Raw genomic sequence first — 144,179 nt, 5'->3', positions numbered from 1 at the left:
TGACAGAAGGAAGAGGCCAGGGTTTGAAGTCTCTTTTTTGATAGGAACACCTTAAGAACATAACCAGAATTATTTAATAGAAATACAATTCAAGAGTTTGAGTCTAAATAAAAGAATGAAATGAAAACAAAAATACAGTGGAATATGGACCATCAGAGGAGTTCAGGAAGCTGTTAAAGTATCTGTATTTCTGAGCACTGTAGACGTTGATTATCTTCTGGTTATATCAGGGTTAGCTTATCTCTACTGCCCCTATACCTAGCCTAAAGTTGGAAATGAAGAACCCTGGAGCAAAAATCCTATGGTAACAATCCTTTCCTGCAGAGGGTAGGGCAACTCAGTGGAAGATAAGCAGATACAAGTGATATCGAACCTGAAGTGAGTTCGCTCACCCATTGCACAGCAAGCCAATCTCTGACACCGGGTGTAGTGGAAGAAAGCAGGAATTTTATTACTGCACAGTGCTGAGCAAGGAGAGAGGGCAGCTAATGCTGAAATCCCAAACTCCCCAAAAAGCTAAAAGCAAGGGTTTTTACTTGGGGTTTTAGGTAGGAGGGGGGAGCATATGGCCTTGCTGGTCAGAGCTTTCCCACCAGCCTGTGTTTGGCCTTGAGACTACTTGCAGAGAGGAGGGAGCCTGTGACCCTGCTGGTCAGCAGCTTTTCCACCAGCCTGTAGCTCCTTGGCAGGGAGGAGGAGGAGATAACACATCCAGGTGCTTGACCTTGGCTGTGTCTGTCTCCACGGGGGATAGTGGATTCTGGAGCCAGGAAGCCAGGGAGTAAGCAGGGAATGAATGCTTTGGTTTCAACCCCATATATGCTGGGTTCAGTGTAGGGAAACTGATATCAGGGCAGGTATCACAATGTTGCAAACTAGGATAGTTTTCAACCTACAACCTGAGCAGCCTTATGTAGACAACAAGGTCAGCACAGCTCCATTTCGGTATTATATATTGTGGTGGAACTTGGCAATGATTCTGTGTGTGAGTCTGGGCTGGGTATATGCAAAACCCCTGGATTTGGAGCAGATCCAAGCTCGAGGGGTGAGGACTGGAGGTGAAGCAAAAACTTCTTTCTCTGCCAACAAGGCAGTTGTTCTGTCAGGATTTTCTCTTGATGTTGTTTGTTTAGTAATGACGTATGTACAGACAATACTGTTACAAATACATTTCCTACTGCCCAGAGTCAACAGACTTAGTTTTTTCTGCCATATTTGCTTCAATGCTACAAAATAAAAATAAATAAATCTTTGCATGTAGAGTTGAAGACTCAGCCCTGAGCCTCCATCCTACTTTCCTCCCTTCTTAACTCAGAGACAATCGTTCTTTTGAGCTTCATTTGTTTCCTTCCCGTCCATATAAAATTTTTACCACATGATTATGTGCTCATACACATGATAGGGTAGTGGGGTTTTTTGTTTTTTTGTTTTGTTTTGTTTTGCTTTTTAAACATTGGCACCTGAGGTAACATCTGTTGCTTACATTCTTTTTCTTTTTTCTTCTTCTCCCCAAAGCCCCCCAGTACATAGTTGTATATTCTAGCTATAGGTCCTTCTGGCTGTGCTATATGGGACACTGCCTCAGCATGGCCTGATGAGCAGTGCAATGTCTGCGTCCAGGATCCAAATAGGCAAAACCCTTGGGCGTCGAAGTGGAGTGCATGAACTTAACCACTCGGCCCCAGTAGTGCTTCCTTTTTAAATGAAATAGTTGTGAAAAATAAGATTATTTTCTTAACCAGAAGCTCAATATGCCATTTTCTTAAATTCTGAAATGCATAGATAGAAAGGTTTTTCACAGAGGCAAGTGTGTGATATGTAGTCAAAAGTAATTCAGGAAATTTCTAGAGCCACAGGTGTCACCATTAATTCTGTCTGTTCTTTGCATAAAAATTCATAATTTACCCATAAAGGTATTGCTTGTTTTTGTTTTAAGATTTCAGCAATAAATTCAAACCTTTTTTTTCATTCCTTAAGATGAATTCATTTAATAAGTAAAGGTTGTTCTCTCATTATAAGCCAAGTGATGTTCTAGATGCTAAAGAGATAGAGATCAAGAAAGTCTTTTATTACTAAGATGTCGCAGGCAGAAAAAGAAAAATGTTGCTACCACTTTTTATATTTAATTTGAGATATTTTTAAATATCTGATTTAATCTTCACAAGAGAAGGTTTTCAGTGAGGGTGTCATAATCTGATAATCCAAGCATTTCTAGTGACAATGTAAAAAGATAAAACCTTTTTGGCATACAATTTGGAATGAGTAATACATTACAATAATATCCTTATGCTTTGATCCAGTATTCCCACACATGGAAATTTATAAATACATATAATACATTTATAAATGTTAAATGGATATTAATTTACAATAACAAAGATGCCACTTAAATATATGACATCTTGAGAATGGTTAATAAATTAGACTTTTATCCTTTATAACAAATATTCTCCAGACATAAAAACGATAATTAAGAAGCAACACAGAGGAGTCAGCCCCACGGCATAATGTTTACGTTCAGTGTGCTCCACTTCAGCAGCCCAGATTTGTAGGTTCAGATCCTAGGCGTGGACCTACACCACTCATCGGCCGTGCTGGGGTGGTGATCCACATATAAAGTAGAAGAAGATGGGCACAGATGTTGCTTCATCTTCCTCAAGCAAAAAAGAAAATTAAAAAAAGAGGAAGATTGGCAACAGATGTTAGCTCAGGGCTAATCTTCCTCAGCAAAAAAGAGAGAGAGAGAGAAATAGAAAGACTTCAAACATATAATGCTAAGTGTAAAAAATCTAGAAATATGCACATAAGCCATAACTAAACTCTCAAAGATCATTTATGTATATGAAAATATTGGAATGTAATAGTGACAAATGCTACCAATTATGTTTTTTTAATGCAACTATAGGTGAATTTTTCTCTAATTTTCTAAATTCCTGTAACCTTATCATGCATTTAGCATATTAAATATCTAAAAAATAGCATAGCTTTCAAAAGAAAAAAAAACAGGCTTAGAAAGGCCAATAAATGAGTTCCATTCTGTTCTTTTCTAAAAATTGATGATATTGAAATTTTAGACAGTGATGCAGAAAATTAATAAGAAAACTCAAATTGCTCTTGCTCTGAGGAAAAAGGAAATTAACTAGAAATACTCATGATGTTTCCGACAGATTATCAAATAACTTTGATGAATTATCTCAATTATATTATATCAGAAAATCCTTATGAGGTGAGATAAGCATTGCTATTGCCAAATCACAGCTGAAGAAATGGGAAATCAGAAAATATAAGTGAATTGTCTGAAGTCACAGAACAAGTAAGTGAGCGAGTTGGGATTTACACCTGGGTTTGCCTGACTTTAAGGTATCCCTTGTTTCAACTAAATCCACTGTCTTTTTCAGATATGTGAGAAACTAAATAGCTATGTCCATTTACAATGGTGAGCATCCTTAATTTCTGGATGTAGTAATGAGGCTGGTTCAAACCCCAGCATACTCCACCTAATTGTTCCTTACTGTCTCCCAGTACTGCACTCCAGAGTTCCATATTCCATGGATCCCATCTTGCAGGACCTTAGAACCAGCCCTTCCAGACCTTGAGTAAGGATTGCTTATCATCTCCTTCCTATGGATTTGTTGAGAGATGGGTTAACAAGTTTTACACATGACACATGTTGCCAGTGCAAATACAACGCTGTTGAATACAATCCTTTCAGTACTAAGAAGCATGGTGGCTGCATTTTTGGAAATGCCTCTCAGAAATGTTCACAGTATTTTGCACGTTGAAGGTGGCAGGTCTTAACTACAAATTTTGACTGCATGTGGTCTTTTTCAGAATGAGCAATGTTCTGAGTACCAGCAGGATTGTTGAGGGCATTCCAACAAACAAGATTCAAAGCATTCAGATGGGACAAGGAGACATGTCTGAATCCGCTCAATATCTACACAGCAAGCTGCATAATTTCCTTAAAAAGAATCTACAATCCCTGGGCATAAGTTATCTTTAGTCCTGTATACATTTGGGGGTGAGTATGGAAAATTAAATTGTCTGTAATTTTATTTGCGATGAATTATGCTATGCCAGTTTATAAAATTAGATAAAAATAGGCCAAGAAAATATGTCTGAGAATAATTTAAGTCAAATGTTTTGGTTTGACGGTGTTCTGGGCTCCTAGATACAAAATGTGAGTTTTCCCCAATATTATATCCCCTTGAGGCAATATCCATCCACAGATCTTGGTAAACTAATACAAATTTCTTGGATTTCACTCTTCTAAAGATTATTTTTAAGAGACACTGAAGGTTGAAAAGATAAAATGGGATTCCTATGTGATCTTGAGAGTGAGGGAAAGATGTCTCTAATGTAGAGAGTTTCTACGTCATCCCTATGTTCTATTTCCCTTCCTCCAGTAGCTCAGATAATGATTGGCCTGAAACCTTTCCTATTGGGAATAATTGAGATTTTTGTTTTTACTAGTCCTTCAACATCAGGAATATTTTATTCTGTTTTTATGTTGGCTACTCATTCTGCTCTGCAATGTCTCTAAGTATTCCTGTTTGAAGCACCTTGGAAATCAAAGAAGCTATATAGAAACTATAAATAAGTTAAAGAAAAAAATACGTTTAATTAGTCTAGCTACTCTTTTCACAGACAACAGCTGAGACTTTTTAGCAGAGGCACTGAGCCGAGTACTTAGGGAATTTGTAGGAGAGAAGACAAAAGTAGCCTGGGGACCAATAAGTGTTTGGCAAAAAAATGCTCTTGAATCACATGCTTCCTCCTTTGAGTGGAGACATCATCCATAAGGAGATAATCCAGGTACATTTTAGAGAGCAAGTGAATTTTCAAGTTGACATATATTTGGATAGGTTAGCATAGGGGTGTGTAAGGACGAATCATTCTTCCCATTTAACTTCATCACAATCAATAGCATCTACCTTGAGTTCTTGCCTCACCTTCTCTCCACATCAACATTCTTCTGTCCATATGCTTGTCTTTCTTATGGCTTTGCTTTGATTTTTAGCTGCAATGGAAGATATTTCTTTTGTTTTAGTTAACCCTTCCATCTATCTTTCTATGTTCACTCTCACTTCAAGAAGTCTCTGTTCCAACAATGCTTCCATGTCTTCCCGGTAACCTGAGAAGAGCCAAAATAGATGCATATTCAGTTCAGTTCAATTCAATGATTTGTTCTTTAGGAATATTTCATCATAATATACATACTGACTGGGAGAGATATGGGGTTTAGGTTGGGTCATCTAGGGTGGAGGTGGGTGAGGTAGATGGGAAAGAGCTCTCCCTCACTGATGTCTTTTCTGTCTTATAACAGTTCATCATTTCTGGATTTTTGTCTTAGGTACAAAAAACCACAAAATTTCTGGTGAGTATCATTTTCCTTTTTGCTCAGTTAATGGTTAAATAAGAACAGTTGACTCTGACTCTACACAAAGTCAAACCGACGCAAAATCTGGATATTCCACTCTATTTCATTGAGAAACAGTGGGCTAGATAGAGCACTGCAGAGATAAATTGACAAGACAGGACAAAAATCTCTGAAGATTTAGGTGAAATAATTGTGGATGTTATGATGTCATATTTCCAGGTTTCTGTACTAAGTTACTTGATCAGATAGATTCTGAAGATTCTTATCAAGACTTTGACTCAACCTGAAAATTACGAAGACTTAGTGCTGCAAGGTATAGATACTGTTAACTATGATCCATGAGGCACCATTATGACATTTTTTTACCATCTTGATGCATCTTGGATCCTTGATGGCAACCAAAAGATGGATTTTTTTGATAGGAATCTTCTGTAAATACCCTCCTCCCCATGTCTTTCATTATGCAGTTTCACACACATGCACAATTAGCCCATATCTGTGCTTTATTTTATGGTTGACCAGCAAATACTAGTATTTACACTCCATAGCTTAATAGATCTCTTTTAATTTGGATAACCTGTTACCATTTCTAGGAAAATTTTAGTTCTTAGCTCTCACAGAGGAATTTGTCTTGTCCCCTTACTGTTTCCTAGAAACTGTTCTTCCTTCTTGGTTGACAGTTCACTGAAGTCTTTACAAAAATAGTTTGGAATAAGCAGTGCTATACCATCTGACATTGGGTCCAATCCAAGTTCCTCCAACTGTTTAATGTACCAGCCCTTCTCTGCTTGTGTCAAGGTGATCTTGAAAAAATATAATGGGATACAAAATGTATGTTACCACATTCTAATGTATTACATGTAGTAAAAATCTAATGCAGCATCATTACTTTTTAATTTTTTTCTCCCCAAAGCCCCAGTACACAGTTGTAAGTCCTATTTGTGAGTCATTCTTGTTCTTCTATATGAGATGCCAACACAGCATGGCTTGATGAGCGATATGCAGGTCCACTTCCAGGATCCAAACCAGTAAACTCCAGGTCACCGACGCTGAGTGTGTGACTTGGCCACAGGGCCAGCCCCACAACATCATTATTGTCTAAATGTCAGCTTAATCATCCTGCCACCCAATTATGTTCTTATAAAAATAATATTGCTTTATTCTTGGTGATTATGTATCACAGTGTTTTTTATAAGGCACTATCTAAGGTTTGGTTCCCTAGAGACAAGTTTTGAGACCAAGATTTGAATATATATTTTTTGAGAAGTGAATAAATACATGAGTAGGGGAGAAGAAAAGATAGAGAGTCAGATGAGGTGTATTAGTTTGCTAGGGCTGTCTTAACAAAATACCTCCAACCGGGTGGCTTAAACAACAGAAATTTATTTACTCATGGTTCTGGAGGCTGAAAGTCCAAAATCAAGATGTCAGCAGGGTTGGTTTATTCTGAAGTCTCTCTTCCTGGCTTGCAGATTGTAGCCTGCCCATGAGTGCTCACACAGTCTCTCCTCTGTGTGTGTCTGTGTTCTAATCTTTTTTTATAGGGGCACCAGTTATATTGGGTTGGGTGAAATACGACTTCATTTACATTAATTGCCTATTTAAAGACCCTTTCTCTAAATACAGTCACCTTCTGAAGTGCTGAGGATCAGGTTTTCAATATATGAATTGGAGGAATATAATTCAGCCCATAACAGAAGGAAATGCAACCAACAAAATATATATTATTGAGCTAGTTTAAACTGTATGCAAAGTGGATCTTTGTCTGGAAGGAAAATTCTGGAAACCGTATTTATATATCAACTCATAGTAATCACTATTTGAAGGCAGTTCCAAGGGGCTGTTAATTCCCTGGCAATGTCTTCCTGCCATGTACATGGGTAAAGCATCATTCTGTGGGTTTGGAGAAAGGCCTCAGACACAGAATCCAGAGGGCACTGTAGAAATAAGGCCTGTGAGACATGGATGGGGCACTGACTGTGTTGGCCAAACCATGTACTGCTCAACTCCACTCACTTCCCACACTAGATTCTTTTTTCTCATCAGAACTTCTTTTAAAAAAAATATTTACAGTAGTGGAACAAGCTATAGTACCCACAGCTACAGTTATTCTGCAGCTTCGATAATATCCATCAATTCCTTCTTTAAAGCTCCATGTTAGACTCTACTAACCCTCACCCAGTACTTCTGCTTGTCTCAGTTTCTTTTCCATTGGGGTAACCCAGATGTTTCTCCTTGAGAGGTCTGAGCCTCTAGTTTCATGCCTTTGCCAGGCTATGGTTGTTTCATTTACCCATTTATAGTTATTATCAGACATGGATGCACCAAGAGGCAACCCAGTGAAGTTTATGAGTTCCAGACATAATCCTTATGACTCTGTTATTTAAGAATATACCATTTCCTCAGGAAAAAGTGAATTCTGTAGAGTAGAGTACTGTCTTATATTTTCTTCTGATTCACTGGTTTGAAGATTCCAAAATGACTTACTGTTACTAGTTTTGGTGGAACCCTTACCATGTCTCTGGATGAATGCCCCCACCCCTTCCCTGCAGGAACCAGAGCCCCAAGTTCAGCAGAGATTAAACTTCCGGGGACAAAAACATAAACTCTGTAAGTGGGTCGCTGGGATATTTCATGAGAGAAGTCATCGTATTCTACCCATTAGGATTATAGCAACACATAATAGGCACTGGCTCAAAGATACATTTAGTAGTCTAAAGGACAAAGCCCCAACTCCACAGAATATGCAGGTAATTTAGATACATATTTAAGAAGTCATTCCAGAATTCTATCAAGAAGAGACATGGGCTTCATCAAAATTAAGAACTTTTAACAGGACAAGAAATAACAAATGTTGGAGAGGATTAGAGAAAAGGGAACCTTCATACACTGCTCATGGGAACACAAACTGGGGCAGCCAATATGGAAAACAGTATGGAAATTTCTCAAAAAATTAAAAATAGAAATACCGTATGATCCACCTATTCCACTATTGGATGTTTATCCAAAGAACATGAAATCAATAAGTCAAAAAGATTTATGTACCCCTATGTTCATCACAGCATTATTCACAATAGCCAAGATGTGGAAGCAACCCAAGTACCCATCGATGGATGAATAGATAAAGAAGAGGTGGTATATCTATACAGTGGAATACTACTCGGCCATAAAAAAGGACAAAATTGTGCCATTTGTAACAATGAGAATGGACCTCAAGGGTATTATGCTAAGTGAAATGTCAGATAGAGAAAGACAAATACCATATGATTTCACTCATATGTGGAAGATAAACTCATAGATAAGAACAGATTTGTGGTTACGAGAGGAGAATTGGGGGGGCACAAGAGGTAAAGGGGCGCATATTATGGTGACGAATAAAAACTGGACTATTGGTGGTGAATATGATGCAGTCTATACAGAAACTGAAATATAGTGATATACACCTCAAATTTACACAATGTTGTAAGCCAATACGACGTCAATAAAATAATTTTTTAAAAAAAGAACTTCTGCCCTTGGGACAATGAAAACAAAGGCCAGTGACTGGGAGAAAATATTTGTAAGGCATGTATTTGATAATAGTCATGTATCTAGATTATATAAAAAAACTCCCAAGACTCAATAATGAGAAAGCAAACAACGCAAGTAAAAAATGTGGAAAATAATTGAACAGACACTTTACCAGAGAAGATACAGAGATTGCAAATAAGTACATGACAAGATGCTCAACATCGTTAGTTGTTAGGAAATGCAAATTAAGAGCATAATGAGAAGCCTCTATGCTTTTATTAAACTGAATAAAATAAGACTGATCATAACGCATATTGGCAAGGATGTGGAGAACAAAAACTCCCAGACACAGCTGGTGGGAATATGAAATGACCCAATCACACTGGAAAATATTTTGGCAGTTTCTTAAAAATTTACATATATACTTATCACCCAGCCATTCCACTCTTGGGTATTTACCCAAGAGAAATAAATGTATGTGTTAATAAAAAGATTTGTACACAAATGTTCATAGCAGTTTTATTTGTAATAGCCCTCACCTGGAAACACTTCCAATGTCTGTTAACAAATAAATTAATAAACAAATTTTGACATATGCATACAATGGAATACTATCACTGAGCAATGAAAAGGAATGGACTATAGACAAAGATCCTAATCTTCTTAGATATCTTCTATCTTTGAATGAGGGCCTGAATAACTAACCAGGACCTGTTTGCAGCCTTGGTCATCGAGAAATCTGATCTTTTGTAGAATTTAAAAGATCGAACAGCAACTCCATTAAAAGTAAAACACACCATTAATCAAAGATTCTGGTCAGTTACAGCCCATTTTTATTAATTTCATATCTAAATTAGCAAATGTACATTTTATCTAAAATATATGTTATACATCTATGAAGGCTGGCATATGCTAAAAGCTCAACAAATATTAACCAATATTCTATCAGGCCTGATACTAGCTTCCTATTTTGCCCTGTTCTCTGCTTTATTTAAATTCCTTTTAAAGTACAGCATGGGCTGAAAACATGCTAAGTAAAAAAAAAAAAAAAAACAGACACAAAAGGTCACATGTTGTACAGTTCCATGCATTTGAAATTTACAGAATAGGTAAATCCATGGAGACAGCATGCAGATTGGTGGTTGTCAGGGCCTGGGGGAGGGAGTAATGGGGAGAAACTGCTTATTGGGTACAGGGTTTTATTTTGGAGTGATGTAACCAGATAGAGGTGATGGTTGCCCAACATTGTGAATGTACTAAATGCCAGTGAATTTTCCAATTTAAAATAGGTAATTTTATTTTATGTGAGTTTCACCTCAAAACACTGAAAAACAAAATACAGTATGAGCTTGGTTTGAAATTTCTCTTGGATTTGTTATGGGAGGAGGATGTGAAAAGAGACATTGACCGGCGACTAGCCTCTTCCTGGAAGATGGCCATTTCCTCCTACTATGGGAGTCTAAGCATTTGAAGTCATACTTAAAGATTAACACATAGTAATAGGGTTCTTACATCACTGCTCCAAGTCAGCATAAAAAAGACAAGGCATTGCTCAAATCTCTTCCTCTAGTTTCTCCCAATGTGAATTTCTTGATTTTGTCATTTCATTCTCTCTCTTTCTGTCTTGAATTCTCTATCTTACCTCAGCTATCATCCTTTGTGCTTTCCATTCTTGTTTATGCATCCTTCTCCCTGACCAAGGCTTAGCTTCTGATATGGTCCCATTCATGCCATCCTACTACCGAAGTTGTTAGCTCAGGCTATACGAAATTTTTTTTTTTTTTTTTGAGCAGAGAATCTGGATGAAAACAAAAGCCTTGGGTCAAAGACAATTCGGATTAATATAATAGCTTCCCATTCTTTCACTGCATGTGTTCTAGGCTTATTAGCATAAACTTCTAGCTTCTGTTTCCCCCATGCTACGTGGTCTGTGGGTTCTGCACAGTGGCAGGAACTCTCCTACCTCTTCTGAACTGCAATTTTTAATTCTATGCCACAATAAATGCTTTCATTTGTCTAACTAGGAACTATTTAGGTCCACGAAACCTACCCACATGGACGATAGCTCCCTGATTGCATCATTTGTTTCGGCTGGAGAATCACACTGAACAGATTCCTAAATTGAAACACTTGTTTAACATTTAAGTTAAGAGCCTAATAAGTCCCTGAGGCTTCTGCCATGACTTCTTCAAGACATTGCCTTTCTTAACTCGTGAATGTCCCAGGCTTTGAGAAGCATTTTCTTCCTATATTTCTTTCCAAAGTGGCATATGCTATAGTGATTTGTACCTATCTAAATTCTTCTCCTTTTTAGAAAGGCACAACCAAATTTGTAGTAGTTTGACAGGTTCCAGAGTTGGGCCTTCTCTTCTCTAACACGTAGGCTAGGAGGATGTGTTCGTCAGAATGCCTTACCTTAGAGGTTAACGCCAACATTTCTCTGGCATATTTATTCAGGAAACATTAAATGCCTTCCAGCCTATCTACAACATGTATACTCTTTGGAAATGCACAGTCATAATCTTTGAGCATGACTTTTGAGCCTCTGTATAAGCCTCAGGGTTTCAAGGTCAATAGGTCTGCCTTTTACTGTTTGCTTCTCACTTTGCAGATTACTCTCAGGGGTGCCTGCCTCAGACTGCCTTCCCAGACCTGAACCTGCCAGTTTGAATTACAAGCTCATTAGTGCTTTAAAGACACAGAAGAATCTCCTGAGCTGCAGGATAAAATACTTTCCTACTGGGGCCAGCCCGGTAGCATAGTGGTTAAGTTTGCATGCTCAACTTTGGTGGCCTGGGGTTTGTGGGGTCGGATCCCGGGAACAGACCTACATACCACTCATCAAGCCACGCTGTGGCGGCACAATGTTAGCATAGCAACAATCTTCCTCAAGCAAAAAGAGGAAGATAGCTCAGGGCCAAGCCTCCTCACCCACAAAAAATAAAAATAAAATAATAATAATTTTATGCTTCTTAATATGTAAAAATCTACTATGGGAATACTTTTTCCTGCAGCAGCTGATACCCTACTGCCTTTGTTAACATCTTTACCAGTACCTTTGCTGAGAAACTGTTCCCACATGTTTACTGTGAGGATTAATTTATGTGTCAACTTGGCTGGGCCACAGTACCTAAACAGTTGATCAAACTATTATTCTAGGAGTTTCTCTGAAAGTGTTTTTTAGGTGAGATTAACATTTAAATTAGTGGATTTTGAGTAAAGCAGATTATTCTCTGTAATGGGGGTGGGCCTTATCCAAAGAGTTGAAGACCTTAATAGAAAAAAGACATTTCCCGTAAGAAAGGGAATTCTGCCAGCAGACTGTGTTTGGACTTGAACTGCAACATCATCTCTTCCCTGGGGTGGGTCTCTAATCTGCTAGCCCACCCTGCAGATTTTGGATTTGCGAGCCTCCATAATTGTCTGAGGCAATTCTTTAAAATAAACCTCTAGATAGATAGAGAGATAGATATAGATATCTCCTATTGGTCCTGTTTCTCTGGAGAACTCTTCTGTTTAAATTAACGTCCACAGCCCTGTCTTTATAGAAATAATTATTCACCTAGGGACCATGCTATTTGAAGTTAAATGACCATCAAAGTAGAAACCCCACAAGGCCCATCTACAGGACAGCTAAAGGTTAAATGCATCCCCCATAGATCGGTAAGTCTGATACTGGCAGATGCGGCTTATACCTGGTGGCTTCTAGATTTCCCAACGGTGGGCCTCAGAATGACACAGCTGTGCAAAGTCATGGCAGGGCTGGACCCACACAGGATTAGCACGCTGTCACATGCTCCATTTCAAGCTTTGCAGCCAGCCCATTCTCACAGAGGGAACAGTGACTCTCTACATTACGCCTAATTCTTCCTCCCAAATGTATCAGATCACTTCCTCCTTTCTGCGGAAGTAGTAAGCGATGGCTAAGAAAGAGGCCGGGAGAGTTGCTCTGGTGGAGCTTCCTCCCCATGAAAGGAAACACCACTGGGGGGAAAAGCAGCCCTCTCGCCACCCCACAACACTGTTATCACTGTTTTGTAGATAGGGAAATTCAAGTTTAACAAAGATAAGATCTGCTGCTGTAGGTGACCCCACTAACAAATAGTTTGACTATAGTTCAAATCCAAGTCCATCTATTTGGGGAAATCTATCCATGTACTATTCTTTACAAAATAACACTCCTTTTTCAGAGGAAATAGAGAACCCCTTTTTACACACTTTATGCAAATGAAATGTGGGCTGAAGGATTCAAGGAGGCAGCATTGCAAGTACCCACTTTCGTTCTAATAAAGACAATGGTCTGGTAGTTTAGAGAAAGATTGTTATAACTGGATTAACTGAAGGAAACAAAACAAAAAAAACAAAGAAAAAGAATGAGGAAGTCTTAAATGTTAATTACACATAGTTTAGGCCTAATTATCACTTTCAGAAATAATCAAAATCCCCTTTCTGCTTGGTCTGAGCATCTCCCCTCACTAATAGACCACACGCACCATTGCTCTTCCTCCTTTGACTGGCATGTCTTTCCTTGGCCCACTTAGGGCCCCCATTCCTCAACTCAATAAACTCTCAGCATTGGGCGACCTCAGGAAACTATGACGTGTGTTAATCCCCTACTCCCACCCACCATACTAATTTTCTTCTATTGCTGTAGGAGAACACTTTCACTCCTACAGCCTAGCCAAAAGTAGAGGCAGAAGCAGAGAGGTAAAGGTATTCCTAGGAAATACATGGTGGAGAAGGGCCCAGACAGGAGCAAGCCTATTTTCTACCTGAGATCATGTATCTCAGCCCTTTGAAATTGCCCCCAGGTTCTGGCCTTTATTCAAAAGTCCTCCTAAGGGGCTGGCCCTGTGGCCTAGTGGTTATGTTCTATGTGCTCTGCTTCAGCAGCCTGGGTTTAATTCCTGGGCATGGACCTATACCACTTGTCAGTGGCCATGCTGTAGTAGCGACCCACATACAAAATAAAGGAAAACTGGCATAGATGTTAGCTTAGGGTGAATCTTCCTCAGCAAAAAAAAAGGAGAGAAAATAATAAATAAATAAATAAATAAAAAGAAAAATTAAAAAATCCTCCTGAGGTCACAGGGATATTACTAGATGGAACATCTGCATCCGGCAGGTTTGTGCATGCTGATTTCTGATGCCATTCCTTTTTTTTTTTCCCCAGGGAAGATTCACTCTGAGCTAACATCCATTGCCAATCTTCCCTGGTTTTCTTTTTCGCTTGAGGAAGATTTTGCCCTGAGCTGGCATCTGTGCCAATCTTCCTCTATTTTGTATATAGGTCACCATCACAACATGGCCAACCATGAGTGGTGGAGGTCCACTCCCGGGAACCGAACCAGGGCCACTCAGGTGGAGAGTGCTGAACTAGGCCACCGGGCTGGCCCCTCTGATGCTTTTCTAACATAAGATTCCAAGAATTCTATGATGACTAGTAGCAACTGGTGACACTAATAATTTAAGACCCTTTTACAAAGACGTGCGGAAGGAATTCTGTGGTGATTTGGTAAATGTGGCAGCACTTTTATGTTTACTTTAAGGTCCTATAAGGGCTTAGGGGAGAGACATTAATCCCATCTCTGTTTCTCAGTGTGATTCTTCCTTTTCTTCTAGCACTGACTTCTGTCTGAAGAGAAGAAGACTGTGTCTCATGAGATTTCAGGGCAGAATCAGGACTTGTTTCAAATTTAATTACTGACGTCCTTTAGACTGCTTACATGCTCAAGGATGTAGCCAAAGTGGAAGAAGTGGGGGACAGGTAGAGGTTTCCAAGGATGCTCCCTTTAGGAACACTGAGGAATTGGCGTCTAGATTCCTTTCTCCTGGAGAAGAAAATCAACCAGAAACTCTGGTGAAATCCATCTTTCTCTTTCCCCCAGAGTCAGTCTGTCTTGACCCACTGTTTACCCTGTAAATACAGGGACTGCAGCAGAGGTCAACAGACAACATGCTTATAAGAGGGCACAGGGTCCTCTTTCTGGAGTTATCTAAGATGCCAACTTTGCTCACATAGGAAATGACACATTCTTAGTGCCATTTTCCTGAATAAGGAACAGTCATTCTGATCCAACTATGCACACATCCCAATGTAAAGTGTTTATCTAACTCTGGGGTTGGTTTCCTGTAGTAAAACCTAATTTGTTTTTATCCCCAGGCCTGCTTTGTGAGAATAGGACACATACTTTCCTTGGGTTTAGACTAGGTTTATATCCTTCTCACACCCCACATAGAACAGAATATTTAATAGGTAAATTGGGCATCTGCCTCCAAAACTTCTTCCCTAGGAACAAACATGCTGAGTTTCTAAGGTCAGAGCTTCCCCATCAGGCCTGTTCCACAGTCTGAGCGCCAACCTTCCACACCATCAGCAGGCTAAGCATACCTGCTCCACAGTTATAGGAACAGAGAACACTGCCCCTGAGCAGGGGGTGGAAAGTCCACCTTCCCTCCAAAGAACTTTCCTAGCCATACTCTGTTTCCAGCACATGGCCTTCCTGAGGACCCTCTAAATATCAAGAACAATAGTTGTGCTGAACTTATGCATAAGTTTTCTAGTCAGTGTATAGATTGGCCAAAAGTCCTAGTACATGTCTGAAGTTCCTAAGGGGTTTTCTACTAAATGATAAGGGACTGGCTGAAGCTGTCCTTACAGGCTTGAAGTCTCGGGGTTCCACAGGCTTCTCTTGGTGGTCAGGGGCTGATTTTATTACAGGAAGTCACTATGGTTATCCTTCCAGAAGTCACAAAAGTTGGTTGTGAATTTGAATTCCTTCGTCAGGCCCTGTAGTTTTGATTACACCCCTCCTGAGACAATCCAAACACGTTGAGATACGCTTTGTTTAAACCCTCAGGCGTATGCTCTCTCAGAACTTTAAAAAGATCTGAAGGGCATCGTATGGGCCATTTGCTCTATAGAGTTAGTTAATCTCCTACTCAAGGAAAATTTGAGAATTCTTTATGTGGCAAACACTGGTCTAGGCAAATGGGGAAAAATCAGTGAATAAAACATAAAAATCGCTCCTGAAGCACATGTCCTAGTGGATATTAATAAATAACAAGCAAAGTAAGCACATTTTTTCGTTATGTTAGAGTGCAATAAATGCTATGGATCAAATTTTGAAGTTTAAAGGGATTGGAAGTGCTATGGTTGGGTTGCAATTTTAAGTAGAATAGTCAGAGCAAGTTTCCCTAAAAAGGCCTCATTTCTGAAATAGTTGAGGAATGAGAAAGAGTCTTCTAGGAAGAGGTAACAGTGCAGTGAGCATAACTTGTTCACCGTGAGAAGGCTGTGGCTAGAAGTGGTGACTCTGTGAGAGGTGACAGAGGCAAGGTTAGAGAGGTAACTTGATTGTCAGATAACTGCCGTTCTTAATTGTTTATTGGTTTTGTATAAAATATTAGTGGGTGTATATACACATGTATATTCCCAACATAAACTTTCAGGAGGGGGATGGAATTATAATGAAGACAGTCTCATGCTTTTCCACTAGTGGCATTCTGCAGATTCATTGAGGTTGTCACATGCAGCTGTGGTTCATTCATTTTTCACTGCTTTATAATGTTCCTAAGAGTGCGTGCATGCATGTGTGTGTTTTATCCAACATACTATATAGATGGATGTTTGGATTGCTTCAGTTGTTTGCTATCACCATCCTTGCTTTAAAATACCTTTTTGTCATGAGTCCTAGTCTACATATGTTCAAGTTTACTCTTGTGTATATATCTAGGAGTGGAATAATTGGTTCATAAGAAATTTAGTATGTAAATTTATGAGAAAAGTTAAAATGTTTTACAAAGTGACTTTTTAAATCAAATTTCTCCCCCAAAATAAGAGTAAATGTTTACATTGCTCTACGTCTTAGCCAACACTTGGCATTATCAGATTCCCTGGTTGGTGTCCATTCCTATCACACTATGGACCTAATTTATATTTCCCTGAATACTAGTAAGGCTGATTATCTTTCTTGTGTCTCTTTGTTATTTGCATGTTCTCTTCTGTGAAATCTCTGTTAATATTTTTGGCCCTTTTCTATATCTTTTTTAGAAAATTGATTTGTTGCAGTCTGTAAAGATTCTGCATATTAATCTTGTTGACATTTTGTGTATCGCAATTATGCTCTAGAAAGTTATTTCTTGATTTTTCACTCTATGTTTCTTCTTGATTAAAAAATTAATTTTACACAGACCATGTAAAATATGCTTTTCAGTCAAATTTTATGCACCTTGTTTAAGAAATTTTTCTGTTCCTCAACTTGGTAATATATGATTCAATATTGCCTTATAGACTTTGTAATGGTTTTCTTTTCAAAATTAATCCATCATTCATGTGGAATTGCCTTCTCTATGAGGTAAGTTATGAGTCTAATTTCACCTTTTTTCCTTCTTAAAGTTACTTAAGATTATTGGTCCAGCATCATTTATTTAAGTGATTATATTTTCTCCTCAGTTTACATCAGTGTCATCTGTCATTTATTAACCTGAAAGAAAACCAGTGGCACACTCAAACAGGATACGTGAGGATTGCTTCTTAAGGGATTGTTTACACATAACCTTAAAATAGGGAGATGATCCTGGCGTGTCTCTGGAGCTCAGTATAACCACATTTCTTGGCTCCAGGTCCTTCAAAGCCAGCAGTGGCGGTTTGGGTCCTTCTCACATTTCATCTCTCTGACTCTCCTTCCATTGTCGCATAATTCTCTATGACCACAACTGGGAAAAATTCTTTACTTTTAAGAACCTATGAGTATATTGGGCCAAAGAGACAACCCAGGATTAGCAATCTTAATTCTTTCTACAACTTTTGACTCTGATTTGCCAATTAATACATTCAACAGTTCTGGGACTCAGATGTGGAGATCTTTGTAGGACTATTATTCTGAATACCACACTGCCCTTTGTCTGAGAGTGTTATCAAGGAACATATAAAGAAGAATATATTTTATACATAAAGCCAGAGAGACATTTAACCGTGCCCAGTTAATTGTGGTTCTTGCAAGCCAGACTTACATGTAGTACTCGGGAGGAACACAGCATTGGGGAGGAGCTAGTGTTGAGAAGACATTCTTGCTGTGACACAGTCTTTAGTATTTGAGAAGTGGAGTGAGATTATCATCTTAGAGACATATCACAAAGCATGAAAACATTATAGATACTCATCTGGCAAGTTGAGTGAGATAAATCACAGGAAACAAATGGCCAACAGGACTCCTGGCAATGTTTTCATCACACATCATGCATCAGAGCAGGTCGTTCTTTCTCTCCTCCTCCTCCTCCTCCTCCTTCTTCTTCTTCTTGCTCTTCTCCCCAAAGTGTCCCCCCTCCTGCCCAGTACATAGTTGTATATTCTAGTTGTAGGTCCTTCTGGTTGTGGGACACCACCTCAACATGGCCTGAGGAGCGGTGGCATGTCCATACCCAGGATCCAAAGTGGTGAAACCCTGGGACGCCAAAGTGGAGCCATGAACTTAACCACTTGGCCATGCAGCTGGTCTGAGGTCATTCTTTTTGAGGGCTGTGAATTAGAGATGACACACCAGAAAGGACAGTAATTCTCATTTGTCTGCTCTGAGGAGTTATAAAGGTAGGAAGAAACAATTTTTCATCTTATCCCTGTGCTTGGTCTCTAAGAAGGGATCTGGTGGAGGGGTATGAGTGCCTGGGCTATGGGGGCCCTTGTAAGCTGAATTGGAGGCAATATCAATTTATTTACAAATGGCAAAAGATATAGCTAGAGGCATAGTGTCTAGCCTAGGACAATTGTCTCATGAAAAGAAAAAAAACCATTGAAAGCTACTATACCATGGAAAAAACCATTCCTAACTTTCTCGCATAGAGTAATTGCCAATCTTCCTTCTGTTCAGGCTAAATTTATCCCAATACCAAAACCTTACAGAACCACAAGCCAGAATCCAACCCAGAAATGTTATCCGGGGCCCCAAAGAACAAGAACAGGAGATGAGTTGTTCTGTCTGGGCTCCTTTTTGACACAGCTTTTATTAGAGCCAAGAATTACCCTTGATTCTCTCTCTGTTCCTTGCGTTTGTTGTAAGTTGAGGATCTTGCACTGTGGTTCTCTAGCAGCTCATTCCCAATAGGTTGATATTATGAGTTTAGCTATTTCTTATTGCTGAAGAGAAGATATATGTTTTTAGAGGTTTCCCAAAGCTCATCTGATAGCCTTTTCCCTATAGCCTCTTTCCATCTACTTCTTTGCTTGTATAGGACTAAGACAATATATCCTTGTGATGTCTATTTCTTGCACTTCAATTTACCTGGAAATATTCTATGCAGAGGCTACTAATAATTACCTTCCCTTGTGTTTTCTAGGTTCCCATACCCACTTTCTCCAACTAGAAATAACAAAGTATTGGTGAATTTTGTCAAAGGCTCCTGAGAAGTTGGGGCAGTCTCTTTTTCTAATTTCAGGTTCAGGATTAAACTTAAGCATTTATAAATGCAAAAATATGTTCCAGACACCATTCTAAGCACTTGGCTACATGATCTTTGAACATACATATGTATTTGAAGTAATTATGTTTAATATATTCATTTAAGAGAGAAGAAGAAGAAACTAAGATAAAATAAAAAACGTTACCCAAGACCATAGGGCTAGTATCTAATGTAGCTATTGCAATTTGCTTCTGAGTATTTTATATTCCAAAGTCCACATTCTAAACAATCACTTCTTGTCAATGTTACTCAACAAAACCCTATGCAAGAAATTGCAGATAGAAGCTGTTTGGAAGACATAAATTGAGCCTACTTGACTGTTTGTGGAGTGAGCAGAGGGTTTCCAGTGGAGGGAAATAGTCGTGAAACACACATGGTGACTGCCGATGGATTCTCACCCTCTTGCATGTTTAAATTTACCTTAATACTCTAAATCAAGCTGAAATTATGAAGATGGTACCCTATTGTATCAGTGTTTTTTGTAGGTAGACTCATGCTTCATAGAATGGGAATTATTTGGGAAAGTTTATTTCTAAGACAATTTTCAGAAAGAAACCTTTGATTGGCTTTTGTCAGAGGAATTTAGAACAAATATCATTGTCCCAGATGCCTTGCTGGACAATAGATCAAGTAACATCAACTAGCTCTGATTGCTCTTGCCATCTCAACCATACACTTAATGACCGTGATTACCAAAAGTGCAGAATACAGAAACAGAAAGATCAGTTGGAAATCTTTAGTTGCAAACTGCTAGTTTTCAGATGGAAAATCTGAGGTCCACAAAGGGAAAAGCCTGTCCCAAGTTCATGTAGCACAGCAAATAAATTAGAGTCAGGACTATCTAGTAAAATGTGACTCATGATAACAGTTTCCTTTCAACTTTACCCCACAATTTATTGACAAGTGATAGTTGACGATCATTCTTATAACAGTTTTCTGTCTATGGGGTTATTTATAGATTGTCCCATTTGATATAGCATGGATAAAAAGGAGGACTCCAGGAACTGTTCCTGGTCCTTGGCATCATTGAATTGATGCTTTGATTCTCCATTATCCTTGATCAGTCCCTCACTCTCATATACAAACACAAACACAGACAAGAAATCAAGTTAAAGGATGCCAATTTATTGCGCAAATGCTAGTAATTGAGAATACATCAACAATATCACAAGTACATGAATAATAAATGATAATATACTACAGTATGGGGTAAAGTGGTTATGAATCAAGAAATTAAGGCTGGATGAATAGGTGTGCCTTAGGCAGTCTTCATGGAGAAGATGACCTTTAAGTTGAAATTTTTAGACAACTAATTTGGAGTGACAAATGTGTGAAGAACACGCCAGTTGTGTGCTCAGTGTATGCCTGAAATGGGTATGTGATAAAAGGCAGGCAGGGACAGGACAACCATTAGAATGGTCTTGAGACAAAAGTTGTGTTATGGACCTTGGAAATATACAGTCAACTGTGTGGTTAAAATAAGAATTCAGTGGGAGGAAGAGTGGTGTAAAGTATTCCACAATTGTAGAGATAGACTGGATCCACTTCTAGAGGTCCTGGTAGGACAGATTGAGGAGTTTGGCTGTGAATATATATGCCATGGAAGTGATGGGATTAATACCTATGGATGATCAAGAATGGAGATACAGTTTAACAAGCTACACAGTGAAAGGCTGCATCTTTATGCTGCTGTCAAATTTTGAGAAACACAATTTTATTTCAGAAAAGAGAAAATAGAAAACCTGAGGGCCTGAGGTTAGATAAGCATACTGTCACTTAATTGTCTCTTGTGTGGTTGTGTGATCACCTTTATAGTCTGGAGAAATTAGTATCTACCTGCCAATTTTTCATTTTGGTATTCTAAATACATAAAACATAATTATTTTATTAACAAATTGTGGCTAATCCCCCCAAAGTGATATTTCAGTCCCTTCACAGGTCTCTTCTATTTAGGCTAAAGACATGAAATACTTTTTCCTTTAATAAAACTAAAAACATCAATAGCAACAAAATCAGTTTGCTTGTTGTAATTTTTCTTTGCTATTTTCAATTCACAATCTACTCTCGTATTTCTCACATCACATATACCCTCATCCTCTTCCTCTAAACACCTCTGCAAATGTTTGATTCGTTTGCTCATCTCCATAACCCTGTTTTCAATTTCTCTGCACCTTTTGCATCTGTTCACCAATGCTATATTCTCTGCCCCATCTCCACGCCCTACCTGGAGTTGATTGATCATTGTAGACTTTTCTCTTGCCTAAGCTAGCAGATACTGTCTCAGACGGTTAATCATTCTGTCTTTTTCTAACCTCTCTCTGCTTTGGGCTGTGTTCTGTCTACTGTTTCATCATGCACTTTTTTGACTAATTCTTGTGTCTTCTACCCTCAGGGTTTTTTTCCTTCCTTTTTCCTTCTGATTATAGGCATGTGAAGGTTAATTTTGCTTTACTTTTATCTCAAAATAATTCTCTTAGAGTGTTAATCTGCTTCATTTAATAGTGACCTCGCTTATAATGACACCAAATCTCTACCATCAATTTCATCTTTACCAGAACTCCATGTTGGATGCTATGAGGCCCTCTCCAGCTGCATTTCTTTTCATTCTCCTAAAACTGACCATCTGAAATTAAGCTTAATTTAGGTCTGTCTGTACTCCTCATCTATCAAGCCATATTTCTGACTTCCTATCGTTTCTTTCAACATCACCCACATGGATCGATGATCCTTCCAAACAGTTCTCCTTAGACCTTAAACTCAAACACTTAATGTATTAATCAACCAATTACATTTTTAACTTTGTCCTTTAATTCAACTAACAAGAAGACTAATTGCTCTTTCTCTCCCTGTTTTAGATATAACCATTTCTCTCTATTCCCACTGACTTCATTTTAGCTCAGATCTTCACAAACTGATTCTTCTTTCATTTCAAATTCCTCATTAAATGATCTTTGCATTTATAGTTTCCATCTCGCCAGATACTGAGTAATTTAATAAAACTTCGTACTGTCCATTCATCAATCTGCAAACATAATTGAACAATATTGTGTTGATGAAGGCACTGGTGATTCGGGCAACATGCAGATTTTTATGAGACTTTGTGTCTTCGAAAAAAGGTATTATCATTGAGGGGACATAAAATATTTGCAAATGGAAAGTTATATATAGTGTAAGTTGTGTCTGTGAGTATTTAGTTTGAAAAGCTCATCATCTAGAGAAGAGCAATCGCGACTGGAAAATCTTAAAGAGTGAGCTCGGATTTAAGATAGGCATTAAAGAAAGAAGAAATTCAAGCAGGCACAGAAGAGAGGGCAGAACAGTTCAAGCCAGGGAACTGATGGAAGGTGGTCAAGCACAAAGCATATTAAAGAGAAAGTTGAAGTGGGATTAGAGAGTGAGACCTTTAAAGTTAGAATAAAATAGACTAAAATGTATATCATTAGAGATCAGTAAAATTTGCAGATTACTTTTATATACATCTGAATTAAATAATTTATGTAATAATCCCTTTCTTTTTTAGAGCACTTTTAATTTATACTGTGCATGTGTGTGTGTGTGTGTGTGTGTGTATTTTCACAGACATTTAGTGCTGGCAGATAAATCATTCCTAATATCTTAATTTTACAGATGAGGAAACCCAGATTGAGGAAAAGGTTAAAGGATTTGCCACAACTCACTCACTAAGTAAGCAATAGGCCTGGGATTCCATTGCAGACTCTCTGCATTTGATAAGATCAGTGATCCTTCTAAAATACCATGTTGTTTTCTCCATATAATACAATCAAACATAAGCAGGAAGAATCCACTGCTAACCTGATATGGATCCAGCAACATGTTTAATACAAGCCTGCAAAATCTCTATTCAAGTCTCCATCTAACTCTCCTCCTTACTCTATTCTTAATACACACCAATATGGTCTCCTTATCACCTCCAAACTCACTTCAGAATCATTTCTTTTTCCTTTTCTCCTCTCCCTCTGGCCTGACCTGGTGGTATATCCTCCCTGACTCCTCACCCATCCTCACCCTCACCCATCTACTCCATAAATACACACTGAGCATCCACTATTGTGAAATACTTGGATACATACTGTGAAACAGACAAGTGTGGAAAACTTCAAACACTTAACTGTTCTCAGCATATGTTTTCTGAATTGGACTTTGCCCTCAAGGTGCTCACAGTCTAGTAGGGAGACATATGTCATGCACATCTGTAGCTCTTATGAACTCTAGAAAGGGCTAAGAATCAACTATTATCGAAGTGTTAAAGTTTAACTCAACTCTCAACCAGGCTTCCTCTTATTTTCCCTATTTGCACAGTTATAGGTACACTATAAATTTTACTTATTACATGTTGACTTCTCAGAAGGGATGGGTGTGAGATAGTGAGAGAAAATAAGGAAAATAAGAGTCTATCATATCTACAAATGGTGGGGAGGGATGTTTAGGTGAATAGAAACAACAAAAACAAAATATTGCCATCTGGAAAATAAATCATAATGTAAAATCAGCAGATTATAGAGAGAATATAAATTTTGCCTGTAGCCCCTTAAACAAAGAGCTTGCTTTCTGAACCCTTTGCTGTGAATCAGAATGTTCTGGGCACAGCATTCTTATGAGTCACTGGGAGAAGATATCTCCCCTCTCTTCCAACTCACTGTATATTGGTGAATATATGTTTAATTCTTCATAAAGACGATCTTCTGGAATCTGATGGGGAAAAAATATCATTCAAAATCAACCACCAAGAATTTTCCACCACTAGAAGTCTTGTTCAAGAGGCATATCTCATCTCCTTTTGTCTTTCTGAATCTCTCATACTCTTCCCATGATGCTGTAATTATTCCCTCCATTTCCAACAAACTAAGCCAGATTGACTGGCCAAGTGGGCCCAAGAGAAATGATGTCAGTCAATGGCACGTTGGTGAGACTACTACGTGTCTGAACTTTGGTATATCTGCTGTCAGATATAGCTTTGGAGGAAAGTGATCAAAAAAGGCAGCCAGACTTGAACGCTTCTGGCAAGTGGACAGGTGGAGAGAGCATATTTCATCTGGAATATTTGAGTAAGTATATGTATATCAAGTATTGGTGATTCTTTTTCATACATCAAGGGTGTAATGGATGGGTAAGGTAAGTCAAGTGGATATGCAGCTGGTAGTCACGAGTTAGGCAGGAAAGAAAATTGAGGCTTCAGAGCAAGTGGGAAGGCAAAAGCCAAGAAAAGAGAGAGAGCAGAAACAAGTACAAGGGAGCTATTCTGGAACAGAAAATAAGCCCAGATATCTGAGTGGTCCCATTACGTGCTACCTGCACACTCATCTCTCATGGTCAACACACTTTGTAGCATTTGTATTTTCTGAAATGATGAAGATGTTACCTTCCTAACCCTCTGTGGTGGGGATATACAGAGACTTGTGCCACTTATGAGCTGAAAATGTGATTTAAAGTATGAGATTTGGAAACCAAAACACTGAAACTTGGAGAAATAATTTTCTGGAAGAAGTGTTCCAGGAAAGCCAGGTGGTATTTTAAGTGACAAAGTTCACATTCTTCAGCTTGTCATTTAGGATCTAGGATCAGGCTTCTACCTACCTTACTTCTTTCGAATATTTCTCCCACTCCGTAGATTGTGAGTGACACAGCACTGCAAAACCCCAGAACGGTGATAAACAGGGTCACTGCCACGATTTCCTGTTGAACAACAACCAAAAAGAGAAGTAGAGTCACAAGGTAGGTATCCAAAAGTGTGTTGCCTTCCAGAAGGCTCTGTTTTCATCACCCGCGACATGATCAGTCCCTATAAAGTCACACACACACACACATACACATACACACACACACAAAGAAAAACCAGGAAATAGTAACTCAAGGCAGATCACTCCAACCTTACAGAATTCAGTTGGGGGGTGGTGGGGAGAGAAGGGGCAGCCAACATCTCTGGCCATGAACCTACAGAACGTTGCATTATGTGATAGAGATTGCAAAAAGGACTGTGTTCATGAAAAAGGACCCAGATTAGGACCCAGAATCTTAGCCTTCCCACAGGAAATACATACAGTGGAAAAAGAAACGATAAGGCAGAAGTCTTCCTCATAAGTGTCCTGGCAGTTGTAGATGAAAGCCATGCTCGTCTTCAGGTTGATGAGCAGGATGATGATTCCTGTTCCTGCAGCCATGCTGCTGACAGTGTTTGCCCCCAGGCTTCCTTGTAGCTGATGGTACAGAACAACACTCAGACCTGGACCTGCACCTACAAGCTCACTCAACAAAGCTCTCTGCATTTCAGGGCTGGATGCATCCAGTAAACCCTGGATTGGTTCAAAATATAGATTAAAAAGGAAAATCTTGAAAATATACTCATTGCTCAGTAAGCATCTACAATTTTCTTGCCAGGACTGCATTCAGGAAGACCCACATGGATACACACAGTCTCTTCTCAAGCAGTCCCCTTAATTAGAAATGAAGCATTTTATTTGATCATACAACTATACTTAAAAGGACAAGGCCAGTGGGAGGGGTATTTTTTAAACAATTGTCAAGGTAATTACACTTTATTTTTTTTAATGATACAATTGATATTTTAATGGTTATATCTTTAAGGATGATATCCAACACAAAATAGACTGGAAAAAACTATATATCCACCTTCACTCATCATATAGGAGATAATGACATGTCTTCTTCAAGACTCCTAAAATTCAATGTTTATTAACTTCTCAAGGATGGACAAATACAGAATTGCAACTCACCAGATATATTTCACGTTTCTCTTCAGACATAATTGACAAAAATCCGGAAATAAAAAACTGTCCAAAAGGGAGGGGGAGAAAAAGCACAGTGAGTCTCTATCCTTCTCTATGACCCTCTTACCCCCATCCTGCAAATAAGGTAAAGTTTGGGGTTCTCTATAAAGCTACCCATTAATGTTCCCTGTGGGCTTGCTATTTTCTTATTCTTATTTCCTATAGAGTGCTTCTCAAAATTAAATGTGCATACAAATTATGCGAGGGTCTATAACGCAGATTCTTATTCAGTAGGTCCTGGATGGGGCTTAAGATTCTTCATTTACACCAGACCCCCAGGTGATGCTGATGCTGACAGTCCATGGGTCTCTTTTGGAGTCACAATGTCTAGCAGCACCTGGTGCATGACTCTATTATAATACTCCTCTCATTTTACTGTAATTATTTGTTTATATGAGTATCCTGTGTGTTAGTGTCTGTTCCTTTGGGCAAAAAAAAACGTGTTTGTGACATGTGTATATCCAGAGGGTAATAAACATCATATAGACATGCAGTAATTGTGAAAATGTACATCGTGAAAGATTTAGTGAAAACACAAATAGCACAAATTCAAAACGGTTTCAAAGATTCAGATTTATGATGGGTTGAGAGACACTTGGTAAGCTAAGTGTTCGGAACGAAAAGGCTATAGGGAGAAATTTCAGATAAACTATGGCAGAGATTCAAAGAAAGTCCTGAATAAGTGATCTGAGTCCTAAGTATTTAACAGAGTGATATTTTTTAGAGTTAAAATGTATCTTTGTGAATGAAGTGTGGATACAAAAAGCAATATGGATTAATAAAAAATAATTATGCTAAGTCGAGAAAGTTGGACAGTAATGAGAACACGCTGTACCATTCCATTTATATAAAACTAGAGAATGCAAACTAATCTGTAGGACAGAAAGCAGATCAGTGATTGCTTGAGGATGGGAAGACAGGCAGTGGAAGGAGGGAGGGATTACCAAAGGACACAAGGAAACCTTTGGAGGTGATGGGTATGTTCATTATATTGATGTCATAATGTTTTCATGTGTGTATATGTGTCAAAACATATCAAATCGTACACTTTAAATAAGTGCAATGTATTCTATGTTAATTATACCACAATAAAGCTATATATCTTTGGGATCTCATCCAGTCATCTAATTTCTAAACTGTACAATGATTAAAAGAGACAATGAGGATGCACCTAACAGAGTTTCTAGGGCCAGTAGAAGTTCATCAAATGCCTTTGACCTTGTTCTCCTCACTTCAGTCATCTCTTTCCCCTCCTTTCACTAAGATAACTTCATTGAACAGTGCTAGTGACAGTGTTGTGGAATTGAATTCTGAAAGTTTAGGTTCTATTTTTGTTAACTAAATATCCCTTTGACAATTCATTTAACTTCTGTTAATCCCAAATTTCTCATCTGATAAAAGCATCCTAACATGTTTAATCTGAAGTACTTTGTGTATATGCACAAACACACACGTATATATAATCTAAATACTGGAGATAAACAGTTAGATCTGATCTGGGTAAGAGAAAATGTATGTGCAATTTTATTTCAGAGACAATTGTAGATGAATACTCACAAATATTGCTCCCCAGAATGGGTAGCCTGCTTCAAATGATGAAAATATGTTTTCCTCAAAGTCTGACTTTGTGAGCATGGAGAAGACAAATGTTCCAAACCAAAGGCATGTCAAACCAATCAGAATTTGTGTTACCTGTCAAAAAATGTATACGTTTTGTGGAATAAGAAGATATTTTCACAAGATGGCATCCATTTCCTTATAATTGAGGCCAAGCATGAGAAATTGCTTTGATGTCTTAGGCAGTCCTGAGAAAGGATCCAAATGTGATATTTTCCAGTATCCTCTGACTCTTCTAAGAATTGATACAGGCATGATCTAATGCGGGATTGGCAAATATATTTCTCATGTGCCTTTATTTACATAGTTCATGATGGACATCAATAATTGTTCTCTCCATCTACGTGAAGATAAAGATTATAAATCCTTCACTACAAGATATTACATTAATCCAGCACCAACTGACCAGTGTTGGCAACTCCCATGTGTCATTCTTATCCTAGCCTTCATGAGGAAATGCTTCGCTCTACCCAATAGGGCCCAGTGAATGTCAACTCTTCCTCTACCAGGTTTTTCTACTCTTCATGAATCCAAGTGGGGAAACTGTTGATGCCACCAAATACTCTTTCCTAGAGCCAGTCCTTACTCTAGTTGAGGTTGCAGGAGGCTCACTCACCCCCAGGAATTCCAGCTCCTTCCTCAAAAATGTCAGCCATGTAGGGTGTGGTTGGATTTGGGCACCCTTCCGCAGTAAAGTGGTATCATGGAGAGAGACTTCTGCAAGTTCAATTTCAGACACTCTGAAATTTAAACAGAAATTCAGTCATGAAAAAATTCTTTAATTCCCTGTGCAAAGTTCTCAACTGACAGAAAGGAGACTTTGGATTGTTTATTTTTTCAAAACAATCCTGGAATTAAAATCTTCATTATAACATATAAGAAACTCTGAGACTCAGAGGGTCCAAGTTAGTGGTCGAGATTACTATCTAAACAATGATTAGATGGAACAAAATGAAACAAAAACCATGCCAAGTCTTTTTTATTCTTAATCCAGGGTTACTACCAAGTTGTTTCCCATTAATCTATGTGGATAAGTAAAACTGAAAGCAATCAAATAAACGCATTTATCTATGCATCTCTAAATCTTTTTAACATAGAGATGTATCTGAATATATTTTATCAATGACACACCCAATTTCATGTGCACAAAAGAATGGCTTTGAAAGGTTAGTTGAATCTCTATTCCTATTTTCATGCTCAGAGGAGGCTAACTAGAAATACTGTCCCTTCCCAGGCTTTGGAATATACTTAATATTTTGCAATGATATTCAATCTGATATTGATCTTCAAAGCTCTGTCTCTGGCCTATCCTAAAATCATTAAAAGGAAAGTTTTAACATGTGTTCATCTTTGCTATTCAAAGGAAAACTAAATTATGTACCTCTACCAGCCTTGAGTCCAAGGACACTTCCCCTCTAAACAACAGAGCAGAATCCCACAGCTTGGGATTCACAAAGACTAACCAAGAAGGAGCCCAAGGTTATTTTGAAAAGCTTCTGTCCCTTAACACACATCAGACACAGAGGCAAGAGATCTATATTGACCGTACAAACTCCCTTACCTCATACCAGAAGATGAGCCTCTACTGTGAGAAAACTTAAGTCATTCCCAGTTCACAAGCTGAGTGAAAACCTACCTCCCCATCAACTAGAGAGAACTACTGGAAAAGTATAACAAATTGGTTCTTTATACTCAATGTGTTATTTAAACTACATGGGTCCATGCCCAAGTCCATGAATTGGAATTTCACCAGCACTTCAACTATCTCTGTCCCACTAAGTGACTGGGAATAGAAAAGAATAATAATGATCTGTACCTACCTGGAGGGCCCTTGTGGGTTTGGGAGAATGAGTTCTGCTCTGGCCCTATTTTCTGGATCCATTTTTTCATTAACTGATCTATCCACTGGTGAAGAATCTTGTTACAATGAGCCTTGGTGGGCTTCCTCTCACAGTGTGCTCCAGATGGGCAGTTACAATAGGTTGACTCATGACATTGATGGCTATCTTCATACTTAAGACATTGGTTCAGATAGATAAGTTTCCTGACTGGTTAAGATCAGCAGGGTTTTTCTTGTTATAGTGAAGAGTAAAATTCAGTAAGCTACTAAATAGGGACTAGTAAGAAATGAGGAAATTTGAGACTCCTGGAGAACAATTCTGCCTGAGACCAGCAGAATTTAGAGAAACTAAAAATGAGATAGTTTAGTAGAGACTGAGAAGATGAGAAAGAACTGCAAAACAGAAAAAGATGTTCTTCTCTTCTGGGGATTTCTCTACTTGTGTCCCACTTAAGCCACTTATATGCCAGAAATTCTCCAACTGTACATTTGAAAAGCCTGTCTTCCCTGTTTAAGGCATATTTGGCCTCACACATAATCTAAGGCTGAAGTACTGTTTGCAAGTATGAGTGTGTCTAAGTCTCTAAATCTCTGGATTTGTCTCTGACTTCAATATTTATTGTCTCTCTCTGTCTTCTGGTCTTTTGGACTGTATTTATATGGCTCTCTGTAGCAGATGGTCTCAGAAACTGGACAGCCAGAATTCTAACTGCTATGAACCATTCCTGATAGAGTGTGAAAGCTAAGAAGTTTTCACACTAAACACTCCATTGTCTGCTAAACCATTAGATTGACTCTCTGCTGCTTTGATTTTTGTAATGGCAAGGATGGGACAATGGAAACATGGAGGAGCATGAACTTGACGACAAATCCTATGAGTAGATCTAAGCAGCATTGGACTAAGCAGTATGCCTAAATTAGCTTTGGAGCTAAGCTGATATGATCAAAAAGCATAACTAGCTAGACCATAGCAAAATGAATATACAGGTGAGATTCATGGGTTTGGATCTCTTTTATTTCAGTTTAATTATAGACATACCCTTGAACGACTCTTCAGTCAACTGTAAGATACCACAAACCGTACCTCTAATCACCTGTATTGTCTCTCTGGGATGTGATAAAACTTCTTGTTCTCTGGGAAGCTAAGACATTTGTGTGAACAGAGGACATTGAAAGATATATTAGCATACCTTCTGTAACAAAAATTTATTAACCTACATGCCATCTTCCCACTGTGTCTCCAGGAATTGGTGGACCTCACCAACATGTTATTGGAATTAAGAAATAAACTTCATTCATCCAAAAAGGACTTAATGCTCCATGTCAAGCACTGCTCTTGTCACTGAGCACACAGAGATGAACACCATGGTCCCAGCCCTTGTCCAGCTCACAGTCTAGCAGACTAGAACAAAGATAAATGATAGAATATTACCAATACGTCAGAAGCTGTAGGAACACACAGGAGCATATAACAATTCTACCTGATAAGGGGCATGTTAGAATTGAAGAAAGAGATTTTCAGAGAAAACAACATTTGAGCCAGCACTTAAAATCATAGCCTCATTTGCTTGCCTCTCCCTTAGTGAAATTACATCACATCTGCTAGGAATGGGCCTGAAGAAATGACTGTTTATTGTGTTGTCTGGGAGTATATATTAGTTTATTGCGTGTGTAGCAAATAATTACAAGCTAGACTTGCAATTTAGACAGGAAAGATGGTCTTTGCTATTTGGACCTTATGCTATTTTGTGAGAATTTTCAACAGAACCTTGCAAAATGCAAATCAGAAACTGAGACATATCTTTTGACCTCCAAATTGTTTCATATTCCAATCTTCACCAGCTTCTCCATACCCCCTTCTGATTTGCTTGTCATCTTCAGTGCCCCCACTTTGGGTCCTTACAGCCACGTTCTCTCATCTTTCACGTTAGTGAACACTGAAACATACGACCAAATGACTTTTTTTCCTGGTGGGGGCAAAATTATCAAGATGAGTTTTAATCATGCCTCTGCCTGAAAGGAAGAGATAATAGAGCTAACATTTCTTCCCCAGCACATGTGTTTCCTCCTTCTTGCAACGTATTTGCACACAGTTTTCATCCACTCACCATCTGGCTTCCTCTTTGACAAGCAGTTTTCTTTCAGTTACAGCCTAGATTTATGTCCCTAGACTCAAAAGAAATTTGCTTTCAAATGCCAGCTGAACAATTATTTTCTCAAACTGCATGCTCAATTTACTTAAAATAAATGTAACCATCGGCCCGTTTAGAGCCAACTCGAACAGACCTCCATCTCTTATCAACACAGTGATTAAGGATTGTCTTTCAGAAAAACTGCAAAGTCACACAGCCAATGCATGCGCAAAAGAAGAAATTGTGACCTCAAACGATCTCGGAATCTAAGATCTTCCTTCCCACAGAACGCAAGGACTAAGACACGACCAGATCTTAAAGCTGGATTCTTATCAGAAGCGAGGGGTAGCCTCGTTCAGGAAGATCCAGTGTTAAAATTCTTTCCTCATCTCATGCAAAAAATGTTTAGAACCCTACTATAAATGTTTAGAACCTCATCATAAATGTTTGAAACTTGACCATGAATGTCTGAAACCCACCAGTTAAAACCTGTCCCACCAGTGTTTCCATGTGCCAACCTGTTCTCCCTAACCTCTTAAATTTTGTCCCAAATCCTGAATTGGAGAGACAGATCTGAGAGCACACTACCCCATGCCCCCACCTCCCTGCAGATCAATCTCACAGAATAAAAGCTGATTCCCCCTCAAAGGCCGATGCCATAATTAATTGACTTGTTTAAGCGCATCAGGCAGAGAGCCCCAATTTTGAGTAGCGATATAAAGATGCACAAATTTCCATGTTACACATTGAAGGTTGCCATTGATGCTGGCCCTGGTATCAGTTCCCCTACATTAAACCCAGCATATATGGGGTTAAAACCAAAGCACTCTTTCCCTGCTTACTCTTGGCTCCCTGGCTCCGGAATCCACTATCGCCATGGAGACAAACACAGCCAAGGACAGCCACCTGGGTTCCTTATCATCTCCTCCTCCTTCCTGCAGACAGCCTCCCCAGGCTGAACGCAGGCTGGTGGGAAAGCTCCAACCAGCCAGGCCACTGACTCCTCCCACCATCTACAAGTAGCCACATTCTTCACAAACCTTTAAAACCCCTTGCCTCCCCTCTTTTGGGGAGACAGAGGAAACAAGACAAATTTGAGGGCTCACTCTCGTCTCCCAGATGGTGTCACCCAAAATAAAAACCCTTTTCTTGCCATAAGGCTGGTGTTCCAGTTTTTATTTGGCCCCTCTTGTGTGGTGGGTAAGAAACTATGTTTGTAGGTGTTAAAACCATCTCTTAGAGGATATTTTCTGAGATTCCCAAAAGAATCATAGTCTCTCACTCTCTCATTTCTACAGCCCAGAGCCATCATGAGTTCAATAACTATGGTTAAGAGGCCAAGAGAGGCTGAGACTGGCACGAAGTTCCAGTGTCCCATGGGAAATTTGGTTGCAAAAACAAGAAAATATTGTTTACAGAACAAGATGGGCAGTTCTAAAAGGGCTAGAACCGAGTGCAAACTTAAGAAAACCTTTGTCTTTTCATTTACATGACTTCAGAAATGCAAAGAGAAAGAATTATACAGATTACCTTAGTGCTTAAAATCTCTGAATCCTTTCTGAAATTGGGGTTTATTTACTATTGCAGCCTCTGGGCCACTTAAACTGCCAAAGTCCAGCACGTGTTAATTCTTTATCTGCTCATACTCCTTCTATCTTCCAAAATGACATTTTTCACAGAGAAAATTATGTGTGTGTAATAGACTTGTTCTCTTGTGGCCAAGAACATCTGCTCAGTGGGGAAAATTATGAGACACCTAGAATCATAGGCAAGATGCAGACATTAGTTGTTCTGTTCATATTATGGATGAGGAGCATGATAGCTTTGTTAAACCCATTCTTCCTTTTCCCCATCCTTCTGATATAATTATGTCTGAGTGTTTGGTCAAATTCATTCTTACCATCTTCAGTAGTATTCCAAAACTTTTAATAATTTCTTATTCTTTATTAGCTTATTTTTGAAAACACAATTTTGTCTTCCAATATCTTACAGGTATTGTAGAAATTGCCTATCAATCCTCTTTTCCACATTGCTAACCCTGGAGAATGATGTATCACATATTTTTTTTCCTGGAGTCACTTGTGTCACCTCTCGTGTCTGCCACAAAGCTATTGTCCTAGGACTTCCCATTGCCTCGTCTTATATTAGATTCCCAATTTCCCTGATCCCACTTTTTCCTGTGTCTTAGGGTACTATTGCATGTGTCTGGGAGGGAGGAAATCCTCCCTTCTACCCTTCCTGTGTTTTTATGGCTGGACTAATAATAAAATTGACACAAGACCAGATTAACATGAGAAAAACCCAATATAATTACGTGCACATGGGAGAATCATAAAAATGATGCCCAAAGAGTGAACAACGCAGGTGGTATATTTCTGTTACAAGAAGAAACAGTAAATTTGTGAGGAATGACAAGACAAAGAAACTTAGGTTTGAGGTACATAACTAGTGAGGCATTTAAGCAGAGTTTAGGCTTAAGGTAGTAAATTAGCAAGGTTTGTTGATGCAGGCTTCTCAGCCCTGAATCCCCTCGCTCTGGTGATAAGGATGCAAGAAGAGCACCTTTCATGTGGGAGATTTATTACCTGCTTTCAGGAAGAACAGAGACAGGAAGGTCAGAATGCCCTTTTTGCTTCTCAAGTAAATTTAACTCAAAATAATCAGTATGCCATTGTGGGGTATTTTGAGTGACCTGCCCTCGGCCCCAACAATGTTGGTAGAACATATTCTCCAGTCACATGCTGAGACAGGGACCCGGGAGATATAGTTTTTGAGAATTTGCTGGTCTGAACGTTTCCTTTTTACACCTCCATACTTAATTGAATTCTAGAGAGGTATGGAGTTTGAACTGGAGAATATTTTTCACTCAGAATCATTCACTCCATTTCCTTCTAGCATCCAAAGTTCATTTTGGGAATTCCAATGTAATTTTTAATTCTAAATATTTGTATGCGTCATGTATTTTCCCTCTGGAAAACTTTTATGATTCCTTTTAATCCTTAGAGATAAGAAATGCATGGTGTTAAAACAATGTAAATCTTTTTTTTTTTTAAGATTGGTACCTGAGCTAATATCTATTGCCAGTCATCCTTTTTTCTTCTTCTTCTCCCCAAAGTCCCCTAGTACATAGTTGTGTATTCTGGTTGTAGGTCCATCTGGTTGTGAAACAATGTAAATCTTACGCATTACTTTTACTGGACAGTCAGTAGCCACTTTCAAACTAGAGACTCATACTTAGTTCTAAAAGATTTTCCATGTATTCTTTTCTTGATAATTTCCTCACAAAAATTTTGCTTCTTCTATCTTTGTGGAACTCTTATTAGGGAGATGGCAGATGTGCAAAATTTGTCCTTATTTTTTATGTCCTTCTCATGTGCAGAATACACTTATTCCATCCCAGTAGCCTAACTCGTTCCAGCATCAACTCAAAAATCTCAACTAAATATCATCTAAATCAGATATGGGTGAGAAGATTCATCCTGGGGCAAATGTTTTTATAGATGACTCAAATTCTTCTTTAATCAGTATCAAGCTTTTACAATTAATATAACCCCTTTTTTGGTTGGGCTTTATTTTAAGCATTTGACTTAATGAATTATCATTCAATGAAAATAGGGACAAAATAATTCTACAGCTTATAATTTTGAAATTTTTAACATGATGACAAGCACATGGTAGGAACTCAGTATTTACTGAATGAATGAATGAATAGATCAATCAGTCAATCAATAGCTTCTCCAGCATCCCCAACTTGCTGGTAAGCTTGGAGAAAAGAACACTGGACACACTCCACAAACATCAGTGGCTTACAGGTTGTAGCTGCAAGGTCTTCTCTTATTGTTAATTCATCAGAGATAATAAATACTCATAGAGACTTTTCAATAGGATTTTTTTTGGAAAGTTTCACCAGGAACTTTCAAAAGGCAATAAAAATATTCATATTTTTAAAATACCAAGACATCATTCTCTGTCTCTCCCACTGCCCTTAAGCATTCCAATTGTTCCCTTCAACATTCCCTAATTTTCTTTTCACCTCTATTGTGGTTTTGTTTTTGTTTTTTTGGTGAGGAAGATTTGCCCTGAGCCAACACCCATTGCCAATCTTCCTCCTTTTTTGCTTGAGGAAGATTAGCCCTGAGCTAACTTCTGTGGCAATATTCCTCTATTTTTTTGTATGTGGGATGCCTCCACAGCATGGCTGATGAGCTGAGTATGTCCACACCTAGGATCTGACCAGTGAACCCAGGCCACCAAAGTGGAACGCTGGAACTTTAACCACTCAGCCACAGGGCTGGCCCCATCACCTCTGTTGTTTTTTATGGCTCACATTTCTGTCACAATCAGATCACAAGTAATGTATTTTTTTCTTTTTTCTTTCTGAGATATTCTAAAATATCCCCTCCCTGAGGAATGTCAAGACATCTATCTTAGGATTCCAATTATTCTAAGCCATGCTATCCACTCTTCCCCCGGCCCAGCCTGCCCAAAATAAACCTGAAGGTCTTTGTGAGACCCAGGGGAGAAAAGATGAGTAGAGACACTTTGCAACCTATAAAATGATCATTTTAAAAATTTGAGTTTTATTGTATCCAGACCTGAATTGAATATGAGCCAATATATTACTAGCTGGGTGGTTATGGGTAAATTTCTTTCTTTCTCTAATTTTCACTTTAAAATAGGCGTAATAACACCTACTTGTAAGGGTTGTTATGATTAAATGAGAGAATAAATGTAAAGTAGCACAGAGTAAAACCTAATAGCTTCGAAGTCAATCTTAATTTCTCCCTCCAACCACTCTCTCTTTTATTAAATCATAACGATGTTCTGAGGGTCAAATTAAAGTGGATAATAAATACAATGTGCCTAACAAAGAACTGAGACATAGTATATATTCAACAAATGTTATTATCCTTTCCTTGTGAACTTAGGTTTTATTATTATTAGGTTTTATCTATCATTTATGTAAAGCTTGCCACTTTCACTATGCCACACTGCTTCTATAAAGAGTGACAAAAAGGAATGCCATGTCACAGGGATTCTAAACAAAAGATCGTGTGATTTATATCACAAAAATAGTGGAGAGAATGTAGCTTCCTGTAAGAAAACAATTCCCCTGTGTCTTTTTTTCCCTCAAAAAAGAATAAATCAAACAGGATATCTGTGGAACCCAGGATGAAATGCAGACTGTGAAAAAAGATTAAACTGTATTACAAATGCATGAAAACTCACAGCAATAGGTGGGGGTTAAAAGGAGCTGACCTAAGTAACTGAACAGCAACTTTTGCATACCTTAAGGCTAAAGATATAAAGAACTATACATAAATGCTGTACTGTAGTTGGTAAATTTATTTCTTACAAGAATACTGGTTAGCAATTCTGAAACAACTTCATAAATACACTAAGGTTCAACAAACCAGTAAATATATTTGGGATAATTGTTGCCAGATTTCTTACATTCAAGAAACAGTTTACAAATTAGCAAGGTGGTGGGTGGAAGCGGGGTGGGGAGGGAGGCTGGAATGAACTCTGTGGGGCAGGATTTGAGTAGAATATATCAGAATAAACTCATGTATCTTTTAATATATGTACAGATAATAGATACAGCAATAAATACAACCGTGTGTACACTTAGGTTAATGTATATGCATGTGTTTCTTAGCCTCGTCCATTGAGATCGACAAAAAGCAGTGACACCCAGTCAGAATAAGTGCACCTAGTTCCCAGGTCAGACTTTTAAAATATAATTCTCCAAAAAAGGAATCAGGGCTCCCTGTAGAATGGAAATTCTAGGTCTGCAACAGGTTAATGAGCCTGGAGTATCTTGTAGTTCTAGAAAACGAGAAAGTGCTAAAAAGGGGAGGGAGAGTTGGGAGCATGTCAAAATTACAGGAGCCAACCCAGCTTCCAGTGGCCAAAGCTAGAACAATTTGAGGGACAAAATAAATATTGATTATTTATTATTAACAAAATAACACAGGTAATATAAACATCCATGAGTCCATACTGATAGAAATAAATTATTTAATAAATTAATAAATGAGAGAGAAGGGACAAATCTTCTTTACAGAAGAATTCAAATAATAAAGAAAGAAGAAATGAGGGAAATAGAAAATCACGTTTTGAACATCCCAGTAGTAATTGCTGCAGGCAGAATCCACACGTGAATGCTAAAATTCGTGGGTGGAACTTAAAGGAGAAATTGGGTATCTGTATAGCCACAAAATATCTTCTCTAAAATATTTATTACTGTGGTGGTTTTAACGATGTCCACATTTGTTTTGATATTCTTCTGTCCAGGAGGTGGCGCTCCTTTCTCCTCCCATGGAATATAGACTGGATTTATTAACTCACTTCTAATGAATAGTGGATGGAAAAGAAAAAATAGTAACTTTACAGTGGAGACACCATCCTAATCAAGTAATCGTGATTAATATCACCAATGATGTCATCTTGATATCAGGAGCGGACTGGGTGTTCCAGTACCATGTGATGAGAAGAGCACTTTACCTACGTGGAATTCTTCCAAAAACTCTATAAATCTAGTCTAGCTGTGGGGTAATAAGAAACAGACCAAAACTAAGGGGACAGTCTATAAAACATCTGACAATGCTTGTCAAAAATGTCAAAGTCACGGAAAACAAGGAGAGTCTGAGAACCTGTCACAGATCAGAAGAGACTGAGGAAATATGGCAACTGCAGTTTGGTACCCTGGATTGGATGTTGGCACAGGAAAGGGACATTATTGGAAAAATTGGTGAGCCTTTGATGAAGTCAATGGTTTAGTTAATAGTGTCACACGAATGACAATTCCATAGTTTTGATAATGTACCAAGTTAAGATGTTAGTATTAGGGGAAGCTGGAGAAAGAGTATATGGGAACATTGTACTGTCTTTACAACTCTTCTGCAAATCTAAAAAATTGCAAAATAAACAAAAATTAATGGGAAGTAAAAAATTATGTTCAACATTAGTCTTTGTTCTTTAACTTTTTCGTTGACATCTATAATAACTCCATACACTCTCTTTCTGTCTCTCTCACACACACACACACAGACACACACACACACACACTCAAGCACAAACAACATATAAAGGAGAAACAGTAAATGTTTTTCCTCTTTCAAAGTTATATAAGTTTTCCACGGCACTTCAATGAGACCAAAAATATATAAGGATACATATCAATCTTTTAAAAAGAAAGAAAATTGTCTTCATCTCTACATGTAAATATAACAAAAAATGAGCAAGATCTTGAAAGGAAAAAATTATATAATTAAAGAGACTAAATAAGACCTACAATGAGAACATATTAATGACACCATTTAATATTATAAATTATAAAAATAAGATGTCAATTGGTACCGAATTGATCTATGATTTTAAGTGAAAATTGCAAAGTATTTTTAGAACTTTAATAAATGATTTTAAAAATTCATGTAGAATTATGAATATCCAAGTATAGCCAAGAAAATGACAAAAAATAATCACATGCAGAAATTTGTCCTCAGTGATAATAAGAACAATTATATTATGCACATGAAATAATGTGGTCTTTTCACAACAACAAAAAAAGTGTCCCTGGAATAGGAAGGACCTAAATAGATGAAAGCATTTATGTGAACTTGAATACTGTAAATGATGGAATATTCAATGAAAAGTTCTGGAATTATTAGCTTTCTAGGATGATGATGATGATGATGATGGTGATGATGATAATGATAATGTCACTCTATAGGAAAAGTAAATTAGAGATATAGATATATTAAAGCTCATAATATATAAAGAAAAACTTTAATAAGAAAAGCTATAATAATGTCTCCATGGCCTTGAGGCAAGGAAAGTTTTCTTGCACAAAATACAAAATGCATAAGTCATGATGAAAAGTGAATAAATAGGACTACAACAACAGTATGGGGTGGAGGCATAACAAGAGTTAACCAAAAAAATAAAAATAAAAATAAAATCGGAATGGAAGAAGACATTTGCAACAAATGTTGTTTAAATAATAAAAATAAAATATTTGTGTTCATGAGACTTCCAATTCCAGATATAGGTTAAATTTCAGGTGTGGTTAGATTAGAGTTTGATTTCTGTTTTCTGAAATTCTCTTGGCTTGCCTTCAGCTTAATACTGAGGCTGGTTTTTGTCACAGTTGATCATAGCTACTAGTTCTAGTTGGATCTCAATTCACATATATGATGAAAGGGAAAGTCGTATTCCACATTTGTCAAAAAAGCCTCCAACTTCATGATGGTGGATCCACAACTGAGTCAAACCCTGGTCCAGGGAAATTTCATGGGCCAACACAATAAGGAATGAAATTGTTCTGATGGATTTAGATCTGTCGTGGTGTAACTCTGGAGCACGGGATGAGGTTAACTCCACCAAGATCTCAAGGTTGCCATCAATCTGGGATAGCCCAAATAGATGCTGGAAAGGCAATCACACTGGTCGCTGTTCACTATAGGCTGTCAATATGTTTTGATCATAATTTGTTAGCAAATATCTTTGGGAAAATACAAAGAAACAATTTATTTATAACATAATAGGAGAGAAGTTGAATTAATGAAAAATGATACAAATGTTACTATAAATACCTTTCCTTCCATTGAAGTCTACATATATCCATTGTTTGCTTGGTTTACTGTATTAGACTCCTGACAAAACTTCTCTTTACTGACTCCTTCCAATACACTCTACATTGCAACCACAATGATATTTCTAAATTTCAGGTAAGTACATGGCCTGTCCACACTTATCTAATGGTGTGTTGGTAAATATTTAAACTGGCTTTCCAGGACTGGATGGTAGGGTTGGGGTGAGAATATGATTGGTGGTTTTGCCATTCTCTGCAGTATAAATACTCCCACCACAGCCAATTTCAAGCTACCAAAATTATGCTGATTTGTCCTTCCTGAAAACCTAAAATCAGCTCTCAGAAGTCAAGATAAGCCAGTTCAACAGCACTGCATAAATTTTCAGTTGCTTCTTAAGACTTGCAGAGTTGCCCTGTCTCATAATCTCCTGTGATGTCTCCACTTCTTCTCTCTCCAAACTTGTATCTTGCCACCTGCCCCTCACACACCAAAGTTAGACACACTAAACACTTGTTGGTTCCCAGAATATCCCAAATTCCGCCTATCTTAGAAGCTTTTGCACCCATCCCTCTTCTTTCTACTGCCCTTCATCATTCTAACTTTAAGTTCTCAGTTTAGAAGAAGAGTCTTTTGAAAAATTGTCACTGACATTAGTTACAAACTCTTCCCATGTGCTTCCCAAGATGGCTATACTCTTCCTATCACAGCTCTATGGCTTCATGTCGGAATTGTGTTTCTGTGAGTCTATATCTCCCACTATGGGCACCTGGAGAGCAGAGGCTATACGTCGTCCTCTATTGTATGCCAAACTCCTAGAACAGCACATGGCACATGGTAGGCACTCCCTGAATGATTGTTGAATGGATTACAAAAACAAATAAATTACATATATATATAACAAAGAAATAGACTTTATACATTCTGAAGAACAGAAGTAAGAATTAGTAGAGAAGAGTGTGGAAAAATCTTTACACCTATGGTAAACAAGGAGCTAAGAGTACCTTATGAGTATGAACTTAGACATTGTGGATGACCCAGTTCAGTATTAAGGGAGAGAAATTAATTTATAGATCAGAAATATAAGTACTTCAGCAGTATATTTATAAATCAGGAACCAGATACAGCAGAAGGAGATTTAACATCAAATTGCCACTGTGAAAAGATGGCCACAGATGTCACTGGAGGCTATAGGAGGAGGCACAGTGAAGTGTGAGGGTTTCTGCCATCTCTCCTGCACATCTGGCCACAATCCCACCTCAGCCTTAACAGCACAAGGCCGACAATAACAGCAACATCATTATCAAGTAGTTGTGGTGCTATTCCACATTGGCTTTATTTTATTTAACCCTCATAATAACTGATGAGGTTGTTGATATTATTATGCCTATTTTAAAGATGAGGAAAAATATGTCGGAGAGATTAAGTAACTTGCTCTAGTTCACACAGCTAATAAGTGACAGTATCAGAATTTGAACCCAGATCTGTAAGATTCTGAAGCCCTTATTCTTTACTTCTCTATATTACAGTTTCTCATTCTCCTTTGAAGAACAAATATTGATCTATCTCAGGGCAAGTCTTCCTCAGCAAAAAAAAAAAAAAAAGGTGGAGTAGGTGGGTAAGAAGAAAGAGAACTAATTTCTGGGAACAACTTTGGAGTGGTGATCATAGAAGTTACAAAACAAGGAATGCCTAAAGAAGCATATTTATTCTTCCATCCCCAGGATACACTAATATGATTTATAGTTAGGACAGAAAAGACTGAGTCAAATGTCTGAGTTTCTCTTGATTGGTGCCATGATAGCAGGCATGTTTTACAGGCTTATATTTTCTTTAGTTCTTGGATGGAGCTCTGACTCATTGGGAGATTTAAGGATCAACTTCCTTGCTCTCAGATTTACTTCCATCAGGAGGCATTCCTTATTCCACAGAATTGGGAGGTGAGGAAATTGCCTGGAAAATAAAACAATATCAATCCCCAAGAATAGGATCGTCACCTGCATCCCTTCCTATTATCATCATGATCATCACGAATAATATTCATTCACTGATTATTACTGTACTGAAGTATTATATACATAGTCTTTACAGCAAATATCAGAAATAAATGAAAACATTTTCATTGTACAGATAAGGTACCTAAAATCTAGAAAGAATTCGTGATTTTTCCTGGGTATACAGCTAGACAGTGACAAGTTACAAGAAAATAATAACTTAATTCTATCTGTATAAAAAATGTATGCTCTTTGATATGAAATACACTATTTCTCCTTGCATTTTTACATCAGAATTCTTTTCTGGTCTTCATTCCATCTTAACATTCATACCATCTCTAACTCCAGGAACCCCACAAATCATTACTGCATCAAAGTTTCTTTCTAATTCCAAGAGTCAGAGACAACCCCAAACCTAGAGAGAGGCTGAAGATCATATGAATTATTAGTCATTTAAACAAACCCACCTCTCTAGAAACACAGCAATTTTCTTTGCACCACATGATTGAGCTAAAGGTGGTTATGCACAATTCCAGCAAGGAAAGGATCAGCATTAGAGACACAAAGCCCTAGAAGATATGATGCCTTGTATCAAACCCGGTAGAAATATCCAGAGGAAAAAAATGTCATCAGGAAACCAAACTATAACATCTCCCTCCCATAAAACAGAGCAAAGTGAACCATAAATTAGGTTTACTACACAGCCACACACCAACACTCGATAAGAGACACAGTGTCAATCTACAAGCAGGGACACATTTTCCCTGGAAAGAGAGACACATTGTATTTCTATGTCAACCCATGTAAAGTAGTCATAGGGGAAAGAAGCAGCTGAGGCAAAATTCTGACGTTATCACTATAATCTACCAATTGGAATAGCGGTAACTAAGGACATGAGCAGGTAGTTAAGGAAAATGGCCTCTCCATCGTTTCATTAATAGTACTTCATAGAGGTTTAGGCATACACACTATCCCTAGAAATTAAAACACTAAGCTGAAATATTAAACACAAAATTCCTAGAATCGTGATCTTTCTGTTATCACCAAGAAACATAGAAGAAGCAAATACAAAATTTCTCTGGAGGAAAAATACCACAAAATCCACAGAAAAATAAGGCCCACATAAATATAAACTTAGATCATTAAAAATAAAATAAAGAAGGGGGCCGTCAGGGTGGCATCGTGGTTAAGTTCACATGCTCTGCTTCTGCCGCCCAGGGGTCCCAGGTTCGGATCCTGGGTGTGGACCTAGCACTGCTCACCAAGCCATACTGTGGGGGCATCCCACATAAAATAGAGGAAAATTGGAACAGATCTTAGCTCAGCGACAATCTTCCTCAAGCAAAAAGAGGAAGACTGGCAACAGATGTTAGCTCAGGGCCAATCTTCCTCACATACACAAAAAATAAAATAAAATAAAGACACTAACTTCCAGGAGTAGTGTCAGCAAACAGGAGGATTATGAGTGAGTCAATAAATAATGGCTCATAAATCATCATGGGGAAAAAGGACAAATTTGAAGGAAAATGTTAATTTCCAAGTTCACCTCAGAAGAGGAAGAATATCTAAACAAACAAAAGCATAACAATTTGGAAATGTTATTAAAGAACTTCCCTTTGAAAATACCATATTCAAATAAATTCAAAAGTAAAGTCATTCGAAACTTCAGTGAGTCATTATTCAAAAATCTCAGACCCTGGGGACCGGCCCCACGGACAAGTGATTGGGTTCGCGTGCTCTGCCTCGGCGGCCCAGGGTTTCGCTGGTTCAGATCCTGGGCTCGGACATGGCACCACTCATCAAGCCATGGTGAGGTGGCATTCCACATAGCACAACTAGAAGCACCTGCAGCTAGAATATACAACTATGTACTGGAAGGTTTTGGGGAGAAGAAGAAGAAGAAGAGAAAAAAAAAGATTGGTAACAGATGTTAGCTCAGGGCCAATCTTTTAAAAACAAAAATCTGAAACAACAGAGCATATTGGATCTCCCAAGTTAGTTTTATTAAACAAGATGTGAAATAAAATGTTTTAAAAAATTCAGTCTATCTGGAGAGTGTAATAGTAGTAGCGGTATATTGGAAATAATGTAACACGATGTGTACTGTGTTAATTGCTTATCAAATGTTAACTTATTTAATGCTTACACCAACCCTGTGAGATTGATGCTATCACTATTCTTGTTTCAACCATGAGAAAATTGAAACACAGAGAGGTTATCTACTTTGCCCTTCCTTACAGAGCTAATAAGCGGCAGAACCAACATTCAAATCAAGGCAGCATGGTATCAGAAATATTATCTTTTCTGTACATTTTAAATTATTTGAAATATTTTATAATTAAACATAATTTTTAAAAACATACGTTTGATGTGGCGCCCATGTAAATACATAAGTTTGGTGACTGTGAAGATGGACACATCTTGATTGACAGCTTATTAACTACTAAACTTATTATGAGAAAAATAAACCCAACTAGAGCGATTGTAGCACTGGCAATATTCATCCCAAAACTGTTTTGCATCTAAAAAAGAATAAGAATTTTCGATTAACACAGACAGCACATTCCTTTGGCTACAACTGATTTCAATAAATTTCTGTTGAAGGTTATTTACACAACTGAAACCAGTGGAGAGTTAGCTATTAATGACTAGATAGTTAGTAGCTAAAGATTTGGCAGTTATTAGTTGTAGTTTTTATTTGTTTGCCCAACCACTGTTAGTTGTGCTGCTCAGACAATATATTATCCAACTCCCACTAGGTTCCCTGGTGACTGGGTCACCATGGTAACGGATACTTGAGTTGTTTTTCAGGAAATAAGAGTTGATCCTGTCTGGTTCAAGCCACTCAAGACCACCAACTCATCAACTGGGCCTGTGTGAATGCCCAATAGGTAGCCTCCTGACATCAGGGAACCAAAAACCCTACCGTCAGATCATGCCAACAGCTCCATTTTGTGAGTGTGCATCCTATGAAGAGGCAGGAAATTTGACTGTGCTCACACAGATCATCAATTACTTCACTCCTCCTTGCCTCCAATGATCTATTCCCACACTTCAGACCACCTCGCCCCTCTCCTCCATAAATATCCCTAGTCTCCATTTTCAGGAAGGTGGACTTGAGATTTGTTCTCCAGTTTCCTCACTTGGTGATCTTGTGAATAAACTCTTTCTCTGCAGCAAATTCTTCTCGGTGATTGGCTTTCCATGCAATGGACAAAATGAACCTCATTCAGTAACACACCCAGCAAGATTCTAGATGGTGGGCAAACATCAGTGAACAAAGATCCCGACCTTCATGAAGCCTATATTCTAGCAGCAAAGACCAACAAATCAATTAAGAATACTTATAGGTAAATTACATAGTATTTTTTAAAGTGATTAAATACTATAGGATAATAGAGTAGAGTAAGGAGGATCTGGAAGTGCAGAGAGAGGAGTGGGGGTTTGTGATATTCAATAAGAATGACACTTAGGGAGTAGCTTTAAAGAACTGAGGGAGTTAGCCATGAGGATATCTGGAGGAAAGTCCTTGTGGTTGAGGAAGCACTCAGTTCAAAGCCCTGATGCCAGAATGTTCCAAGAGGAGACAAGGCAGTTGGAGGGAAGTGACCAAAGTAAACAATATTAGGAAAGGAAGATGGAGAATGACCAGAGAGCCAGATTATGTAGGGTCCTGCAGGTCATGGAAAGGACTTTGATTCTTACTCTGAGGAAAATATAGAGCCATTAGTGGATTTTGAGCAAAAGGGCAACACAATCAGATTTATACTTTAAGGGGAACACTCCAGTGATATGTGAAACAAAAGAGGATCACTAATGTCTAAGGGCTTTAAAATGGCGCCAGGAAGCCATTAAGGAAATTGGTCTTATGCAAGTCCTCATTGGGCACATAGTAAACTTTTGAAATTAATTAAGACACAAAAATTCTGAGAATGTTGCAATTCCTTACAGTAATGGACTTTTGCTTCCCTCTACCTAGCCTTAGCAATTAATTACATTTAGCCAAGATTAGCTTTCTGCCACCAACCTCAATTAATATTCTTTGTAATGCAGACCTCTCTATTTTGCCTTTAAAAGTCCCTGACTCTCTAGTGGGACAGTGTTTGAGTTGCTACCCAAATATGTGTACCCTGAATTGCAGTTCTTTGATCCCCAAATAAATGCCTCTCTGTCTCTCATTTTGGCTCTTTATTTCTAGTTTAACACTCTGATGTCTCAAGTGAGACTAGTTTAGAGAGGGCCAAGGGTGGAAGCAAGCAGTCCAATTAAAAAAGACCATGGTAGATTCGATGAGGTGTTATCAATAGAAAGAAAAAAAAAGGTCACCTCAGATATAGCTTGAACATAGGGCCAACAAAATTTGCTGACAAATTTGGATTCAAGATTGTCAAAGAAAGAAGAATGAGGGATAATTCTAAAGTTTTCGGCCCGGGAATCAGGAAGCACGGAATTCCCATCAGCTGACATGAGGAAGACAGTGGATGGAGAAGTGTTGAGGAGGAAGATTGGACTTCTTAGACCTCTAAATGAAGGCAATTGCCAGTCTGATGCTCAGGAGAGAGATGTAGGCGGGAAATATTTATTTCAGGGTTGCATATAGATGTTATTGTAAGCCGTGAGAATGGATGATGAGATCACCAAAGGAGTGAATAGAACAGGTAATAAAGAATTGAGTTCTAGGGAACTCCAACATTAAAAGGTCAGAGAGAAGGAAAGGAACTAGTAAAGGAGATTGAGAAAGAGAAACTGAAAAGACAGAAGGAAAATTAGCCAATCAATGTGTCCATGTGAAGAAATTATTGGAAGGAAGAGTGAGTGACCAGCTGTGTGCTAAATGCTGCTCATGGGTCAAGTTAAATGAGGATTGAGAATTGATCACTATGTTACCAATGTGAAAGTCTTCAGTGATCTTAAAGGGAGCACTTACAGAGGGGTGGTAGGGAAGAAAATAAAGCCTCACTGGAGTGGGTTTAGTTGAAACTAGGTGGATAGGAACTGGAGACAGAGTATAGATAATTCCTTTAAGAAGTTTAGCTATAGAAGGAAAAACAAGTTGTGCCTGTATCTAGCAGGAGAAAATAAGGTGAAGATTTTTTTTTCTTTTAAGTTAAGAACAGTAACTGAATGTTTATAGGCTAATTTTAAAAAATGTAGTAGAAAGAGAAAATTGGAGCGATGCACTTGTGTGGGAAAAAAGGAACAAAATCTAGTATTTGAGGAGAGGTACTGGCTTTGAAGAAAATCACAGAGAAGTTTCCTATGGTAAGAGGTTGGAAGGAAAAAATATATAGGTCCAGATCTGTTCCGTTAAATAGATGTTATAGTGATCTGAAAATTTTCTTCTGACACGTTAGAATAGGAAGCAAGGTCATTAAAAGAGAGCAAGGATGAGAGAAAAAGTATTGGTGTTTGAGGACAGAATATAAAGGTGAAATAGCCATCTAGGAAGGAAAGAGAGTGAATGGACTAGGAAAATAGAATAATGGGCAGATGAGTCGGTGAGAAAGGGTAATGGAGACTTAGTCACCGTTTAATGAATCACCAAAGGAATAGAATTTTGGCTCTCAGTTTTAGAACTAGTGGTGGGAGAGTGTGCACTCAAAATAATTAGAATTGATCAAATTTAATAACACGCAAAAATCAAGAAGCCTCTTTCTAAGCTACAGATGCAGCAAATATTCATAGTACCCATCCCAGTAATCATAGTCACAATCTATATGATTTTCTGATGATCTACCATCTGAATGCCTTAAGAAAAGGAGATTAGTTTTCTTGTGCATTAAATGAGACTTGGTGTCTCAGGTGGATTCACCAATCTCTATTCTCCTACTATTAATGGATAACTTATTTCTACTCCTATCATTATAGAAAAAGAAGAAGAACTGCCACTCACCAAATTTCTTGTGGGTTTTCTCCCAGCTGCAACAGATAAGGATCCTGAAATAACAAACTGTTGAAAATAGGAAATGAGGCAGATAAAGGAATTTTAAGTCTCAACCATATTTTCTTGGTCCTCCCTTGATTAGCAGATATCTAGCAATAGTTGTACAAAACTTCTTTTTTAAATTCACATCCTGGAACACAAAATCATACTTGATGTTGCTCATCATTTTATAGGAATACAATTTTAAGTTAGTTTAAATTTTAAGTGCATTTGTAATATTTTCATTTTGTTTTATGTCTGGCTTTTTACAGGTTTGTGAGAGTGTACCTGCTTTAAAAACATATAACAAATATATATATATTTAATGTAATACAATTATCTTTATGCTTCTATTTATATCAAATGTAAATAATACTTATTTACATACATATGTACATATAATGTTGTTCTCATATTCTTAGCCAGGCTTCAGATAAGGATTTGATTTAATGGACTAGATCTTCTAAAAGATCTTTTACATATCTAAATGTCTATATTGATATACCCACTAATTCTTAAATTATTATTTTGATATGTTATGGTTTCCATGACTCTAATTTTGATAAATTGAATTCTCTACATGTTCATGGTTTTCTCAGAGCTTCATTCTGTTTTTTTTTACCTCATAAATCTCACAACCATTTACCAAGCCACTCCTGTGGTTTGAGGGAAAAGTTGCCAAAATTATGGAGAGCAAAGGCTTGCTATGTAAATGTCATTGATTGGATTTTGCCTGAACCTGAAAGAACAGGCTCTAAATTCTGTTTCAAATAATAAAGAGGTTATCACAGAACGTGCCAGAGTCACTGTTGCTTTGTGGTTAAGAGCATGTGCTCTGTGTTCTGATCCCATCTTTGGCTCCTGTTCATTCTGTTGCCTTAGACAAATGATCAAACCCCTCTTTGCCTGAGTTTCTTTTTCTGTAAAAGAGAGATGTGCATATCCCCATGTTCATATTAATCACCTTATAGTTGTATGGGGATAAAATGAAATAATACATAGTAAGGGCTTAGACATGTGTCCAGCATAGAGAAAGCACTCAAATTATTAACAATAGCTAAGGTTTATATATTTTTTTCTAGTTAATTTCAGTCACCCCCAAAAGAAAGTCCTAATATTATTTCTACCATCCTAGTGAGGAACTAAAGGGGGAGAGTCAAATATATTTTCCAAAGTCACACAGTTACTAAGGATTAGGAAAAGAAAGATCGGGTAAATACAAGATATCGCAGTCAACACACAGCAAGTCATAACGCACAGAGGGAAAGGGAAGGAGACGAAGGTAGTAGAGTTGTAGGTAAGGCCAGATACTAAGGGCTTTGTGTCATGTCATGCACCTTAGACTTTGTACTTTAGGTGATACAGACCCAGAGAGAAGCTTCCAGCAATGGGAATCCAACGGTCAGATTTGAGTCTTAGCGTTGAAGATGCTAAAAGAGTGAAACTCTGGCTCCCTCACCGTGGCTCTTTTTTCAACAACCTGACCTTACTTTCTGAGAAAAGAAAACTCTTTTCTGATTGAACAACTGAAACACAGTATTATTCTCTTTTCTACAGTTTGGAACTTTTCCATTTAGGTAGTCAGGATTCAATATGCAGAGCAAATGTGTACCCTAGGTTTTCCAGAAAAAAATCAGATTCTAACTATTCCATCAAACTGGTGATGTTAACTATCTAAAAATTTCAGAAATGTTAAATCCACATTACATGTCTTTGACTGTATCCAGAAACAGAATATAATCTTTTGTCAGAATGTGAGATCTGATCTGGGCCAAGAAATTTTGGCCAAATATGAGCGATTTCTTTTTAAAGGAGATCTGAAGATTAATGCTTTTGAAAAACTAAAGGCATGAATAAATTAGAGCCCAAGACTTATTATAAATTTCTTTCTTCTTCATTTGTCAATTACATGTTCTACTTACTATTTTCAACTAAACTTTCCCATCCTCAATTTCATAGTAGCATGAAAAAAATAGCAAGTGATTAACAAATAGTTCCTATCAACCACGTTTTAAAAAGTGAACCATCAGGAAAGACAATCGTATTACAAAACTGAATAAATAAATTTTAAAAATCACCTTGACTCAAAGCCTGTTTTTACTGATTACATTTTGACCCAGCTAGGGAAAATGACTCTTCTGATTTTCAGACAGTTATCAGCAGTCAAATCTCTTATCTCCCAAACCAGGACTCTCTTGGCCACACTACAAGGCAATTCACTAATACTCATTTTTCATTAAATTTTCTGAGTAGACATAAATTTAATACGTGGATATTAAGTTAACATTTAGGACGTAGCTTGTCCTAATTGTTAATCACATACTCAGCAAATGTGATTTCTTTTCATCAGAAAGAAAGGTGCTGTGTTTTTAAAACCTGTTTGTGTCAAGGATTACCAATCAAACCAACAGCAGCGTGAAACTTTCAAATAACCAAAGAGCAACACTTTAATAATCAAACATATTGCTGGTAGTGGTAGCTAAGAAATGAGCTATGGTCAGGGGAATTTGAATACTCACAAATAGAGCGCCCCACAGCGGATAGCCTGTGTAGAAGGTAAAGAAAAAGTTCCTGAAGGGATGGGCTGTGGACAGTATGGAACCCAGAACAACACCAATAGCCAGAAGTATTGCTCCAGTCAGGATCTGGACGGCCTGTAAGAAGGAAAACAAACAACCAAAAAAACATAATGGTCACATACTACTTTACACTGAGAAGAGACTGTTTTAATTTTCCTCAGAAAGGAGATATGGTTGAAAGTCAAGTCTAAATTAACTAGGCAAGAGCTTACCCTGGGAGGTTTTTGTTCCATGCTATTCCCACCAACCCTTCATCTTTGCCTCTCACAAACTCCTCTGGGAAAGTGACAGAAGAGTAAAGGAGATGTGGCTGATAACAGATTGAGTCAAACTATCTTCCCAGCATGCTTTGGGGCCATACTATGATGAAGGCAGACAGACATTCAGCAGCATCCTACTTGGCCATTCCTTCAACCCAATTTTTAAATTTAAAATATGAAATATTGAATTCACAGAGGTCAGCCTCCTGATGCAGATGGTCAGATTGGAGTCCATTCTCCAGTGTTGATAGGATATTTTCTGCCATATGATTATGCCTCCGCATTTCTACTTCCCAGGTCTAAAATATGCCCCAGTCTTTTCTTGAAGGAGCAACATTATTGACTTGGTGATGAATTCCTCCTTATGGGCATAAACAAGGTTTTCCACATGTTGTTTCTTCCATCTTAAACCAGTTTCTTAACAATGGCTGACTTACCCCAAGGACTTGAAATTCTTCTTTCTGGTAATTTTGTGATCTATCAATGGGCTGGTAGACAGAATAATTCACCATCTCTGGTTTCACCTGGCTTCCTGGGGTAATACCTGCTGAAGCTGTCCCCAGCTGTGCATTATCAACTTCTTGGGAAGCCATTTGGGGTTGTTGATGGCTGTCATAAAAAAGAAATCTAAAGGTTTGATGTTTACTCTTTTACTACTAGCTAATAATATTTTTTGAGTGCAAGAGAAGGTTTCTATCTGTCCATGCATCAAAATGATTCCACAAATGGGGCAGGAGGGCAGAAGAATAGTTTTTACATTGTTTAATTCCACTTTGACTTGGAGTAGTGGACATCATCAGATTATTGTTGCAGGCTTGGTGCTTCACTGAACTTTGGAACAAAAAAGAGCAATTCCTTTCCCATTAATCCATGCAATTATGTATTGTCTAGACCCTGCCTCTCTTCAAATCAATCCTGGACAATCAGATATATGGTTTCATGAGCTGTATCTCTCATGCAAGAAGGATGGCTTTAGTCACGTTCCAGTGATAATAACAGGTATAATTTATAGAGTACTTACTGCTATGTGCCAAGCACTGGATAACGTTTACCTTTCTAGCTCTCTATTGCAGGGGGTATGTATCACGCTTTATCAATCACTAAGGCACTAAGAAGGTGAGAGTCAGAACACATTCTAACTTTAACTTTATCACATTGGCAATAGCTATTTTAGCCATCTTAAAAGTTTCCTACCAATTCTGATATCCATGCTAGTGTTGATGAAAATAATCCATAACCAATCTATAAATGAAAATTTGGGTGAGTTTATTCTGAGCTTAAATCTTAGGATTATAACCCAGGAGAGCCTTTCCACAAAGGAACAGAGCACTCCAAAGAAGTGGGAGTACACAGGGTGGTTATATACCCTCAAAGAGAGCGTTTCACACATGATTGAAATGTCCCTCCCACAATAGTCACAAGATCGCCCCGTCAGCACAGCGCTTGATGGACACAGCAGGTAGTGGGTCTGCTATCTCTGTGGGCGCAGCAGGAGGCAAGTCTATTGTCTCAAGCTGGGCGGTCACAGGTGAGCGCAGCAATCAGTTTCCAGCCCAAGGAAAGATACTTAATCCTTAAGCAGATGCCAACGTTGGGAGGGGGAGAGAATTTGCACCTTTATCTCAAGGGCCTTTGCTCTTGCCATAGGGAATCTCTAAAGCAGATATACAATGCATGCTCAACAGCCTCGGTCAGGCCCTTTTGGAAAGACAAAGTCAGGCCGAATTAGGTTTATACCAAATGGCTTCCTCATATACTCCAATATATCCTATTGCTTGCCATTTTTATTTGTCACTAGCATTAAGGTACATTCTCTATTTAAACACTGATAAATGTGGAATGGCAAGGAGCCCTTACCTCCCATGCTCACTACTACCGTGCACAGAATCCAAGAATGAGAGAGGGTCAAAAAAGCTTACAACAAACTCTATTTTAATGAACACCTGATGTAACTCTCTTCAAGATATATAATAAGAATGAAGAAAAGTAGAATAAGGTTCTTTAAATCCTTCTCTTACCTATGTTAAACGAACGTTACCTTGCAAAGCCCAAGCTTAAAATTTATCCATTGGGAAATATGTATGTATTTTAGATAAAATATCAAATACACTAAAATGTGTATGATGTGGGGAGCGTTGCTCCCTCATGATCAGATAGTTACTTGCTTGTATCTCCAGCTTCATTCCTCACCCTCCTTGTCTTATAATTCAGTCTAGCCTTGTTTTATTTCTCTCAATTGTCCCAAGTGTCAAGCTGTCAAAAGTCTTAATCCTTCTCAGTATTGTTCCCACCTTCCTGAAGGAATTTCCCCTCAAGCTCCACCTGGATATTTTCTGCTCTTCTTCCAGACTGAATCTCAGCCCATGTGTCATAGGAAAAAAAATCTATTTCAATCACATTTTAATTTGATTTTTTAAAATAACCATAAATATCAGGGGGAATTTTCAACCTTCAGGAAAAATAAACTATATGTTCTATAATTTGGTCAATTTAGTTTTTTGTTTAATGGGAGAAGTGATTTCCTATGAATCCACCAGTTAAGTTCGCCTATCTAGCTTTTAATGTGGGTCAGGTGGTGTTTTACTTATGTTAACTAATTTAGTTCTCACAACATCCATATGAATAGTTACTACCATTATCATCCTTTCCATTTTACAGATGAGGAAGCTGAGCATCAGAGGAGTTAAGGAACTTGCCCAAGGCCACACAGCCAGTAATTTGAGGAGCTAGGGATCAGAACAAGGTAGTCTGGTTCTAGAGTATCATTACTGTCCCTCTGAGCTTATGCAGACACTCACTCACCAAATCCCATATCTCAGATGTGTCCAGACCATCCCTCATTACCAGAGCTGGCAGCCAAATTTGTGGGCAGCCATTTGGATTTAATATGTCTAAAGAGTGTGTGCATGTGTGTGTCCATGCCCATGTTCTTCCAAAGAAATAACTATATATTCATGTCTAACTTTTTTTTAAGGAAGATTAGCCCTGAGATAACATCCACTGCCAATCTTCCTCTTTTTGCTGAGGAAGAGTGGCCCTGAGCTAACATCCGTGCCCACTTTCCTTTATTTTATATGTGGGATGCCACCACAGCATGGCTTGATAAGTGGTGTGCAGGTCCATGCTGGGCAACAAACCCTGGGCCGCTGAAGCAGAGTGTACAAACTTAACCACTGCACCACCTGGCCTGCCCTGATGTCTAACATTTTTTACCATGGCACCAGAGTAAGAATCAAATTCTAAGGGAAAGCCATCCTCGTAGCTAAATGTTCCAAATCTCTACATAGTAACCAAACAGAAAACTCTGTAGACATCACCAGTGGCCCACTGGGTGGCACCTTTAGCAGACAATAAAGGGGTTTTCTGTGAGGAAGGAATCTATAGGGTTTACCTTGAAGTTTCAGGCCTTGGCAGACTTCTTTCTTCTCAAGCCCTCCTTGTCACGACCAGGAGACACTCAGTAAGGATCACCAGTGTCTTTTCCAGAAAATGGCAGCCTCTTCTAACTCACGCTTAAAGTATCATACCTTTGCCTAATGCAACACTTTAGAGGAATCAGTGAAATGTTTTGTTGGTGGACTGGAGAGTGTGCTAACCACCTTCACGTCTGAGGTTCCTCAGATTACACTGTGCTTCCCGAAGGCTCTGTGTCAATTAGGAAACTAGTGTCAGGAGTAACCGCCTCCTGGCTTTGAGATATTGCTTAACACATTGCTGGAACAAGAAATACAAGCAGTTGATATAAGTAGATGGGTGGGAAATAGTTGTGGAATGGAGGTTAGAATAGTTATTTGCATAGTAAGAAAAGACAAAGATAGTAAGAGTAGTGTCTAGAGTAGGGAAGGTGGTCACATGCATTATCCTATTCAATTCTCACAGGCTTAGAGAGGTTAATTAATTTGCCAGCGTCATGGATATAAAAATGATGCAAATTGTAGTTTAAAAGCATTGAATGATTTCTATGTACCAGTCACCATTCTAAATGCTTTCCATGTATCAACTCATGTCATCCTCACAATTATCCAAGACCTTGGTACAGCTATTAACCCAATTTCATAGAAGAGAAAACTATATCATAGAGATGTTAATCACCTTTCCCAACATCACATGGTGACTGGTCAAGCTGTGTGCAAAACTCAGGTTCTGGGTAGGGTAAAGGCAGAGTCACGCCCGTGTAAGGGAGGAAGATATTTCCTCTACCCACTCTAGGTCCTTCTGGCTGGGCTTTGAATTAAATTCACATGAGACAGAATAATAGGAGAAAATTAAACAAAGCTTTGTAACAAGTATACATGGGAGAGACTTAGGAAAACTGAGCAACTCACCAAAATGGCAGAGGTTTTCATCGTAAATACCATCCTTAGCTAAAGGCAAAGGAGGATGTTGGGGATGGGGGGGCATCAGTTATGAGAGATTACCAGATTTAAGTCCTGGAATTCTGCATTGATAAGAGTTTTTAGAGATAAGGTCATCCTCTCTTCTTCCTGATACAAAGAGGGAGACGCCTTTACAGACGGAGATTTCCCTTACAAATATAAATGTCTCTAACAAAGGGTAAGTAAATTCTGCTCTCCAGAGTTTCTCTCATGTCTGCAGTTTTTAAAAGTAACCAGCCACAAATAATCTTCATGTCAAAGAGACAGATCTTGGGGTGACCAATTCCAATTCCCCACACCTGTGACCCCAATGTCATTGTACTAATGGGTGCTTTCACTTTCAAAAGTATTCCAGTTTAGAAGATAAATTATAGAATCACCCTAAATAAATAAATGTCCTAAAATAGGTGATGGACAGATCAGAGCCAACAGATTGAATGTAAGGAAATAGGAGCAGAAGCTCTGAAGGGACTACCTCAGAGTGAAGGGAGGGACTGATGACAGAGAAGACCCCAGCAGAAGTCATGAGGAAATAGCTAAAAGGATGGTAGAAAGAGAGAGGATCCTCCCTGCCTCATTCTAGCCAGAGCCATTGTAAATGTAATATTGAACAAGAAAAAAGGAAGGACAACAGATTGCCTTAAGGGAAGGTGAGGAAGAAATATTAAGGAAGTGGCAAAAAAAAAAAAAAGGTAGCTCCTTTCAACACGTTTGTTTTAAATTCAAAGCTGTAGAAAGAAAGAGCTCTGAAAGGAAATTACCTAAACTCTAAGATATGAGTTATCTCAATTGTAAATTTAAGATCATAGTATCCACCTTAGAGAACAGTATAAAGATTAAATGATAGAATGCATGTAGAGGTGTTAGCAACTAAGATCTTTACATATATTCAAAATAAATGAATAAAAACAAGAAACCTCTTCAATTCTTGAGAGAGAGAATGATTACAAGAAATGGCTTTCACAAGAAGATTCATGGAGATTTCTTCCACTGGTGTGCGACATCCCCCAGCAAGAGGACATTTTCGAGAAGGCTGACCAGATTTTGGTGCTGAAATACCATAATGAATGATTAAATTCAAAACTCAAGTTGCTAACTTCCAAAAGGAAAAAATGAATCTTTATTTGAACAAAGTCAATATGCTAGCTGTTCATTCACAAGGGACCCATTAGACTATTTGAAAAGTAATATATTTCTCAAGACTTGCTTGTCTCAATCCAGTTACTAAATATCATTGCTTGCATTGTTGGTTTTATCCCTACACCCACACTCACGCTGATGTGTGCACATACTTACTAAAATTATGCTCTTCTTGAGGTAGGACCTTTACTTATCTCAATAAGTGTATAAACTTTATTGAGAAAAAGAGTTAACTATTTAAGGTCTCTGATTTTGGAATGTGTTAAATGGCTTTGATTCATTGCTTACTAGTTTATAACTTTGCAAGTTTTTAAGTCACTGCTTTGAAACTTGCCCTGACAGAAATGATATTATTTAGTTTAACTATAGATAAATAAATGGCAAGCAATTGGATATATTGAAGTATATGAGGAAGCCATTGGTGTAAAATTAATTCAGCCTGACCTTGTTTTTCCTAAAGGGCCAGATGTGGTCACTGAGCATGCATTGTATATCTGCTTTAAGCATTTGCTATATCCCAAAGACAAGAACAAACGTCCTTCAAATAAAGATGGAACTTCTTCCACATTGGCACTTCCTTAAGGATAAGCATCTTTCCCTAGGCTAGGAATTAATCGCTGCACCCACCCAGTGACCACCCAGCTCAAGACAACAGATCAGCTACCTACTGTGTGAATCCCTGTGCCACCTAGGCAATCTCGTGACTGCTGTAAAAGGGACATTCCAATCATTTGTGATACATGTTATTTGACGGTGTATAACCACTCTGTACACCTCACTTCTTTGGTGCCCTTTCTTCCTTAGGAAAGGAAGGCCCAGGCCTAGTCCTCAGATCTGGCTCATAATAAACTCCTCCCAATTTTGATTTATAGATTGCTTATGGATTATTTACGTCGACGTTGTAAGATAATAAAAGGTTACAGTGGACAAGGACTGTTACTGGAGGCCTGCAATAGTGAGCCAAGAAATGAAATGAAACCAAGGATCAGAAATTAGCCTTGATTCTTTCCTGTTTTGACCTCATGCTGTTGCTTAGACAAAGGGGAACAAATACACTTTGCAGAGATCTTGTCTTAGAATTTGAAGGAAAACATTGCATTTTTAGGGTTCCTGAGGAAGCCAGAGATTTTATCACGATATTTGTTGATAGAAAGAGAAATATTCTAGATAGAAAATTTTATGACAGTTGTTCTCAACTTTCAACTACCTAGTGGAATCTTCTGGGGAGTTTATAAGGCATTAAGTCAATACTGCTGGCGTGGATCCACCCACATGGACATTTATTTTAAACAGTCCCAAGGTGATTCTAATGTGAAGCCAGACTGGGGAACCACTAGGTAAATCGGAAAGATCTTTAAAATCAGATGATTGGAGATGAGAGAGGAAAGAACAAATTAATCTCTTCAAGAAAGATTGTCCCCTCTATCAAGCTGGCTCGCATACTTTATTTTAGGGGAGAAAATTGAATCTTAGCTTGGAGTCCAACAGATTTCACTCATTGGAGCCATTTTTGTAGGACTTCATACTGATAAGTATATCCTCTGTGGTACAAGATGGGCACTAAATGAAGAATTACAGTTCACTAATTCTCTCTCTTGTCTATTGCCTTTCGTCTGCATTCTCCTCCCCACCAAAGGCAACCATTCTAATATCTAATGCATATTATTTTATTTGCATTCTTATGAAATGTGTATTTCTGTTTTACATACATACATTTTTAATATACATAAATGCCATTGTGTTATAGATTTTATTTTTGTCCTTTGTTTACTCAGGTCTGTTATTAATACCCAATCATACTTATTCTACGTGAGTGTCTAATCTGCTTCTTCCAGCAGCTACATCATCTTCCTTAGAGCACATTTATCACTTCTTACCTGACCACCAGTTCAGAGATGAACAGCCAAATGGATCCCAACTCTTACCCCCACAATGATTTGAAGATTCTTCTCATACCCATCTTCTCTAAATCTGTGTGAAAATTTCTTTGAGATATACAATCAAAACTATGATTGTAACGGCTGGCCCCATGGCTGAGGGGTTACGTTCTTGCACTCCACTTTGGCAGCCCAGGGTTCACCAGTTCAGGTCCTAGGCACAGACTTACACACCGCTCATCAAGCCATGCTGTAGTGGCATCCCACATAGAAGAACTAGAATGGCCTACAACTAGGATGTACAACTATATAGTGGGGCTTTGGGGAGAAAAAAAAAACAGAGGAAGATTGGCAACAGATGTTAGCTCAGGACCAATCTTCCTCAAAAAAAACAAAAACAAAAACTATGATTGCTAGGCCACAGGATATGCACATAATTAATTTTATTGAGGACTGCTAGACTGAATACGCTAGAATGCCTACATCACCTATGAGCACATTTACAGTGTATGCAGTTTCCAATACTCCCACTTTCTGCCCTCCATAGCACTATCCGGCCTGCTATTTTTACCAGACTAAGAGTTGTCCTGTGTCCATTTAGCTAAGCTGCAGCTAGATTTGCCAGAATTCCCTTCCCTGAAAAGTTCTAGGTCAAGGTTAGCCATGATAGAAATTTGCATGAGATTTGGAAAGCAGAAGTGAGGCAGCAGCCAAGGAGCTCCAAGGGTGGATTTAGAGGGCTGGGTATTGTGCAGCATGCACATTTGCTGATCTGCTGGCGCACCTTGCTACCACTGGACCATAGCTGGGCCTGCAGCTTCTCCTGCTCTCACCAGATCTCCTCCTTCAGCCTCCCTGAGCCTTAGACCAGGTAGTTGTGTGACTCCATGAGGATGAATGCTGGCTTCTTCTGAAGATCATCCGTAAGGTCGAGATTAGAGACAATGAGATAAAAATGCAGGTTTCAATATGTCCCCATGCTTCCATGCTTCAAGTCCAGCTTTTTAAATTATTATTGCTATCGTCATCGTGGTTAAAAACACATTACATAAAGTTTACCATCTTAACCATTTTTCATGTCCGGCTTTTTTTTCCAGGCTGCCGCTCTCCTGACCTACAGCAGCATCAGGTCCACCACCAGATGGAAAGGCAATAACCTTCCACAAATTTCTTTCCCAGTTCCCAAAATTCATTGTTATTTATCATAAGGCCCTTGTCAATATCACTCATACTGGTTCTGCTTCCCTAGTTGAACCCTAACTGCTACAAGGAACATATATCACTACCCTTTTGGGGTTTATTTCTCTGTTATTGACTTGGAAAGCTTTGGACTCTCTTTCCTATGAGTTGTAAGTAGAATTATCTGATTAGAATAGCACAGATTCTATTTCTCTGGAAAGAGCTTTCATTCCTAAAATGCCTGTTCAATCTTCTCCAGAGAAGAAAAGCAGTAGATACTAAGGGATTCTAATGTTTTTACACAATACAGAGTCCTTGACTTGTAAATAATTCAGGATCACTCCTTATTTATGGAGGAGTCTTTTAAATATCCCTAATTTTAATTCTATTTCACTTGATGTGACCTTTTGATATTCTGACTACTATTTTGGATGAATAGGAGGAACATAGGCTCTGTAATCAAAATGGTTAGGTTCTTTTTTTATGTGACTCCTTTGTTAGCACCACATCTTCCTAAATTTATGTTCCAACTAGAAATAGAAGTGGATGCCTATGGGGTAAGCGGTAAAGGGGCCCATATGTATGGCGATGGATAAAAATTAGACTATTGGTGGAAAGCGTGATGCAGTCTATACAGAAACTGATATAAAATAATGTACACCTGAAATGTACACGATGTTATAAACCAATATGAGCTCAATAAAATTGAAAAAACTACTTGTTGAGCACCTATTAGATACAATGTACTGAAATACCTGCAATGGGCATACAGAGATGAACAGGATATACAAGTTAGAGTCTGGTAGGGTAGATCACAAATGTCCATGAATAAAAAAAAAAAAGAAGTGGATGCCTATGCATATTCTAAATAGTCCTGAGTATTGATTGAACATGTGTCCACTGACATAATAAGGTAGAACAAAGCCCTGGAGTCACTCACTCATGGGTCCTACCTAGGACTAGATCCCTTCTTGTGCTCCTTTCTTGCCAGGTAAGAAATCCATCTCTAAGACCCAGGTTCTTCTCCAGGAAGAGGCCAATAGTTGGCATGCCCTCCTGCATTTCAGTATCCCTCCATGAAAGGAGGGCTGGTTTCCAATGGGCCTGAGTTCTGTGCAGAGCCTGACCGTGGCTTGGCTTTTTGCAGCCGACTTCCCACCTTTGCCCTGGTTCCTGGGATGAAGTCATTGTATCAAGTGCTTCATCTTTTCCCCACCGAGTTCTCTCCAGAGGAGCCTATCCCTTCCGTTGCAAGAACTGGAAATTCTTGCTCACAAGGTTGTCTACTAACCTCCTGTCTGGACAGGGATTCCTCTTCCCTCTGGCTTAGGAGGTCCTTAAATCTGCATCTCCTCCCTAATGCTCCCCTACTTTGTGTCTCCTAAGGCTCTCTCTCTCATCATTTGGCATGGAAATTGGACTTTTACTCTTCGGGGCCTGCTTTGTACAATGGGCAGTATGAGACCTAAAATCTGAATCATTCACTCCTAGATTCCAACTATTCCAGCAGCAGTCAAGTTCCCTAAACTATTATTCAAGAATAGTCTTATAATTTCCCCCCAAGTAACTTAAGAAAAAAAGCAGTGGCAGGGCAGGGGGTGGAACAAAGGGCCTTTTCATATATTTTTGAATTAATTATAGAAATATAGACTTGATTTAAATTCTTAAATATTTTGCATACATTGGAATAAGAAAGTGAAAAACATTAAACGGAAATTCAGTCACGAAAATAGACCCCACGGTCACATTCCACCTCTTGCTTTCATTTTCTCAAATGCCATTCAAGGTAGTCTTTGACTAATTATCCAATTAATTGTTAGCTTGACTCTCAGCTTATGGCCAAAATGTCCTATCGTCAATCTTCCCAGTATTAATAAATATTAGTACCATCCACACAATTGCCTGAGCCAGACATCTAGTTGTCACGCTTAATTATGATTTATTTCTTACCCTACTTTAAATCCATTTGGAAATTCTTTCTTCCATCTCCAAAGCATATAGAAATTTAGTCCACATATTTTTCCATCTTCACTGCCACCAACTCAGGCCATGATGGCATCATCTCTTGACTTAATTACTTATAAAATTCTTACAATGCCTCTAAGCTACTGCTCTCATCCATTGTTCATAGGGGAATAAGAGTGATTTTAAAATATAAATCAGATCATGTCACTGCTCTGCTCACAATGCCCACAATAGCTTCTCATTTCACTAAGATAAAAACTATATGTTCCTGCTGGTAGCCAGGAGACGTCCCCCATGATAATATAAGCTTCTGTGGACATGGGCATCTGTTTCTTCTTTTGGTAAATGATTGAGTAATACATTCATTAACGATAATACATAAAGCTCAGTATAATTCTCACAATTAATGGATAATTTCTTTTAATTTTTGTGGAGGGAAAGCTAGGTTTGGCACAAACATTAACAAAAAATTAACAGTAATTAGTTTATATGTTTAACTGTTGATTTGTTTTCCTCTTAAATATATTATATTCCTTGTTTTATATGACAGGAAGAGAGGGAAACTGAAATGAAATCTCATGTGGTTCAATCAAATTGATGTCTATGCCAAAATAAGCACTTTCCAATGTTTTAAATTAATAAATACAGATAATACAGATAAAATAAAGATAACTGAATTCATAATTAAGGAAGATGGGAGAGTTTGTGAAAGGAAGATTGGAACTGGATTTATCCTGGCTCCTTATTAAATGTTAGTATGAATTTGAGACAAATTGCTTCCCGTTTCTAAGTCTAGTTGACATTGCCTATAAAATGAAGTGGCAGGTTAAGGGGGTCCCACCCTTCTGAAGCTGGCAAACAGCCATTGATGATCAAGCATCTTGGTACTCAAGTTTTTTCCTTTTTGCAATTACTGATTATAGCTTTTAGCTGTTTAACCCACCCATCATTAACTGTGCTGCTTAGGCAATATGCTATCTGACTCCCACTAGGTTCCTATAGGTAACATCTTCCTGGAGCCTGGGTCACCATGGTATTGGGTGTGTGAGCTGTTTTTTAGGAATTAGAACTCCTTGTCCACTTCAGCCTGGTTGAGACCACCAACTCATCAACTGGGCCCACACAGATGTCCAATAGGCGACCTTTTAACATCAAGAAGCTAAAATGTCCACCCTCAGATCATGCTAATGCCGCCATTTTGTGAACATGGGTCCTATGAAGAGGCATGGAGTCTGACTACGCTTGCGCAGATCGTCAATTACCTCTCCTCTCCTCACCTCCAATCACCTCTCTCCACATTTAAGACCACCTTGCCCCCTATCCCGTACCCCGAGTCCCTATTTTCAGGGAAGCGAATTTGAAGCTCATGCTCTTACTTCCTCGAATGGCTGCCTTGTGATTAAACCCTCTCTCTGCTGCAATTTCGTCTTCTCAGTGTTTGGCTTTCTGGGCGGTGGGCAAAAACAAAGCTGCTTCCATAACACTTCTAGAATCCAGCCTCACAATCACTCTTCATCTTGTAGCACAAGGATATTGAAGACAGAAACTTGTTGCCTCACACCCAATTATTTCCTGTGCCCTGAGCAATCATCCGTCCTACTTGACAGCCTCCAAAATCCATTAGCATAAAGTGACTTTAGCCCCAGATTCAGGAAAATCACTCTCTGTCTATAGATAAACTTTCTTAAGTTTTATTGCAGGCTGTGTAGCTGCTTTAATAGCAATTGCTTTCTAGAGAACTAAAGTTTAGCAGCCTAAAACAATTTGAGGCAGTAGAGCGTGGTGGCTAATGGCAGAGACAGATCTAGGTCCAGATCACCCAATTTTGGTCTCTATGGTTTTTTTGTTTTTCCTATTTTAAATTTTTTCCAGTTTTTTTGAGGTATAATTGACAAATAAAAATTGTGTATATTTACGGTGTACAATGTGATGTTTTGATATACATACTCAATATGAAATGGTTACCACAATCAGGCTAATTAACATATCCATCACCTCACAGTTACTATTTTTTGTGTGTGGTAAGAATACTCAAGATCCACTCTCCTAGCAAATTTCAAGTATACGTTTTGAGACCAGCTGTGCAACTCAGGCAAATGATTTAAACTGTGTTTGTTTTCGTGTCTGTAAAATTGAGATAGTAGTAATACATAACTCTTTGGGTTACTAGGATTAAATAAATTGTCATAACATGGTGATAGTATTGCCTGACACTCATTAAGCCTTAGAGAAGTGTTACCTCTTAGATGTATGTTTATTGCCAAAGGTAGATGTCCATTATGATGATGCTTAAATTCTTTAAGTAACCAACCATAAGCAGCATTTTATTAAAAATGATAAGATAGTAGCACTTTAAATTTTTTAAAACCTTAATGAAAAATATTTTGGCAAAAATCTGTTTCCAGAACGATGTAGCATCCAAATACGTTCAATAAGCAATTGAGTAACCAATGGCACAGTTCAATTCTCATAATTGATATAAGAAATTTCCCCAAAACCAGAAGTGATTTTAGGTGTGTTACATGGACAGACTCCCTCTTTAGGGAAAAGAAGATGGTACAAGTAACTGGTGATAAATGATCATCTAATAACTGCTCTTTAGTGGTGGGATGGCTCTACGCTTGATCGCCTCAATCAGCCAAATATTTCAAGTGTGGAAGAATTCACCAGGAAGAAAGGAAACTCTGACATCAAATTTCAGTTAAAGGAGTGCTTCTTAAATTCTAGAATATGAACCTAATTTCTTCTGTATTAATTACTCAAATGTGATATATATTAAATTATTTTTAGGACCCAACTTTAGTTATTAAATAGGCAAGCCCACACATGTTAAAGCATCTTCACATAAAAGGACTTTGTCTTTCTTAAGAGTCAGTATGTTAAATTTTAGACTCTGCACAAATTTTAATTTCTGGCACATTTACATGCCTATCTCTACTTTTTCATCCTTACTGAAAAAGATTTAGAACATATTTCTTGGAGGGTCATGTAAAGAGATCAAACTACTATTATTGAAGACATATTCCTGAATATACTATATAGAACAGAAAATAAAACTTAAATGAGTAATATGAATTACCTAACAGTTAACATTAAATTAGTATGCCATACCCCTAATGAATAAAAGTACCTAAAAATATACTTTCACTGAATCAGGATCTTTACTGAATTAAGGTTTTTTTTTTTTTTTTTAGGGATTAGATGCCTAAGGAAAGATTTATACCAACTATTTTTTTGTATAAAAATACATTATTTTTCCAACAAAATTGATGATACCAATTCCAAGTTTCCATTTCTCCATAGGAGGGACTCAGTTTGACTACAATTTAATAATCCTAACTCTTCTGGCGTTGTCTCGAAGTCAGCAATAAAGGGACTAGGATCCAATTTTATTTCATTGTCTATAGAAACTGGTATAAGCCATATTGATTTCCTAAAGAAAAGGAAAACAGAAAGCAGGTAAGGTTGGCATACTAGGTACCAGGTCCTTCTGAGTCTAAATTTGGGGCCAAGTTATTTTTACCACTGTTTAATGCCAGGATCATTTCAGTATGGTGATTTAGTGTGGTATAATGCCTGTACATTCTGCATAATAGATGATTTATAATGCCTGCATTGGCAGAGCACCAAAGTGCCCAGTAAAACAAACTTAGACAAGTGGATCCTGAGAACAGTAAGTAAAAACTGTCAAAAGCTTAATCTGACCCAGTGTAGTGGTGGCAAGGGAGGGGTGTGTGTGTGTACACACGGTAGAATTCATGCACCAAAAACCTGATCATATACCTTTGTTGGCCTAGTCTTCATTTTTGTCTAAGGAAGATAAGCTGCAAACAATATAAAAACTACTATCAAAATGGAAATGCCTTAGTCATTACTATTAGTCTGGTAGCCTTTGCAGAGACAATGCTCCAGGGCATTAGGTCAGAGCTTTTTACATTACTCTAAGCATTGGCTAAGATATAGGGATGAAAATGTGTGTGTGTGAGAATCAAGTGCTGGTTTCTATTTAGGGTCAGCTACTTCCCAGAGTATCATTAAATCCCTCAGCCTTGGTTTGGCCCTATGAAAATAAGTAAATGGAGGATAAAGAGTATTCAGCGATGTGAATGTACTTGATGCCACTGAACTACACACTTAAAAATGGTTAAAATGGTCAAAAGCCCAGAAATAAACCCACATATATATGGACAGCTAATTTTCAACAAGGGAGCCAAGAGCATACAATGGAGACAGTCTCTTCAATAAATGGTGTTAGGAAAACTGGACACCACATGCAAAAGAATGAAAGTAGACCATTATCTTACACCATGCACACAAAAATTAACTCACAATGGGTTAAAGACTTGAATGTAACACCTGAAACCATAAAAATTCTAGAGGAAAACATAGGCAGTACGCTCTTCAACATAGGTCTTAGCAGCATATTTCAAATATCATGTCTGACTGGGAAGGGAAACAATAGAAAAAATAAACCAGTGGGACTACATCAAACTAAAAAGCTTCTGCACAGCGAAGGAAACCATCAACAAGACAAAAAGACAACCTAACAATTGGGAGAAGATATTTGCCAACCATATACTGGATAAGGGGTTAATATCCAAAATATATAAAGAACTCATACATCTCAACAACAAAAAAACTAACAACTCAATTAAAAAATAGGCAAAAGATCTGAACAGATATTTTTCCAAAGAAGATATACAGATGGCCAACAGGCACGTGCAAAGATGTTTAACATCACTAATTATTAAGGAAATGCAAGTCAAAACTCATGCCTGTCAGAATGGCTATAATTAACAAGACAAGAAACAACAAGTTTTAGACAGGATGTGGAGAAAAGGGAACTCTCATACACTGCCGGCGAGAATACAAACTGGTGCAGCCACTAGGGAAAACAGTATGGAGATTCCTCAAAAAATTAAGAACAGAGCTACCATAAAGTCAAACTATTCCACTACTGGGTATTTATCCAAAGAACATGAAAACATGAATGCGTAAAGATATATGCACCCCTATCTTCATTGTGGCATTATTTACAATAGCCAAGACTTGGAAACAACCTAAGGGCTCATCAAGGGACAAATTGATAAAGAAGATATGGTATATATACACAATGGAATACTACTCAACCATAAAAAAAGATGAAATCTTGCTATTTGTGACAACAGGGATGGACCTTGAGGGTATTATGCTAAGTGAAATAAGTCAGAAGGAGAAAGTCAAATACTATATGATCTCACTCACAAATAGAAGATAAAAACAACAAACAAACACATAGATACAGAGATTAGACTGGTGATTATCAGAGGGGAAGTGGGGAGGGGGGAGGGCAAAAGAGGTGACTGGGCACATGTGTATGGTAACAGATGGTAAGTAATCTTTGGGTGGTGAACATGATGTAATCTACACAGAAATTAAAATATAATGATGTACACCTGAAATTTATATAATATTATAAATCAATGTTATCTCAATAAAAAGATAGTTAAAATGGTAAATTTTATCTTATGTACATTTACTATGATAAAAACATACCAATCCCCCCCCAAAAAAAGTACTCTGATCATGCTAAAAGATATTGCACATTAACTCTGAGCTCTAAATTTTTTTGATGTCAACTCTTTCCACATGTTAAACAAGTATAGAATTTTTCTATGGCTTTCAGTGGTTTCCAAGATTCATCACTCAGATTTATAACATTCAATGTAAATATTTCAGTGACATGGTAAAAGTGTATCAAGATGCCATTCCACTTGGTCTCAAAGTTTGGTGTGGGGGATCTTTGGGATTCAATGTCTCAGTTCCACAAAATTGCAAAGTGCATTTAATGATTAGACTAATAAGCCCTTCCTTTCATATATCTCCATGAGTTAGTAATAAAATGAAAGATTGGTTTTCTCTTCATTTTTTAGCCATTTACTCTCCTAACATGGAACTGAACCATAAAATATATCAGAAAATAGTATTACGAAGGAGGAAGCATTGTAAGATCATATCATGCTTGATTCGTACACCTACTAAGGTAACTTGGAGTATTAAATGACTCTGCTTTCTAGGTCATTTACTGTAAAATAACCTAATTACACCAGATTGTATATGGTTTGATTCTAAAATGAATATTACCTTTAAAGAATAAAAAATGAGGGTGTTTATTAAAATGTTTTTGCAAATGCAATTTCGTGTTTGTTCAGAATAACGCTTATGGGTGAGTCATAATCTCTCAAATCTATGCACCTGCAGAAGTATCTCATAAGTAAAGGTGAACCTAATGCATTCAAAAGGGGTCTGGTCTATTGGACTCACCTCGAGGCATAACACTCCAAAGGGATTTTCTGACAGTCACAATGTATATTCCTAGGTTTAAAGTACATCTCAGTTTGAAAAAGGAGAGTATCCTCTGAAACAACCTAGGAGAGCACAAAGTTTAAGTATAAGGTATTTTTAGTAATAGAGGAAGTATGCACACATTTGAACAGGAAGTAGAAAACATTGAAGATCACAGAAATTGCTACTGTCACTTGTTAGGTACAGACGAAGTTCTGACAACCCACCAAAGAGGAGTGTTATCTATAAGGGTGGATTTAAAGTGCCTGGGAAAAATCTGCATAGTACATAGGAGCAAACCTAAACTGCCACTTAGAGCCATCTTCATTATCCATTAATGAAAAAGCTTTCAACAGCTCTTTTGAGAAGGATGACTTGGTGGTTAAATAACAGAGTGGTTTAAAGTGTAACTTTTGGAGCGTAACCATCCTGGTTTGGCATCTAACCCATCACCAAACAGCTGTGCATCCCAAGGCAAATTATTAATACAACTTCCAAAGCTTCAGAGCCCTCATTTCTAAAATAAAGACCAAATTATTCATAGGTGAGTATTAAAATTAGTCATTGGCCCAAAATAATATTGAATATTTGAAATATTTGAATATTTGAAAATAGTTTGAATATAAACTGTTTCAATTTGCAAATCTATGAAAAGACAATATTCTAGGGTAACAATAGTTTAAGATTTGCGCCTAGCAAAATAACCAACAGAAATTTTATTCCAATGAAAATCCACTTCCCATATTGACACACATCCTCGTAGAACATGGGTAGATTCCAATGATCTGATGTTGAATATGAAATACCTTCCCAGGACTGGTGACCTTCCACATCAGGAGCATTGAATGAAACTTAAAACTGTCTGCTAAGCTTTAGTGAAATACAATAGCAGCCTAAAGACAACTTAAAATCAGTTCCTGTTAATCAGTCTGGAAATCTGTGCACTAAGGTTCAGTGCACACAGATGGCCCAACATTCAGTGAATGATACACAAGGAACTGTGTTGTCATCTACCCATAAATTACTATAACTAGAAGCAAAATTTGTTCTTTAAAAAAAAGAATAATTTTGGCACCAGGCATAAAAGTATAAAAAACTATTTATGTTGTTTTTACAAATAATCACTATGCTCACCTTTGTCCTGATGCCACAGTCATGAACAGGATATATAAAATCATACACAAATGTTTGTATCTGAGTCACAGGGCAGCCTGATCCCAGATATAATTCATCAGCAAATATATAGCGATTGCTGCTGTGTGCACATGGGCTAACCGAGACCATCACCCAGTCCAGAGAACAACTTATCTGCACTGCAGAAAGAATCACATGAGAAAGCATCAGATGAGTGTCTTAAAGAAGAGCTCGAAGAGCATTCAGCTCCACCCTTTGTAATAAATAAAAGGTAATCACAGCTTAAAGAATAATGTACAAAGAGTTTTCATATTACCACTCTTTTCCAAAATATTTACATAATTATATCTCCAAATAACTAGATTTCAGTTATTTCAAAGGGAAGAAAATCAACCCATAAGAGTAAGAAAAACCATAATCTTATAGCCTCCCGCCTCCTCTTAAAGAAATTAGATTCCAAAGTGGGTGATATATCGAGGACCACACATAAGGGGCAGAAGTAAATTGCAATGCATCAGAATATGAGTGATGCGCTCCCAGGAATACTTTCCAGAGAGGGAGAAGGAGAGAGTGAGGCTGTATAGAAGAATCCACATCTAGAGCAGCCAGAACCAGAAGCAATTACAGCCATGAGAGGACACAGCTTAAAGAGAGAAAATCCACTGACTGGGATGAAATTTCTATGAAACTTTTTTATGCAAAAGCCGTTCTTATCTGCTACATTGAAATCTTCAGTAAGTCAATAATAATCACTATTTCTAATGGCTTCATCTTTCCTTTTGAAGAAGTGAAAATGTGCTAGATTTTGACTTAGTGTGCTGGATAAACATTAACCCAGAGTTTCTGAAGGGGTGATCAGAGTTCAGTTTCATAGGTCCTTCTATTGTTGAGAAAGAAAACAAAGATTTATTAGCTTTCATATTTAGAGATGCATATAAGTGACAGAAAAGAAAGGCAACCTTAAATTACATCGTAATACTTCCAAATTGGAGAAGGACAAACTAGAATGAAGGACAAAAGTAAACAGATTTCAAACAATCTAGAAGGCAAAAAAGAGGGAAAAAGAGACAAAAAGCCAAAAACAAACAAAAGAACAAAATGTAAGTAATAAACAGATGTGCAGAAGAGTATATTGCAGAATTATTTGAAAGATGAAAAGAATTCAGAACAAGCCAAATGTCCACCAAGAGAAAAGTGGATAAATAAATTATGGAATAGACATACTATAGAATATCATATAGCTGTGAAATAAATAAACCAAAGCAAGAATTTCCATACAGAATGGAAGTGAAAACTGACTTTTGACTGTAAAAAGTCTTAATAAGGGGCCAGCCTGGTGGCAGAGCGGTTAAGTTCCCACGTTCCACTTCGGTGGCCCAGGGTTTGCTGGTTCGGATCCCAACTGCAGACATGGCACCGCTTGGCAAACCACGCTGTGGTAGGCATCCCACATGTAAAGTAGAGGAAGATGGGCGTGGATGTTAGCTCAGGGCCAGTCTTCCTTGGCAAAAGGAGGAGGATTAGTGGCAGATGTTAGCTCAGGGCCAATCTTCCTCCAAAAAAAATTAAAAAATAAAATAAATTTTTAAAAAGTCTTAAGAATATTTATTTTATTTATTTTTAAAAAGTAAGAAAAGAAAGAGAAAGAGAGGGAGAAAAAAATATCTTATCCTCTGGTCTACAGGACCTGAGTTGACAAGTCCTTTTGACATGATTTGTCTTGGCCACACTAACTCCCAAAGGAGACAAATTATGATTTTGTAAATCTTTCATCTATTAAAAGCAGATGGAAAAAGGGAGGGAAAATAAATAGTTGGTTGCAATCAAAGAATTGCAAGTGTATCAGCAATAACAACCAATGTAAATGAACAAAATATTCCGGGTCTAATGACCAACAGTGGAACGAAGAAATAAATTGTAATATATTTGTATAATCAAATTCTATATGCTATATAAAATAAATCATAGCTATATATATAAACAGGTAAATCTAAAAACAATTGTGAGAAAGAAGCAAGTCACAATACAAACTTTATGTATGTATTCATACAAAGTTAAAATGAGAAACATTTTTTTAAAGCTTTTTCCAAGCAGACTATTTGTAAGTAGCTGATATCTGTCTTATGCTTATTAAGGCATTAGAATCACACCCCAAAGAATGACTCTAGATCTCATCTGATACAGCCTCCTCCTGTTTTACAAAAGCAAAAGCAATAGGTTTAAATCTTTTCTTCCTATTTTCCCATTGATATAAGTAACCATAACACAACCTGTCATCCAAGCTAGAATAAATACTTTGAAACATGGATTTCATTTCTTAATCATCTCCATATTCACTGGCTGCACAGAACACACTTGAATATATGTAGATACATATATATACATATAATTGTATATATACGTCTATATACATATACATATATAATTTCAATTGTAACCCTTGCAGATAGTACTACCTATACACAGGACTTCTAAATGAGCAGAAATTGCAGAATTTCTACTTTACCACTTAAGAAAGGAGAGGGCAGGAGAGAATAAAACCTGACTAGCAATCCAAACTTTAGGGAGGCAGTGTTCTCCCAGCTGGCTGGACAGGGTTTAGATTCTGTAGACACTCAATTATTAGTTAAAAAGAAACTGGTAAAAACTGCAATACAGTTTACTCATAAGTCAGTGAAGGATACTCAAAGTGAAAATTCATAGTCCAGTTAAACATAAAGTCTGGCAATTTGACTGACTGTGCTTGGAGCCTCAGACCAATACGTGGACTGGGCTGAACTAGTTAAAGTGAACATGCATTCAAGCTGGTAATTTTGCATAGTAACTGGAAAGTTAAGTTACACTGGGTTGGGATGACAATTAAGACAAATTTCCTATACTCTCATAGTTCTCCATATTACTATATGTGTTTAAATATAGCCACCACTAAAGAACTTGCATGTCAGTTCTCTTTGGAGCCTAGCAAAACCTAGAAAGTAAATAAAAGTGGCATCCCCTCATTCCACAAATAAGTAATTCAGGCGCTGCTGAAGTCTGATCAATGCCTCCTGTGCCCCTCCAGCACATCTTTAAAGGCAAAAAAAGAAAAAAAAAGCAAAGCAACAATAGGAGTATGCTCAGTAATACTCAGGGATGATGATAACTAGCTATTGTCTCCTACAGAAAGAACATAAGGCGATGAGTAAATTGATAAGGGAGTCCAGGTCTGAAGCCTTACTTAAAGCCTGCTTCTGGAAGAAATATATGAACAGGTATATGGTCAGAAAAATCAGGAGACAAGATTTCCTTCTTAGTACAATTTAGATAACTTGTCACTGATGTTTTCCAGCATTCATGCCAATCTTGATAACACAGTATATGCCAAACATTATAACTGGAGTGTGTAAATCGCCTAAAAGTTAAATTACTTGTATTATTAGGCACCAACCATACACATGATTGACCTTGACCCTATCCACTTCACAGACCTAATTAGTAAACTGTCCCTCTATGGTAGCTGTAGAAATGCTAAGAACTGGAGGAGAATTTTTCCACAGCAAGAGCTCACTAAATTATCTCCCTGTACATGAATCTTTCATCAGTTTAGGAAAAGACAACAAGTGATTGTTGGAAGAAACAAATGTCCTTAAAAGTGACCATCTGCCATCAATATTTTAGTATCTCACACTTCTCATGAATAAGCCTAACATGATTCTGAGCAAGCCAGTCATATGTCAGAGTGGCTAATTGTGTGTTATCTTCTTTCCTATTTGACCAGTGCTCACGTACGTGATCAGTGCGAGGTAATAATAAGTCAGATCACACAATGAAATGAATAGCTCACAATTGAAACCTTAACTAGGAAGGCCCCCAAGCCAGTACTAGGGACCAGTAGGCCTTGGAAGACATTCAGAATATTCTTCAGCACTTTGGAGGAGCTGAATCTTCCCAGCATGAAAAGGTATTTATGTGATTAATGAGTAGGAAAACTCCAACACCATTTGAGCCTAGAAGTTTTTGGTCTTGACAGATAAATCATCATCAAGAAAGAACAGGCAGGGAGATATTTGGGGGAAAAATGTTTTCTTGCGCCTTTTTATAATCACTCTCTCCTAGCCACTTGAAGGCTCCCTACCCCCTCCCTAAGGAACTACTGATCTGCTTTTTGTCGCTATAGATTCGTTTGTATTTTCTAGAATTTTACAAAAATGAACTACATACAGTATGATCTCTTTTTTGTCTGATTTCTTTCATTTAGCGTACTTTTTTTTTGACATCTATCCATGTTCTTGCACTTTCAATTGTTTTGGGACTGGAGACACCTGTTCTACCTCAGTCACTGTAACTTGAATCACATGCCTCCACGTGTTTGAAGTATTACTCTACAGCGCCTAGACAAGATTATCAGGAAGATCCTTCCTAAAGGCAAAAAGGTTCCAACAGTTGGGATTCAAGACAGGTTTAAAAGGATAGGTGGACATAGACACATGAGAAGTCCACGCTTCTGCCTTCACTACTTTTATTCATACTAATATTAGAGTCAATTTCAGTTTGACATTCTGAGGTTATATCTCAAATAGCTGAGAAATCATTTGAGGAACACACATAGCTGCTGCATACATTAACTGAAGCAGGATCTTCCTCACACCCGAGCATCGTGTACCATAGCCCAGCCTGAACACCCTACTCACCCCATCCCAGAAGCCAGAATCCTCCCCTGACTCCCAGGTCACTGACCTTTCTCCACATGTGCTGAACTGAGATTATTCAAATGTCCATAGCTAACATAACTAACCAATGCGCAAGCTGCGCTATTCTAGGCATTCTGAAAGATTCATTTTAGGTAAGTTGGAAAGAACAGAAACTATATATAGTTCTTGCTCAAAGGGTTTACAGGCCAAATGGATAAATAGGAAATTCAAGTATCAATTCCAAAAAAGACTCCACCTCAAGCAGAAGGAAATAGATACATCTAAGTGACTTTAAAAAAAAACACAAAGGGGGCTGGCCCCGTGGCCGAGTGGTTAAGTTCGCGCGCTCCGCTGCAGGCGGCCCAGTGTTTCGTTAGTTCGAATCCTGGGCGCGGACATGGCACTGCTCATCAAACCACGCTGAGGCAGCGTCCCACATGCCACAACTAGAAGGACCCACAACGAAGAATACACAACTATGTACTGGGGGGCTTTGGGGAGAAAAAGGAAAAAATAAAAATCTTTAACAAAAAAAACACAAAGAACATAAATAATATTGAAATGCTGCCTTAGAGTAGTTGACATTGACACTTAGTCAGAACTTGAAGCTGGGAAGCATTCAGATAACACAAAACATGGAGAATATTCCAGGTAAAATAGACAAGATATACTGGAATCATCTAATAGATGACCCAGACATTGACTTTGCTTTATCCTATTGGCTTTGCAGAACCATTGGTGAATTTGACATCAGTGAAGATCAGACAGCATTTTAAAAAGAACAAAAGAGCATCATCAAGGGGAAATATGGAGAGTCTGGAAAGAGGAAGGTCAGTTAAGATAGAACCAAGTAACTTACAATACAGGCAAGTGCTACTGGTAATTTGCAGTGGGTTTGAAATGGCAAACTGAAAACAGAGTCGAGGGCTGTTCCCAAGGAACCTCTGCAGAGAAGGATCCAGGGAGAGAGAAGACCACAACAAAGGAGAAAGAAAATCTCAGACATTCAGGCAGAAAGAGAAAATGTGTCCTCAGTATATGGACTCAAGTCTACTGGACCCGAAAATACGTGGTCAAAATATTTGGCCCCAGGAGAGTGCCTGCCTGGAAAGTGACCCTTCTGAGTAACCCCTCCAAGGCAGCCTTCTCTACAACTGGTCATTTACCATAGATGTCCTCAGCGCAAGGCCAAATAAAGGCAGCAAGGAGAATCAAGACCTCTAAAGCCACAGAGACCTTCATCTGGGCTGACTCCCAGCACAGGACTTCTCAGGAAATAGGAAGTAGTAAGTGGCAAGTGGCTTAAGTGATTTTATATGGCACCCCATGCTCAGCTGCCTTCATTTTCCTGCTCATTTAGATAACCCACGGAGGTTCTTACCACAGTGTCAACCATCTAATTGGTTGACACTGTGGTAAGAAACTCTGATTACCCCAACACTGAAGCCCAAAGAGGCGTATCAGGTGAAAATTGCCACCTGATATCTGTGTCTGTATGAGGCCTGTGAAATCATCTGGGAGGTTGGCATGTCACACACTTCCAATAAATGCTAAATTGGAGGAAACTGTTTTCACCAGGTAATTTTCAGGTGTTATCTAATATGCTGAACAGCCTAAATCATAAAATTTGAAATCAAAAGACTTATTTCTTCATTTCTATGGGTTTGGCTGGAAGAATCAGCAGCAGAAATAATAAAATGACTTGACCAGGAACATAAATCCTTAGGAGGAGACAGGGACCTAAAGAAAAACCATCTTTCTTGGCATCAAGAAAATCCACAAATCCATCTCTGTTGATTCTTCCATAAATTAACGTTTTAGTTACTTCAATAACGTTAAGACTTAAAATTATTTATTTATAAGAAAACAAATACATGTATATATCTCACAAGGATAAATATAAAATATACATATATTTGTCTTCATGTTATATATGCATACATATGTATACATAATTTTATATGTATAATAAATATATATATATTCACTCTACTGCTCTGTTGGGATGATAAATAAATAAAAATAAAAAAAACAATAAAAGTTCCAGCTAAAGATTTTTATTCTATTTTCTAAAAGTGTCAGTAGCGACACAAATGTGACTGTGTAGTTTTAAAGTAACTTGGAAATCAAGGCTCATGGTAAATAAAATTCAGTAAGTCTGAATTGAAGGCCTATTACTATATTTAGAGACATGTGAATTATGTTTTCGATGTTATGATCTGCTCTCGAATAGGTAAATGCACAGGGCTTCCCTGAGTGTCGGGAAAAGGACTTCCATTTCCAACATCACATTCTCTAATGGACAGTAAGATCCCTAAAACTGCCATTCACAGTGTCCTGCATCTGGAAATCATGGAGAACCCAGCCACCAACAACAAAGAGGAAAGAGTATTGAAGAAAGACATAGAGAAGTCCACATGATACTGTTTGCTGTCTTTTCTTTTCTTTTTAACTTTCTCCTGATGTTCACATTGCTATGAGCTAGTTCATAAACTTTACATGTATCTTTTAAATCATTCCAATATAAGCGTCTAATATTGTTCCAAAAGGCATTGGAGTTTACTTTTTAAGAGTTTAACGTCTGGAATCATAGACCATTTTTCCACTCTCAATTTATGCAGATTTGGGAAAATTAGTTAAACCAGCGAAGTCTCATGTTCATACTCTGTAAGAAGAAGCCGATACTACCATCTACCTTAGAATTTTGTTGTGAATATTAAAAGAGATAAATGTAAGCAGTGTAGCCAAAATTAATATTGTACAAAAAATATGTAATATATAACTATTTTACTCAAACTTGAGCACAGTTAGTACCAGGGTTTCATGCCCTGTTCCAAGGATTACTCAAAGCCACGGAATAAACAAAGGCCATTTTTCCTGAAATTCCAATTTTAATACAGAATTTCACTGTGAAAGAATAATGGAATTTATTTTATTTTATTTTATTTTATTTTTTGAGGAAGATTAGCCCTGAGCTAACATCTGCCACCAATCCTCCTCTTTTTTACTGAGGAAGACTGGCCCTGAGCTAAGATCTGTGCCCATATTCCTCTACTTTATTTGTGGGATGCCTGCCACAGCATGGCTTGACAAGTGGTGTGTAAGTCCACACCCAGGATCTGAACCTGCGAACCCCAGGCTGCCAAAGTGGAATGTGTGAACTTAACTGCCATTCCATGGGGCCAGCCCCAGGATAATGGAATTTAAATATAACATTAGTGTAAAATGGATAGAGTTAAAGCAGAGATAAAATATAAATCTTATTTTTTAAACAACTTCTAACTTAGAGAAATGTTGCAAAAATAAAGAACATTTCCTACAAATAAGGACAGTCTCCTACTGCAGTGGTTCTCAATATGTGGTTCTTGCATGTCTGTGGGCCCACAGGATCAAAACAATTTGCATGTTAATACTAAGACATAATAAGCCTTTTTCACCATGTTGATCTTTGCAGAGATGTGTGAAAACAGCAGTGGTTAATACCACCGCCTCCTGAGCAATCAGGGCAGCGCCACCAAACTGTGTGGGTTGTCATTGTATTTTCACCCCATATAATCTCGGTAAAGACGGGTAAAGCCAGTTTCGTTTAAGAATCAAAGTACTGGGGCTGGCCCCGTGGCCGAGTGGTTAAGTTCGCGCGCTCCGCTGCAGGTGGCCCAGTGTTTCGTTGGTTCGAATCCTGGGTGCGGACATGGCACTGCTCATCAGACCACGCTGAGGCGGCGTCCCACGTGCCACAACTAGAAGGACCCACAACGAAGAATGCACAACTATGTACCGGGGGGCTTTGGGGAGAAAAAGAAAAAAATAAAATCTTTAAAAAAAAAAAAAAAGAATCGAAGTACTAAAAAGCATTCATTTTATTAAACGTCAACCCTTGAGTGCATGTCTTTTTAATATCCTGCATCATAAAACAGGAAAGTATATATGAAGCACTCCTGTTGTGTATCAAAGTATGAGGATTTTGCAATTGTTTGAGTTGTATACTGAACCAGCCACTTTTTTCAAAGAACACCACATTTACCTGAAAGAAGGATGGTCAGGCAAACATTGACTATTTGGACTTGGTTATTTGACAGATATTTTCTAGAACCTGAATGAAATATGCCTGTCACTTCAAAGAAAACAACTGACCATTTTTGTATCCAATGATAAAATTCAAGTGTACAAGCAGAAATTAGAATTTTAGAAAACGTGTGTTCCCTACCACTGAGCTGGGCAATGAGCTGTGAAGCTCAGTGGTGATCACACACCAGTGATTTTTTTTCTCATTGCAGTATGAAACATGTTGACATTTCGAAGATCTGCATAACTGAGTGAACCCACATTTTCCAAATAACCTAGGTATGATGCGATAAAAGCATGAGTGTTAAAAATTTTATTCAAAATGCAAGAGAGACCCAAGGATTTTCACATAACTTAGTATGCCAAGTTTATTGATGTATTTCCTGATTCCATAGTACAACAAACCTTGAGGAAGATTTGGTGTGGCATCAAAGAAGAATAACCACAATTATCTGAAAAGGCTGTTAAAATACTCCTCCTTTTCCAGCTACATATTTGTGTGAGGCCAAGTTTTCTTCATGTACTTTAACTAAAGCAACATACCACAAAGACTAGAGGCAGAAGGACGTATCAGACCCCAGCTGTCTTCTATCAAGCCAGACAGGAGTCATGCGAAAATATAAAACAATGTCAGCTTGCATTTTTGGGGAAAGTAGTTATTTTTATAAATTGTATGTTATTTATGTTAACACATGATAGGTTTATTACAGTTATTTTAATTATTTAATAAATATTTTTAAATCCTACTTTAATTTCTAATATAGTCAATTTGCATAGCTGAAACCTACATAAACGAAAGTTCATTGAAATGCTCGATATTTTTAAGAGTGCGAAAGAGGTCCTGACACTAAAACTTTGAGGGTTACCAAAACCAAAAACTTAATATTGATACAGTACTGGCTCTAATCCTTACACTTCCTTCAAATTTTATTAATTGTCCCATCAATGCCCATTATAGCAAAAATAATAAAAAATAAATAAAATCCAGTTCAGATCACATATTGTATCTAGCTGTCTCTTTAGCTCCCAACATTTCCTCAATCTTTTCTTGATTTTCATGACCTCCACACTTGCATTTCGTAGAATGCATCAATTTGTGTTTGTCTGACGTTTCTTCATCATTAGGTCTGGCAGGATTTTCACAGAAGTGGTACTGTGTTCTTGCTGTACCCTATCAGGTGGTGCACGATTTCAATTTTTCCCATTATGGATGATGCAAGTTTGATCACTTGATTAAGCCGATGTCTTCCAGGCTTCTTCACTATAAAGTTACTCTTTCTCACTTTGTAAGTGACTTGTATTTATGGGGAGATAGGCTCTGAGACTGTAAATATCTTTTCTCTTGATAACCTTTCAATTTACCTGCTTATATCAGTATTCCCTCATGGTTACCTATTTTAGTCTATGGATTATAACTCGTTACTATCAGTATTTATATTTAAGCTCAAATTGTTTCAGATTTGACCAGTGGGAGCCTCTTTAGAGAGCTCCTGCATTCCTTTGATATTTCTCTAGCACTCTTTAAGCATTTCCACAGTTTTTGGCATCAAAAGTTGTTCTGGGTTTATCTTGTGCTTTTCCTGCCCCAGCCCTGGCATTGGCCATTCTTTCCAATGACCCTTGGTTTCTTTAAGTAGAACATGGTATTTGGGAACTGAGATACGGATGCTGGGTGTATTCATTGCCACTAGGCGTCACTATTCTCACGCCCGGTCAGTGGAAAAAACTACAAAAACATATGCGTGCATATATGCGTACATATATTTACGTTATTTCTATATTTACATATCTTGATCACTATGAGTTCAAATTTATATCTCCAATTCCAATGCAAAAGAACAAAGCTCATTTCAGTTTGTCTTTCTATATTTTTGTTCCCTTCTCTAACAGTGAGAACTCTGGTTCCTCTTATCTTTAGTAGGTGGAAATTTTGGATCAACATCCCTGTGTGAAACAATCTACTGTCATCATCACCCCCACCAGGCATAAACCATACTCACCCCACTTTGGCTTCAACCTCCTGCCATGCTATGCCCATCTCTCTCTGTGTGCATAAACACCTCATCCCACGTATGCTCTGAAACCCAAGGCCATGTTGCTCTCTGAAGCAGATGCCTGTTTCACCCCACTAGGAACCCACCTGAGCTTCAAAACCCTAAACCAAACCCCTCCACCCCATAGCCTCTTCTGGACAGTGTCCTAATCCCAGTGGAGCTTCAACACTCAGTTTGGGGCCCCAATATGTTATTATAAATAAGTTATCTCGAAGACACTCATATCCACCTTTTAAAAGGTCAGTTCTTAGATACAAGTCTTAGGATGGAGTTGGGGGAAAAAATTCCTGTAAATTTAAACTAATTAAAATTCCTACACCTAAGATAACTAAGGACTGCGATTACCACTGGCTGGCTCCCTTTTTCCCCTGGAAAAATCTGCCTCCGTAGGATCTAAACCAAGACTCTCTCAGCCAGTAGCCAGCCTTCTTCAATTAGTACTTAAAAGTCATCAGGCCTAAGGAAAAATATTTAAATAACAAACTTTTCTAGAACTCGCTTTATGTTTCAAACATTTCTTACTGCTAACTCTTCTTCACATTATTACTTCTGATTATGAGGCACAAAGAACTCGTATTCACTGTGTTTCTAGGAAATTACTCCAGGTCTATTTCTATAACTAAGGCTATGGCTTTCTTCTTCCTTCCGCTCTAAGGTTTTCTGTATTTCAACAATCACATGTTTTCAATAATCCGTGATCTTAGAAGTTTGGCCTTTGAACACTGAGGTCTGAAAAACCATATTCACATTGTTCTTCAACTGTTTGTGGCCTTCCTGGGACAGGCATCTCTTAATTCCAAAAACCCTCCAACCTCATCTTGCTCATGAGTCATACCCACTGCCGCTCACAAACACAGAGGAAAATGAATGGTAACAATGAAATAGCAACAAAAACAAATTCAAACCTAAAGCACCTGTCACTGAAGTTCTGGTAGGTACAGCTAATAATAACAGAGTCTAACTGAGTTATTCCAAATTTAGTCACATTGATTTATTACCAATTATCTCAGGACAATTGCCTTAAGAGTAGTGTCTGCCAAACCCAATTGTAGACAAACCTGTAAACAAGGTTGACAGTGAGACCTGACATCTCATTGGCCCCCAAGAATTACTTATATGTCACGCAACCTTCAAAGGTTACATGTAGAATAGATATCTTCTAACAGTTGCTTATTTCTGGTTCATTTGCTCAGTGCCAAGGCTGACTAATCATTTCCTGATCTCCTACATACAAGAGGAAAGGGAGGTAAACATGAAAAGGCAGGTGTCCATCAATATAAAATGTTCCTGCAGAAACTGGAGGATAAGCAGCATAAGAAAATTAATTTAGGAAAAGCATCCTAGACGAGAGCTAGATGATCAGGGCGGCAGAGACCAGTGCAAGATTTCTTGAAAGTTGTTCTGGTGGAGGGTTCAGACATGGAAGAGGCACATTGCAGAGGAGAAAATGTAGACTTGGGATGAGAAGAAACACCTGCTGTTTATAGAGTAGTCCATAAAAGTAAAAATAACATCAATTTGAATTTAGTACATCAGCTGAAAAGGTAAAATAAGACAGCGACACTTATCTGGCCCCGAGTCTAATTAGAACCAGAAAATCCTGGTTAAGTTCCTCCCTATTTAGTATCCAGTCAGAACAATGAGAATCAGAAAATCAAATAAGAATCCAGTTCATTCATTCAGTCCACATATTGAGCATGTCAGTGTGCCCAGATGTCAACAAAAGCTATCTCTTTAAGCAAATTTCTTGAATTTCTATTTTATACCTCTCAGTGCTCCAGAAGAAAGTCAAATCAAGAAGGATTTGCAGTAAAGCTAACTTCAAGGGAGCCTTTTGGATACCAGATCCAGAACAATCACCTCTCAGAATAAGGAAAATAAGAGGAAGCTGAGCTGCCTCATGTGACTTTACAGCTCACAATGAACTTGGGTATTCTATACGCTCATAGCATCTGGTGTTGCTATACACTCAGCCCAATTTCCTAAAATCCCACCCTTTACTGATCACATGGGTTCTAAAATTCAACAGAGTAGGTAAAGTAAAACATGAAGATTAGTTGTGCCAGAAATCTCTTTGTTCTTTATGTCCATGGTAGTGACAGGAGAGAAAGTGTATGCAAATCTCATGCCATGTTTTTTTTTTTTTCTTTTTTTCCATTTTAGCATCTCAGTCGTTGTAGGAGTAATTTGAGCAGCACCAGCAGACTCCACCTGACTTCCTGATGGTCCTGGATCTTCCACTCGCAAACTTCTTTGCATTCAGCTTTTCAGGAATCTGTCTTATTCCTTCCACCTGTACTCTAGATCCTGTATCCGCTTTCCCCTACAACCACCCAATTTCTATTCTTCTCTTTCCAGCTATATTCCTAGGAATAGCCATTTATACTCACCCAGTTTCTTTTCTTCTCATCCTCTCCTAAACCTGATTCAATAGACTCTTGCTCATACTTCTCAACAAAAACTGCTTTTGTCAAAGTCACGAGTGCTCTTCATATTGCTAGATCTATGGTCAATTCTTAGTTCTCATCCTACTTAACCTTCCAGCAACAATTGATGTGACTGATGGCTCCACCTGCTTGGCTTCCAGGACCCCACTCTATCCTAGTTTTACTTCCAGTACACCTTACCAACTTCTCTGTACCTCATTTGAAGATGCTATCTCCTCTCAGCTACCTCGTAACACTGGAAATCCCAAGACTCAAGGCTTGGACCAATTATCTTCTTTTTCCTTACTGTTTGCTTTGAACTCACCCAGTCTTATCAGCTTTAAATATTATTTTTTGCTGATGAATCCAAATTTTCTACATCCAGTCTGGACTTTCTCCTCTGAACTCCAAACCTATGTATTCAACTACCCACATGCTATCACCTCTTGGAGATCTAACAGGCATTTAAACTTGACATTTTCAAAATAGAGCTCCTAACAAGGATCTCCCACATTCTTATCTGAGTTAGTGGCATCACTTTATCATAGCTTGAAAATCATAGTGTCCTGGATTCCTCTTTTTCTCTCATACCCCATATCCAACTGTATGCAAATCCTTCTCAGTTTTTATGTATATGTAAATCTGACCACTTCCTATTTATTCCACTGCTACATCTAAGCCATGGTTCTCAACCTCAGAACTATTGACTTTTGGGGCCAGATAATTCTTTGCTGTGAGAGGCTGTCTTATGCACGGTAGGATGTTTAGCAGCATCCCTGGCGTTTACCCATTAGCTGTCAGTAGCACACCACCACCACCACCACCACCTTTCATTATAAGAGAAAAACCTGTCTCCAGATCTGTCCCCTGAAGGGAAAGATCATCCCTGGATGAGAACCACTGGTCTAATATGTCATCATTAGCTCCCACTCGGAGAACTGACCCAATGGGTCTTTCTGCTTCAGCCTTTGCTCCCTCTTGTATCTCTTCTCCACATAGCAGCCAAGGTGGTCCTGGTAAAAAAAACCCAAGTCAGATCATGTCACTCCCTCATTTGAAATTTTCCAGTGGCTCCTCATCTTGTTTCAAATAAAACTAAGGTTGTCACATCAACTTTGGGAAACTATATGACCTACCCCACTCCCTTCCCATTGTTTTGGATTATTTTTTTAACCTCATTTATTACCACTCTGTGAACACCCTGGGCTTGCTCTCCTCTCAGGGACTTTATAGCAGGGATTTCCATGGTCTTGAACAACCTTCCCTTCAGGATCTGCACAGCTCACTCCCTCACTCCCTTCAGGTCTTTTGTCAATCATCATCTTCTGGCTAGGCATTCTCTGATGCCATGTTTAGAAGAGCAATCTCACCCAAATATTCCCAATCTCCCTTCTCTGCTGTATTATTTTCCTTGACAGCATTTACCCCTTCCTGGAATACTATAGAATATACTTTTTTGGTTTTTTGTCTCCTACTAAAATATAAACTCCAAGAGGGCATGTTTGTGAAATAAATAAATGAATATATACTATTAGCAAGTCCAACTATGACTAAATTTTAAGGATATGACTCAGCCTCTAAGCAGAGCAGAGTTAATAATTTTACCCTTAAAAACCTCTTTATAGTGATCATCGAAGCTTAAAATGATGGTGATCAGCCCTTCAATAATTAGAGACAGCCATGTAGTAGGACACACTTTATTCATAAATAAGTCTCCACAAAGTTAAAAGCAGGGGCAGTGACTTTTTAGAAAAGGGAATATAAAAAGGCAACATGCCATTTATTTAAAATTGCCGATTAGTTTTTTTTAAATGGAACAGAATTAGAGTATCATTCAGTTCCACACTAGCTTCTCGGATTTCTACAAAATAGCACATTAAATTCTCCGTCCTTAACAGGCACTTCTGATTTGCCTCTGGTTAGAGGGGTGAACAACCCAAGTCTTCTCTCGCAGTAGAGTTCCATCATTTGATACACAAGGAAATATAACATTCAGATTCTCCCTGAAATGGAAGAAAGACAATAAAAAATAAAATCAGTCCCAATATAAACATTACGCAGCTATTGCTAAGAGCCTGGTAGTCATAAGCAAAGCAGTTTATACCTATGGGGATGGGGCTGGGGGAGAGGGTGTAGATTGAAGGTAAGGGAAGAGAAGAATTTAAAAGAAAGGAAATGATCTATCCTTAAGACCATATCAAGTGTATAACAATTCAAGTGCAATGCATGTATAAGTGAATAAGGATGCTTTTGCCTCTGTAAGCTATGAAGTACATCCGAAATGTTCTAAGAATATCCCAGTACTCTCCGTAAAACATAGCTCCATCCCTTCGTTAATAGCCAAAGATTAACATACCTGTGGGCTTTCTGTAATATCCCTTCATATGTGACTCAAGAATGAAGAACTGTGCTGCCTTATAGGCATTTGGCCCTTCCTGGAAGAAGTTGCAACCAAGCTTTACGGCACATCTGAGTTCACTTCCCCAGGGATTATCAACATATCTAAACCACCACTTTGTAAGCACAGTTTGACACTTATTTTTTTAAGATTCAGAACTTTGTTGATATTGGAGTTGATGGATATTTTACCTTTGCATTGATCATAGAATTTCATATGACGCCCAAGAAAGACAGCTCTTATTTATATGGGATCCCTACCAGTTAGTGACAGATTAACAAAACCACTATGATCAGCAACACCTTCAACAAACACAGAAAATGCATGAATTTGCCATTCCTGAACTGGAAGTTATTTAGGCATAATGCATCTTAATACAAATACATGACGTTTCCTTGCCAGTTGTATTGGCTCTTATCTAGGACATGCCTGGACAAAATCGTAAAATGCTAGTTCTGAGTGCCCTTACCATGGCCGTGTTATAAAAGCAACTTCCGCATCTTCATTTGCAATGATTGCTTTTGTTTTTATTTCCCATTTGGCAGCACTACTGGTTTTATTATCTCTCCTTTCAACTTTAGTTAAAAGAGGGTACTGACTAAAGTGAGACAAGAAAATAGAGAAATACCATATGAGGCTAAAGATATATTTAGACCCTAGCATTGACAAGGCTGAATTTGGGGACAAATTCCTACTCCTAGTAGATGTATTGATTTCTACTGGTGTTCCAGTACATTACAGGCAGTGTTTGTAGTGCTAAGTAGCATGGGCTTAGAAATCAAACTCTGGGTTCACTTCCCGGTCCCACCATCTACTAGCAAATGATCTTCAGCAAATAACTCAATTTCCCTGTGCCTCAATTTCCTCACCCATAAATTGGCATAATAGTATCTACCTCCTTGAGTTGTCATGAAGAACAAACACAATCATACAGGGAAGGTGCTTAGAACAGTGCAGGAAAATGGCAAATGATTAATAAATGTTAGCTATTTATTATTGCTATAATCTGTGAGAAGAACCCTACATAACGTGGCCCTTCTGTAATCATTGAGAGAAAAAAGAAAAATCTCAGTTCAAGATTTTAACCAGAAAAACCTTACAGAAAAATTGCCCAAAGAAAGTCCTGCCAAGTATTAGAATTTTGCTAAGAACTGATCAAAGCTGTTATGATCGAAAGATTGATTATCTTAGACTTTCTCAAAAGTTTCAGTCAATAAGATACAAAAAGAGATCTAAACCTGTGGATCTTGTTCTGGCATGTTCCATCTCTCTCCCTAGATCTTCAGCACATCACAATACCTGCTGATCTTAACTCCTTGGTGAGTTCATATATCCCTTAGACCTTGTTTCTTGTTTATCTCCTTCAGAAATGTTAAATGTTGGCTCAAACTTAAAACTACAATAACCAGATTTGGCTAGTTAAGATCTATGAGGTTTTCAGTAACCCTGATACTTGTATCAAAAAGTGAATCATCATCACTCCATTTTTTACTATTCCTAGTATTCCTATATCCTAGGGGACAATTGTAATAACTTGAAAGAATACAGGGCCAGGGACCAACAGATTGGTTTTCCCATTAGGATTTTGTGTCCTACTTCCCCTGTTAGGCAATTTAACCTTTCAAGTTGGTTTTTCTTTTTTTAAAAATTAAGGTATAATTGGTATATATCAGGTTTGGTTTCTTATCTGGAAGGTAAAGAGGAAGCCAGAGGCCAGGACGAGAGTCTGGCATGCCATACTCACTTTCGGACAACACACAACAGTGGCATTTCAGCTCGGTCACTGGAGTTTCTTGAGATATACTTGATTTTAGTTTTAAGCAGAAGAGTCTCCTGGAGAGTCTAAGGGGACAATGAAAGGTGTTAAACAGATGTTTTTCTCAAGTGTCTCAGGAAACTTAAAGGCATTTGAATAGAAATTTATGGATCCTTCAAGCTCTCTAAAAATGGACACACTCTCACTGAAACAAGAAGTATATATTGAAGTATATAACACAGGATTGTTAACTATAATCACAATACCTACATTAGATCTCCAGAGCTTATTTATCTTCTAACTACAGTTTTGTGCCTTTTGAACAACATTGCCCCAATTCCCCCACCTCCCAGCTCCTGGTAACCACCATTCTACTCTGTTTCTATGAGTTTGGCTTTTCTAGATTCCACATATAAGTGATATCATACAATATTTGTCTTTCTCTGTCTGACTTATCTCACTTAGCATAATGCCCTCAAGGTCAATCCACGTTTTCACAAATGGCAGGACTTCCTTCTTTCTCATGGCTGAGTAATATTCCATTGCACATATGTACCACAACTTTATCCAATCATCCATTGATGGACATTTAGGTTGTCTCCATTTCCTGGCTATTGTGAATAATGCTGCAATAAACATGAGAGTGCAGATATCTTTTCGATATTCTGTTTTCATGTTCTTTGGATATATACCCAAACGTGGAGTTGCTGGGTCTTATCGATAGAATATCCTAGAGACTCAATTAAAAAACTGTTGTAACTAATCAATGAATTTGGTAAAGTTGCAGGATTCAAAATCAACATACAGAAATCAGTTGTGTGTCTATACACTAACAATAAAACATCTGAAAAAGAAAATCCCGTTCACAATAGCATCAAAAATAATGAAATACTTAGGAGTAAATTTTACTAAGGAAGTAAAAGAACTGTATTTTGAAAACTACAAGACTTTGATAAAAGAAATTCAAGGGACAAACAATGGAAAGGTATCTCATGTTCAGGGATAAGAAGAATTAATATTATTAAAATATCCATACTACCGAAAGCCATGCATATGTTGAATACAATCCCTATCAAAAAGCCCAATGGCGTTTTTCACAGAAATAGAAAAAATTGCCCTAAAATTTCTATTGAACTACAAAAGATCTTGGGTAACCAAAGCAATCCTGAGAAAAATAAAGCTGGAGGCATCATGCATCCTGATTTCAAACTATACTACACCCAGTTCAAGATGGCATCATAGAAAGATCCTGAACTCACTTCCTTCCACAGAGACACTGAATCTACAGCCATATATGGAAAAAACTAAACTATATACAAAGCTACAGTAATTAAAACAGGATGGTACTGGACACTTCTTAATAAACATCCTTCATGCTCAATTCAATCTCAAATTTTGCTTCCTGTGGAACCCAGTCTGTGACATTCGGCTAGACCTGACAAAGTTCTATTACTTCTCTTAAAATTGCATTTGGGATAGTGAACAAAATAATGTTATAGTGAAGTTTCATTGGCCATTAAAATTTTTTAAATTAAGCCAGAATCCCAATTATGTTTTTAGCAGTGGTTTGCATAATTGATCTTTCAGTGTGCCCAATAAGGCACACTAAAATATCTGGTAAATGGGGTTTGTGGCTAGTAAAGTGTTCATTCCTGTGCTTGACTAGTGTTACTCCCTTCTTCTGTTTGCTCCTGGCCAAACTTCATGATTTGTAGTATGTCACTAGCTTGGGAAACTGCTTGGTAAACTTGTGATGCATCGAAAATGCTTTTCTCCTCTCAAACCTGTCAACTCCCTGGTCTGTTCCATCACTAATTGAGTTTTGTATCTACGAGGTGCACATTAGAGTTTGTAGTTCCTTCCCAACAAGAAAAAAACTATTTAGCATCTCCATTCTTAATTTGCTCTGTCTTGAATCTGACTATTAGGGAAATCAGTCCAGCCATATTACAATAGAAACTTAGCGACTTCTGGTTTGTGGGCCTATTGAAGGAACCAGGTTTTAGGTAAAATAGCCATTTCTCTTACTTTGATTATGATGCCACAGTCACGAGGATGGTAGAAAAACTCATAGTAAACATCCCGCCACATGCCAGTGACAGGGCAGTCATCTCCTAAAAATGCTTCATCAGGGTTCATATACAAATTGTGGAATAAGGTGGGTTTAATCCTGGCATAGAACCAAAAGCTGGTGCATTGTACTTGCACAGCTAAGAAGGAGAAAAGAGAAACTTTCTGTTAGTATTGCTGTTCCATAGATCAGCTCAGAAAAATTTAGCACAGCCTGTTAATACAAACGAAGAGATCATCCCTCCACTCAAATAAAATGTGTCTTAGAAATGAGCAAGTTTGCAAAAAGTGGTCTCTATATTTTGCTTTGACCTCTGAAAATACCCAGACAAGCACACATCCTTCAAAGAGCCTCTTAAGTGAATCCATATGTGAAGTCAATACAAAATAAGATCTTAAGATCCAACTCTCCAGTCTTCTTTTATAAAGCTGGCATCATAAGAATCTGTCTATATTATAGCATCTACGCTAAGAAGTGGAGAGCATGGGAGAGGGGGCAGAGCAAAATGGCTGGGTGAGCTGACCCGGGATTCTCTCCCCTCCAAAATACAACAAAAGATTGGAAGAACTGAATTTCAGAGAATAAACATAATGCCAGCTCGTTAGAGACCTACAATACCAAGAAGGCAGAGATCACAAACCTTGCTTACACCCTTCGGAGGCACTGGAACAGTAGGAGAGAACATCACTCCCTCCCCTAGAGTCTGCGATCGCTGCAGCGTGGGTCGGGAAGGAGCGGGGGAGGGGCCGCGCGACCGGGGGATCATCCAGGACTCCTGCTGCTGATTCAGTGGAGACCCGCTGATGGGGGGAAAGCTTCCATCCGCAGGGACCCCATAAATCAAGGGTCTTGGGAGACCAGAGAACAGAACTGATCTGAACCCAGACCGGCGCGTGTGAATAACAGCCCCTCCCCCCCAGCAAAGCCAGTGGGCGCAGCCATCTTGCCCCAAGGCGGAGAGCTAACACACCACTCTCGACCCCTATCTAGTGGTGACAGGCTGTAACTGCAACTGAATTCTACCACCATAAGAAAAAACTGCTCCTCTACCATCCAGCAATTTATAAAAGCCCCAGACCAGAAGGAAAACAATAAAAACACAGAATTAAGTCCTGAGGACTTGGAATTAGGTAAACTAAGTGATAATGAATTCAGAGCAGCTATGATCAAAAAACTCAATGAGGTAGAGAGAAAGATAGAGAAACAAGCCGAGTTCTGGAGTTACTTCACAAAAGAGATTGAAATCTTAAAGAAGAATCAAACAGAATCACTTGAGATGAAAAACGCAATGGGCCAGATAAAACAGAATACGGATTCTCTGAATGCCCGTGTAGACAACATAGAGGAGAAAATTAGCATAATCGAGGACAGACAGGCTGAATGACACCAGACAGAGGAAGAAAGAGAACTAAGAATTTAAAAAAATGAGGAAAATCTCCAAGAGATAATGGATTCAATGAGGAGTAAGAACATAAGGATCATAGGAATTCCCGAGAATATGGAAAAGGAAAATGGAGCAGAAAGTGTGCTTAACAAAATTATTGAAGAGAACTTCCCAAATCTAGGGATCAACGGAGAAATGTGTGTAGAGGAGGGTTTTAGATCTCCTAGATTTGTCAATGTAAAAAGACCTACTGCAAGGCACATAGTAGTAAAGCTGGCAAATAGGAATGATAAGGAGAGAATACTCAGGGAAGTAAGGAAAAAAAAGAGAATAACCTATAAAAGAGCCCCTATCAGACTGTCAGCGGATTTCTCTACAGAAACCCTACAAGCTAGGAGAGAATGGAGTGATATATTCAAAGCTTTAAAGGATAAAAACCTTCAGCCAAGAATACTCTATCCAGCAAGAATTTCCTTCAGATATGAGGGAGAAATTAAATCTTTTCCAGACAAATAAAAGTTAAGGGAATTTGTAACTAAAAGCCCTCCATTACAAGAAATCCTCAAGAAGGCTTTCATACTTAAAAAAAGAAAAAAGGGAGAAAGGGGACACAATCCACAGACTAGGGAGACCGATGGATAGAACCAGAACAGGATAGCAAATATTCAATTATAGCATTAGGGTAAAGGTAAGGAAACTACCAAAACAAGGACGATCTTAGCACTCTAACTACAAATTAATAAGACGAGTTGGAATAAAAAATGAAAATAATTATTTAGGAGGGGAAGAGCAAAGGGTCTAAATCAGTATTGGTCAAGTAGGTAAGAGACCACGAGAGAATAGACTATATTATACACGAGATTCTAAATACAAACTTCAAGGTAGACACTAAAATAAAGTACAGAACAGAGTCACAAATCATAAATAAGGAAAAATCTAAGAAACCCAGCATAAGAAATTGCAGTATTAAATGGGTAGTCTAAAGCACACAGGAAAAGAAACACAGGAAAACAAGATAATGAGTGACAGATTAACAGCATTAAGTCCACATGCATCAATAATCACTCTCAATGTGAACGGATTGAACTCTCCAATAAAAAGACACAGAGTGGCAAAATGGATTAAAGAACACGATCCAACAATTTGTTGCCTCCAGGAAACACACCTCAGCCCCAAGGACAAACACAGACGCAGGGTGAAGGGGTGGAGGACAATACTTCAAGCAAATAGCAAGGAAAAAAAGGCAGATGTTGCAATTCTCATATCAGACCAAGTGGATTTCAAAATAAGACAGGTAAAGAGAGACACAGAGGGACAATATATAATGATCAAAGGGACACTTCATCAAGAAGATATAACGCTTATAAATATCTATGCACCCAACACAGGAGCACCAAGATTCATAAAGGAACTATTAACAGACCTAAAGGAAGATGTTAAAAACAACACAATAATAGTAGGGGACCTCAACACCCCACTCACATCAATGGACAGATCATCCAGACAGAAAATCAACAAGGAAATAGTGGAGCTAAATGAAAAACTAAAACAATTGGACTTAATAGACATATATAGATCACTCCACCCTGAAAGAGCTGAATACACATTCTTCTCAAGTGCACATGGAACATTCTCTAGGATAGACCATATGTTGGGAAACAAGGCAAGACTCTACAAATTCAAAAAAATTGAAATAATAACAAGCATCTTCTCAGATCATAGTGCTATAAGGCTAGAAATTAATTACAAGAAAAAAGCTGAGAAAGGCACAAAGATGTGGAGACTAAACAGCACACTACTGAACAAGCAATGGATCATTGAAGAAATTAAAGAAGAAATAAAAAAATACCTGGAAACAAATGAAAATGATAACATGCCATACCAACTCATATGGGATACAGCAAAAGCTGTATTAAGAGGAAAATTCATCACAATACAGGCACATCTTAACAAACAAGAAAAATCCCAAATAAGCAACCTTAAAGCACACCTAACTGAACTAGAGAAAAAAGAACAAATGAAGCCCAAAGTCAGCAGAAGGAGAGAAATAATAAAAATCAGAGGAGAAATAAATACTATTGAAACGAAAAAGGCAGTAGAAAGGATCAATGAGACAAAGAGCTGGTTTTTTGAGAAGATAAATAAAATTGACAAACCACTAGCCAGACTTACAAAGAAAAAAAGGGAGAAAGCTCAAATAAACAAAATCAGAAATGAGCGAGGAGAAATAACAACAGACTCTGCAGAAATACAACAGATTATAAGAGAATACTACAAAAAACTATATGCCAACAGAATGGATAACGTAGAGGAAATGGATAAATTCTTGGACTCCTACAATCTCCCAAAGCTCACTCAAGAAGAGGCAGACAATTTGAACAGACCAATCACAAGGAAAGAGATTGAAACAGCAATCAAAAACATCCCAAAGAATAAAACCCCAGGACCAGATGGCTTTCCTGGGGAATTCTACCAAACTTTCAGAGAGGATTTAATACCTATCCTTTTCAAGCTATTCCAAAAAATTAGGGAAGATGGAACACTTCCTAACACATTCTATGAGGCCAACATCATGCTGATACCAAAACCTGACAAGGACACCACGAAAAAAGAGAACTACAGACCAATATCACTGATGAACATAGATGCAAAAATTCTAAGCAGAATTTTGGCCGCCAGAATTCAGCAACTCATCAAAAGAATCATACATCAGGATCAGGTGGGATTCATACCAGGGACACAGGGATGGTTCAACATCTGCAAATCAATCAACGTGATACACCACATCAACAAACTGAGGAATAAAAACCACATGATCATCTCAATAGATGCAGAGAAGGCATTTGACAAGATCCAACAGCCATTTATGATAAAAACTCTGAACAAAATGGGCATAGAAGGAAACTACTTCAACATAATAAAGGCCATATATGACAAACCCATAGCCAACATCATACTCAATGGGCAAAAACTGAACCCGATCCCCCTGAAAACAGGAACGAGACAAGGATGCCCTCTGTCACCACTCTTATTTAACATAGTACTGTAGGTCCTGGCCAGAGCAATCAGGCAAGAAAAAGGAATAAAAGGAATCCAAATAGGGAGGGAAGAAGTGAAACTCTCGCTGTTTGCAGACGACATGATCTTATATATAGAAAACCCCAAAGAATCCATTGGAAAACTGTTAGAAGTGATCAACAACTACAGCAAAGTTGCAGGGTATCAAATCAATTTGTGTAAATCAGTAGCATTTCTATACTCCAGTAATGAACCAACAGAAAAAGAACTCAAGAATACAATACCATTCACAATTGCAACAAAAAGAATAAAATACCTTGGGGTAAATTTAACTAAGGAAGTGAAAGACCTATATAATGAAAATTACAAGGCCTTTCTGAGAGAATTGGATGACGACATAAGGAGATGGAAAGACATTCCACGTACATGGATTGGAAGAATAAACATAGTTAAAATGTCCGTTCTACCTAAAGCAATCTACAGATTCAAGGCCATCCCAATCAGAATCCCAATGACATTCTTTACAGAATTAGAGCAAAGAATCCTAAATTCATAGGGGGCAACAAAAGACCCCGAATTTCTAAAGCAATCCTGAGAAAAAAGAACAAATCGGGAGGCATCACAATCCCTGACTTCAAAACATACTACAAAGCTACAGTAATCAAAACAGCATGGCACTGGTACAAAAACAGGTGCACAGATCAATGGAACAGAATTGAAAGCCCAGAAATAAAACCACACATCTATGGACAGCTTATCTTTGACAGAGGAGCTGAGGGCATACAATGGAGAAAAGAAAATCTTTTCAACAAATGGTGCTGGGGAAACTGGAAAGCCACATGTAAAAGAATGAAAATTGACCATTCTTTTTCACCATTCACCAAAATAAACTCAAAATGGATTAAAGACCTAAAGGTGAGACCTGAAACCATAAGGCTTCTGGAAGAAAACGTAGGCAGTACACTCTTTGACATCAGTATTAAAAGGATCTTTTCGGACACCATGCCTTCTCAGAGAAGGGAAACAATAGAAAGAATAAACAAATGGGACTTCATCAGATTAGAGAGCTTCTTCAAGGCAAATGAAAACAGGATTGAAACAAAAAAACAACCCACTAACTAGGAAAAAATATTTGCAAGTCATATATCTGACAAAGGCTTAATATCCATAATATATAAAGAACTCTCGCAACTCAACAACAAAACATCAAACAACCCAATCAAAAAATGGGCTGGAGACATGAACAGACATTTCTCCAAAGAAGATATACTGATGGCCAATAGGCACATGAAAAGATGCTCATCATCGCTGATCATCATGGAAATGCAAATCAAAACTACACTAAGATATCACCTTACACCCGTTAGAATGACAAAAATATCTAAAACTAATAGCAACAAATGTTGGAGAGGTTGTGGAGAAAAAGGAACCCTCATACACTGCTGGTGGGAATGCAGACTGGTGCAGCCACTATGGAAAACAGTATGGAGATTCCTCAAAAAATTAAAAATAGAACTACCATACGATCCAGCCATCCCACTACTGGGTATTTATCCAAAGAGCTTGAAGTCAGCAATCCCAAAAGTCCTATGCACCCCAATGTTTATTGCAGCACTGTTTACAATAGCCAAGACGTGGAAGCAACCTAAGTGTCCAGCAACAGACGAATGGATAAAGAAGATGTGGTACATATATACAATGGAATACTACTCGGTTGCAAAACAGAACAAAATCATTCCATTTGCAATAACATGGATGGACCTTGAGAGAATTATGTTAAGTGAAATAAGCCAGCGAGAGAAAGATAATCTGTGTATGACTCCATTCATATGAGGAATTTAAAATTATGGACTAAGAACAGTTTAGTGGATACCAGGGGAAAGGTGGGGTGGGGGGTGGGCACAAAGGGTGAAGTGGTGCACCTACAACATGACTGACAAACATTAATGTACAATTGAAATTTCACAAGATTGTAACCTATCAATAACTCAGTAAAAAAAAGAAAAAAAAGAAGTGGAGAGCATGTTTGATCTCCTGTGTCGAACTGAAGTCCTCTACGCAAGTCCTTGTTTGTGTCTCCAGCTTCATGATATATAAAAGGAGGCATTGCGAGTTGATGCAGCAATAAAGACTTGTCCAGAAGACTAAAACCGAGCAGCCAGGCTTTTATAGAAACTGAGTGTCTATAGTGCCTTATCCTTCCCCTTCTAACTTGAAAAGCCTGGACAGTAATTTTTTTTAATCTGGGAAAGGAAACAATTTTCTGATATAATCTTCTATCTGGGCTAGGTTCCAGGAGGAGAGATTTAGAATAACCTAGAAATTACAGGATTGGGTAAGACATGAGATAGAAGAGTCAGGTTGACTATTTATCTTGTCCTCACTCAAGATAAATTCTCTTTGTTGCATTTAGGATACCGGAAGGAGCCTCAGAGGATACTGCAAACTCACTGGCCAAATGGAAACTATATAAACCTACAATCTTTTCACCAAAGAGGCTATATAGATTGCAAACAAGCACATGAAAAAATGTTCAACATCATTAGCCATTATGGAAATGCAAATTAGAATCACGAGATGTCACTACACACCTATCAGAATGGCTAAAATAAAAATATAACATCAAATACTGGCAAGGACATGGAGAAACTGGACTACTCATACATTGCTGGTGGCAATGTAAAATAATATAACCACACTGGAAACAGTTTCCTAATTTATTTAAAAACTAAACATACAACTATCACATGACCCAGCAATTGAACTCTTGGGCATTTATGCCAGGGACATAAAAATTTATGTTCACATAAAGTGTACACAAATGTTTATAACAGCTTTATTCGTAATAGCCAAAGCTGGAAACATCCCAGATGGTTTTCAATGGGTAAATGGTTAAAGAACACCATGGCACATCCATGCCACGGAATACTACTCAGCAATAAAAAATAATGAACTATTGATACATGCAACAACATGGACGAATCTCCAGGGAATTATGCTGAGTGGAAAAAGCCAATCCCCAAAATTAACACACTGTATGACTCCATCTATGTAGCATTCTTGAAATGACAAGATTATAGAAATGGAGAACAGATTTATAGTTGCCAAAGATAAAAAAACTGGGATGGGAGGAGGGTGGGTTGGCATGAGGAGTTCAGGAGGGAAGCAGAAATGGCTCTCAAAGGGCAACATGAGGGATCTTCGTTGTGGCAGAAATGTTCTGTGACTTGTCTGTATCAATGTCAACGTCCTGACATATTATATTACAGTTTTACGAGATGAATCACTGGATGAAACGGAGTGAACGGTACCTCTCTCTATTTTTTTATGCAACTGTCATGTATTACACAACTGCATATGAATCTACAATTATGTAAAAATAAAAATCTTAAAAAAATCTGAAGCCTGAGTTGTTATTACTTCACACATTGTCAAAAACTAAGACGTCTACAAGCACCAAGTATTGGCAAAAATGAGAAGAAAGAAGTACTTTCATTCTTCTAGGAATGCTGTAAACTGACTCACTATGAGAACAACAGAGCAAGAGAGAGTCGAGTTTCAGATCTGCACACCTTGTGCCCTCATGATTTCATTCCTGGGCATGCAAAAAATGCTCAAATACAAACAATACCTGTAACAGCCAAGCACTGGGAAAATCCTATCTATCAACAGGAAAATAGAAACAATTTATGAAGGATTCATTCAATAGAATACTGTAAAGTAATTAAAATAAATCAAAGCTACACATATAAATCTCTAATTTTTAACAATAAAAAGCTGTAGAATAAAGCAGAAATAAAAGTTTAAATGCCTGCAAAACATTTATGGATCCATAAATTTGACATAAAATTATAAAATGCACACAGAAATGAATAATTACTAAACTCACATCTGGGCAAAGAAGGAAGAGAAAGGCATCAGGGATGGCCATGAGGACTTCAACTCTACCTGAACTTTTACTTCTATCAGAAAACAAAATTTAAGCAAATGTAGCAAATTATTATGGATCTAATAAAGCTGAAAAGTGTGTAAATTTTAAGCCCTGACAGTTGGCTTTTCTTTCTGTAATGCAGGCACCTGACTTAAGCTTTGATTGCCAAGGCATCCATTTCAAAGAGGCATCTACTTCAATGAAGGAAATCTTGAATAAACACATTGCAGGCCACACACTAGATAAAGAGCAAGGACATGTGTCCCCAACCCTACACCATGAGGTTCCTTTGTTTTAGAAATCCCAATTGATTTAGAGAACCAGCCATTTGGACCAATTTTTTTCCTTTCTTGTTCTCTCTTCTGGCACTTTAAATTCCCACTCTTATGTTTTAAATTCACAAAACCCTAGATGCCCACCCTCAACCCCAATAAAAGCAGAATCCTAGGCCCATGCTCTTTCTCTCTCTCTCTCCATGTGCAACCTCTCTATGTGGCCCCAGGTATGACTTTTACACTCCAGGGCCTATAAGCAATACTTTTGTTCTTCAAAGTTCCCTAATGGTTATTGCTGAAGGGCGTTTTGCAATCATAATAAGAAGCAAAAGAGCCGGTCCAGTCATAACATTGGTTTGGAAAGAGGAGATGTCTGTGGGTAGCTCAGCCTGAGACCCAGGTCAGTGCTCCCAGGCATTTCTAGTCGATAGCATTATTATTGATGGGCTGAGATGGTACAAAACAGCGGGTCAATGAATATTTATGACTCCTTATAGAGGTCTGTTTTAAATATTTCCTTTTAAATATTACAAATTTTCCTTAAATAAAGGAAAGAAAAAAAGATCCTTATAAGCACTGAGATCCTTATGAGTACTCACACAGCAGATCTGGGTGGTCTTGTCAAATAGGTGACTTGACAGTTGGTCACCCCACATAGGAAGGGCTAGATGCTTCCCCTCAAACAAAATGGATTTATGAAGAAAAATGTAAAGGACAACTGAGCCCTTGATAAGGTTTCCTTCCTGTATGTCACTCTCCACAGGGTCCTGAGGACCTGCCACCATCCATGGAAGTCTCCTTATATTCAACCCACTTCAACTATTTGAGTCTCAAGAATGTGACATGGTCTGAAAGGGGTCAGAAGAGAAGAGGAGTTGAGGAAAGAAAGAAACTCTCAAATTTGAGCACATTCTCTAGCCTCAGTACTTGAATTCAATAAGAGAAACATGACATGCGAAGATCAAGCATCTAAAAGAAACTTCCACTTTATGCATCCTTGGCTATTTCTAGGATTCAACTAGACCAAAATTGTGAATAATCCAAAAGCCACATTGAAAGCCCCATCCTTCAGCCCTTGTTCAGAAATTCTTATTCTCCAAATCATATGTTATACCTGACCAATCCTGAGCACAGGTCCATATCATAGAAAAAAGGAGAAAGAGACCTCTTAACCCCAAGAAGGTCTTCATTGGCCCAGATTGGAAACCAAATCCCACTCAGGAAAATGGAAGCCGGAAGGAGAGTCAGCCTGATAAGCCAAAATAGCTGAACCACACTCAAGTGTGAGTAATTAACTACCAACCCTGGACAGCACACACATGCCATAAATACATCATTAGTTCATTATATAAACCTAACACTTTTATTCAAATATCAAAGAATGTGAACAAAGGTAAAGCAAAATGTGCTATTTGAGTGTCCTCATGGAACAATGAATTTTGTGAGCCTAGAAAAGTGCCCGTGAAATTCACACACAAATTGTAGTGATGACTATTGAAGTATAGGAGGCAGGTCTTTTAGATATGATCCAAAGTCAACAGAAGGCTCTGCTTCACTTTCTTTAGAGTCTAAATCATCAAACATGGAGTTATTTTTATGCAGTAAGGCTTATTTCATTAAAACTCCCTATTATCCTGTAATGTCTCTCTCCTTGTCTGAGCATTAAAAAAAATAACTGTAAAAGAATTTAATTGTCCTGTGCACCTGAGAAGGCCAAGCCCTGGGAATTTGGGGATTACAGGACTGATTTTCTTACTTTCACCTTATTCTACCTACTAACCTCTAAACAGTGGCTCTCAAACTTAGACATCAGAATCACCTGCAGAGCGTATCGAAGCTCAGCACCTGTAGCTGAGCAGCACCCAATTTTCTGATTCAGTAAGACAGGCGTGGACTGGAGAATTTGCATTCCTGACAAGTTGCCAGTGATGCTGATACTGTCCAGGGACCACACTTTCAGAACCACTGCTCTAAAGGGTTTGCCTTCAGAGGACCTGCTGAGTTGACCCCTATTAGCAGTCCTTCTCAAACTTTAAGGAGCATACACATCACCTGGGGATCTTGTTACAATGCATATTCTGATGCAGAAGCTCTGCGATAGGGGCTGAAATTCTGCATTTCTATCAAATTCTCAGGTAATACCAATGATGCTAGTTTGTAAGTAATTTTTGGCAAAGACTTGCAGCGTTTAAATTCCTCTCTTCAAAACAGAAGGTGCAACTGAAAACGAGAAATTCAAATCGTACTAAGAAAAGGAGCCTGAAGGAATATTTGGTTCAAATGCATTCTGCCTTTTTTTCACTTCTATCTCGCCAGTTTCTAGAATTCCACAATGTTGTGCTGTTTTAATAGAATGTGGGAAGCAGAAATTTACAGAAATTAGAAATGATTAAATAAACGCATTTAACTATCCTTGGTATTATGTGGATTTTATAGCTACATTCGTGTCTGTTCTAAAAGTAAAGGCCACTAAATGTTGGGATCTTCAAGGGCAGAGCCATTCCCAAGTATTTTTGCACCTGCAGGACTTGACAAACCTGGTACCTGAGAACACATAGGGGGAAGGGAAGCAGTAAAAAAGAAAGAAAGATAATTAATTAACATTTTTTCTATTTAAGAGTTCATCAAATATTTATTTTCCACTTGAGTATAGATGTAAATATATTTTAATTTTAATAATTATGCTTAAGTTTTATATGTATTAGGATAAAGAGCATATTAAAACATCGTTTCCTAGATCTTGCCATCTACATGGACAATGCTAATAAAAAACAGCCCAAATGAGGGTCAAGCCTCATGCACATCAATGTCTCCAACTTTGAGTAGCACAATCTTAACCCCCATAGCTGCTGTCAAAATTAGCTATAGTGAATCCATTTTAAAATAGGTTCAGAGCTTCTTTCCAGAGAAACTTCCTGGCTGTCTTGAACCTTGGACTGGGCCAAACCTTTGGATTGGGCCAAAACGGTAATTGTTTTACAAGCAATTGAGAAGTCAGCAGGAGAACTGACGTCCTGATCACAAAAACCGAGGTTTGTGAACTTTCTGAAGATAGAATCAACAGTGAATTAATGCTTAGCTTCTGCCTGCAACTCCAATTAAAATGCTTTGTAATACAACCTCCCTTCTTTGCCTTTAAGAGCCCCTGACTTTTAGTCTCTGGTGGGACACTATTTGTGTTTCTACCTGAATCTGTGCTCCTTGAATTGCAATTCTTTGATCCTAAATAAAGGCTTTGCCTCTTTAACTGGTTTTTGTTTTTGAAGATTAACACTGCCAATCTGCAAAACTGTGACTGTTAGCAAACTATTAGCAAACTGGTAAAGAAATTGGTGGTTTAAATCTTTAAATTACCTGGTTAATCTTCCAGGAGAGCAGTACTTTCAGGGTGAGGATGGAGGCATTGAAGAGGCGGTTATCTAGGTCTCTGTATTATTTTTCTTCTACTTGTGAGCCTCTATCTTTAGGCTTTCATGATCATTTTCCTTTTTTGCGATAAATCCCCACTTGCTTTCTATGCCCTAAAAAAATCTCCTTTCTCTATTGTAAGTACTTAAAAAAACATTTTAAACTGCATTTTAAGTACGTACAAAAATTAAGTACATAATAATATATGTCTTAGAATATATTTCAATTTTTGGAGCGCAATGGTTTGGAGTATAGGAAATAGCAGGACGGTGAGATGGGACCTACTCCTAATCTACTATGTTTGAGATCCTAGAAACTTCCAGACTTAGTGAGAGTGATCACCTAACATACAGGCCAAAGTTAAGGTTTTCCAATTGTCCTCAATATGTCTTTTTAGGGCTATTTATTTTATTCTAAATACAATAAAGATTGATGCACTATTTTTGGTTATTACATCTCTTTAATCTCTTTAAGATAATGTAGTAAAGTCAAGCCCCCGACTTTCTTTTTCAGTTTAGATTTTTATTACGTTTTTTAATTTTAAAAAATTAAGGCAAAATTTACAAACAATAAAATTCACTCTCTTTAAGTGTATAGTTCCATGAATCTTGAATGTATGCAGCCGCGTAACCACCGAAATCAAGATACAGAACATTTCCATCACCCCAAAATGTTTCCAAATGCCCCTGTGCACCCAACAGTTGTCCCATCTCCAACCCCAGGAGCCAGGCATCTGTTTTCTGTCCCTATAATTTTGTCTTCTCCAAAATATCAATTAAATGGAATCACACAGTATGTAGCCTTTTGTATCTGGTTTCTTTCCCTCTAGCATAATGTTTTTGAGATTGATTCAAGTTGTTAGAGTAACAGCAGTTTGTTCCTCATTATTGCTGAGTAGTATTTCATCTTATGGTTGTACCACTAGGTGTTTAATCATTTATGACTTGGTAGGCTTTAAGCTGTTTCCAGTTTCAGGTTACTACAAATAAAGCTATAAACATTTGCGCATAGATCCTTGTATAGACATATGTTTTCATTTCTCCTGAGTAAATACTCAGGAGTGGGATTGCTGGCTTGTATGACAAGTGTATGTTTAATTTTTTTAAGAAATTGCTAATCTGTTTTCCAAAATGATAGTGTCATTTTGTAATCTCACCAGAAATTCAGGAGAATTCTAGCTGCTCCATACCCTCACCAGCACTTGGTGTAACGAATCATTCTAATTTTTGCCGTTCTAGTAGGTATGTAGTGGTTTCTCATTGTGGCTTAAATTTGCATTTTTCTAAGAATTATTGATGTTGCACAACTTTCATGTGCTTCTTTGCCATCTGTATATCTCTTTTGAAGAAGTGTCTGTTCATACATTTTGCTCATTTTTACTGAGTCGTTTCATCTTACCAAGTTGTGCCTCCTGACCTTTTTTGTTTTGATGATGTCTTTTTAAAAGTGTCGTGGATAGTTAAGACTCACATTTAGAATCTATCTGATTATTTCCTCATAATTAGACTCAAGTTAAATCCTTTTGGCAAGAATAAGTCATAGATGATGTTGTATCTTTGCAGTAAAGTTAAAGATCTCATAAGTTTAAGAAGATTTATATATCTTTTTCATTGCTCGTTTTTCTATTTTATTGTTTAAGTAATCACAATTAGTTACTTACAGAATGTGAATCCCTGTTTGATAACACACAAATCTTAGAATCAGATTCAACATCAACACTCTCATTTTTTGTTCCACATTGATTTTCCCATGGTGATTGCTTTTGCTTTTTATCACAGCAACCACTGCAACCCCCACTGCACAAAGGTATGGCCTCATTACAAGGAATGTTGTGCCATCAAATGTTGGAACTGTGGGTTACCATAAGCTGGTAGTTTGCACAGTGCCTGACAGTTGTCAAGAGTGCCTGGAAATTTTAAAATATTCTCTGGTCCCCCTGGGAGTTCACTGCAGTGCCTCTGAGCTCCTCAGAGAAAAATCAACATATATATATACATACTCTGAAAAACTTTAGGAAGAAAATGATCACAATGGCTATCACCAAGGAATGTGTTAGATGTGACTTCAATTGTATATTTTTAACATTTTGTATTTCATGCATTTATACTATTCCATGGATTTTCTTAAAGCCACCTAGTTAATAGGAATCTCCCACCATGGCTGACCGAATACGCTTAAAACACTTACTATGCTTGCTGCACCTGGAATAACTTTTAAGTCATTTTCTAAAATCAATGACATTTTGCATTTACCTATCTGGTGCTTCTCAAACCATCTGTGAAACAGGGGAGAAAATATCCAATGCCATAGTGTATAGGGGTGTAGCTGGAAGCTGCATGCTTGAAATATGGTTTTATTCTAAGTATTCATAGAAGTTTCCTTTCCTTTCTACAACAGCATCCTCTTTATTCGCATTTTAAATAACATCTTAAATTGTTTTCCAGATATGTCCTTAAGTACTTCTCTGATAGATTCTCCAGGAAATTTTGCCATATCCATGCTGTCTCTTTGACTATGTTGTGGCAGATTATAGCACAGTCCTGAGCCGTATAACTCCCAGTATGAGAAGAACAATGCTGCTGGAGAAACTAATAAATATTTTCATAGGAATTTTGAAAATCTTCCCATAAAACAGACCCTCCAGGAGATATGCATTCTTCACCCAGAAGCATCCATTGGTGCTAGTATGCCACAGTATCTCTCTGGGGATAAGTAAAGCCTGGTTATATCAAAGGGTTACACTGTCTGACCTCTGTGGAGGACATTAAGAAAGGACTTAAGAGGGGCCGGCCCAGTGGCATAGTGGTTAAGTTGGAGCACTGTGCTTTCATGGCCTGAGGTTCGCAGGTTTGGATCCCGGGTGCAGACCTACAAACTGCTCATCAAGCCATGCTGTGGCAGAATCCCATATACAAGGTAGAAGAAGATTGGCACAGATGTTAGCTCAGGGACCGTCTTCCTCAAGCAAAAAGAGGAAGATTGGCAACAGATGTGATTGGCCCTTGCCAATTTTCCTCACAAAAAAAAAAAAAAAAGGACTTGAGAGATGGGACTCTGTCAGATTGATGTTTTACAAAATGCAGAAGCAGTCAAGCTTGGACTTTCCTGACCCTGTTGGCTTCTCTTTCCCAGGTTGATAATATTGGGCAAGTCCTGCAGTTACTGCTGCAGACTCTATCAGCACCCCAAGTAAACTTACTAAAAACTAAAGCATAAACTGTGAAAAAATGGTTCCAACAGTGAGTGTTGAAGTACATCATCAGGTCAAAGTTTTGTGGCTTCCCTAAGTCATCCCACATAATGCCAAAAATTGGCCTGCGAATGACACCTATTTGAGCACTTCAAAGGTCTTAGAAAAGACACCCCTACGTGCACTACATAAAGCTTTGTTGTGTTTGTTTTATATGACACCATGGTTGTCTCCACCTAAGCGATCAAGAAAGGGTCAGGCTTCAGGTGGAGCTGACAATGTGTTTAAAGGCTTTCTCTCTTCAGCAAACTGGGTTAACTGAATACATCTGAGTGTGGCATCAGGTATAAAAACACTTAAGATTTCCCAGCGTCTCTCACCATCCTGTTGCCTGAGGAGTTCTTAGCCCCAGATCCAGCATAATGAAGGCCTTTGTGGAGTTAGGAGGACTGCTGCTTCTACTTGTTTCCTTGATTTGGACGTGTTCTGGGCAGGAGCCAGGTATAAGAGTGGACCCCGACTATTGTGCTTTGAAGGGGTCGTTTCTCAGCGACCAAGATGGGTGGGGCTTCTGGTGCTTGGACTTGATTGCCCCTCAGAAAAGTTAAGAACTCAGTAACCCTCATAGCCCCATGCTCTTCCCCTTGGGTCCAGCTAACATTGTTGAATGAGTGAAGGAATATTGCACTTGAGTTGTTGTTATTTTCTCTGCAGGTTCTCAGATTTAGTCTCTCCTTGTCTCCTCCCACTTCTTCCTACTTGTCAGCTACTGGAATTTCCCACTAAGTCATCCTTGGACCATTTGCTCTTTCATACAACTTCCTCTTCCCAATGCTGGCATCTTACCCGTTCTTTTACCACTTCACACCTGAATTACTTCATCACACATTCTTAACTGGCCTCCCTCATCTAATTGCCTCTCTTCCTCTCCAAAACATCATTGCAAAAATTTTCTTAAGATACTACTCTGACCAAACTCTTGGTCTTAAAAATTCCAAAGCTTTCCTGCAGCCACCTGGGTGAAGCTTGGACTGGCCTTCAGGATGCCCTAACTGACCTCAAGCTTCCCTCAGATCCCATGTGTTTGCCTCCCAAAGAGGGACTTTCAGACTGCTTGTTTCCTCACTGGCATTGCAGTCTCACTCCAGCACCTGGAGAGAATCTGCTGCAAGACCCTTCATAAGATATTCAGGTCATGTAGACCACAGAGAGTGGGTTGTCTCAAAGGAGGCAGACATTAATTAAAAAATCTTGCAGATATATAAACCATTCTAAATGCTCAGAAGGGAGAGTAAAAGTAAGGATGGATCATGAATGCATGGAACAAGTGGAACTGACGCAGTTCTAGGGGGACAGGAGAGGTTTCCTGAAGAAGTCACATTTGACCTAGGACCCTGGGGATGACATTGTCTTTATTTAGGGGAAGGTTTGGGTTGTGGGGAGCAGGGAACACTCTGCTTTTAGCTTTATGTTAAAAAAAAAAAAAAGTTGTGCAAAATGCCTCTATTTCAGAGGTGGTGATCTGCGTCCAGGCTGCTGAAATATGACCAATATGAATGAGATAGAGAGGTTGAAAAAAGTGATTTGAAAGGGGTAGAAAGGGCAGGGGAGGATTTTGAGATGGTGAGGGATGGGTGTAACCAAGAAGACCATTCCCCCCTACACAGGGCATTGTCTAAAAGCAAGCCTTTCGGAGACTTCGGGTAATGTGCTGTTACAGCGGTTGTTAGAGGACTGGTTAAAAGTTCAGACTTTGTGTGAAAGCTAGAAATGGAATGTTTGGTTTGTGATTGAAACAGCAGGACTCAGAAGTGAGGCAGGTAGAAAAGGAAATCAAAGAGGACACCCCGCTTTGTGCTGGTACCCCGCAAGAAGCAGCTCAGGTTCTGCCCCCCAACCCAATTTGGCCCTGCTCTTGGGCACCATATCCCCAGTACCAGGGCCTGGCTTACCTCTGAGGCAGGCGCCAGGTTGGGCAGGGCCTTGCAGCACATGTCAAGGACTTTGATCTCTTTCCTATTCACAATGAAAATCCTAATCAAGAGACCCAAGTACCGGTAACAGAGATGAGAATAGTGTGCTGGGTGTCTATTGCATTTGTGTTGGCTTAAGGTCTCAACCACCCTATAATAACCTTTACAAAGCCTTGCCTGATGCCCTTCTCCAAACTGCCATCCTCCTCACAAAACCACTTCAGATGGGTGAAGGATTGTGAAAGGAAGAATTAATTTCTAAGCAAATAATCCTTTGTAAATAAGTCGTCTGATGTGGTGGAGCCCTGGCCTGACTGTGCTAGACGACCAAGATGACCCATGGCCAGATTGAAAACGTGGCCACCTGGGGCCGGCTCTGTGGCCGAGTGGTTAAGTTCGCGCGCTCCGCTATGGCGGCCCAGGGTTCAGATCCTGGGCGCCGACACCGCACCGCTCGTCAGGCCACACTGAGGCAGTGTCCCACATCCCACAACTAGAAGGACCTGCAACTAAGATAGACAACTGTGTACAGGGGGGGTTTAGGGAGATAAGGCAGAAAAAAGAAAAAGAAAACGTGGCCACCCGAAGCCCTGGAGTCCCTGTTTTCCTCATCTACCAAATGCAGAGGATGCTTATCCAATTTCCCAAGGACACTAAGAAGCTCAAACTTAAAATAATAATAGAAATGTGATGGTCCAAAGAAAGAATGAGTAGGCAAGTGCCTTGTAAACACAAATCACTCTCAAAGTTTTTACAATGGAATTAACAATTTTTTTCCCCAGTAGTAGGATATCCCTGGTGGCAAAAGAAGCATATGAGGCTGTGAGGGCTTGTCAAGTGTCCCTTACACTTTAGAACTGACAATGAATAACTTTAGTGCAATTTCTATACCCACTGTTCACCCTTAAAACTGAATCTTGCCCTAGTGAACTCATGCTCAGGAAGCTTTATTTGGGCTACTTCTGTTACCATAGTAACACCATCATACTTCAGGACCCTCACACGGCCTAGAATATGAGATCTTTCTGCACTTCCTGAAAGCAAGGTCCACCTTATACTACTTTTTCTCTCCTCTCAGTATTTAGAACAGATGGTATCAGAATGCTCAGTTTCTATTTCACATTTTCTTTCCTCATTATTTACTACCCATCATGTACCTGACTGTTGCTGGCAGTAAAAATACAGCAGTAAACAGCTTCTATCTTTATGGATCCTGATTGTAGTTGGGGAGAAAGACACTATAAAATAAGTAGATAACATAATTCCAGATTCTGATAAGGGTGATAGTGTAATAAATAGGGTGACGTGAAATGGAAATAACTAGGGAAAAGAAAAGAAAAGCTGCTTGACTAGGATACTCATGTAAGGTCTTCCAAGAAGGTGACATTGAGTTAGAACATGAAAGAGGAGACATCAAGGCAAAAGTCCAGAGGAAAGGCAGTCCATGTGTAAGGAATTGGGAAGAGGGTGGCAACCTCGATGCAGGATGAACCTCCAGGTCGGTGTGGTTACAGAGTGGCTATTCAAACCAAACTGCTCCCAGGGGCATTTGGGAAATGTATGCTACTTTGTTCTGAACAAGGTTTGAGGGAGATAGAATATGCTATACAGCCTGCAATTCAAAGTACAATCCCATATAACAAAGAATTGTCCCATACGAATTTCAAATGTTTCCCCATTCTTTCATATAGGTGCAAACCTGTTTATAATCTGAACCTAGAACTTATCCTTCATTTAAATATAAACAGTCTTTTTATGCAGATTATACATATAAACCAAGGGAAAATGGCGCATTGTTTGGCTTCGAACTTTACTGAATTGTTCATCATTCTGGAAAACTCTCACCACTGAGAGAATGGAAGGCTATTCTGGTCCTTGAAATCTCTACATCTGTTTGTATTAACAGCAGTGTCACTCATGATGACTCTGATGTAAGTTTGAAGTACCGCTATAGGTCAGCCTGAATAGCTACACATTGATGTACATCTTTATCGTACATTGCTTTCCTTTTATTTCTTTTATATTAAAATTAGCAAATGATAGTGACTTTTTAAAGAAATCTGTATAGATAGATCTATGAATTTTATTTAGGATAATAAAGGAGGCATTAAAACAGCTTATTATAAAACTAGAGCGTTGGGTCTCATAGGTGGAGACCCACGAGGCTAGAGCTTAGTGAATCAAGGAAGGTTAGATGCAGAGAGATTCAGGGGACCAGGGCAATGAAGGAGTTACAGGCCAGCAGGATTTCAGATTTCATGCTAACTGCAACGGGAAGCAATTAGAGAGTTGGATACAAGCTGGGGAAATAATTTTCTCTCTATTCACATTTGCAGCTACTATAGGAGAACAAAAGCGGAAGCAGGGTGCTCCTTTACACGGCTACTGAGGCAGCCCAGGAGAAACACAGGGGTAGTTTGGGCCAGGGTATTGATCATGGAGAAGTGAATGGACATGAGTTACATTTTGAAGGTAAAATTGAGAAGATTCAGTGACAGACTGGGCACTGGGAGGAAGGAAAAGAAGAAATTGGGAATAAATTCTAGCATCTCTTGGCTTGGAAGTTGGATGGATTCTGGTACTATTGACTGCAATGGAGAAAAACCAAATAGGGGTAAAATCAAGGGTTCTGTATTGCACATACACCTTTTGAGAGAACTATTTCAAATATCCACTCAGATATCCAGTAGCCAATTGGAAAGATGACTCTCAAACTCAGGAGGGAAGCCTAGGTCAGGTGTAATAGTCTGTGGTCCCAAGGTGAATAACATGGTCCAAAGAGCAATGAACCAAGCATGATTTTCAGTCCCAGCTCTTTATTAGTTCTGTGACCCTGAATGAATCGTTTCATTCTTGCCTGTTTATGGCACATCTGCTACTGTGTGGCACACAGCCATGGGCAAAAAGCTTAAACATGGGATCTATTTTCAAAGATTTCAAGTTTTCCAAGGACACCAGGTATTGGGGAACTTAGTACCTGGTATGAGTGCCCTAATAAAGACGTGGACCTTTGTTCCTCCACCAAAAGATGAGGCTTAAGGAGATGCCACTGTGGTTCCTTCTCAGGTAAAAATTCTGAGTGCTGTGCAAGCTGATTCTGGACATTTTGAGAGTGCCATGGAGGAATGGGGACTGTTTGAGAGAGGTAGAAAGAGGAGTGTATTACTGTGAAGGAAATTATTTTTACACAAATCTCTAAGCTTCATTTCTTTTAGCTGAACACGGTCTTCCTTTGTGTTACCTAATCCGGCTTAAACTTCTCTGAGCTGTTCATTGAAGCAGAATTGCTGACTGACTTCTTTTTTCTTTACCTCTTTTAACAGTGTTGGTGGAATGTAGCCATTTTAATTTTCGCGCTATTGCTAAACGAGCACTATTTTCCAGAGATGAATTGGTAGGCCTTGATGAATTATTTCTGGGGACTGGCTGCCAGGCAATTCAAGTGCGACCAGATGAACTTGAATTTGATTATCCTGTTAATCGTTGCGGAATCATCACACAGGTAAGAGAAACCATCGTTCTACCTCATACTATCTGTAAAACCTTTAGAAGCATTACTTCACGTTCGTTCTTACTATAATATGCTACTGATATTGCTAATTGGCACCATAGACTGAGCAGACACCTAGAAAGAACATGAAAAACCTTCTCTCTGTTTCTGTTCATTCACGAAAGACCTCCTATGTGTAGAACATTGAGAGTGAATGAGAAACTCAAAGACATTTTTCTTGTGAAGAGTACAGTCTGTTATGGCGGAACCACCAGTAAATGTGTAGCATGATGTTATCCAGCATTTTCATACATTTTCTAATCCTCATACTCCTATGAGGTTGATGTCATCCCATTTATGTACATTAAAGAAGGTCTCTTTTCCCACCAGGTCTTCTTTGATGGAACTGTCTTTCAGTCCTGGCTTACCTACACACCGAAGAATCAGTTCATTTCTGCCGAACTTCGTTTGGAGTGTACTGTTCCCAGGTCAGTCCAAAATATCCGTTGGCTCCTCCCTTAAATACCAATAGCTTTTTGCTACAATTTATCATTATTTATCCATAAACCTTATATTACTGTGATCTGACGTGCTGTTCTGGTTAGTAAGCTCTTGTCTCTCAGCTTCCAACCTGACTTATGTAGTCTTTTGAATAAAAGGAATAGGACCTTATTAGCTCTTTGATAACCTATTAATAAAGTTCAGAAGATTCTAGGAAAATCTTGCCTTAGATCTATTACTATTTTCAAACAAAAATTACTGTGAATATCTTCTTGAAATATTTTTTCTTAATTTAACAGAGAACAGTTTCTGTGTGCATAATGAATTACCCCACAATGAAGGATTTGGTGAAGGGCAGAGAGTGTTGAACAAGAACAATATGATAATGCGTTATTCTTAAAACAACATAAAAAGTTACAGCTGCTAAAACAAGGCCTAGTAATAGCTGGAAGGATATCTTAAGGCTTTGTATTACTTTTTAATTGCTTTTGTTTTTTTTCCTTTGAAAGTTTCTATGTCTCACCTGATGGGTCCCCTGACAACACTGAAATGAGCAATCTCGTCATCACAGCCCTATCTGCTCACCACTGGTTCTTGATACAGTACAGATACTGTGTGATATGTAGCTATGCCCACTTCAGAGAATCTTGGGTAAGGATAACTACAAAAGCCAACATTCAATGTGCCCAATTGTGTATTTTATCAGCAAAAAATGTATTTGGGGAAACTAACAACAGGTAAGATCTAAATCCCCACTGAGATCTGAATGGCATACAATTCAGTAGCAGAGATATATAAGTACGGTTATATTGAGTTCTGTCTCTTGTATTTGTATCACACCATGATTGGTGTTAATATGAGGAAGACCCTATACCTACGAGGCTTATATTTATCTCTTCACCCTAGGATTTTTTTCCTTGACAATAAGGATTTCACTTTACTAAGTTCAGAACTGAATATTTGAGTCCAAAACCAATGACTGTCATGGAAGGAAGAGTTGATAAGTTCAGAGGTTGCCAGTTTAGAACATTTTTCTTGACTTCCATCAAGATATGAAATGTCTTAAGGGTGGGGGGGGTCCTTTGAAGGAAATATATGAGCTAAGTCATTTGGGTCCTCCCACTGGGTCCAGTTCCAACAAAATTTCAAATATGTACAAGACTCCCTTGAATTTTGTTTTCCATTTTTCTATAAAGAGACAGGATCTGTGTTGTTCCCATTCTCAAAATCTGGACTATCTCAAGACCATCTGGGATATAGTTCATATCTGGGAGTTATAAAAAAAAATCATATCCTAAAACTAATCTTAAGTATCTTAACTGGTTCCATTCCCATGGGTATGAACTAAAAGAGTATCCTCCCCCTCTTTTGAACAATATGCCTGAAACTTGGGTTTCATAATTACCAAATATCAGCTACTTATGAACTTTGTTTTTCCACAGTCAACACCTTTTTATGGACCACGCAATTACTCGCTTGAAAGGTTTTTGATCCATCCTTTCATCTACGAATTTTAGAACTTTGTGCCCTTGGACATTCTGCAGCAACACAGAAGTAACCCAGTTTAATGATATCATGTGGCATTTTACTCTCCATGTTTTTAATTTATTTTCATCTACTGTAATCCCCTTCATGATGCCTTTGAGAAGAGGCCATTTGCATTTTTAACTTTCATTGTGGCTGCAAATCCACAAATAAAACTTGACATATATTTATTGCATTTCTAATTTAGCATTCTACGCTAAACCAGAATGTTCAGCATCCCTCAAATCATCCTCTGTGGGCAGCCCCTACAAAGTAAAGGGGTTCTTGAACTTTACCATGCATCAGAATCACCTGGGGAGCCATTTAAAACACAGACTGTTGGTCTCCCACTTGCAGGAGTGGGACCAAGAATTTGCATTTCTAAGGAGTTCCCAGGTGATGCTGATGTTGCTACCTTGGAGAGCACATTTTGGAAATCACTACATTGTAGCAATGAAGGTTAGCCTGTGGACAACACCCATCCAGGCACTTCAAAAGTCCTAAAGATGATTTACAAAATGCTTCCATTTAATTTGACATAATAGCCTGCACTTCAGACCTCAGGAGTGTGGAATTAAAAGTGTGCTGAGGGCTTTCTTTTTGTTCTCCAGAGTGGTGGGTAATCCTGCACACCCAAGTGTGGAATTAAATATAAACCCATTCAGGCTTCTCAGCTCCTCTCAACATCCGCTTGCTTGAGGTGTTCTTAACCCACAATCCAGCCTTGGTGGAGTTACCTTCTACCTGTTTCTTTGACTTGGACATGTTCTGGGCAAGAGCCAGGTATAAGAGTGGACTTTGGCTGATAGTAGTTTGAAAGGGTAGTTTCTTGATGACCATGAGACATGGGGCTTCCAGACTAGTTGCTTAGGTTGTACTGTTCTTTCCTAAACACTGAGAATGGGTGGTTCCAATTAGCCCTAGATGTTATCTTCTCCTTGAGTCCAGTTAATATTGTTGGAATAGATGAGCTCACATCATTATCTTCTCTCTCAAAAATAGTCTGAGGCTTCTCGAATTTAACGTCTCTCTTATCTCTCATTTCCTCCCTTTAAGTCATCTTTGTCCTATCTGTTCCTCCTTCCTGCTTATGGTATTTCACTCATTCTTTCACTACTCCACACTAAATTACATTACTACACATTATCAATTCTCTTCCCTTGTCTAGTTGCCTCTCCTCCCCTCCAGAACACTATTATATAAGTTTTCTTAGTCACCACTTAGGGGCCAGTCCCATGGCCAAGTAGTTAAGTTTTGCCACTCCATTTCAGGGGCCCAGAGTTCACCAGTTCAGATTCTGTGTGCAGACCTACACATCGCTCATCAAGCCATCCTTTGTGGTGGCATCCCACAGAGAAGAACTAGAATGACTTACAACTAGGATACAACTAGGTACTGGGGCTTTGGGGAGAAAAAAAAAGAGGAAGATTAGCAGCAGATGTTAGCTCAGGGCCAATCTTCCTCACCAAAAACCAAAAAAATCCACCCCTTAGACCAATTCTTCCTTTAAACTTCCAGAGCTTCCCTAGAGCCATCTTGGTGAAACATAGACTCAAACTGATATCCTACCTCCCATATAAACCTACCCCAGAGCCCACATGTCTGATGGCTGCTCATCTAAAAACTTCAGGAAGGACATTAACAATTGTTTTTTCTGCTATAGTTTAAATATCCTGTTTCCAATACCTTACGCAGACCATAGAAGTTCTAGAAACAAGCTACTTGACCTCAGAGAAGAGATCAATGTTATAGATATAATCATGCAGCTTGTGATGGTTAATTCTATCATGACTGGGCCACAGGGTGTCAAGATATTTGGTCTAACATTATTCTGGGTATGTCTGTGAGGGTGCTTCTGGATGAGATTAACATCTCATCTGTAGACTGAATTTGTAGACTGAGTAAAGCCCTCCCTAATGTGGGTGGGCTTTTTCCAATCAGCTAAAGGCCTGAACAGAACAAAATCGCTGAGAGAGGGAAGGCCTCCTATCCGACTGCCTTCAGTTCAGACTCTGGTTTTTTTCGTGCCTTCAGACTCCAGCTGAAACATTGGCTCTTCCTGGATCTTCAGCCTGCAGGTCTTTGTACTAGAACTACACTATCAGTTCTCGTGGGTCTCCAGCTTACCAACTACAGATCCTGGGACTTGTCAGCCTCCGTAATCACATGAGCCAGTTCCTTATAATACATGCATACATGCACACATACATACATGCATCCTGTTGGTTCTGTTTCTCTGGAGAACACTAATACACAGCTATATAAACTTTGCTCAGTGCTTTGAAAAAAAGTACTGGGAGCTATGGAAGTGAATAATAAGAACTGGTGTAGTTTGAGAGGGAGAGGAAAATCTTCCCTGAAGAAGTAATCTTAAGCCTTAGGGATTATATGTTCTTAGGTAAAGGAACGGGTAGAGAGTGATTGTGCCAGGCAGAGAAAACAGCATGGACAAAAGCCCTGATGTCAGAAGCGATATCCTACGTTGGTATGATACTGAAAGGCAGCCATGTGGCTGGAATTTAGAAAGGTTAGAAATAGTGATTTGAGATGAAATTGAAATCTTAGGAGAAGTGGGACAAAGAGATGGGGGATAAAGATGGAGGGGCAGGCATTTATCTCACTACCCCCACCCCAAATGAGGTCTCTTTGAAGAAAAGAATACAAGAAGCTGTGTGAATGCAATATCAGCCCATTTGATAAATAATTGGAAGGTCAGTGGTCAGTGGGGCAGATGGAGAAGGCTTTTCAAGAGGGCATCACCAGTGTTAGCATTCCCCCAATAACAGGCTTGGTCCTGCCCTCCTCTCCGTGTCCTGCTCTACTCTTGGGCTCAGTATCCCAAGTGTGGGGGCCTGATTTGTTTCTGAGGCAGAAGCCTAACTGTGCAAGTCCTTGTTGTATTAAGGACAATGCAAAACCTTGTCAGGGACCAGGACAGCAGATGTGGAGTTGGATAGCAGTGTGAGGAGGACCCATCTCAACTGAGTTTTTTTGAAGTCTCCATTTTTTTTTGATGCTAAGATAGTCTGTTATCAAATCTTGTCTGACATTTGCCCACTGTCATTCAATAAGGAAACTGTGGAAGGGAGGAAATCTAAATGAGAGTAAACCTTGTGAACAAGAATCCTGCTATTTTGGTCTGATTTCTTATAAATTTTGTACTTGGGCCTGTTACTCACTCCAGGGGTCCCCCCCTCTCTTTCTCTCTCTCTCTTTCTTTTCTTCAAATGGGAATTGGAGAGCTTGCTTTTCCTACCAGAGACATTATAAAACAGGGGCTGGCCCCGTGGCATAGTAGTTACGTTTGGTGTGCTCTGCTTCAGTGGCCCAGGTTCACAGGTTCAGATCCTGGGTGTGGACCTACACCATTCATCAGCCATGCTGTGGCAGTGACTCATGTATAAAGTGGAGGAAGAGTGGCATGGATGTTAGGTCAGGGCTAATCTTCATCAAGCAAAAATAAGAGGAAGATTGGCAACAGATGTTAGCTCAAGGCTAATTTTCCTCAGCAAAAAAAAAATTATAAAACAAACAATAAGTAGAAATGGGACATTTAAGGCAAAAAATGGACTTGCAAGATCCTTGCAAATATAAACACTCAGTTGGAAAATGACTCTGCAGTGGCAGGAGAAACAATGTGCAAAATGTTTGATTTGCTCTCAAAGGCTTTTGTGGAATGTCCTCGTGCTGAAAATAAGTGAAATCAGGGCATTCCCAGATCCTTTCTTTACCAAAATTCTGAATCTTGTGGTCTTGGAACTCTCTCCCTCCTAAAGCAAAATGAGTAAAGTTAACTTTCTTTTAACTGACATTTTTTTGTTAATATCTTCCATAGAAGCTTGCTGGTTCTAATTACCCTAATTAGATTACCCTAATTCTAATTCAAGAAAGAAAAAAAAAACCTCCTTAAGGACTAGGTTCTTGGAAAAGATGCTCCCTCCTCCCTTCCCAAAAGCAAAATCCATGTTCTCCTATTACCCAGTCTGTTTCCATTTGATGCTTCCCATTCCTAGTCATGACAGAAATGTGAGTTATCAGCCAGCAGAGATGAGAATACAGCAGTGAACAAATCGCTACCTTCATAGATGCTCCCTCCTAGTGGCAGAGTCAGAATTGTAAAATACACAACTCCAGGTTACGTTATCCATTTAGCTAAAGTGATTCAGCAAAAAACAAACAAACAAACAAACAAAAAACCGTGATATGGAAAAGGTAGCCATTTTGCATAGGGTGCTCAATGCAAGTCATGTTGGGGAGGTGACATAAACCAAGACATGAAAGATGGGATCCATCAGTGCAAATGTCCGTTTGTAGAACATTCAAGACAGAAGGAAGAGTTTGTCCTGTTCAGGAATAGAAAGATGATCAGTGTCCTTTCAGCAGTGGTCATCAATAGGGAGGTATCAACTCCTCCCGGACCAAATACAATACGGCCCAAAAATAAAAGAACTAAAGGAGCGGTCCTGTGTTCCGTATTTGGCCTTCTTATCAATTGACAGGACTCTGAGAAAGTTATCAGCTGCATTGGAACAGTCCAACAAGAGATGATGAGGGCCTGAACTATAATGATAGGAATCAAGAGGAGGAGGTAGGTTCACAAATTATTTTTTAAAGTAGGATCAAATATTATGTGATTTAAAATGACAGGATTTATAAATGTGAGCTAATAACCTCATCATCCACATCTTCATCTTTAACACAGGCCACCCTCCGAGAGGTTTGATCAGGTAGATAGAAGATATAAATCACCAATTGCTTTTACAACTTAATTTGTTTATAAACATCAGCTGTTTTAGGTTATAAATGGTTAAACATGATATGTGCATGTCTGAGCATAGAACCTGTTTTCATGAAGTCCGAGACAGTGCATTGTATGGCACTTCCTTTTTTAGCTTTGTCCTAGGCAATATTATCCACACAAATAAGGGTTTAGTGTGGCATTAATGTTTCCTACACATATTAAAATAAAAAGTAACAAAACTTTACATTTTCATACGGGTATAATCCATAATCATCTCACAGACCACAAAATATACCTGCAAAGTACAGAAAAGTCTAAAACAGAAAAAAGTATGGGGGCTGGCCTGGTGGCACAGCAGTTAGGTGCACGTGTTGCGCTTTGGCTGCCCGGGGTTTGCCAGTTCAGATCCCGGGTGCGGACATGGCACTGCTTGGCAAGCCATGCTGTGGTAGGCGTCCCACATATAAAGTGGAGGAAGATGGGCACGGATGTTAGCTCAGGGCCAGTCTTCCTCAGCAAAAAGAGGAGGATTGGCAGATGTTGGCTCAGGGCTAATCTTCCTCGAAAAAAATTAAAAAAAAAGAAACAAGTATGAATTCATAGTTTTCCTTTTTTAATTCTTGTTTCTTTTCGTATTTTTTTTTTTTTACACACCACAAAGGCAAAGGTAAATAGATCAGGCCTCTACCCTGGAGGGTCAAATTAGTTAAGGCAATCAGTTGTGCTATAAAAAGGGGGGGAAATCCTGAACATACAGATAGGATTTATGCATCCCTTCATTTTCAGCACAGACTGGAAAATTAATAATTATATACATCTTATAAAATGATGACAAAATTGATGTTCGTCTACAGAGAGAGAGACCTCTACTTCCTAATTTTAACCAAACAATCCTGGTTTTCAAAGTATGCACCAGGGCCAACAGTATCAGCTTCACCTGGGAGTTTAACAGTGTTACAGACTCTTAGGATCCACTTCAGACTCGTCAATCAGAAACTGGTGTTTCTGATTCAGGTGAATCAGATGACCTAAGTTGTCATCCTTAAGGTGGCTATAATGCATGCTAAAGTTTGAAAATCACTCTACAGTCCTTGATCTCTAGCAAACGATTTGATATTGAAAAAATATGCTACACGTGAATCAAACGATGATATTCACTCAAAAAAAATGTTTTTTCTTAGGAAGCTCTGAATTTTTTTTAAAACTTAAGATTTCCAAGTGACAAAATAAAGGAATTCCACTTTAGCACTAAGTATTTCCCAATATTGCATTAACTAAGAATTAGCCTTTGACAAGGTTGCCTAGTGGCGATATTAAGAGCAGGAAAAACTGGTCGTCCAGATCCCAACTCTTCTCAGAGCTTTGCTTTGGGGATGTATAGGAAATGTAACGTTCCTTGAAGCTGCTCACTTCAGTACCACCACCCCCCACCTAGAAATATATATAGTCAAAAATAGAAATGTTAAGAGAAAAGATAAAACCTGCAAAAACTCCTGTTTAGTTTCAGAGTTATCAGCAATGCTGTTGAGCCTATCTGTGCTTTTCAATTACCTCCCAATGACCCGCTCCCTGAAATTTAGTGAACACGCACTTGAAAGCAATGGATTCACAAATATATCCTGACACCCCCCCCCTCCACCCCGGGGAAGACAGTTTCCATGGAAACACTCAAATAATACATTTCACTCTACTCACCTTATTAATCTTTAGCACCTGTAACATAAAATGCTAAATTTTAGGTTATCTTATAATCAGTAAAGGCTCTCCTCAAGCTGCCCAAAGTAATGGGTTATTGCCGACACCTGGCAGGCTTCAGTTATTATAACACAAGGCAGTTGGTCCTCTCACAACTTCCTGTGCCCTGAATGGATGTTGCCTTGGGCTCTGGCCGGATGAAGGTCTTTCTGGCGTTAGGAGGGCTGCGCCTCCTTTTTACTCTCATTTGGACTTGCTCTGGAGAACAGCCAGGTATTTACAGAATACTAGGAGAGATGGTGGGTAATTGATGATCAATAATGAGGCTGCTTCTTTCACTTTCCAAATCTGAACATTTCGATCTACCGCTGCATTGCCAATAGCTAAGGGTCTATACTAAAGAGTCTGCTTTGGATGGCTGAGGTTGGAATGCTTGTTTCCCCACTTGGCTTCACCCCTGGTTGCTTCCTTTGCCCACAACGTCCCTTTCCCCTCCGAGGATGGCTTATCACCCTGTAAGGAAAGTGGGGTTGGTTGATTGGATAGAAGAAGTTTCCGTATATCTGAGATGGTTGTTTTGGTTTCAGCTGTAGAGAATAATGCTTGGGAACAAATCTTGAAAAGAGAAGCACATTCACAGTATATATATGCACATGTATATATATATATATATATATATATATACATATGTACAGTACGTATATATACATATGGCAAATGTGTGTCTCTAGATTCTCAGCTATTTCAGAGGGACTTTTATTTTTTCAATTTGATAAAGCAAGATGCCAAGTGATTGGAATTATTTGTAACATACTCTGACAATGAGGCAAAGACAGTTATGTCCCAATACGTTTTTAAGATAAGAGTCTGTTCTACCTCCAGAATCCAGTTATTTGAAATACACACATAAGGACCTCTGGATGGATATTCTTAGTGCTGTTTATAAAGAAAATGTAGATGATCTCTCACACCTGGACAGACTAACTCAGAATTCTAGCAAATGCAAGTCCCGTATCCCTCAGTGTTTTTTTGAAGATTTCTTATATAGGGAAGACCTGGGATACACATTAAAAATGTAGACATCTGGGTCCCACTCCACACCTAACGAATTGGAATTCTGAGAATTTGGCCAAGAAATTTGCTTTTAACAAGCACTAAAGATGACTCCACAACAGAATTTTAGTAAAAAGCCAGATTTTATAAGTTCTTGATTCTAACCAAAATTGAGATTCAATGTGAAGTCACTTTATGTACATATTCATAGTGGACAAAATGAACTCTCAGAAGATTTGGCAAGATTCTTCAATTCTTCCATACCACATATGAGTTCACTTTAATATCTTCTATATTCTAAATTCTGAGATCTTATATATTATCTCCTTTGAACTCTTCTATGTAACTCACCATTCAACATATTAACTTGGACGTCCAATATGTATCTTGAAATTATTATCTCGAAAATTAAATACATGCATTTTTTTTCATCTCAAACCTGCCTCTCACTGGTTTTCTTTATCTCAGTTAATAGCACCATCCATTCAGTTTCCTTTAGAATCATCATTTTTTCTTCCCCAGGCCCACACCCACACGCATCCAAAGGTTTCTAGAATTCCCCTGGTTCTCTCCATCTCTTCTACAAGAACTCAAGTCCAAGCCTGCAACAGCTAGTCCTGGTCTGTTTGAATATCCTTGTAACCCATCTCCCTGATTCCACTCCCACCCCAACAACCCACTCTCCTCCTGCTCACCAGAATGAGCTTTTGAAATTGTAAATCAGATCCTATTTACCCTACACTATGCTCGCTGTGGTTCGTTACATTCTGACCACACTGGCCTTCTTTCTGTTTTTGGAAGTCACCAACCACAGTCTTTGCACTTCTTAATCCCGTTGCCTGAACAACAAGTGACTTAATGCCTGTCACCCTCTTCCTCTCTGTGTAAAGGGAGAATACCTAGTCTACCCACCATCCATGAGCCAAAAAGGGAGAATGGACAGGTCAATGGTTTTATTTGAAGCTACTTTCATGATTGCAGTATCAAGATTCTCTAGTGGATGGAAATTTCCAGCAGCTGAAGATGGCTTTAGACCTGTGAACAGTTTACTTCTAAAAGCTAATCAATCCCACCATAGGTTACCCTTCCAGTATTCTATGCCTGCCTCCTTAATTCCTTCTCAGATTTTCCAATGTCTTCTAAATGACCAGCAGTCCCAAATTACTCTGGGATTTAACTGCCAGATCTTACATTTTACCACCCTACTTCTTGACTTCTTGCAAACCTTAATGCTTCAATGAAAAGTATTATAGCTTCAATTATCTTTCGGCTAATGGAGTATAATAGCTCTTGAAGCCACCAGTTCTTTCCAATCCTCTATCAGCAACATCTAGGATACTTCATCCTTGGAGCCCCCTCTTCATCACAAGTCCAAGTTTTACATCTATTTTAGTTCACCTAACACATAGCCCAGATATCAGGGACAATCTGTACATGCTTCCCTCTTCCTCAGCAATACACAGTATTGTTCATGAACTCATTCAACAAATATATATTGACCATTTATTGTGCGCTTATTTTGGCTCTAAGTAACACAGCAGTGAACAAAACAAACCACAACTCCATTCTCATGGAGCATACGTTCTCATGCAAAGAGGACAAAATTTTAAAGAATATAATTACCAGGTCACAATTAGTAGTAAAAGAAAAAAAAAGTATTGAAAAACTGTACTGGGTTAAGCTATGATCACTAGATTTCTATCCCAGCTTTGTTAGTTTCCTTTTGGTCAAGCAACTTTATTGCTTCAGAAAATACCAAAATTAAACAGATACCAAGATTAGAACAAAGATTTTGCTTTCTGGGAGTTAAGATTGGGAATGAGGGTAGGCGGACTATTGCCCATAGTTACAAATATAACTGCCACAGTTCTAAGCGGAGATGGTCTTCCACTTAGAACTGTGAAATGGGGCATCTGCAATCTTGTTTGGGTTAATTCTCATCCAATATAGGATTCACCTGGATTCTTCCTGGAGGTGGGAGGGCATGTGAGTGTTTTAAGGGAGAAGGTAAGACTATAAAGATCACCTCTAAAATATGTTTTCCTCTTCCAGGGGCAGTCGCCTTTTATTGGTAATTGGCTCTGAGTGTCCCTGACCTTCCCTGGTACCACTGGAAGAATTAGCTGATATTTTTTCTTTTCTACCTCTCAATAGTGTACGTACGGTGCAGACCTTCTTGGTTCTTGGCCAGAGTTAAGTCAACTGCATTTGGTAATGATCTGCCTGTGGCCCCCGATGAAGTGTTTCTGGGAGATCAGTGTCCTGTAACCTCAGTGTATCCAGGATTTTATGAGTTTCAATACCATCCCACTGATTGCAACATCAGGATTGAGGTAATTAGGTGTTCGCCTAGTTCACTAAATCTTCTTAGAGACTTTCAAGCTCACACATTGCATGCCATGGTTTTTTTAATTTTTTCCCTAGTAATAAGCTAAACTGATTATTCCAAATGTTGCATCCAGGCCATGGGCAGTGAAGGAAGGTAAGAATGAAGAGTTTCCACCTGCCAGTTGTACCTCCCTCTAGAGAAGGTAAAACTAAACAAGATATGCAACTTGTCTTCATTTTAGAGAACATGCTTTTTTTTCTTCTTTATATCAGGGGTCTACAAATTACTGCCTGTTGGTCTGATCTGGCCCACCATCTACTTTTATGTCATCTATGAGCTAAGAAAATTTTTTAAATGTTTAAAGGATTAAGAAAACAAAAGAAGAAAAATGTTTTGTGATAGGTAAAAAGCATACAAAACCCAAATTTCAGTGTCCATAAATTCAGTTTATTTGGAACACAACCATGCTCCGTCACTCCTTTATTTGATTTTTGTCTAGCGCTATGTTCACACTCTAAGGCCAGAGCTGAGTTGCTGGCACAGAGGCCACAGAGCCCACAAAGGCAAAAGGATTTATTATCTGGCCCTTTACAGAAATTTGCTCATCACTGTTCTGCAGTATAAAAGCTGACCAAGCAACTTCATATCCCTCCAAATTTTTATAGTCTTAAGAAGCAGCCAGTTCTTCCAGGCTGTAGGCAAGTGGAGGGAGAATTTGAGTGGTTGACACAGCTGACATTTTCAAATGACATCTTCAAATGACTGCCTGACCCACCTGCTGACATCTCAGCTCCCACAAGAGATTCTGGTGCGCACCCCCGCCCACCCTCCACCCCCAGTTTGATGGTGAGGATGCACAGAATAAGGGCATCAGTCTGAGGAGGGATACAGAGAGTGTGTGACAGCCTCACAGGTCACTTCAATGCCTTGCCTTCACACATAACCAATCTCATTCCACCTAACCACCTGCGAGAAACCCTGAGGGAAGTGTCATTTCCTTTCACTTTTTCTCCATTCAAAAACTAAGAAACAAATTGTAATATTATGTTCATGTTCCTATAAAAATCTTAGGATGTTGATGAGAATTAGTAGCAGGGCCAGATAAGCTAATAGGGGAGTTTCAATTATGTTCAATGAATACTGAGAATAAACGAAGAAAAATGCTCAAATATTCACTGTGGCTGTCTCTAGATAATGAGACTAAATCTTCACGTTGCCCATACTATTTTTTTCACATTTCCTAAAAAAAAGTTATTTCTGAAGAACACAAATTTATTTAACGTATTCTTTATAATTAGATGTATCTCTTATTCATCTAATATTCAAAGGTCATGCTCAGTATCTTAGAGTCTCCTAGAACCTAAAGGAAATTTCTCAAGAGAAGAGATTATAAATGCTTTCTTGATAATAATAAATAATAGCTTTGAAGAAACATGATTCAAACTGAAGTGGCAGGTACTCTCATCTCCTATGAACCATACCCTACACCAGATGTTCAGTCTTCTGACCACTTAGAAAATGGCCCTCTTTCCCACTGAGGTGATAAATTTTAGTGTGCGCATGCCCATTTTTCAGAGATGTTGACTGAACTCCTAATTCCTAACAAAATCTTTAAGTCAACTTACACATTCTCTTTGTCTCCTCAGGTCCTCCCAGAGGATCGTCTCCTTTTTATATCTCAAATTACCTTTAAGTCAAAGTTCTCAGATCTTGAAGCTTCAATACCTGTGGCCTGTGCTGTCCCCCGGTGAGTCTAGAATTCCTCAGTCTCCTCATCTCTAAAGTGGAGCTAATGGTACCTGTTTCATAGCTTTTTGGTGAAGATTAAATGAGATAATGCACATAAAGTGATTAGAACAGTGCTTGGCCCCTCAAACGCATGCCGTACATAGCGGCTGGTGCCATCAATACATCAGTTAATTCTCTTCAGCGTGGTATAAAGCTGTGTGTAAGACTACTCGGCCTAACTTTGCCATATACCTAGAAGCTGTTAGACTGAGAAATCACTTTGTTTTAATTACATTTAGTGTCCAGTTTACAAATTCTATTTCTTATCTCTTAGCCAAGATAAACTGGGAATATTAGGCGGTCCTGATTAAATCAACAAGGGGAGGAGAGTAGGCTGAACACTGAGTTTATAGGCTAGTGAGAGAAAAGCAGCTTACTAGAATACCAGTTTTAAGTAGTTAAATATTTTAACTTTCTTCTTGATCCATGGGATAGGACCCTCATTGGCTCATTTAGACTCTACCTTTCATAGATGGTCTAAGATTATCAAATTTTAAGTTAACGACTTCTGCTCAACTAATAGCAAATCTGGTGATATATTTGGGAGGGTTTTCTTTTACATAAAGCTTACTCAGTTCGATTATTAAGTGAATAACTCATTTTCTAAACTGAGGACAGGATGACAACACTTCCTAATGTTTCTCCCATTGGTGGAAAAGGATACTGGTGTGAAAGCAGGGAAAACTAGGATTAAGGGTTTAACTTCAGGTTCTGAATCTCAATCACCAGGATTTACATAGATCTTAATCCCATTCCTCTGTTTCTCTTCTTTTCCCTTTCTGTAGCCATCCAGCTCCTAAAAAAATAATCACAGGAAATGATACAAATCAACAAAGTGGCCCCCCCAAAAGATCAGGAATTGCAAATTTATATGTGGGAGAGACAAACAACCAGAAAGTAAGGTGAGGTTACTTAAATTACAGAGATTAATGCTGCCCAAGGATGTTTTAGAAGAGCAAACAACAGGATTTTTACAAAGAAACTTTATAAACGCCTGTGCTTCTGACTCAGGGAAAGGCTGGTTAATACTTTCCTTTCTTCCTAGAGATGTTATCTTCTTGACAGCTCCTTGTCTGTCCAGCATTAGTTGGCATATTAACTGGCATTAACCACAGGACTCAGGTTGTCCCTTGGGAGCCATGGAGGCAATAGGTGAAACACTTTTACCAAAATCAACATCAATAAAATATTAAATAGAAATGTTTTAAAATTGATACCAAAGCTATAGAACATGGACTTTGATAAGGTAGATAATCCATGAGAATGTGCACTCAGAAATATCTTAGACTCTGTCCAGAAAGGATTAAATGATGTCTGCCAGAGAGTACATTTCCTAAATTATATGGATTTTCTTTCCTAGATAGCCGAGAAGGAAAATTCTGAATATATACATATATAGGTATTAAAAACTTTGGATGTAGCTCTCCCTAAAGGGAAAGAGGTGTATACTGGAGGAATGGTAATCACTTTTTAAAATTTGGGATGTGTTACAGATGCTATATGAAATCAGATATATATTACATATATTTCATTGTTAAGAGAAGCAAAAATATTCATATTCCTATACATATATAACTTCTATGTTAATTTTCTTAGGACATGAGCCCAAATATTACCTCTTTTTCTGCCTACCCTCTTCATTCCTCCACGTGATTTAGGAACACTAGGCCCTTTTGAGGCAAAAAGTAGAAAACTACACAGTAGCAGTTTCTGATTCTTCTTTGCAGAGCAACCATCTTAATGTGCAATTTTGCTACTTAAAATCACACGGCTCGTCTTTCTCCACCCAAGAATTCCAAAGCTGATACAGATCCCCACAGCTGTGACTGTAGGAAGATTGCACATGAGAACCTGGAATACCGTCTGAGGATCCCATTTGTTATCCTATATTTTTAAAGGTTTTAGATGATTTGATTTTTATTGGAATGACCCTTTGCTGTTTTATGATATCTTCTTTAGAAGGGTTTGCCTCTGTTTTTAAATTCATAAGGAATTACAATAAAATGCATTTTCTCTTAATGGGTTATCTATTATTTCTTCATGTACTGTGCTGGGGTACCTCAGCATATGTAAAGCTTGCTATATGCAAGCTAGTGTTTTCACTACTTGTTTAGTGCCTGTAGTCAAAATTTAATCCCAGTTATGCTGAATAACATGGCCTAGAAATCCAGCTAATCTATTTGCAACTAGTTAGAATAAACTGAAGAACTACTTGAAACAAATGAAGTTAGTATTGTGGGTGAAAAATTTCCTACTTTAGCCCAGAATATTTAGTTCCAAAGAGAGAAGGGAAGATACCTGGAAATGAATGTTCTCATTTCACTGACAGGGCTCCTGTTGGCCAATGTCGAGAAGAGTTTAGTCCTAGACTATCAACGCAGGTGGTAATAGCTGCGTCAAAATGAGGGTGCTTTGACTACCGGTCCAACACCACCACCAAATCCAAAATTAAACTGAAATCTTTTCAGGGTTCTCTCAACGGATCTTGTCCTGAATCTGGAGTCTGCCTCTTCTTGGGTAATACTTGTAACTGTTTCCAGAAATGACTTGTTAGCTGAAATGTAAATAGCGCAAGCATATCCACCCTCCAGGTTCCTCCAAATATTTTCACTACTAAATTTTATGGACCAGAATAAAACTAGATTTTTTGAACAGAGAACATAATAACAGAGTCAACTATCCCAGAGGTGAACAAATATTAGTCTCATACAGTATTATTTTGCTAGGGTTTCCATAACAAAGTATCCTAGACTGAGTTGCTTAAACAACAGAGACTTATTTTCTCACAATTCTAGAGGCTGGAAGTCTGAGATAAGGTGTGTTTTCTGAGGCCTCTCTCCTTGGCTTGTAGACGGCCATCTTCTCCCTGTGTCTTCACATATGTTCTTCTCTCTGTGTGTGTCTGTGTCCTTTTCTCCTCCTCTTAAACACATACCAGTCATAAAGGATTAGCACCCATCCTAACAGCCTCATCTGACCTTAATCATCTCTCTTTAAAGACTCTATCTCCAACTACAGGCACATTCTGAGGTACTGGGGTTAAGCCTTCAATATATGATTTGTTGGGGGACTCAATTCAGGCCATAACATTTCACCCTCTGGCCCCCCAAAATTTGAATATCCTTCACACATGAAAAGTTCATTGACCCCTCCCAACAACCCCCAAAATATTAACCCATTCCAACATCAACTCTAAATCCAAAATCTCCTCTAAATCAGGTATAAGTGAGACTTGAGGTATGATTCATCCTTGGGCAAAATTCCTCTCCAGCTGTGAACCGTGAAATCAGACAATAAGTTATTTCCTTCCAAAATACAACAGTGGGACAGGCATAGGATAGATATTCTCATCCCAAAAGGGAGAAATTGGAAAGAAGAAAGGGGTCACAGGTTCCCAAGCGTGTCTGAAACCTAGCAGGGAAAATTACATTCAATTTTAAGGATGGAGAATAATCCCCTTTGGCTCTATGCTCTGTCCCCTGGACCCACTGGGACAGCAGCTCTCGCCTATTGGCTCTGGGCACACTGGGCCTCTGGTGGCAGTGTCAGACCTGCCAAGCTCCAAACCAACTTTGGGGTCATTCTTCGCTTTTCTTGAAGGATAGTTCACAGCTCTATTGGCCTGTCTAGGAGAATCTCAGAATTCTGACATCGAGGTGTCAGCAGGCTTGGTTTCTTCTCTAGGCCCTTCTCTTTGGATTGCAGATGGCCATCTTTTCTCTGTGGATGTCTGTGTCCTAATCTCCTTTTCTTTACAGACACCAATCATATTGGAGTAGGGACCATCCACACAACCTCATTTTACATTAATTCATTAATTACCTCTTTAAAGACCCTATCTTCAAATACAATCACGTTCTGAGATACAGGGGGTTAGGACTTGATTATATGAATTTGGGGGTGGCACAAATCAGCCCGTAATACATACCCAGGTTTGTCACATGACCCCAAGAAAACTGCAAGAAAGACTGGGAAATGCAGTTTTCTAGTATACCCAACAAGAACTAATGAGATTAATAAGCATTTGACCAGTCTCTGTCAAAGTAGGAGAGATAAGATAGTAAATATTTTGTAAGACAAAATAAGTCTTGACTATATTTTGAATTATTCATGATATGATTTGATAAAATAGGTTTTAACTATCAGCACAACAATCGGAAAATATAATTGCATCCAACTTTGATCTATGGGTTTTATATAATGTGTCTTGAAAATTTTTTAATTCTCTAAAACACTTTTTTAAATGTTTTGCAATCAAAACATTAAATAAAAATAATCGGCATTGGAAACCAATACTTTTTTGACTTCTGAATTCAGAGATTGCCATCTTGGCCTGATTTCTCCATTGTGAAGCCAAGCTTCATCCCTAATAGAGATATGCATAAGATAAGGAAAGACAGAAATCGGAGGTTGGCAAGCTACAGCCCATGAGTAAAATTTTATCGAAACACAGCCATGCCCATTCATTTACTTATGGCTGTTTTTGCACTATCACAGGAGAGTGGAGAAGCTGCAAAAGAAACCACCAAGCCTAAAATATTTACTATCTGGGTCTTTCCAGAAAAAGCTTGCTGACCCCTGGTCTTGATTATTTCAATTTATTACCTTATTTGGCAGTCTAATTTTTATTCCCCATGACATCAAAAAGTGTCACTTGGGGTGGGTAAGAGGTATGCCTATGTTTTGTAAAATAAAAGGACATTGGGAATTCACGTTTATTCTCTGGCAGGTCAGTGTTTAGAATGAGTATGCATGGAAGCTGAGACTCAAGAAGTTAAGTGCATTAAAATGATCAATGTATGAACTCCCCCTGAAAAGTCATTGTGTACTCTCAGTAGTAAATATTACAGTGTGAAGGTCACTGTCCTAAATGAATTCCATGGGTGGAAATGAGATTCCATGACCTACCTTAGCATAGTGATGAGAACATGGATTTTGGAGACAGACGGATTGGATTTTCACTTCTATGGACTCGATACCTGTGTAACCTTATGCAGGCTCCCTAAACTGCCTGCATGTCTGTGTCTTCATCTGTAAAGTGGGACTATGATAGTACCTATCCCAAAAGCTTGTTGGGAGCACTAAATATTTTAATACAAATATATGTTTAGAAAAGTATCTGGCACATAGTAAATTCTTAATAAATGTTAGCTATAATTATAATTGAAATTGAGGTTTTTTTCCTCATCTATTTTTTTGTTCTACGATGTTTTGTAATTGTGAATCTCAGGAGCCAGAACTCAGTTGACCACACTCTTTAGCATGGCCAACTAGCATCATTCATCTGTGTAAAGACCCTCTTATCTTATTATTTCCTCCTTAATTCAACACCTCTACTCCCATTCACTGCTCCCAAATAGTCACCCTTAAAAGTATTTAAGGTACATCCTTCTATACTACTTTCCAAGTATTTTTTCACATAGATGTACAAAAGTGAAAAATATATTTTAATGTCTGTTTATAGTTTGGTGATATAAATCTTAGTTTTGTTCTTGCATCTTTTATTCACCTTTCTGTGTTTGAGCTAAATCTATGTTTCTAAATGAAATCTAATGTATTCTTATTTACTGTTGCATTGTATTCCCTACTATTCTTTGCCACCTCACTGGGTTCCAGCAACCATGACCTTCTAATTCCCTCAAGCGCTCAAACACTTTCTGTATTAGTTTTCAATTGCTGCATAACAAATCACCATGAATAGGGCAGCCTAAAGCAATACTACTCACCGTTCTGTATGTCAGAAGTCCAAGTAGGCGCACCTGGGTTCCAGGAAGCCAAAATCAAGATGTCAGCCAGGCTGGGCTCTTATCTGCAGGCTCCAGGAAAGAATCCGCTTCCAAGCTGATTCAGGATGTTGGGCAAATTCAGTTCCTTGGGGTTATAGGCCTGAGGTCCCTGTGTCCTCGCTGGCTCTCAGCCAGTGGCTTCTCAGCTCCTGAAGGCTATGCACAGTTCCTCTCACAAGGTCTCCTCTGTCTTCAAACCAGCAAAGGGACTGGTCCTTCTCACACTCCCAAACCTCTCTGATGACTTCTGCCACCAGCTAGAGAAAACTCTCTGCTTTTAAAGGGCCTGTGTGATAAGATTAGCCCCTCTTAGATGGTCTCCCTTTTGATTAATTCAGAGTCAACTGAAAAAATCCCCTTTGCCATGTAAAGTAACATAATCACAGAAATAACTTATCATCATATCCACAGGTTCCAGGCACGCTAACAGGGGAGTTACACAAGAGAGTGGGCCATTAGGAGTCATTCAAACTCTGCTTATGACATCTTCCCATCCCATCGCATTTGTACAATATCCCACTGATATTTGTGATGGCTCCCTCTCTCTATTTATTCAGATTTCTACTTATTATCACCTTGTTCTTCTCTGAAAATAGCCCCTCATCAATTTTCAGTTCCATTAGCTGGTTTTTGTAAATAGCTTTTATCATTACATGTCATGCTTGTGTAATTGTTTGTTTATTGTTTTTATTCCACAAGTCTGCATGCAGGGCTACCTGTTGACTGGTGTCTAGGAATTAGTCTTTTACGACCTTCCCTAGGTGATAAGGTTGTGTCTGCTGTGCCAGCCTGCTCACTTTGTACAAACAATGCAACTTATGGTAAACACCCACTTTCCTTCCAGAAGTCTGGAATTTTGGTGGGCATAGGGTGCCTACAAGCCTCCAGTAAAAACCCCAGACCTCAGACATACTTCCCTGGGGAGAAACATCACACACGTGTTACTGCATCTTGCTGCTGGAGAAAGAAGCATGCTTGGTATGACCCCTCCTGAGCAGGGAGGGGAGAGCATTTGAAGCTTCTGGATGGAAGCTTCTCCAGACTCTCCAGAATCTGCCTACTAGTTCTTTTTCCATTGCTTACCCTGTCACATATACTTTTGCTGGAGTAACCTCTAACCATTATTATGCTCCAGCCTCCAGTCCCAACAGTGATTCCAATGAATTACTGAATGTGTGGTGACCTTTGGGAACCCCCTAAGCAAACTCTCTCTGTCTTCTCTAGTTGAACACCTTGTGTACAGACGTTTTGTATCCTTGTGTGTCTCTCATATTCAGTTTGCTTTAGCGGAGGGAACTGTCTTCATTATCTTAACTGGAAATGCTGAAACTCTGAGCTCTTCCTTGAAACAGCAGTACTGACATCTTCTCTTAAAAGTGTGTGCACAATGTGGCCCCCTTGGATCCAGGTCAAGATTCAAGCAATTATATTTGACAAACTGCATATGCACCCTGATGAAGTGTTTCTGGGAGAGGAATGCCCTGTCACCAAGGAGCTAGGAGAGTCATGGGCTTTTCTACAATGTTCCTCAACGTGGGACCAAAACAACAGTAAGAAGAATGGCTATTTTATCGAATCATCTGCCCATTTCTTGTTCTTTATTAGCTCCACAAAACAGAGGCTATTGAGTTTCTCCTTGTTAGAAAGCTAAGTTGACTTCCTTACCAGTTGCATTCAGGGCACAGAAAGTCAAGGAGACGCTGAAGTTTCTCACTTGTTGCTCGATAGCTCCAATTTCTAACGTGTACCAGCCTCTGTCCAACAAAACTTTCTCTCAGTGATGGAAATGTTCTAGATCTGCTCTCTCAAATATGGTAGCACTAGCCAAGCGTGGCTTCTGAGCGCTTGAAATGTGATTTGTGTGACTAAGGAAAATTTTACTTTATTCTAATTAAATTTAAATTCAAATAGCCACATGTGACTAGTGGCTACTATATTGCAACCCTATGGGATACCAAACCAAACAAGTGGGGGAATGAGTCTGTGAGTTGAGAGTTTGTAGGGAAAAAAAGCTTTTTTACTACATAGTAAAACCAAGCAAGTTATTCCCTAGTCCATTTAATTACTATAATTTATGGTATTTAGTTAGCTTCTCAACCAGATGCAAGTAGAGAATCTGTATGTGCACTGCCAAACCCCTGGAAGCTTTACAGAGCAAACACATTTCTCTCCTTGCCAGCCCTATATCCTATATCACTTCATCTTATACCCTGGTGGGACCTGGTAGGACCTCATCAATAAATTTGGTATGTTTTTTCCACACAAGCTCATACAGCTGTTTTTTTCAGATAAAAACTGGGCATCAAATGTCAGATTTTGCTAAAATAAAACAATATTTCTAAATCCTGAATATAATGTTAAAAGAAATGGAATTGTGTCGTGTCTAGATAAGATATGGGTAGTTTCAACTATGTTAAAGATTGTGTTAACAAAAAAGAAGACAAAAGCGATATAGCCATAGATTAACTGTGACAGTCTCTGGGTTATAAAATGAGGAGAGTTCCATATTATTCTTGTCGAGTTTCCAAACTTTCTAAAAGAAGCTGTAAGTATTTCTAAATAAAAGGGAACGTCATTTAAAATAGGACTTGGCAACAGAGAATGGATTGGCGGTTACCATGGGGGGGGGGGGCAAAAGGGGTGATTAGGCTCACATGTGAGGGGATGGACTATAATTAGTTTTTGGGTGGTGAACATGATGTAATCTGCACAGAATTGGGAATATATTATGGTATACATAAATATTATATGGTAAACCTATATAATGTTATAATCCAATGTTACTGCATTTAAAATAAATAAATAGAGAACTAACAAACAAACAAACAAAAAATAGGACTTGGCAAACTTTTTCTATAAAAGGCCGGAAAGCAGATATTTTAGGCACTGTTGCGATGACTCACCTCTGTAGTTGTAGCTGGAAAGCAGCCTAGACAACACACAAATAAATGAGCATGAGTTCCAATAATAATTTATTTACAAAAACAGTTTGTAAAACTTTATTTACAAACAGATTTGCCCACGAGCTGTAGCTTGGCCATCCTTGATTTAAAACATCATTGTTCATAGTTAGAAGTGCTTAGATTGCATTCGTTGAATCATCTCAAGAACTCAGGCACCAAGAGCTTCATGAAGACCATATTATGATAAATATTCTTAGAAAAGCATTCAGTATCCTTCTAATGAAACTTCTCTGAATCCCTTTGTTCTAACCTTCACTCTTATAATTGCTCTACGTATTGTGTTTACAATGCATTAACTTTCTAAATGTTGTTAGTATCCATTTCCGCAATACAATATTAACTTACTGCTTTTCAGTGTTGAAGAAACCAACGCTCAGGTAGGCCAGACAATTTTCCTAGGATTACACAGTAAATAGGAGCAGCATCAGGATTTCAACCCAAATTCACATGCTCTCGCTACCATTATTCAAAGTTTTTCAAACGATGATATATTTTATTGAAAAGAGAATAAAGCTATCATTTCAGATCAGATAATAAATTCCAGGTACCATGCCAGATTTCAAACCATCTCTCTCATCTTCTCGCTGGAAGCAGAAGTCTCATCTCTTTTACCCTAGAGTGGATGTGCGCATTTCAGATAGCTTGACTCCTAATCAAACACCTTTGTCCTCAGATTCTCCCAGGTAATATTCTGCAACATGAAACTAAAATCAAGTATTTCTCAATCACCTTAAACAACTGAACTGACATACCTGTGAACTGTCTTTCCTCTATGTAAGTACAGCCTTCAGTTTCATCTTTTACTTCCAGACAAGTCAACTAAACCTGAAACATCAGGTAGTATGGCCAGAGAAGAGCCAAACCTCGATGCAAACAGAACTTGATTCCTGACTCTATTCTGCAATATTTACCATCCTTATTTGCCTAAAATATGATAATAGTATCAACACTAAGGGAAGTGGGAGGAGGTCTGCACATTTAATACTACTAGACTTTAGGGTCACCTAAAACCTGATAAATTTAAGCAGCCAAGTCAGATTGCTCTAATTTTATACTGAATCCCATGCTCAAGATTGCCAAAGGAGATAGGAAAGAAACAAAAAAGACACTGACATATTCAGATCACACGGGAAATGAGAGCAGAAGTTGTTCTCAGGATGCATTTTGCTGGCTTACAACCATGGGTGAGGGATGAAGAGCTCACTGAGTATTTTACCCTGTTTAGAATCCCTGGCTTCAGATTCTTTTTGGCTCTGTGTACTCTGCTTCTTGACTAGCATCATCTGGATGCTCATTAGAAGTGCTGACTCTCCTCCCACCGCAGAATTATAGATTAGACTCTGCAAGGCACCAGGTCTCTGGGCGATTCATGTGCACACTAACAATTAAAGAGACCTGCTGTTGTCACTAATGGTCTTGAGAAGGTCTAAGATCTCCAAGCTTTAGGTTAATGCCTACTCTCATTGGTGTTTAAGAAATCTGCATGGGAAGGCCTCATTTGGGCGACTTATCCATAGTTTATTGGGTTAAAATCTTAAAACAAGAAACTTTGATCACCACATTAGAAGAGGACTCTACAGGATGTTCTTTCCTTGAGTGATATTAATAATAACAGTACTGTAACACAAGGATCTTACCATGTTAGGATCTGTTTTAAGTACTTTGTTAGTAGTAATGCATTTGATCCTCATCACAAATCCACGAGATCGAGCCCTACTAGTATATCTCTTTACAGATTAGGAAACTGAAACACAGAACAGGTTTTTTGCCCAAGGTCATACAGCTCTTGGGTAGGAGAGCCAGACTGTGAACCTGGCAATGTGGTTGCAAAGCCCATGCCTATCACTTCTGTGAACGCTGCCTCTCTTCTACCAGAGAAAGAGTCTGGTGTCAAAAGCATCACTGTTGGGTTAGTCAGGTTCTCCCAGGAGCAGTTGCAAGATGGAGTCAGAAGTGTAGATTTTTTATTGAAGGGTAACTCCTATGAAAGGAAAAGAGAGAAAGGATTGAGCAGAGGGAGTCGTCAGACAAATATTCAGACGTGACAATGTCTGTGCCACCCAACAAGGGACGCCAGAGCAACAATTGCCCTTTGGAGGAGTCCGCCATTGGACAGCAATGACTAGACCCTTGCTTCAGTCTTGCTCAGGCATTGACTGGAGGCAAGAAAAGAGTGTGATCTCTGCTTGAAGGCTGAGGGGACAATGAAGGACGCAAAAGGTGAGAAGTGCACCCTACTCTTACCTGAATCTCAATCCCACAAGCCCTAACAAGGTAAAAACAAAACAAAACAAAACAAAACAAAAAGCTCAAATCAGTCTGCCAGCTCATGGGTCACTGGACCCAAATAAAATTCATTGGCATGTACACATTTTTGATTTTCGGTCCCCTCTTTCACGACTGAGACCTGAAGGTTAAAGAAGTCGTATTCTACCGCCACTGCTGAAAAAGAAAAATATGAAAGAATCATATTAATTACAATTCTCCTCCCCCTCCCCCCAAACCAAAGGACTCAGAGAAACTCAGCAGCCAGTTGACAAGAATGAAGAGATATCCCTCCATCCAGCAGAGTGACCCCTAACCATTTGCACACAATTCTTACTCTTCATATTCTTACTCCTTTGTATCCATTAAACGCTCTCCCTTCCACCAAAGAACTGTACCCTGGAAAAAAGATTCCTTGTCCTTTTTCTGTATCCATAGCTGAAAAGTCTATACAGTGGATGCTTAATACGTGTTTGTTGAAATGATGAAGTGATACCCAAAATAACATACTCTAGCATCAAAACGGAGACTAAAACCAGGACTATTGGCTTGGTCCAACCTGAGCACTCATTTGACTCTAGCTTGGACCCCTGCCAGGTCCAGGCTCGTGTATCTATTTACCTACTTGACATCACCACTTATGGAAAATTCATCTTGGCTTGCAAACTATTCCTCAGTAAATGGTATCATAAGCCACCCAACTACCAGACCTCAAATCCTAGACATTATCTTTGATCCCTCTATTTCCTTTACTCCCCTCAGCTCCCATTTTTAGTCCATCAACAACTCCTGGTCATTGTGCTTTTCAAATAGATCTCACATCTGTCAACTTTTTGCTGGTCACATTTACTTCCTTTCTGTTCCTTGGATACTGCCAAGCTCTCCTCCACATCAGAGCTTCGGTATTTTGTGTTCACTTAGCTGGGAATGCTCTTTTCCTGAAGCACCTGTGGCTGGCATACTCTCATCCTGCAGGTCTCAACTTGGACATCACCTGCTGTGAGAGGCCATCCCAGGCATCCCACTTCTAAGCCCTTCCCTTCTCCACCCAGCTTCCCCTCTCACTCACCACTATCACTTTTAAGCACTTGCTGCAACCCAAGTGCCCATCAATGGATGAATGGATAAAGATGTGGTATATATACATGCATAATGGAATACTACTCAGCCATAAGAAAAATGAAATTGTGCCGTTTGCGACAACATGGATGGACCTTGAGAGTATTGTGCTGTGCAAAATAAGTCAGAGAAAGATAAATACCATATGATTTCATTTGCATGTGGAAGATAAACAAACACAAATAAGGAGAACAGATTGGTGGCTACCAAAGGGGAAGCAAGTAGAGGGAGGGCAAAATGGGTAAAGAGGCACACGTGTATGGTGTCAGCTGGAAACTAGACTTTTGGTGGAGAACACAATGCAGTCTATACAGAAGTCAAAATATAAGGAGGTACATCTGAAATTAATATTATAAACCAATGTGACCTCAATAAAATAAATTTTTAAAAATGCAAAATTACCAGTTATTTGTTTACATATTTATTGTCTGTATTTATGTATTTATCTGTCTTCTACTCCAGAAAGTCAGCTCCATGAAGGGAGGTGGCCTTGTGTTTCCTGCTAACTACACGTATCCTGAGACCTAAAGCTGAGTCCAGCACACAGCAGGTGCTCAAAGATTGTTCATTAAAATGTGGGAAAGGGAAGCGTTTGACAAGAGAAAAATCACCAGTGTGTTTCCCTTGTTCAAAGAAGAGAAAACATACAATATCGCTTTCAAGAAAGGAAAAAATAAGATGTTCTTGGTTTAGTGAGTTGGTTCTTGGAGAGGAAGAGTTTTGCTGAAAGAGATGACAGCCTCTCAAACTAGAATGAAAATGCCTCAAGGCATTTTCTTCATTCTACCCCCAGCATAGACTAGCACCTTCTCCTGACCCCTCCCCAAATACACACGCACACACACACACACACTCACCCCCACATGTCATGAGCTTCCTTCCCTGTAGGTGGCAGTGTTTGATAGGTTTAGAAGGAGCCATGAGGGTCTTTGGAGGAAAAAGAAGTTGGGAGTGAACTTTGATTCATTCATTTAACCATTATTTGAGCTTATGCTGCCGTTTTTCATTGATTCTAAGATACTGTCAATTTTATTTTATTTATTTGTTTATTTATTTATTTATTGGTGAGGAAGATTGTCCCTGAGCTAACATCTATGCCAATGTTCCTCTATTTTGTACGTGGGACACATCTACAGCATGGCCTGATGAGCAGTGTGTAGGTCCGTGCCTGGGATCCAAACCCATGAACCCCAGGCTGCCAAAGCAGAGCAGGTGAACTTAATCACTACACCACTGGGCTGGCCCCAAGACACCATCAATTTTAGATACACAATTATTTTATGGACCACTAAGATTAAAGAAGACACTAATTACTCTGATACATTTCATCTCTTAGTCTTAGAATCATTTTATACAAATTAAAAAAGAGCTCTTATGGACATTTTTAATCATATCATACTCATGCTGGATACAAAAGCAAATGTAAACAAAATTAATAGGTTAAAGTAATCCTAAAATATTTTCATAGGGAGAATGACACTTTGAAATTCATTGTTGGCTCAGAGTCACCAATGTCCCTGTTCTCCCACAAAGCTATCATCCTTTGAGCCATCATAAGTATTGATAATGCAATAGCTCTTAAAAGAGTGCTCCATTTGTATCTCCAGAATCGCCTGCCAATTGGTGACCCCTGATTCTCAAGTTTTCATGCTGGCCCTCTTTGATCTTACCAGGAGGCATCAATAGAAAGTTTCAGACTGAGTTCTCCACACATAAGTGATCACAGCTACAGCATGCCTGTCCACTGGCCAATTGTAATGTCACCAATTATAAAGCCTGTAAAATTTGGATGAGCCTTATTATGTGAAAAAAATGCACATGTTAGAATGGATGAAATAGGTTACATGCCAGGTTCTGTTCCAGGCATTGAAAATACAGAAGGAGGAGGGGGGAAATCTCATGGAGCCAATACTATAATGAAGGGATACAGACAATAAAAAATAAACAAAAAAAGCATACCTCATATTAGATGATGATAAACGCTATGAAATTTTAGTGTAGTACATGGGATAGAATTTTAAATAATTTTCTCAATCAAGGGAGGCCTCACTAAGAAAGTGACATTTAAGCAGAGACCTGAAGTCATCACGTGGGCCAGCCATGGAAGAATAGAGGGCAGTGAGAATTTCAGGCAGAAGGAACATCAAGGTGCAAAGATCCTAAGGCAGGAGCATGCCTGGTCCATTCAACGAAGGGCAAGGAGGTCAGATAGCTAAATTAGAGGGTGGGGAAGCATGGTTGTAGCTGGAGCTGCCATTCCCTGGTCCTTGTCCCCAGAAGATAATAAAGCCAGCCTGCATAGGGCCTCATGGGCCATCATTAGGACTACAGCTTTTACCATGAGTCAGAGAAGGGGAAAGGATGCATAGGCTGAGCACAGAGGATTTTTAAAGCAATATGGTAGATACACGTCATAATACATTTTTCCAAACCCATAGAATGTACAAGAGTAAACCTTAAGGTAAACTACAGACTAATTTTGTCAATCATGTCCCTTGCTGGGTTTGAGAAGGAGAGAGTCCCTCAGACCTGGCAATCCCTCAGTCATTTCCCCTTGGGCAAGCGGTGGGCCTGGAAAAGGGGGAGGAGGAGAAGGAGCTGGGGGACTCCTTGGTCCATTGTCCCCCTTTCCCTGATCTAGACATAGCAGCATAAAGGCTTGGACATAGGGGATTTCATCTTCCTTTCCTTCCTTCTCGCAGAACAATTCTAGCTGCAAGGTGGTATCATAATTGAGTGACTCGTCTGGGGGCCACTTTTCTTCTGAGCCCCGTGTATGCTGGGGCCAGTCTGCATTACAGTAAAAGATCATACTTTTCTTTGTCATGGGCTCATAACTAAATTCAGCCCAACTGGCCAGCATGCACCATAGCAGGCTTTTTCTTGGAACAGATGGAGTGGCACCATGCCCATGGGGATAAAGTTTGTGTCTAAGAATTAAGGGATCCAGAGAAGGGTGCAGGGCTTGACTCTGGGCATCCTGATAACTATGGGACTCGCCTAAATCCCACTCCACCCAAGCACACAGTTCTCACACCAGAGCTAAATCAGCCAAAGAGGCAAGAGGTAATGGCTTAAGGTGGGGTAAAGGTCTGATTTCCCAACGCCAGTGTAGGGGGCCAGGTGCCTGGCAAAAAGGTTTTAAATCTTCTATTTTTCAGGAAATCCAAGTACAGCTTACTTTAAGCCCAAACCTGACTTCCACAGAATGATAGCAAAAAAAGTGCTGGACAAGACAAAGAGGGGGAAAAGATGGTCAGGCCATGCTCTCACAGCTTCCTCCCAAGGATTATTAAGATGAGGAACAGCAGCACCCCCATTGAGGCATACAATTCTGGCTTGACACTTTGATGCGGGATCGGTGAGCCGAGGAGTCGAAAGAAAGATTTCTTAGACTCTCAAGATCTGGCAGTAGTGCTCTTTTATTTAGAGAATAGTGTGGAATAGCATGGGGACAGGACCCATGGGCAGGCAGAGCTTCTGCTGCTGCTGCTGCTGCTGCCCCCGCTGGCATGGGGACAGGACCCATGGGCAGGCAGAGCTGGTGTGTGGGGACAAGACCCACGGGCAGTCAGAGCTCCTGCTGCTGCCCCCGCTGGCATGGGGACAGGTCCCATGGGCAGGCAGAGCTAGTGTGTGGGGACAAGACCCACAGGCAGTCAGAGCTCCTGCTGCTGCCGCTGCTGCTGCCCCCGCTGGCATGGGGACAGGACCCATGGGCAGGCAGAGCTGGTGTGTGGGGACAAGACCCACGGGCAGTCAGAGCTCCTGCTGCTGCCTCTGCATGGGGACAGGACCCATGGGCAGGCAGAGCTGATGTGTGGGGACAAGACCCACAGGCAGTCAGAGCTCCTGCTGCTGCCGCTGCTGCTGCCCCCGCTGGCATGGGGACAGGACCCATGGGCAGGCAGAGCTGGTGTGTGGGGACAAGACCCACGGGCAGTCAGAGCTCCTGCTGCTGCCTCTGCATGGGGACAGGACCCATGGGCAGGCAGAGCTGATGTGTGGGGACAAGACCCACAGGCAGTCAGAGCTCCTGCTGCTGCCTCTGCATGGGGACAGGACCCATGGGCAGGCAGAGCTGATGTGTGGGGACAAGACCCACAGGCAGTCAGAGCTCCTGCTGCTGCCCCGAGTTGAGGGTTAGGGCTAATTTTATAAGGCATGGGTACGTGACTTATTTTTACTGGAAAAAAAGAAAAGATGATGTAAAAAGTCATTAAATGATTTCAGTGCAGATAGGGTCTGGTTATTGTGCGGTCATATAACTTTAGATACGAATCTGGCCATATAGATCGGCATGCAGGTGAGGATGCCCCGGGCTTCTCTCCCTGGGGCAGTCCTAATTCATACCATAAAAAAAGTCCACTGGGTCGTATAGTTTGGCACGTAGGCCAGGTCACCTTGGGCTTCTCTAGCTGGGGCAGCCTTAATCCACATCAACTTGACAGAAAAGGTTTGTGGACAAAAATAACCCATAACCAATCTATGAAAACTGGGATGAGTTTATTCTGAGCCAAATGTGAGGACCACAGAGCCAGGGGCCTTCCTTCCCCAGGGAAGGAAGGGCTTCAAAAAAGTGGGATGTACAGAGTGGTTATATAACCTCAAAGAGCATGTTTCACATATGATTGAAATGTCCCTTTTACAATAGTCATGAGACTGCTCTGTTCGCACAACCATTGATGGACACAGCAGGTAGTAGGTCTGTTGTCTTGAGCTGTGTGGTCACAGGTGAGCACAGCAATCAGTTCCTAGCCTAGGGAGAGATGCTTATCCTTAAGGAAATGCGAATGTGGGGGAAGTTGCATCTTTATCTTAAGGCCATTTCTTCTTGTCTTTGGGACACAGCAAATGCTTAAAGCAGATATACAATGGATGCTCAACGAACATGTCAGGACCTTTTGGAAAAACAAAGTCAGGCTGAATTAGGTTTACACCAAATGGCTTCCTCATATACTCCAATATACCCTATTGCTTGCCATTTTTATTTGTCAGGCTGCAGACTTCAGGTCCCCAGAGATGATGTAACAAGCACTGGAAGTATGCTGTAGGGTTCTGACACGGAGAAAAACTGGCATGAAGACTAGTGGAATGACACGCACAATCAAGAGAACAGAACACAGAGGCTTGCACACCACAGAAAAACCAGAGACTATTGTTCCAGATAATATGGTAGGCAGTCTGTACTTTCCTTTATCCCTAAATAAAGACACTTAAATCAGATGGACCTTGTCTTGACCAAAGCCCTCACACAAGGAGAAAGGAATGTAGTATCCGGGAATGCGCTCAAGGATGACTCACCCAGCTGCAGGCACAAGCTGGGCAGCTCACGATCCAGTCCTTCGTTTCCCCATCACTGAAGTGTTAGAGGCAGTCAGCAAGTGAGGAAGCCATAAGGGGAATTCCCCAGGTGGAAGAACAAAAAGAAAAAGCCACCCAGTAGCTGCTGGGAAAAATCCCAAAACAGCCTCCTCCAAGTCAACTAGCCACAGGCAGAGGCTCCTCCCATGCGGGTCACCAGAAATTTGATATTGAGCAATGGGCTCACTCTTCTCCCCATGATCTGAGCCAATTAATCACAATGAGTTAGGGATCGAGAAAGGAAGCTTTAATTCAATTAGCAAGCAGATCAGAAGATGGGTGATTAATGTCTCAAAAAACCTGTCTTCAAGGATTACAGAATCTTGAGGCAGTTATATGGGGAAAATAGGCAGTAAGGAGAGGGATTAGGAAGGTCAGGCTTCAGGCATGACAGACTTCAGGGTCTTTCATCGTTCTTTTCTTCTGTCAATGATGATGAATATCTTGTACATGTGTTTCTCACCTGTGGTCAGCCTGTTCCTGGAGAGAAACTCATAGAACAGTTTTAATTTATCAAGCTGTGGGGGAGTATAAATGTAAGAAGAGGCCATAAATCAGGACAGCACATGAATTATTTAGAGTCCATGCAGAGCAGCAAGTAGTCACACAGAGGTGGGGCTGGGGTCATTCAGCGTTACAAGATGACTTCACTTATGCTCACTTATAGCTTTATACATATTTTTTCCTCCCACCCTCTTATTTATTTTTTTGATGATAACACTTAATATAAGATCTATCCTCTTGGCAAAATTTTAAGTATACAGTACAGATTGTTAACTATAGGCGTTATGGTGTACAGTAGATCTCTAGGACTTATATGGTGTTGGGAAAAGTGGATATCTACACGCAAAAGAATGAAATTGGACCCCTAACTTCACCATACACAAAAATCAACTCAAATGGATTAAAGACTTAAATTTAAGACCTGAAACTGTAAAATCCTTAGACGAAAACATAGGAAAAGATCTTCTTGACATTTGCCTTGGCAATGATTTCTTGGATATGACACCAAAAGCGAAAGCAACAAAAGCAAAAATCAACAAGCAGAACTACATCAAATTAAAAAGCTTCTGCACGGCAAAGGAAATAATCAACGAAGTGAAAAGGCAACCTACAGAATCAGATAAAATATTTGCAAACCATACATCTGATAAAGGGCTCATATCCAAATTATAAGGAACTCAATAGCAAAAAAACAAAACTCCTGGGCAAATATCTTGAATATATATTTCTTAAAAGAAAACATACAAATAGCCAACACACATATGAAAAAGTGCTCAACATCACTAATCATGAGGGAAATGCAAATCAAAACCACAATGAGTTATCACCTCACACCTGTTAGGATGGCCATTATCAAAAAAATAAAAGATAGCAAGTATTGGGGAGGCTGTGGAGAAAAGGGAACCCTTGTAGACTGTTCGTGGGAATGTAAATTGGAAGCCACTATGGAAAACAATATGGAGATTCCTCAAAAGATTAAAATAGAACTACTGTATGATCTAGCAATCCCACTTCTGGGTACATATCCAAAGGAATTGAAATCAGTTTTCAAAGAGACATTCTCATGTCATTGAAGCATTATCCACAATAGCCAAGATAAGGTGGCAACCTAAATGTCTATCAATGAATGAACGGATAAAGAAAATGTGTTATATACATACAATGGGATACTATTCAGCCTTAAAAAATAAGGAAATCCTATCATTTGCAACTATATGGATGAACCTGAAGGACATTCTGTTAAGTGGAATAAGCTAGACACAGAACAAACATGATCCCACTTATATGGAGAATCCAAAATAATTAAACTCACAGGAGAAAGTAGAATGGTGGTTACCAGGGGCTAGGGAGAGGGGGAAATGGATCAAACAGTACAGTTTCCTATTGGCCTTTGTTGTTAGCAGCAAATAATCCTGTCAAAACCACCAGACTGGAAACCCCACCACTTGCCTTCAATCAAACCACCATCAACCCAAGATTTCTTGCCTATTTGACAATAGCCCAGAAGAGTAAAATTCAAGGGGAAGCAGCCCTCCTAACCACACCGGGGCCTTTGTCTTGCTAATGCTCACAGCAAGAACCCTTCAGGAAACAGACGTGGGTGAAGGTTGTGGAAGCCTCAGGGGATTTTAGGCTCCCACCCCTGCTAAGGTGTAAGCACTTATCCACCACTGCAGCACACCAAAAGAAAACTTCCAAAGCACTGTCACTTAGCCTCCTGAAAGGAATGTTTTTATGACCACTCTGGTACTAAAAAGTATATGTGTGTCCCAAACAATTAAACAGCCGTAAGTGTTCATGGACCTGATTCTTCTCGAGGACCTCTGAAGTTCCTGAGTGGATGTCATACACAGGTCAACTGACTTATAGGGGCCTTTATGGGATCAGTTTAGGGATGCCACAGAGCTTTGTCTTAATAGATGGAGTTCTTTCATTATGAACTTGAAGTCACTATTTCAGATTTAAGGCGAGTCCTTGGAAAGGTTTGGTTAACATGCATCTCCCTCCCCCTGGGACACTGAGAGAAGCATCTACAATAGACCTGAAGGCTTTTATCCACCCAGAAGGGCAAGTCCGAGGAAATTCAGAACTAGAGGACCACACTAGCATGATGTAGAAGTAACCTTCGTGGAATTCCACCCTCCGACGTAAATTCTTAGTTAATTAACCTCAGAAATTAATTGAGAGAAGATATTTTCAAATAAGAAACCCAAAACTCATTAGAAAAAAAAACTATCAATTTATCTCATTTGCCTCTTATTCTTGCCCAAATCTTCAATTCCTAGAGTTCATGGATTAAGTAGATATATTTTCATTTATCTTGGGTACTCATAGATTTTCAGTAATTATTAATTTTTTATAATGAAATGAATGGATTTTTCTGGTTTTTGAATCTAATTTTGTCCCTGTGACTATTCTCTTCTCAATAGCTATTATCATTGCATGCAGCTCTATTATGGGTTCAATAAATTATTTTTCTAAAGCGATCTATCCCCTAGTCTGTGAGCACTTCAGGGCCAAGTTTCCTGGCTACTCATCTTTACGTACTCAGTTTATGGCATACAAAACAAGTGCCCAATAAAGGAAGAGAAAGAGGTAGAAGGCAAGACAAAGAATGAATTCACATTTTGATGTTATACTTTTCTTCTTTTCAAAATGTCAATTATCTAAATACTGTAGTTTAGTGGAGTACTGTATAAATATCTATTTTTTTCAAATAAGCTTTTCTTCTCAGACTGAGATTTATAGATGTCTGAGAGTATGCTAGAGGGTTGAAGGTGGGAGTTTACATGAAGATACAATGGAACAAATGTAGCTGGAAGATTTGTAGGAGAAAGGACTAAAACAAAACGTTTCTGGGGCTTGCCCTGTGGTATAGTGATTGAGTTCAGCACACTCTGCTTTGGCAGCCCAGGTTCAGATCCCGGGCATGGACATGTACTGCTCGTCAGCCATGCTGTGGCGGCAACCCACGCATGAAGTGGAGGAAGATCAGTAAAGATGTTAGCTCAGGGATAATCTTCCTTGAGCAAAAAAAAAAAAAGAGTAGGATTGGCAACAGATGTTAGCTCAGGGCCAGTCTTACTCAACAAAAGCAAAAACAAAAAAAATGTTCTACATTTTTAAAAGTGAAAGTCTATTATGGAATAGAATACAAAATTTAGCTTTAAAATTTTAGATAAAATTTAGATAAAAAGACTAAATAAATGTCATACTTGCCACAAATAAATTCTGACTATCTCCTCTTCTACACATCCCATGAAGGTGTTCATCTACCCCCCTTGCCACTTAGAAGTAATTTAAGGATCTCTACTTAGGATCATCCAAACATAAGACACTGATTTTGGTAT

The 144,179-nt window shown here is 38.8% G+C and overlaps 4 protein-coding genes across 5 annotated transcripts; 1 reads left to right on the top strand and 3 right to left on the bottom strand.

Annotated features, from left to right (window-relative positions):
* Positions 1–20,452: 20,452 nt before the first annotated feature.
* On the bottom strand, positions 20,453–29,781 carry MS4A2 (membrane spanning 4-domains A2). Its single transcript, XM_008524079.2, has 7 exons — positions 29,592–29,781; positions 28,388–28,511; positions 27,712–27,846; positions 26,101–26,157; positions 25,408–25,563; positions 24,944–25,042; positions 20,453–24,058 (listed from the first exon to the last, which is right to left on the bottom strand). The coding sequence occupies exons 1-7, from the start codon at positions 29,651–29,653 to the stop codon at positions 23,969–23,971; spliced, it is 723 nt and encodes a 240-aa protein (XP_008522301.1). The 5' UTR covers positions 29,654–29,781; the 3' UTR covers positions 20,453–23,968.
* Positions 29,782–42,026: 12,245 nt separating this feature from the next.
* Positions 42,027–54,724, bottom strand: MS4A3 (membrane spanning 4-domains A3). Of its 2 annotated transcripts, XM_008524080.2 has the most exons (7): positions 54,485–54,724; positions 51,531–51,702; positions 50,774–50,908; positions 48,225–48,281; positions 44,695–44,853; positions 42,799–42,900; positions 42,027–42,290 (listed from the first exon to the last, which is right to left on the bottom strand). In XM_008524080.2, the coding sequence occupies exons 2-7, from the start codon at positions 51,684–51,686 to the stop codon at positions 42,258–42,260; spliced, it is 642 nt and encodes a 213-aa protein (XP_008522302.1). In that variant the 5' UTR covers positions 51,687–51,702; positions 54,485–54,724; the 3' UTR covers positions 42,027–42,257. The 2 variants fall into 2 exon arrangements, with proteins under 2 accessions (XP_008522302.1, XP_070420121.1); XM_070564020.1 differs by lacking the exon at positions 42,799–42,900 and having other exon boundaries at positions 54,485–54,636.
* Positions 54,725–72,925: 18,201 nt separating this feature from the next.
* On the top strand, positions 72,926–124,847 carry LOC139074364 (oocyte-secreted protein 3-like). Its single transcript, XM_070564019.1, has 9 exons — positions 72,926–73,028; positions 74,489–75,044; positions 109,031–109,209; positions 109,588–109,685; positions 110,208–110,349; positions 120,866–121,044; positions 122,687–122,787; positions 123,614–123,730; positions 124,556–124,847. The coding sequence occupies exons 2-6, from the start codon at positions 74,930–74,932 to the stop codon at positions 120,977–120,979; spliced, it is 648 nt and encodes a 215-aa protein (XP_070420120.1). The 5' UTR covers positions 72,926–73,028; positions 74,489–74,929; the 3' UTR covers positions 120,980–121,044; positions 122,687–122,787; positions 123,614–123,730; positions 124,556–124,847.
* LOC139074610 (uncharacterized) lies at positions 83,985–99,045 on the bottom strand. Its single transcript, XM_070566076.1, has 5 exons — positions 98,917–99,045; positions 89,169–89,514; positions 88,486–88,667; positions 86,446–86,543; positions 83,985–84,306 (listed from the first exon to the last, which is right to left on the bottom strand). The coding sequence occupies exons 1-5, from the start codon at positions 99,043–99,045 to the stop codon at positions 84,195–84,197; spliced, it is 867 nt and encodes a 288-aa protein (XP_070422177.1). The 3' UTR covers positions 83,985–84,194.
* Positions 124,848–144,179: the final 19,332 nt, after the last annotated feature.

The sequence above is a fragment of the Equus przewalskii genome, chromosome 11 (assembly GCF_037783145.1).
Source record: "Equus przewalskii isolate Varuska chromosome 11, EquPr2, whole genome shotgun sequence".
In the NCBI taxonomy this organism is placed as follows: Eukaryota; Metazoa; Chordata; class Mammalia; order Perissodactyla; family Equidae; genus Equus; species Equus przewalskii.
This window is presented reverse-complemented; position numbering and strand designations above follow the sequence as displayed.

Coding starts and splice junctions, on each gene's coding strand:
- LOC139074610 (XM_070566076.1), bottom strand. CDS start 99,045: ATGCAAATTCTCCAGTCCACGCCTGTCTTACTGAATCAGAAAATTGGG. Junction 86,544..88,485: donor ACTGTGGCATCATAATCAAA/GTAAGAGAAATG, acceptor TTGTCCCCTTAG/ACTCTCCAGGAGACTCTTCT. Junction 84,307..86,445: donor CTGTTGTGTGTTGTCCGAAA/GTGAGTATGGCA, acceptor CTTCCATTTCAG/GGAGAATCTGAATGTTATAT.
- LOC139074364 (XM_070564019.1), top strand. CDS start 74,930: ATGTCCTCAGCGCAAGGCCAAATAAAGGCAGCAAGGAGAATCAAGACC. Junction 75,045..109,030: donor TTCTCAGGAAATAGGAAGTA/GTAAGTGGCAAG, acceptor CTCTTTTAACAG/TGTTGGTGGAATGTAGCCAT. Junction 109,210..109,587: donor GTTGCGGAATCATCACACAG/GTAAGAGAAACC, acceptor TTTTCCCACCAG/GTCTTCTTTGATGGAACTGT.
- MS4A3 (XM_008524080.2), bottom strand. CDS start 51,686: ATGGCTTCCCAAGAAGTTGATAATGCACAGCTGGGGACAGCTTCAGCA. Junction 50,909..51,530: donor AAGAATTTCAAGTCCTTGGG/GTAAGTCAGCCA, acceptor TCCTTCTTACAG/GCCGTCCAGATCCTGACTGG. Junction 48,282..50,773: donor CGCTGTGGGGCGCTCTATTT/GTGAGTATTCAA, acceptor TATTTTCAACAG/TTTGTTATTTCAGGATCCTT.
- MS4A2 (XM_008524079.2), bottom strand. CDS start 29,653: ATGGATCCAGAAAATAGGGCCAGAGCAGAACTCATTCTCCCAAACCCA. Junction 28,512..29,591: donor AACCCACAAGGGCCCTCCAG/GTAGGTACAGAT, acceptor TTTAAATTTCAG/AGTGTCTGAAATTGAACTTG. Junction 25,564..26,100: donor AGAAACGTGAAATATATCTG/GTGAGTTGCAAT, acceptor CTGTACCATCAG/CTACAAGGAAGCCTGGGGGC.